The sequence below is a fragment of the Leiobunum rupestre genome, chromosome 10, assembly GCF_980474605.1.
Source record: "Leiobunum rupestre chromosome 10, qqLeiRupe1.1.hap1, whole genome shotgun sequence".
NCBI lineage: Eukaryota > Metazoa > Arthropoda > Arachnida > Opiliones > Sclerosomatidae > Leiobunum > Leiobunum rupestre.
This window is the reverse complement of record NC_143393.1, coordinates 41,134,305-41,278,483: the sequence shown is the minus strand read 5'-3', so window position 1 is coordinate 41,278,483 and position 144,179 is coordinate 41,134,305. Positions and strand designations below refer to the sequence as shown.

General features: G+C 37.0%; 3 protein-coding genes and 1 non-coding gene across 8 annotated transcripts; 3 read left to right on the top strand and 1 right to left on the bottom strand.

Annotated features, from left to right (window-relative positions):
- Positions 1-26,729: 26,729 nt before the first annotated feature.
- On the top strand, positions 26,730-26,802 carry TRNAR-CCU (transfer RNA arginine (anticodon CCU)). The gene has a single exon. It is a non-coding gene; the product is annotated as a tRNA-Arg (tRNA).
- A 13,570-nt stretch (positions 26,803-40,372) lies between these two features.
- mmd (disintegrin and metalloproteinase domain-containing protein mind-meld) lies at positions 40,373-124,525 on the top strand. Of its 5 annotated transcripts, none has more exons than XM_090161337.1 (26): positions 40,373-40,932; positions 85,698-85,742; positions 88,164-88,309; positions 90,457-90,536; positions 91,782-91,851; positions 92,640-92,722; positions 94,606-94,669; positions 97,730-97,852; positions 99,705-99,764; positions 101,003-101,074; positions 101,601-101,767; positions 103,681-103,868; positions 103,947-103,998; positions 104,416-104,524; positions 106,584-106,655; positions 106,719-106,814; positions 108,267-108,462; positions 108,534-108,642; positions 110,191-110,310; positions 110,379-110,457; positions 111,581-111,676; positions 111,740-111,920; positions 114,783-114,888; positions 118,107-118,262; positions 120,366-121,646; positions 123,272-124,525. In XM_090161337.1, exons 1-26 carry the CDS (start codon positions 40,851-40,853, stop codon positions 123,288-123,290), a joined length of 3,852 nt encoding a protein of 1,283 aa, XP_090017463.1. In that variant the 5' UTR covers positions 40,373-40,850; the 3' UTR covers positions 123,291-124,525. The 5 variants fall into 5 exon arrangements, with proteins under 5 accessions (XP_090017463.1, XP_090017462.1, XP_090017461.1 ...); XM_090161336.1 differs by having other exon boundaries at positions 85,695-85,742; positions 114,786-114,888; XM_090161335.1 differs by having other exon boundaries at positions 85,695-85,742.
- A 1,246-nt stretch (positions 124,526-125,771) lies between these two features.
- On the bottom strand, positions 125,772-131,650 carry Lkb1 (Lkb1/serine/threonine kinase 11). The gene is made up of 7 exons (XM_090160709.1): positions 131,130-131,650; positions 129,245-129,418; positions 129,016-129,148; positions 128,798-128,934; positions 128,532-128,717; positions 126,845-127,014; positions 125,772-126,632 (listed from the first exon to the last, which is right to left on the bottom strand). The coding sequence occupies exons 1-7, from the start codon at positions 131,498-131,500 to the stop codon at positions 126,502-126,504; spliced, it is 1,302 nt and encodes a 433-aa protein (XP_090016835.1). The 5' UTR covers positions 131,501-131,650; the 3' UTR covers positions 125,772-126,501.
- Positions 131,651-137,491: 5,841 nt separating this feature from the next.
- On the top strand, positions 137,492-138,232 carry LOC149925889 (uncharacterized). The gene has a single exon (XM_090161812.1). The coding sequence runs from the start codon at positions 137,492-137,494 to the stop codon at positions 138,230-138,232; it is 741 nt and encodes a 246-aa protein (XP_090017938.1).
- Positions 138,233-144,179: the final 5,947 nt, after the last annotated feature.

Genomic DNA, 144,179 nt, shown 5'->3' with positions numbered 1-144,179 from the left:
AATGTTAATTAATGTTCAATAACTCTAATCGGATAAATACCCGATGGTATTATATTAGAGAGTTTCAGCAAACCCATTTCTAGGCGTTTACGCAAACGTCTGCAACGCTCAGGAGATTGGTAGATGTTCGCGTAGACGCCTAGAAATGGGTTTGCTGAAACTCTATTTTCAACCGATGAGCTTTTTCGTCATAATGACGTCGTAAGTTATTTCAGTCATTAGTGAGTTTTAAAATGGCGTTGAATTTTTTTCCGGCTCGGAAAATTGAAGAAAGCGAAAACTACTTGATTTAATTTGTAAATGAACTTTTAAATGATGAAGTATTAAAAGAAAATACTGTAGATTTTAGTGGCAGTCAATCGTTTAAAAAAAAAACTAAACAGGGCGCTATAATTGCTAGAATGCTAGAAAATAAGTCTAAGCCTCGGTCAATTCCAGTGCGGATCACAGATTATGCGTTGTGCCTTTTTTACACAGAACGATATTTTAAATCTCATTTTAGAATATAACGAAAATGGAGGAACGAAATTTTGTTTTGCATAACTTTATTTGTTGCCTTCAATCTATACAAGCAAATACTGATTTTTTCTAGTTTAATTAGCAATTAATCCAGATTCATGGAGCAGCTGTAACTTCTGAAAAAATTACTGGGTGACAAGACATATTCCCTTGATATGTTTATAATGACTCCGTTCAAAGAAAATGGACATCGTTCACCTCAGCAACTAGCTTACAATACTTGCCATAGCTCAGCCAGGCAAATGATCGAACGAGCATTTGCATCAATTATTGAAAGGATGGTTCCGCAGGCTTAAATTAATTAGATATATCATTAATTTCAGAAGTTTCTGAAGTCATCATGACTACATTCATTTTCATTTTGAAACAAGATGGTAGTGATGATGTGGGTAACTTTTTTGAACATGTAACAGCAGTTATTAATGAAGGAAGCAGCTGCAAAAGCTAAACGTTATAATATTACACAAAGTATAAGGTTCGTACGGCAAAACTAAAAGTAACATTGTAATAAGTAAAATCAGGAAACTATATAGGTATACACTTGGAATGTCTAAGGAAGATTTTTACAGCCGTGATGAAGCTCGTAGAAACGGGCGTGTCTTAAAGCGGGAAAACTCACGAGAAAAACTCTGGCGCCTCGACGAAAACTCGTCATTAAGCCTAGTCATAGTTATTATATTATTAGCTTACCTGATTATCTCTTTTATAACCATACAAATACCTGAAATTAGGTATCACTACGCTTCTTTCGCGAAGAACATTATAATTACTTTAAAATATTAAGTACGATAACAAATTGAGGTTTTTAAACACATTGTTTTATAAGCCTATTTTGCGCGGGAAGATCGCCTATTTGTTACCATAACGACGCATTCTTTTCGCGTCAAACCTCGAGCCAATGAATTTGAAATGTCGTGTTATGTCTTACACTTGACGAAGTTAATTCCCGCCTTTTTCTCTACGCGCTTTCGTATCACGTCCCAATGGAACCTTAGACATTCCAAGTGTATACCTCTATAGTTTCCTGGCAAAATGTATGTACCAAATATTCAAACGCTTTAAAAATCATTTAATCACAAACATTGTAACCTTTATTCATTATGAAATGAATTAAGTGTTAATCAATGAGTCAACCATCTTTGTAACATTTAATTATTAGTATCTAGCCTTTTCAGGAGCCCAGTTTGGAATTCCTTATTTTGGGCCTAATTATTTTTTACAATATCTTCTGTACGTTCATTTCAGTCTACAAACCATTGGGGTTGTGTTTCTAGCGATTTGGTGTTTGTTCTTTTGAACAATAACGGGCTCATCATCTTTTATTGTTTGTTGTGAAGGTATACTTGAAGAATTTAAAAATGTCCCTGAAGCCGATCTTGAGATTCCAAACAGAGGGACGAAGAATCTGAATAAATTTATTTTAATTAAATTATTTGATTACCATTACTTTGGTAGTTAATTACCTCGAGAAATGGTGTTCTAGAGATTAACGGGAGACACAGCAGGATCGCTGGCAAATATTTCTTCAAACTGATCGAAGTACTTTATTTTAGCTATAAATAATAGAATACTAACTATACTACAATTTTTAAATTAAACACAATTCCTGCCTAGTTTTCATGTTTCGGAATTTCCTATCTTTTCCATTTCATCTGAAATTGTTTTCCCTACGTCTTTCTTTTTTCTTGATGACTCGAACTCATCTTTGTGGTCTTTGAACAACTCACTAGGAGGATGATGATGTTTTTTCTCCATTTTGATGCCTCTACAAATACACCTGTGATAAACACAACCTAACAATGCTGTTTTAAGATGTTCATGGGCCCTATTTCTAAGAAGAAATTTATTTAATTTATATTTTTCAAACTCATAAACTTTCGAAGGCCACTTCAAACTTTCGTAGGCCCCTTCGAAACTTCATAGGCCCCTTCAAACTTTCGTAGGCCTATTGGATAAAACGGCCCAGCAACATAACCTATTGAGTGAATAAGAACATTGACCACCCAACAGCATTCACTGACGAATTTAAATCTCTGTCTGAAGTATAAATTCCATTGTCAGTTGCAGTAGAGACTTGACCATTATGTTAGAGCCTCGACTATTTGCCTCATTAGAGATTAGAGATTAGACTGTTTGCGGAACTAGAGCCCCGACTGTTTGCCTCATTAGAGATTAGAGATTAGACTGTTTGCGGAACTAGAGCCCCGACTGTTTGCCTCATTAGAGATTAGAGATTAGACTGTTTGCGGAACTAGAGCCCCGACTGTTTGCCTCATTAGAGATTAGAGATTAGACTGTTTGCGGAACTAGAGCCCCGACTGTTTGCCTCATTAGAGATTAGAGATTAGACTGTTTGCGGAACTAGAGCCCCGACTGTTTGCCTCATTAGAGATTAGAGATTAGACTGTTTGCGGAACTAGAGCCCCGACTGTTTGCCTCATTAGAGATTAGAGATTAGACTGTTTGCGGAACTAGAGCCCCGACTGTTTGCCTCATTAGAGATTAGAGATTAGACTGTTTGCGGAACTAGAGCCCCGACTGGTTGCGATGTTAGTTAGAGCCTCGACTGGTTGCGATGTTAGTTAGAGCCTCGACTGGTTGCGGCATTAGTGACTAGACTGGTTGCGGCATTAGTGACTAGACTGGTTGCGGCATTAGTGACTAGACTGGTTGCGGCATTAGTGACTAGACTGGTTGCGGCATTAGTGACTAGACTGGTTGCGGCATTAGTGACTAGACTGGTTGCGGCATTAGTGAGTAGATTGCTCGTTGCATCAATGTTTTTAATGGACTTTGGAACGACTGCAGTCGGGACCCCTGCGGCTTTAGCTTCGTTCAAATAGTAATCGCAAAAGCAGGATCTATAATGGTACAGAAACAGGACTTAAATATTTAGTTTATAAGACTTTAAAAGTAAATTAAACCAAGTATTCCTTTCATTATTCTTACATGGTCCTGCTGGCTTACAGCAATGTCATCTTTTAACCCTCTATTCAAACATGAATTCACGCTATTCGTTGAGCTTGAACTATTCATCTCATAAACGCATTTATTTTTTATACGTCAAGATATTTTAGAAGTTTAGAGAACCAAATAAACCATGTACAGATGAACGTCTCCAGCCTAAAATAAATATCCCGCCAAAAATATAGTAATTTTACCAAAAGTGACATAAGACCCAAAAGTGTGTCAGTACGGTATAATGTTTAATGAGAGCTTGTCGCGAAGTAAAAAGAGGGAGTGAAAGAGGGGGTGGAAAATACGTCATCAAAATTTGAAATTTCCTCCACTTCAGCGCCGCCGAGTGAGGCGTTTTAGAACGTATGTCTACGGGAGAATAAATCGAAGAGATAAAATCGCGCCAGACCATAGACTAAATATACCGTTGCTAGTACTATTCCATCTAGTAGGTTATGTAGTCTATTGTGAGACTAGCTCTCAGTAAATATTTTAACGGGCGCAAAGGTAAAGTTGACACACTTTTGGGTCTTATGTCACTTTTGGTTTTACGTCAGTAGGACGTCAGTCCTCGTAAAAACCGACTCTTCCAGGCAGTGACTTCGGTGAGCAACCTATGACCATCGTGACGTCAAAACCGGAAACGTGAAAAAGCGTACAGTAGGAGATCGGCGTCATCGGTGAGAGTTATTGAACGTACCCAAAAATACGTCTTTTCTTAAATAAACTTATCAAAATATAAGTTTTCGGTCGCGAATAGCATCTGTTTTTATGATTCCCGGAAGATAATCTCCGCCCACACGGAAAGAGAGGGAAGAGATAACGCGGGAATCATGAGGCAAACCGGGTGTTGCCTGCATATTTTCTGTTCACCTGAATGCATTCTTGCTGCTATATGCCTAGGACCATAAGTAACATAATAACAATCATTATGACAATTAACGAGATTTACAACCAAACTGATTTTCATAGTTATTGCGTAATCAAGATGTTTTCTCAGCACAGAGCCCTCTAGTGTCTAAAATATCTGGTTTCCGATAGATAGGCGGAAAATTAGGCTAAAATGATAAAAATTAAAAAAGTTTTTCTCGGCGCCACGAGCTCATGTTTTTTTAACACGCGTGATTCGCACGCGGGCTTCGAAACAAAGAAAAAGCCACTCGCGACTCCAGAACGTGCGCTCCGAGGTAGAATTGTACTATTGGGGATCCACCGCAATTTCGTTTTTATTTTATTTATTTTTGAACATTCAATGGATAATACAATTTTATTAAAAATAAACCCCCGCTTTTCGAGAAACATTGAGTATTTACGTTATATTTCCAATTTCAGTTATATTCCAATTTCATAAATTCCGTTTACTTTTCTGCTAACTTTGAGATAGGTCTAGTAGAACACGCGAAACACACTAGTGGTGTACAGACAATAATAATCAGCTAGGCTAATACCCAAGGCACCACCTTAGGCCTAAGTCATCAAGCGACTTTTGAAGCCATTAATTCAGGTGGCCGGGTTACAATGCGTAGGAGGGTGGTGGCAAGCCCTGCATGCCACGAGATCGAGCCAACAGCTCCCTACACTAACTATTACCGTTAACCTCGACAAGTTTTTATGGAAGGGGAAACCGAAGAACTCGGGGGAAAACCCCTTAAACCAGTGGGGAGAGAACTTGCAAACTCAACGCAGAAGGAGTTATTCCGAGTTTTCACCCAGTGCCACAAGCTGGGATCGAACCCGGCTCCTCTTGCTGCGAGGCGAAAGTGCTAACCACTCCGCCACCCCACCTACAATACGAAAACTTGGTAAAAATAGTCTGTATAAAATTCAGTAGGAATGATTTATAAATTTTAGACTGCAATAACAAAATGTTAGAGTAGATAGAGTAGATGCAAACCGAGTAGATATATCAAATATTCCTAAATGTTAGCTACTGTTTTCGGTAGGTTACATCATATTAGATACGATCCCATCCATGAATTAAGTAATGATACGATTAAATCGGTTAGGTTAGGTTAGGTTGGGTTCAATATATTATCATTATTATTATATCATTCTATATTACAACAAAGATATCAAATCGTAGTAAAGTTCAAAAGTAGTAATACTACCGTCATGTACCCTACGATATATCAAAATTTATAATTAGGACCAAAATTGCGCTGTATATTCTACATATATTAGGAAATATAACGGAATGTTAGAATTTGGAAATATAACTTAAATTCTCAATGATTCTCAAAAAGCGGGGGTTAATATAATTGTATTCTCCAAGGAATGTTTAAAAAAAAACAAAAAAAAACAAAATGGCGGCGGATCCCCAATAGTACAATTTTACCCGCTCCGATATTAGGCTTAAATTTTTATCAAAAAGTAGTAACGGTAAGTCACGAGTCCAAGTCACAGCTTGAAGAGAGTATCAGTGCCGAAAAAAGGTTCGGTTAGAAAATTAGCATTAAAGCAATAGGAAGTGTCATACTTATTGTTGTTATGTTACTTATGCTAGAGCGTTATGGAGAATCCAAACGGGGCTGTTGCACGGGTTGGACAACCCTTGTGATGGATATAACAGAAGGTGGAAAATGTTTTTTAATAGACCAGTCGTAGGCTGGAAATGGCGTTCGCTGGAACTAGCGTGGAATAGAATGTGCGCTCGCTAGAGCCTAGAGCAGTCATAGGTGGAAAAAGACATTCGCTGGAACCGGCGTTGTCTGTAAATGGAGTTGGTTGCAACCGGAATCGAGTGGAAATGGCGTTGGTTGTAAACAGTGCGGGATATAAACTACACTTTATTCCGATAATACTAAGTAGTTTGATACCTATGCTAAGGGTGGGCTGAAGTGGGCTTTAGCCCCCCTGCATTTTTGAGATGGGCCACATATTTATATTAAAAGGGCCACATGTTTATAATTAAGAGGCCACATATTTTAATTTAAGAATTTTCTTTATCTCTAGAAATTGGTTTTATTGCCAAGAAACGTTTTTCTGGAAAAACATCTTTCAACTCAAAAAGATAGTAGGGAGCGGAAATAGAGAAAGTTGAAAAGAAAAGGGCTTAAGGGAATTTAAGGAAATATCCCAGGCATGCACGTGTCCCCTCCAGGTCGGATACAAGGTCAGTAGGGGCTAGGAGGATGTATAGATCCTCCTAGGTAGGGGGTCCAGAAAACGCGACGAGAGCCGCAACAATAAAACGACCTTGCTCTTCTCGCTTCCTGCAAAATCTGGGGTTTTTTAGATTTCACCATTTTTGCGAAATATGGTCAATCCAAGGTTCCCGCTAAGGGCCACAAAATTCTTAGGGGCCACAAAATAATTAGCCCACCTGTGAAAAAACCTTAGCGCCGCTACTGCCTATACTACGGATGCTGGAATCGGCGTAAGATCTGTCACAGCATGGTTTTGATGTCAGTATAGGTACGATTTCATTAACAGATGTTTAAATTAAAATTAATAAAAAATTAAAGAATATGTTGCTCTTACGTCACAAAACACGGCTTTGTTCATTATACTCTTCGCAAGAGCGATTTGCACGCGCGCTAGAAAAAGCTATATTCCTCGAGACTGTTGCGCGCGCTAGTAGGCTTGTGAAAGTTCGTAAGAGGCTGTGACGTAAGAGGCAACGTATTCTATTATTGACTTTTTATTAATTTTATTTTATAGAAACATCTACTACGATGATTGAAAAACAACGTTTTTATTCTTGACGAACCCATAGTTGATGGTGCGAATCTTACTCCTATAGTCCAATTCCAGCTAGCCTGGTAGGAATCAACTTACTTACAAGGAGACGACCCGAGGTGTTACACACCGATTTCGTTCAAACTCGGGGGATTGGTAGACCTTCATGTAAAATCCTAAAGGGAATTTATTCAATGGGTAACGGTTTTGCCATGGCAACGAAAAAATGTTTTGGACAACATAAAATTGAAATTTTTCCTACTTAAGCCATATCGGTTCATTTTCACCCATTTGGTTCAAATTGATCAACATGTGATCAATTTTGATTTTTTTCGTCAATTTTTAAATTTTTTTTTATAATTTTGGTTTTTTTTTTAATCTTTCACAGGGGGGGGGGGACCCTTGGATTCGGTCCAAATCCCATGTTATTTTCAATGGGAAAATTTCCATTTAATGTTGTCGAAAACATTTTTCGTTGCCATGGCAAAACCGTTGCCCATTGAATAAATTCCCTTTAGGATTTTTCAAGTTACATGAAGGTCTACCAATCCCCCGAGTTTGAACAAAATCGGTGTGTAACACCTCGGGTCGTCTCCTTGTTAGTATTTCCGGAACAAAGTTTATTTTAGCATGAAGGGCTTTCCACCACCCTCCTACGCATTGTAACCCAGCCACCTGAATTAATGATTGATGATTTAGGCCTAAGGTGGTGCCTATCTGATTATTATTATGATTATCCCGCGCTGTTTCTATCGAACGCATTGTCCATCCGACGCATTGTCCATCCAACGCATTGTCCATCCGACGCCGTTTCCACTCGATTCCGGTTGCATCCAACTCCATTTTCAGACAATGCCGGTTAAAACCAATGTCTTTTCGCACCTATGACGGCTCCAGCGAGTGCATTTTCCATTCAACCAGAGTTGCCAGATGTACGATCCGGGTCGTATAGGGTGTTTTAGGTGGCGCTTGAGCCACCTGTAAAATTTCTGAAGCGCCACCTAAAATTTCCGAAAAGCGCCTCCTAAAATTCCCAATTTTTCCAATTCACTTGTCGAAAAGTTTCTTCGAACTTAAAAATGGGCATCAAAAATTAAAATTTTTCCTAGGCGGCCTCAATGACTTTACAAATCTTTTTGGGAGCTCCCCCCTCCCCCATATCACTCACTATAGGACGCCCCTGACCAGTGCTTATGGCTTAAGCGCCACCAGTTTTGAAATCCTGGTGACGCCACATTCGTATTTGTACGATAGTTGAGCCCGCGATACGATATACGATCCGAAGGCTGGATCGTACGGCACAAATACGATCTTACGAGAAAATAAAACAGTGTAAAATCTGTTTTCTTTAGATCGGAAACCTTGATATATGTCTCGTAATATTGCATCTTTAGCAAAAGTTATCTCCACGATTCCAGACTCCCACTTCTAAACACACTCTTGCGGTTTGGTGGGAGCCTGATAGTTGTCGACACCAATCGAAAATATTCACAAAATATTTTATCACTTTTTTTCGTACATAAAAGTGGGTTAAATTATACGTCATAATAGGTTTAACAAACTGGTTTTTGATCTTAAGGTCTTAATTTTCACCCTTCCTAATTTAGTACGATCCTAATCAAAGGCTCGTCCAATGAAATTTGTACACAACACTGCTTTAGCGTGTTTAAAGGCTAGTTGCGTTCTCCTTGTGTTTGATACACCTAGGTTCTAGCGAACGCAATTTCCAGCCTATACGACTTGTCCACCATAAAACATTTTCCACCTTATGTTATATCCATCCCAATGATCGTCGAGCCTGTGCCTGCGACCCCACACAAGGAGAACACAACACGTTTTTAGACAGGCATTTTCGTGTGTACATTTCTCATTGGCTAGACTCTTTTTGGGGAAAAATATGAATTTTATTTATTTCAAATCGTGCTAAATAACCAAGTTGTTTTTTAATGGTATTACAATTTAGCCTCTCTATTACCGGGTGGCGCTACTGTCGCTAGCCGAGTCCGGCAGCCATATTTGAAGGCTGGTACAGGCCTCTTTACTAAGTCTATACAATGGGTATAATATACTTCATATAAGTATTCCAATTCTTCACATGCAAAAGTTTTACTAGCTTGTAAGAGTATTCACAAGACAGACTGCATTACGCGTCACACGTAGCCTTTGACAGCGCCTCACTAGAGGCAGATTTTCTTCTTGTGATGACAAGTAAAATATTCCCCAAGGTGACAAACATATGGAAAAATATTATAGACTTATGGACATACGAAAGAGTACGCATCTCTAAAAAGTCCTAGTGTTATTCGCATAAAACATGTACGTACCTTCGCTGGCTCCCGCTAATTTTTCGAAATGATTTGACGATATTCATCATAAAGGGAATTTCTAAAACTATTACAGATGTAAAATAATTCCTACGCAGTATAATTTTGACATGGTTAGGAAAAGTAATTTATAACGCGTCGAGGCTGCGATTGAAGGTTTCTGGCCGTTTTATTTTGGCAGCCATTTTGTTTCTATTTAATTGCTCTAGTGTCACTTAAAAATTAAATTAGGTTAAATTTTAATATTTTTCTTCGTCACTATTTTTTCAGTAACTTCAAATGCAAAGTGGAACTAGATTTGATTAATTTTTACTTATCCTGTAAGAGTTATATTATAAACTTCTGGTCTTACTAACAAGGAGAGTACCCGAGGTGTTTATGGCCGATTTTTTTGAAAGTCGGGCGTAATGTAGACCTATATGAGAGATGAAATTTCCCAAAAGGAGACGTTGCACTACCCATTCGATTTGCCATGGCAACCGAAAATGTTTTTAGATTTTTTCCTTATTTTACCAAAACATTGTAACAATTTTACCCCAAAAATGTTCCAATTTACCGAAACGTGATGAAATTTACCTAAATGTGGTCCAAATTACTCATTTTGTGATTTTAAATTTTTTTTTAATTTTTGTATCATGCTTTTTAAATGGAAATTTTTTTGTTTTAAGTGATCAATAACATTTTCGGTTGCCATGGCAAATCGAATGAGTAGTGCAACATCTCTTTTTAGGAAATTTCATATCTCATATTGGTCTACATCATGCCCGACTTTGAATCGGCAATCGGGGCCGGCGTTAGGGGGGGTAAGCGGGGCAAAAGTACCCCGGGCCCGGGCCTCCGAAAGGGGCTCGCCGGGACGGGTGCCTAACTAAAATTTTCTGACTATTTCCAAAAAACCAAATTTTGGAGTAAAAATTACCTGGGGCCCGAAAATCCTAGCGCCGGCTCTGTCGGCAATAAACACCTCGGGTACTATCTTTGTAAGTTTTGTAAATATTAAGCCTCTTAAATTAAAAATGTTAATTATTTATAGTGGTAATTAGGGAACACTTCAACTACTAGAAGTTTCCTTTTGTAAATCGAGTATTTGCGTAATCCGTAAAAAGCGGAAGAAACGAAAGATTTAATGCATTGGCCAAAAACTGAAGCCAGCTCGGTACTCGTTCCGTTACAATCCTGCCAATGTATTCATAAATTTGCATAGCCGGGCTCTCCATCCACATTTAGAATAAGGATTTTGTTGTTTTCGTTGTCGGCGGCTGCTTTGGTTTCGTGAAATGGTGAAATGGAAAACGCGTCTTTTTTTTCTTCTCGGGCCTAAATCCTTCGACGCCTTCCGGACAAAGAACGGCCGGGAAATCTGGAGGCAGACTCTCGTTTTGGTCTGTAAATCCTCCGAACTCATCTCTTTCCACTTTCGCCTCGAAAAAGGGAAAAACAAGCTATATCGTCACTTATCACACCCGGAAATGGAGGTTTTGTATTTTCGTTTCCGACACTTCACTAAAAGCAGACTGGTTACCTATATTCGTCTTATTCGCGGAATACATTCGAGACGCGTAACTTTTCTTGTTGTCGCTTCAAAAATTCACAAATGCTAATAAACTATCGATGGTTCTTATAGCTTTTTTCAGCCCAAATGATCATCCATGGTCCTTAGATTGTTTCGCCAAAATCATCATCCATGTTCCTTAGAATGTTTCGCCAAAATCATCATCCATGGTCCTTAGAATGTTTCGCCAAAATCATCATCCATGTTCCTTAGAATGTTTCGCCAAAATCATCATCCATGTTCCTCAGAATTTTTCGCCAAAATCATAATCCATGGTCCTTAGATTGTTTCCCCCAAATGTGCATCCATGATCCTTAGATTGTTTCACCAAAATGGTCATCCGTGGTCCTTAGAATGTTTCAACAAAATGATCATCCATAGTCCTTAGAATGTTTCGCCAAAATCATAATCCATGTTCCTTAGAATGTTTCGCCAAAATGATCATCCATGATCGTCAGATTGTTTCTCTAAAATGATCATCCGTGTTCCTTAGAATGTTTCGCCAAAATGATCATCCATGGTAATTAGATTGTTTCGCCAAAATGATCATCCATGGTCCTTGGATTGTTTCGCCAAAATGATCATCCATGGTCCTTAGATTGTTTCGCCAAAATGATCATCCATGGTCCTTAGATTGTTTCGCTAAAATGTTCATCCATGATCCTTCGATTGTTTCGCTAAAATGATCATCCATGGTCCTTAGATTGTTTCCCCCAAATGCTCATCCATGATCCTTTGAATGTTTCGCCAAAATGATCATCCACGGTCCTTAGATTGTTTCGCTAAAATTATCATCCGTGGTCCTTCGATTGTTTCGCTAAAATGATCATCCATGATCCTTAGATTGTTTCGCTAAAATGATCATCCATGGTCCTTGGATTGTTTCGCTAAAATGTTCATCCATGATCCTTAGATTGTTTCGCCAAAATGATCATCCATGGTCCTTAGATTGTTTCGCTAAAATGTTCATCCATGATCCTTCGATTGTTTCGCTAAAATGATCATCCATGGTCCTTAGATTGTTTCCCCCAAATGTTCATCCATGATCCTTAGATTGTTTCGCTAAAATGATCATCCATGATCCTTAGATTGTTTCGCTAAAATGATCATCCATGATCCTTAGATTGTTTCCCCCAAATGTTCATCCATGATCCTTAGATTGTTTCGCTAAAATGATCATCCATGATCCTTAGATTGTTTCGCTAAAATGATCATCCATGATCCTTAGATTGTTTCGCTAAAATGATCATCCATGATCCTTAGATTGTTTCGCTAAAATGATCATCCATGATCCTTAGATTGTTTCCCCCAAATGTTCATCCATGATCCTTAGATTGTTTCCCCCAAATGTTCATCCATGATCCTTAGATTGTTTCGCTAAAATGATCATCCATGATCCTTAGATTGTTTCGCTAAAATGATCATCCATGATCCTTAGATTGTTTCCCCCAAATGTTCATCCATGATCCTTAGATTGTTTCGCTAAAATGATCATCCATGATCCTTAGATTGTTTCGCTAAAATGTTCATCCATGATCCTTAGATTGTTTCGCTAAAATGATCATCCATGATCCTTAGATTGTTTCGCTAAAATGATCATCCATGATCCTTAGATTGTTTCGCTAAAATGATCATCCATGATCCTTAGATTGTTTCCCCCAAATGTTCATCCATGATCCTTAGATTGTTTCCCCCAAATGTTCATCCATGATCCTTAGATTGTTTCCCCCAAATGTTCATCCATGATCCTTAGATTGTTTCGCTAAAATGATCATCCATGATCCTTAGATTGTTTCGCTAAAATGTTCATCCATGATCCTTAGATTGTTTCGCTAAAATGATCATCCATGATCCTTAGATTCTTTCGTTAAAATGATCATCCATGATCCTTAGATTGTTTCGCTAAAATGATCATCCATGATCCTTAGATTGTTTCCCCCAAATGTTCATCCATGATCCTTAGATTGTTTCCCCCAAATGTTCATCCATGATCCTTAGATTGTTTCACCAAAATGATAATCTCTGGTCCTTAGATGGTTTCGCCAATATGACCATCCATGATCCTTAGATTGTTTCGCTAAAATGATCATCCATGGTCCTTGGATTGTTTCGCTAAAATGATCATCCATGGTCCTTAGATTGTTTCGCTAAAATTATCATCCGTGGTCCTTAGATTGTTTCGCTAAAATGATCATCCATGGTCCTTAGATTGTTTCGCCAAAATGATCATCCACGGTCCTTAGATTGTTTCGCCAAAATGATCATCCATGGTACTTAGATTGTTTCGCTAAAATGATCATCCATGGTCCTTGGATTGTTTCGCCAAAATGATCATCCATGGTCCTTGGATTGTTTCGCCAAAATGATAATCTCTGGTCCTTAGATTGTTTCGCCAATATGACCATCCATGGTCCTTAGATTGTTTCGCCAAAATGATCATCCACGGTCCTTAGATTGTTTCGCCAAAATGATCATCCATGGTCCTTGGATTGTTTCGCCAAAATGATCATCCATGGTCCTTAGATTGTTTCGCCAAAATGATAATCTCTGGTCCTTAGATTGTTTCCCCCAAATGCTCATCCATGGTCCTTTCAGCTTATGATTTGAGTGCATCATATTGTACAAGTTAATTTCCTTTTAAATATTTAGTAGTAATAGCTAATGTATCGATATAAATCGGACCTTCGGAATGGAAAGAAGCCCCGCTTGTATTTTTGTATCGCCATCAAACAAAGAAATCGTTTTCCTTTTACTTTCACTTTCGTAGTTTTTTACGACGCAAAAATGTCATTTTATTCAAATGTCGCTTTAGGAAGTTTGACGTTCCTCTCGCACATACGATTGGAGTCTCGCCTAGTTTGTTCCCGTTTAAAATAGAGGCAGCTCCACAGCCCTCCTCAGTGTCATTTGGCACCAGCACTCTCTACGGTTGAAGCGCTCGGTTCGTAAGGACGGGGACAATGTCCGCGAATGACAGTTGAGGCTGGCGATCGCAGTTCGGTTCTATCGACCGATTCCCTCCATCAGTCCGAAAGGCTGCGGCGCGAACCTCTTTTCTATCGAAGACTTTTCTCCCTCGGATGGTCCGACTTCTAGTTGGCGTCCACCTTGGATTGGTGTAAATTTGCACGATAGATAACATCGATTTGATTATCTATATGGTTTCGTCTGTATTTTGGGGAGTGTAAAATTTATATTTATCGGAAAATTTTAATAATTTAATCGTGTGAGAAATAGAAATAGTAAATGTAATATTTTGGGGAATATCATTTATTTCTTGTTTCTTTATATTTTATCTCTATTTTGTAAACTATATTTCTGCAGTTGTTAGCACCTCGGTATAGCTATCCTCAAACGCAAATAATTTCCGATGGTCATAACCTTTGTAAGGAATTTATTTTGAACCCTAGTTTGAAAATAAATGTTTATGAAGAATATACCATTTAAAAACTGTTTCGAATTTGTTCATTGGAAAAATACAAAGAAAAATCTTTAAATTTAAATATGTTTACCTAAACGTTTGCTAGTAATACATTTCTTAACAAATACTCAAAAGGTATTAGATTACATTAAAAAATAAGTATATTTATAGTTTTACCTTTAGAAAACTAAACGTAATATTATTATAAATGATAAATTTCCACTCTACCTTAAAGGGAATATAACCTCAGGTATTTGGTGCGGAACACCAACGTTTGCAGTTCTTGGTTTTTAAAAATGTTTGGCGCCACTGTACAGGGAAATTTAAAAAATTGTTTTGCAGGTTATATTCCCTTTAAAACAAATAAGTCAAAACTGATTCTGACGCGACTGACGTTTACTCCGGTCACGTTTTTCTACCCCCCCGCCCCTTAATTTGTGACGGGAGAAACTAGGCCACAGTACCCGCATTCTTCCTATAAATAAATAAATACATTCTTGATTTTATACAAATATTATGGAATAAATATTATGGTATGTAATATGTCGAGTGAGAGATACGTATATATATAAAGTGGACGGCTATTGGCAACGCAAACCTTGACCATGGAGGAATAATTTTCCGCGTCACATCCTTCCGTCCAAAGAAAAAGGGTCGTCGGCTTCTTATTGGAGAGAGAGAGAGAGAGAGAGAGAGAGAGAGAGAGAGAGAGAGATAGACCTTTCGTTTTTTTTCTGCCCCTTCGGCCCCCTCCGGGTCCCGTATCGCCGGCATCCACCTCTTGTGCCTCCAATTATCCCTCCTCGCGATGTTTTTGGATACAGCTTCACTTTAGACACACACATCCCGAGCTTCCACACTCCATCGTCCGCCCCCCCCTCGACTCTTTCCCATCCGACCCCAATATCCACTCTCTTTTTGCTCTTGGGCTTCTTCGGAGGATGGAGCAAAGTGAGAGAGGCGCTGGGAGACTGGAAGGACCGGATGCCCTTTACCACCTTAGGGCATCGTATTATAGCTCGCGGAAGACGAGAGACAGCGGAGGAAGATGTATGCGACAGTGATGGTCGCGCTCCTCTCAGTTCGAGCGATTTTAGGCATTTTGAGCGAAAGTGAGCGGTTAAATATCATTCGAAAGTAATGCGGAATTTAATGATAGGAACGACAATTTATCCACTCACAAAACGAAGAAAAGAGACGAGCGACAATTTATCCGCTCACAAAACGGTGAAAAGAGACGAGCGACAATTTATCCGCTCACCAAACGGCGAAAAGAGACGAGCGACAATTTATCCGCTCACCAAACGGAGAAAAGAAACGAGCGACACTTTATCCGCTCACAAAACGGAGAAAAGAGACGAGCGACAATTTATCCGCTCACAAAATGGAGAAAAGAAACGAGCGACAATTTATCCGATCACAAAACGTAGAAAAGAGACGAGCGACACTTTATCCGCTCACAAAACGGAGAAAAGAGACGAGCGACAATTTATCCGCTCACCAAACGGAGAAAAGAAACGAGCGACACTTTATCCGCTCACAAAACGTAGAAAAGAGACGAGCGACAATTTATCCGCTCACAAAATGGAGAAAAGAAACGAGCGACAATTTATCCGCTCACCAAACGGCGAAAAGAGACGAGCGACAATTTATCCGCTCACCAAACGGAGAAAAGAAACGAGCGACACTTTATCCGCTCACAAAACGGAGAAAAGAGACGAGCGACAATTTATCCGCTCACAAAATGGAGAAAAGAAACGAGCGACAATTTATCCGATCACCAAACGGCGAAAAGAGACGAGCGACAATTTATCCGCTCACAAAATGGAGAAAAGAAACGAGCGACAATTTATCCGATCACCAAACGGTGAAAAGAGACGAGCGACAATTTATCCGCTCACCAAACGGAGAAAAGAGACGAGCGACAATTTATCCGATCACCAAACGGCGAAAAGAGACGAGCGACAATTTATCCGCTCACCAAACGGAGAAAAGAAACGAGCGACAATTTATCCGATCACCAAACGGCGAAAAGAGACGAGCGACAATTTATCCGCTCACAAAATGGAGAAAAGAAACGAGCGACAATTTATCCGATCACCAAACGGCGAAAAGAGACGAGCGACAATTTATCCGCTCACAAAATGGAGAAAAGAAACGAGCGACAATTTATCCGATCACCAAACGGCGAAAAGAGACGAGCGACAATTTATCCGCTCACAAAATGGAGAAAAGAAACGAGCGACAATTTATCCGATCACCAAACGGCGAAAAGAGACGAGCGACAATTTATCCGCTCACCAAACGGAGAAAAGAAACGAGCGACACTTTATCCGCTCACAAAACGGAGAAAAGAAACGAGCGACAATTTATCCGATCACAAAACGTAGAAAAGAGACGAGCGACACTTTATCCGCTCACAAAACGGAGAAAAGAGACGAGCGACAATTTATCCGCTCACCAAACGGAGAAAAGAAACGAGCGACACTTTATCCGCTCACAAAACGTAGAAAAGAGACGAGCGACAATTTATCCGCTCACAAAATGGAGAAAAGAAACGAGCGACAATTTATCCGCTCACCAAACGGCGAAAAGAGACGAGCGACAATTTATCCGCTCACCAAACGGAGAAAAGAAACGAGCGACACTTTATCCGCTCACAAAACGGAGAAAAGAGACGAGCGACAATTTATCCGCTCACCAAACGGAGAAAAGAAACGAGCGACACTTTATCCGCTCACAAAACGGAGAAAAGAAACGAGCGACACTTTATCCGCTCACAAAACGGAGAAAAGAGACGAGCGACAATTTATCCGCTCACAAAATGGAGAAAAGAAACGAGCGACAATTTATCCGATCACCAAACGGCGAAAAGAGACGAGCGACCATTTCCCGTCGCTCACAAACGAACTATCGTGAGAGAATATGAAAGTAGCGAGTGTGAGCTGAGCGGCTGCTTAAAAGAATTGCCCATCATTGGTATGAGATGGGGGAGGCGCCCAAGAATCTATTATTGTTGAAGATTTTCCCCGCTTGAATAAGAATATTAATCTGATCATTTCGTCCTGGGCCACTTCTTTACCTCCTTTGTAGGACTTCCTTCTGTTGCCCCTCCCCAAGATCCTTCCATCCGCAATATTTCCAACAATTTTTTTATTTTTTTACGAAAGGGTATTTTTTATTATTAGTTTTTACCTGGAAGGTGTATTTGTTTTAGCTTTAATTGAAAGTTCAAGTGTTAAGTTTGGCTTGTTTTCCAACGATATAGTGCCTAGGGGCCGTTCACAAATTACGTAACGGTATAAATCAAAACCTACTATAGGCTTCGTGCTTAGTTTAAATTTTAGTCATAAGTATCGCCGCCTAAAGACCGAGTTTTAAATTTAATGTATGAAAGCTGTCTTCTCGGACAAAATTTTATGTAAACAATAGCTGAAAGTTCAACCGAAAAACATCGAAATGCAAAGGTCGTCTGCTATTTCTTCACATATTTAGTTGACGGATATTAAGGCAGATGGCGCTATATTTCCTAAATTCGAAGTCTATTTGAAATTCCCTACAATTTATTTATTCATATAATTTTTATGAATATAATAACCACACCTCCATCTATCGGATTTGAAATTAACTATTAGGATTTTTCTTGTCATACAGGGTTGCCACACTTCACGCATAACAGGGAATAGGCTTTTCTATAAAATAAGCTACGATTGCTGAACTGGTTTTTATGTAGAGCATTCGCACGAAATATGTAGAAGTTCAGTTCAGTCTATGCTTAAAAACAGGGTGCCTCGTCGAATTTACCCTTATGTCCGTGGCTTTTCGTAGTAAAACGTCATCGATACGTCACCCGTGACGTAGCAGCAACATCAAAACAAGAAGGCCAATGTTACTTCATAGAAAGGCATATTCACAAATTGGCCGAAGATGTCAGGGAAATTTAAGAATTTGTAAAAAGTCATCAGGGAATTCAATTTTATCTTGACACATTTTGAAGGTAATTTTACTCTTTGAAAAATTCTATGATTATTATTTAGTTTATTGAAAGTTTTGCTATTTTTTTAACGTTGCAATAACCTTTGTACTGAATTATAAGTAGATTTGAATTTATTAACTTCTGATAAAAGTAAATTATAAAGTAAAAATTGTATATTTTAGGCCTTAAAAAGTCAGGGTTTTTTTTTTAATATTTAGGGAAAACAGGAAATTTTAATCTTAAAATATTGTGGCAACCCTGTCACAACAAAGGAACCATCCTCGTGACCTCGTCTGCCTTTTCGTCTAACTGCGCATGTCAAATATTATTGAAACTAGCTTATTGATAAATAAATGCACGCGGTAAATTTATAGAAATTATTTTAGAAATAAAACTTTGATCATGAATTATTAATTATTCTTTAAAAGTCTAAAAATTAAAATCGTTGCAAAATTAATAAATTTTCTATTTTACACCATTTACACTTAAACTTTAAATTTCAAGTGTCTTGTTCTGATTGAAATTACATGATTTTAGCATATGTAACATAATTACTCATAAGTATGCCACTCGATCTATTTCTTCGCTAACGGTTTGTTTCACAGATATTGCGTCATCCATACCCTACGTCATATTTGACGTCATCGAATCTCAAATGCCGATTATGCCGTCGTATAATTAGCTCTACGTCTGATAAACCGACGGCCATTATTTTAGTAAACAAACAGGTTTGAACCACCAAGGCTTAGGAGTTAAAATGAACTACAATATACTGTCAAGTGCTGTTATTGCAATTAATATGCAAATTGATGAAGTTCTCGGAGACTCAGATTCTAAAATAAATTTGCATTGTCAAATAAAAGAAGCAAGTTTATTGGAAAAAATAATTGAAATTCAGGTTGAACTTTACAAGGTTGGAGCGAGTTGGAGTCTTCAGTCATTCCAGATTCTCTTAAGCCTAGGCCTAACTCTTCAGGGCTTGGTATGGGTTTTAATAACGCTGGTGGAATACCCCACTTCGACGACTTGTTCCATTTTCGGAAAGCGACCACTGAACCGAACCGTATTGGTCATTTTCCCCAAATTTTTCTTTTTCTAAACTACTCCTTATTTAACTTCATCCGCACAAACCGAGCGAGTTTTTAAATTTCAATAAATCTACATTGGGCTGACTAAAATTCCGACGCAAAAAATTTCTTCTCAATTTAGAGGTTTTCCATTGGCTTAAATACATATGTTAGTAGCCAATAGTGTGACTCCCAAAACTAATCGGATGAATAAAAAGGTTAAAATCTAACGTAGTCCACCTTTTTACTAGTTCGTGGTGAAACAAACCGTTAGTGAATATTTTTTAATGGCCTATTTATGAGTAATTATGTTACATGTGATTTTAGGAAGTTGTTGTATAAATAAAACATATGTAAGCGAAGTTAGATAAGTTAAATAAAAAACTAGATTAGCTAGATATATAAACGGCCACCGAAATATCAAGGGCATTCCCTCTTGAGTCTTGATCAAATGTAGTACTTTTAAATGTATATATCTGTAATTAATAAAAGTGATTTTAGACTATAATGTGCCGTCTCATCAATCGACTTGGACATAACAAAAGTACAGATATATTTTCATTGCATTGTGGAATTAAAACAGAATAATACTCTATGAAGACTATAATAAGACGTGTCGTCACCCAAATGACGTTAGCAGCGATAAGTTAAATGGTGACGTCATTGGATGCCCTCCTCTTCCGGGTATTTAGGAGAAAAATTGAATGTGACGCCCACTCCAGAATTTCGCAGAAGAAAGCAAAATAATGTCAGTCCACGTTGACACTACCCCCGAAGCTACTAGCGCGTATCCTACGATCTACGGCGTCGGTGCCATAAGCGACTGTCGTTAAGCCGAGCCGAGATCGGTGCCCGGGATGAAGAGAGTTCAAATCTTTTCAGTCCGTTGCATCATAGATGGCGCCAGAATAATACTTTGATAAAGGAACAAATTTCATAAATTTCGATGTAGTTGACACCACTGCCAAAGGTAGAGCGGCCCTTGCACATCTGCTAACTGGTTTCCAAGGCACAAACGGAGATAATATAGAGAGTTCCGTCGCTTCTTCACTGTCTGTTCTTAAAATAGCCTAATTTTAAAATTAAATTAATATAAGGAATTAAATTAATATCAAATAAATATTAGAAATTAAATAAATGTCAGGAATCTAATTATTATTATATAAATATTAGAAATTAAATAAATGTCAGGAATCTAATTATTATTATAAAAATATTAGCAAATTAAATTAATATAAGGAATTAAATTAATATCAAATAAATATTAGTTATTAAATTAAATACATGTTAAGAATTTAATTATTACTATATAAATATTAGAAATTAAATTAATATAAGGAATTAAATTAATATGAAATATATATTAGTAATTAAATTAATATTAAATAAATATTAGGAATTAAATAAATATTAGGAATTAAGTAAATATTATAAATTAAATAAATATTAGGAATTAAGTAAATATTAGGAATTAAGTGTATATTAGGAATTAAGTAAATATTAGGAATTAAATAAATATTAGGAATTAAATAAATATTTGGAATTAAATAAATATTTGGAATTAAGTAAATATTAGGAATTAAGTGTATATTTGGAATTAAGTAAATATTAGGAATTAAGTAAATATTAGGAATTAAGTAAATATTAGGAATTAAGTAAATAATAGGAATTAAATAAACATTATGAATTAAATAAATATTAGGAATTAAATAAATATTAAATAATTAAATTAATTTAAGTAGATGGCAACTTAAGCGCCAGACTATATTTTGACTTTTGTTAGCTTGTTTTATTGAGTTATCGCTCGCTTCGATTTCGTAGTGGATCCTTCTTGCAATTCCTATTCAGCATTCGCTTCTAACCAGAAAATAACCCAAGAAAGACACTGAGCAAAAGGAGAAAGGGGGATGAAATAAGAAAAAACGTCGCTCCCCCCTTTTTTTCGTTGGGCTCTCAACCGGATAATAACGTTGCTTTTTAGCGTAACACTATCCGTCGGGAGTCGCGCTGATTTCTAATCGGTTTGTCCCGATTAGTTCATTGTCTGTTCGCCAGGGGGTAGGCCAGATAGGCCAAGCTCTATCTTCAAATTTCAAAGGGGCTCCAAAATCCTACTAAGAAGTACTTAAATAATTTTCATTATCGAAAACCTATTTGTTAACTTTTAAAGACGTTAATTTATTAAATTATATTAGTAATTTATTAAATTAATAAAAGGAATTAAATTAATATCAAATAAATATTAGGAATTAAATTAATATCAAATAAATATTAGGAATTAAATAAATGTTAAATAAATATTAGGAATTAAATTAATATCAAATAAATATTAGGAATTAAATTAATATCAAATAAATATTAGGAATTAAATGAATGTTAAATAAATATTAGGAATTAAATTAATATCAAATAAATATTAGGAATTAAATTCATATTAAATAAATATAAGGAATTAAATTAATATCAAATAAATATTAGGAATTAAATTAATATCAATTAAATATTCGGAATTAAATTATTTTCAAATAAATATTAGGAATTAAATTATTATCAGATAAATATTAGGAATTAAATAAATGTTAAATAAATATTAGGAATTAAATTAATATCAAATAAATATTCGGAATTAAATTAATATCAAATAAATATTAGGAATTAAATGAATGTTAAATAAATATTAGGAATTAAATTATTATCAAATAAATATTAGGAATTAAATTCATATTAAATAAATATAAGGAATTAAGTTAATATAAAATAAATATTAGGAATTAAATTAATATCAATTAAATATTCAGAATTAAATTATTTTCAAATAAATATTACTAATTAAATTATTATCAGATAAATATTAGGAATTAAATTAATATCAATTAAATATTCGGAATTTAATTATTTTTAAGTTTGAAGAAGAATTACTATAAAAATCGTTTTAAGAAAATAGATGTTTTATTTAATGGCATCGTAAGTAATCAAATAACAATAAGTAATTGTTTTAATGATAATATTTTTAGCGAACCATTTTTACCAAGCTCCGACTTGGACTGGTAACCGAACTGAGCATATTTTGCCTTAGACACTATAGGATAATTGATTGCGCAATAGCTCTGAAAATAAGATTAGTTTTAATTATCATGTTACTCATGTTTGAATTAATATCATTTTAAGATATTCAAAATTTAATTATGGTTTTTTTTATCTTGGGTGGATTTATAATTTATCAAAGTGATTGAGATGGGTTGATTCTTTCACGTGACGTCTTGTTTCTTGCTATTTTATTCTGGAGATGAAGAAGCTTTATTTAGAAAAAAAATCCTTTCGGGTTTACAGACTTTGCTTTATTAAGTTATATAAGTATTAAACCCTAGAATAAGATTATCCCCGAAAATAATATTTTTAAACTGATTTTACCGAAAATTAGTTTTATATTATGTGTAGCATGCGCGGATAATAGCTCGGTTAACCTTTTTAATTTGATTTCTGATTGTTCGAATAGCCTGACATTCGTTTTCAAAAGTACACGCGATATAAACTTTTATATCTTTCCAGTCCGCTTGAAACATGGACGAATTGAGATGTTTTCCAATTTCAGCCCCTGTAGCAAATTAGAGTCGGGCCGACGTTGGCAAAAGGTACTAAACACTAAAGTCGGCCGATGGTCGGCGTACTGTTGGATTTAGGGCTGACTTTATATTAATGCTTATTCCGACCCAAAACTGATCTAATTATTAGATGCCGAGTTTTTCGAATACAAATAAGTTTGAAGAAAAAATAAAAGTGAATAAAAAATTATCTCAGAAAATCATCAAATAGTCAGAAGATAATTCAAACATCCGCTTTTCCTAATTACATATGGTCTGTTAAAGTTATTGTTGAATCCAATAATTAAATGTGTCTATTTTAAGTTGGATAATGGTCGGCATACCGACCATAAATAGTCCCAAAAATGGATTTACGGTTTTAGTGTCGTTAAACGTTCGGATGTTTTTAGGTCGGCATTTGGTCGTCGACTATAAAGCGACTTTTCGACCATACCCCGACCGTAAAACGACTTCATGTGGTACAGGGGATAACACTTATGATAAGCTTCTGATGAACTCTACAATGATGAAATCGTATCCTGATAAAAATCACATCGTTTGAGTCTGTTTTAAACCTAAACATAATTCATTGTAATACCAAGAATAGTTCTTTTTATAAAGTAACGTTTCCTTCTTGTTTAAATGTTGTTCTTACGTCCCAGTCTCTTTCTTTATCGTCCTTGGTAGTAGTTAATATATTGGGCATATTTACACGTTGGGGGGTCTGTGCTAATTGTCATACTTATAGTTGTTATGTTACTTATGGTAGTACGTATTTTGAAAATTTGAATTGAAAGTCGAGGTTTGAATTTAAGATATTATTCCTGTACGAAATAGGCGAAACTATAAAGTAAATTTAGTCTTAACCAACTTGTTAAAATGGGAAAACCAAATCACGTGACTACCATATCACAGCCAACTTCGATTAAGTAACTCCTGTTCATAGTTGGTCGTGCGACGGTAAAGAAATAAATTATTCCTTCCAGATACTGCAGACAACTAATTAACTTCCACCTTTCTCAGGGTTGGTCGATAATTATCGATGGATAATTATCAATGATAATTATCACGATAATTATCGATATTTATCCGATGAAAAAATCATGATAATTATCGAATTAAATTAAAATATATGAAAACAGGTTTTAAAGTTAAATTTAATAATTTTGAAAGCAATATCCAGCAGTATTAAGTATTTATGACATTTATGCTCGCATTTATGTAATGTTTACAACTATCCAAAATGAATTTTATCAAATTTTAAACTTTAAAATTTGAAATTTTTTTGAAACTTGAAAAGGCAATGTTGTTAATTCATCGGAATCATCGTTAAATTTTACAACTTAAATTCCAAATATTCATAATTATCAAAAAAATCCGATATTTATCCAAATAATCCGATAATTATCCAAATAATCGGATTATTATCAAATAATCGGATAATTATCAAAAAATCCGATAATTATCGTATAAATCGGATTTTTTTATTTTTTCCGAAAAAATCCGATTTTTTGCCAACCCTGACTTTTCTATTACAAGATGTTTTAAATAATAATAATAATTAGATTAATCGATCAAAATTTAAACCGCCATTAGCAAAATAAAATGAATAGTTCGTATGATAGATGGCGCTGCTGTTCTCCAGAAAGTCAAGTGACTATAATTTTTTCATCCCCCCTGGACTTCATAGTTTCTTCCTAAATTTCCAAAAGGGGGATAAATTTTTACCTCTTCGCGCCACCGTCGACGAAAAAAAGTAACAATTACTATTATCTTAATACTAATTATATTTCCTAACCTGTTTCGACACTGGCATAGATCCCAACTCTGATTTAGACTTACAACCGAGCTGTATGAGTAACTTTTAGTTGTATATTTCGCATGGGAATATTTAAACACTAGAGGGATCTGTGATTAACTTAACCTTGATTAAGCAATAATTTTGAAAAAATCCGTTTGGTGATAATTTTTCTTAATATTCATACTATTTCTGTTATATTACTTATTATGGTGTTATTTATATTAGAAGCTTGGTTAACTTTTAACACGCAAATTAGCTGATATTTGGAATTGCATGGCGCTCGTTATTTCAACAAATAGGTTCACTGAAAAGATAACTTACTTTTAAAATGGTAATTAGTATAAAAATTGATTTCGGAGTATTCGAAAAAGAATTTATCATAAAAAAGCTCAATGAATATATTTTTAGTTATGACGTAATTTTCCTTAAATATTCCTTTCTAATAGTTTAATTTAGGGCAAAACGTGTACACTTTTAGTCCCAGAACAAGCCAATTACTACTATTTGAGCTGTGACTAGGCAGTCTTCGACTCAATGTGGACGAAGAGTATTTCTAAGTCTGTATTTCTAGGTGTTCTACTGGTTTGTTCTCGTCGGATGGTCTAAAAGCAATTGTGTGTAGATTCTCCGTCATAAATATGCATAAGGTCTCTAGTCTTTGGGACCAAAAAAGCTCTAGTCTACTTACGGTAAATAAGCCAACCAATATGACACACATTGATCTAGGAAATATACGCTTCATTTAGTCTTTGAATAAACATTTTTCAAATAACATTTAAAAATACCTGAGTTCAATTTAATTCGCCAACAACGCAATCGCTTTAAATTTCCATAAAATATTTTGTCTATTTTTGCTCTAAGAACGCCTGTAGAAGTGTTCTAGCCGCCACGCACTAGAGCTCGAAAATAAGCTACCTACCAGGGGAAATGTCACGGGGATAAATTAAAAATGTATTAAAGTGGAAAAGGGGGAGCTGAGCGCTTAAAATCTGTACGCGACCAAATTAATTTTACAGCTATCTGGCGTCTTTTGGCGGACGCGTTTATTTCTTTATGGTCACTTTATTATTGGCGCGGCGATGAAATTAGATCCGGAAATACGCCTACTGATGTTTCCTCTTCAGAGGACGACCGCCGAGGAAAGGTGGGGGGTAGAAATCCGGCGAGGCTATGATCTCCCGTCTGCGAGCTTGGCTCGGGTCCCGAGGGAGGGCGCAGCTCGCGCCGGCATTTAGAAGTTGAGGGAACCGCCCGCGATCTCGCTCTCGCTCTCCTTTTATTGTTGTGGCCGAGGCTTAACGAAGACATTGTAGTGGAAGGAAGGATGGGGTGAGCCTCGAGCGTACGCGGAGCCGGGACTACGCTATTTGACTCCCCCGCCTCGCCCTAACTATCGATTATTTTACCATCGATCGCTTAATCGTACAATGAAAAGGGTGAACAGCGCTGCTATGGCTGGTGCCTGGCCTAAATACCCCCAATCGAAGCGCGGGTTTCGACTCCTATTATGACGTAGATTATGACGTCTACCGATTCCCCTCCAACTACTCGAACCAAAATTAGCTTAATTCCCAATTTAACTCTTCGTAATACTTCGAACATTCTACCGATTTATTATTTATTGGCAATTTAGCATTTCTGCATCCTTTAACTGAGCAATTGTACTTGAAACCCCCTTGTCGCGTTACAAAACCTTTATTGAAATCGAACGTAATTAAATTAAAATTTTAGGTATTACGAATTTAATTAAAAATTGGTTTGAATTACCGTTTAATCGTGATTAAATTCAAACCAAAGCTAGTATTGAGCTGAACCAATCTTTGCACGCTGTATTAAGCTACCGTGCCTGTCAGCCTCCGTGGCCTAATGGATAAGGCATCGGTCTCCTAAACCGGGGATTGCGGGTTCGAGTCCCGCCGGAGGTAGCACGGCTGTTATTTTTTACAGAATTTGCGATAAAATAGAGAGCAGTTCAATAACTACGAAAGTTTAATTTAAATTTAAAAATTGTAAATATTTAGGTTCGTAATCGAAGTTATTGTTCGTACAACTAGCGCCATCTGTAGGCGCTCAGGTCAACTATAGCGGTTGTGCTTTCACAGTTCATTGAAAATGGTTTTACGTGCAAATGACCTTCAAATAAATAAAAAAAAATACGATCCACAATTAAGCTAAATATACGTAAAATTATAAGTAACATAAGTGTGTAGAAGTATGACAGTGACTGATTCGGGTTAATGATAGTTTTCGAAACCGGACATTCGTCATTCTTCACCAAATTACTGTCAGTAACGAAGCTAGTGTTTATAAAAATCAATTTCACTATTTCATCATTATTTTTACTTTTGAAAGGGTGTCAATTTTAATAAGCCTTGGCAGATCCGTCAAACAGTCAAGCGGTGTCGAATTCTCAGGCAACGTTACCCGACAGTTCCAAAGACTAGTTAGTTGACAGTCCTCAAACACGTAATTATTTCGATAGTCATTGGCGAAATTAGGCTATAATTAAAAAACCACACCGCCATCTATCGGCTTTAAAAAATTACTATTACGATGGTACATTTTCATAACAAAATTAAGCTTAAATTGACCTCATAGGTCACCGAGGTCACGCTTAGGTAAGACGTCATAGTTCCATCGTCTTCTGCTTTTTTGCCTTACAGCGCATGCGTCAGATATTATTGTAACTCGCTTATTATAATTTTTTTAAAGATTATGTTACCTTTGGTAATTATAAAAGTAATAAAACGTTAGGTCTATTTATGAACAACTATTTCTACCTGAAATCTCACGTTTCGCGCTGTGTTTGACTTTACATTTAAAATCACTCTTTTATATCCTTATTTGTGAGAGCTGTCATTTTATTACAGGTCTGATTTCAAATACTGCATGCAAGGCCGCTTCACGCGGTCAATTGCACGCGACGTCTCGAGCTGATGAGCATGTGCAGGCGCCCTTGCCTGTACTATTTTAAATTAGGCCTGTAATGAAATGGCCGACTTCGTAAAAGAGTGTATAGCAACATTCAATTGTTCGACGAGACATTTGGTTCGTTACAGAAAGAGCAAAAAAAGTCGCGCGTAAAAAAATAACTAAAAGCAAGAGTAGCGTAAGATTGACGCAAAAAAAACCGCCGAAGGCGCTATAAGAGTAAACGTTATAACTGGAACGCCGTGAAGAGGCGATGCGAGGGGTCAAGTGTCGTTGGGGGCAAAAAAATAAAGATGATGGCGGGTGGGGGGGTAAAAGGGCGCGGAAGGAAAACAAGAGGCCAGTGACTGAGGAAATATTTTGGGGGAAGGCTTCGTCGGATAGTAAGTCACGTGATTAAGCCTCGGCTCTTTCTCCGCTTCCTTTGGCGGGAAGTGGGGAAGATATGAGCGGTGGAACACCTTGACGAACCGAATGGTTTCCATGGAAACAATAACGGTTAAACGCTCTCTTCCTGGCCAAATCCCATTCGTCAAAATGTTTTCGGTTCGATATATATATTTTTATTATTTTTTCTCTGAGACTTCTTTTTTATATTTTCATTTTTCGTCCATAGGTGGCGCGCTTATTGGGATTATATTTCTCTGATTAAAGAAGCGAGGTGACGGTCGTATGAAAGGCGGGTTTTTTTACTTAGCGGAGTGTCGAGGCCTATTCGCGCGTTTATCCGTATTGGCCGTCGTTTTCATCGATGATTGATTACGATTTAAACCCAGGGTTATTGTATTTTAGTTTTAGTTTGAGTTAATTACGACTTCGTAAACGCAAAAGTAAGAAAACATCTTTTCAAATTAAAGAAAAAGTAAAAACAAATCTCTATAATGAGCTAATTACATTTTGAGCTCTTCGAAGTAATCTTCTTTAGTTCGCGTCTAAAAAGGGAATGTGTACAGAGCGCCATCTATTTCGGTATTTTTCGTGCGACAGTTAAAGGGAAAGACACGGCGAGCCCCGAAGGAAATTGTAAGGTAATTAATTGAGGCTTAAAAGTTGATCGCCAAGGCTTAGAGGGTAATTTAGTAGGCGTTCGCTCCCCTTTCTCTTTCCGGTCCTTGTTTCCAAGAGGCTATCTCCACTCGAAACTCCCGAAACCCAGTGACTGTCTTCGAGACAGACTCTTCTCTCTTTTAGGCCTACGCTCTTCGCGGAGAATCTAATTATGAAGATAATAAAGACATTAATTTTTTTTAAAAACCTTTTTTTCACAGCTGAATATTTCTGATATCTGTGTCTTCAACGTGAGAGTTTTAGCGTTGTGTACATTTACTAATCTGGTAGAACTTATTTGACTACTGTTTGGCCTGTAGATATAGTTTTTCAAATCGTGTTACGTCACAGCTTTGGCTTTAATAGTGGACGCATGGACCAAGAATTTAACAAGGAGAGTACCCGAGGTGTTTATTGCCGATTTTGTTCAAAGTCGGGCGTAATGTAGACCTATATGAGATATGAAATTTCCCAAAAGGAGACGTTGCACTACCCATTCGTTTTGCTATAGCAACCGAAAATGTTTTTGATCACTTAAAACGGTAAAATATCCATTTAAAAAAGCATGGGATTTTCTCGGTTTCACAGGGTCCTAGCTACGAAAATTTTGAAAAATTTTGAAAATCACGAAATGTGTAATTTGGACCACATTTAGGTAAATGTCATCAAGTTTGGGTAAATTGAAACATTTTTAGGGTAAATTTGTAACAAATTTTGGGTAAAATAAGGGAAAAATCTTATTTTGGTTGTAAGTGGTCAAAAACATTTTCGGTTGTCATGGCAAATCGAATGGGTAGTGCAACGTCTCCTTTTGGGAAAAATCATATCTCATATAGGTTCACATTGCGGCCGACTTTGAACTAAATCGGCAATAAACACCTCGGGTACTCTCCTTGTAAGGGGACTCACTGTTCCCGATATTCTGACACGGTAGGCGTGTCCTAAATCGGAAGGCTTACCGAGGTACACCAGCTTCTATAAAGCGCCTCAAGAATTCTGTTCAAATATCACGACGAGAGGCTTAGTCGGGGCTTAGGTGAGAAAGTTAGGTTAGGCTTAGTTCATTAATTAACTTTTTTAAGTTTAGAAATGAAATGGATTCCAGTGAATTTGATTAAAAAAAACCTCAGCCATAGGCAGCTTACTGGTTATTTTTATTTAACACAATGGTTAAATCAAGAATGTATTTATTTATACCTAGGGAGAATGTCTATGTCGAGACGGTTTTTAGCCTTTCTCTCAATCCACCCGTTGTCCCCCTCCAGTACGCTCCTCCGCTTAAAATAAAACGAATAGTCCCGGTATTTCATTGGCTGCTTAAAATTTACGTCACCTAACGCGATGGCAATCAAACGCCGGTGACGTTTTGTCTTTCCCCCCGCGCGAGACGGGGGAAAGGCGTTCAACGTGCCCGGCGATTGTCGCAACATAATCATTCTTCCAAAATATAAATAAATACATTCTTGTTAAAACTTTAAAAATAAAAGGTCTAAGACCTACTAAGCCTAATCATTTAACCGACATTAACGGCGCCATTTTGTCAAAGTTGAACGTGAACGCTGCAGCTTCTCTACGAAACTACGCCGGAAATCGACTTCAGCGACGCCAAGTTTGTCCACATTGAACTAAAATTATCCGTGATTTTCCTATTCCCAGTATTCACGCGTGCTTTTTAAGCCTGAACAGTGGGTCCCCTTACATTCCTGGTCCATGGTGGATGCAATTATACAATTCCCCATGCGAATACGTCCACAATGAATTAGTAAACTTTCTGTTTCAAAAACTGTTATCCGCTTAATAGTGGTTTAATAAATAATCTAAAGAGGGGGGTAGTGTAATTTCAAAATGTCGTCGGCTATGACTTACTTTGAAAATAACATTGGTGGCATTGAAAGCACTATTACATTTCTCCTGAATTTTATTCTGCTAAGTCAGGAATCCTTATCTCTACTTGGAATATGCTTATCCTGGCGTATCGCGTATGGTAAGATCACTCTGACGGCTTTGGCCCCGCCTACGAGATAAAAAAATCCCCTCTGCGCGCGCTCCCCTCTCACGTTGTTAAGTTTGTTCAGTTAACATAGTGACGTCAAAAAAAAAGTCAGTCACTTCGAGACGGAACTCTGCCGCGATAAGCATTACAAGTTGAGCTATGGATTTCTGTGTACGTAGATGATTTGTCGTTGCACTTTTAAAAATGCGAAACCATGCCTAAAGCGGATTTTAAGTCCAGGCTTATAACACCGCCCATTTTCGGTCGACACCAAATTTTCCGTTCCGGCTTACAACAGAACCAAGTTTTCAGTCGACATCCAGTTTTTCCGTCCACGCTTACAATAGCGCTCATTTTTCGGTCGACACTAAATTTTCTATTCAGGCTTACAATAGCGCCAATTTTCGGTCGACACCAAATTTTCCGTTCCGGTTTAAAATAGCGGCAAGTTTTCGGTCGGCATCTAGTTTTTCCGATCCGGCTTAAAATAGCGGCAAGTTTTCGGTCGGAATCTAGTTTTTCCGTCCACGCTTACAATGGCGCCCATTTTCGGTCGACAGAGAGTTGCGTAACCAAATAACCAGTCAATAGTGAATTCCACCTCTTTTCGGTAAATTTGTTTAACCTTAGAACGTAAACCGATATTTATCCTCGCCTGATATATTTGAGATGATAAACTGCGGGCGCGTTTTCGATAAAACGATTCATCGTAGCGTATTATCCGGCGTCTTATTGTCCGGCCCCCTCGAGTCCGCTTAAGCGAAATCTATCTCTAGCTCTACGCGTTAATTCCTCCCCGGCAATTTGCATACGGGATTTCCATTAATTAGTGCCTTGGCGCGGAACTGCTGCAACGAGCTTAATAAGCGGCGAAAGATTTATTTAGCCCGAAAACCCCGGAAAAGATTTAGCGCTTTTTAACTAACAACAAGATTGCCGGGAGAGAGACGCGGAATGCTCTTTTCCAGCCCTCGTTGCGCCGCTTATCTCCATTACTCTTTATTCATAAAGCACTGCGCTCCCCGACTTCGCCGCGATATTTACAAGCCGCACCGAATATTTTCCTTATTAGGCGCCATTTATCAATGAAGAAGACCCCCCCCACCCTACGTGACTGTTTTGTTTTTCGCCTTGTTGGGAAAATTGCCAACTATTTTTCCTGCGCGCGCATTTATGGACTTTGTTTCGTGCCAAAACGTGGGCGCCGCCATCTCAGCCAGGACCGCCATGACGTTCATCTCCGCCATCAACGCCATCACCACCATCACGTCCATCTCCGCCATCAACGCCATTTCGGCCATCCCCACCATCTCCGGCATCACTGACATGCCATCTCCGCCATCACGTCCATCTCCACCATCACGTCCACCTCCACCATCACGTCCATCTCAGCCATCACGTCCATCTCCGCCATCACGTCCATCTCCACCATCAACTCCATCTCCGCCATCAACGCCATCCCCACCATCTCCGCCATCACGTCCATCTCCGCCATCACGTCCATCTCCACCATCTCGTCCATCTCCGCCATCACGTCCATCTCCGCCATCACGTCCATCTCCACCATCTCCACCATCTCGTCCATCTCCGCCATCACGTCCATCTCCACCATCTCGTTCATCTCCACCATCTCGTCCATCTCCGCCATCGCGTCCATCTCCACCATCAACTCCATCTCCGCCATCAACGCCATCCCCACCATCTCCGCCATCATGTCCATCTCCGCCATCACGTCCATCTCCGCCATCATGTCCATCTCCGCCATCACGTCCATCTCCGCCATCAACGCCACCTCGACCACCCCAACCATCACCGACATATCCGCGATATCCTTCATCACCTACATTCGTTTGCCATTTTCTGGTAATTGAGCGATTAGGTTGGTTTCTAGTATATTTCTAAGGTACCCTACATTCCAAAACAATCGATATTTTAAGTGGAATATTTTCTCCGTACGACAGATTTCCACATTTAATCTTTAATTCTTTGGTGCATTTAAAATAAAATACAATTACGATATAAATTAAGAAATCAATTCAAAATAAAAATCAGTTTTATAGGGTTAACGAGATTATGCAACATTATATTTTGGTCGACAGGTTGAAATTAAATATGCTGCCTCCTGTAAAACTACCATGATTCAGTAGGCTGTTTCAAATCAGCTGTTTTGGGATTTCAAAGTAAGGTAAGAAGAGTAAGCCTATGCGGCCATTTAACTAAAAACATTCGGGTAACTACGAAAGCTTCCAGGTAACTACGAATATTTTGCCATAACATTAGTTTCTGATAACTCGTGATAAACGGTGTTTTTAATCGTAAAACGTAAACACAGGTGACGATCGTCTCTATGAAAGAATGAAACTTTTTCTTGCTGGTAGTTTTGAAGCTTAAAAAATCGTAGTGACCAGGAGCGTCATAAAGGGGTTGCCAAGGCTTTTTGAAAGGGACGAGGACTGTTCACAAATTCGGTTTTTTAACAACCCCAGCTACCCCAAATATAACACCTTTTTTTGGCAACGTTTTAAAGAAGTTGGCCGTGATGGCGGAGATGGCGGTAATGGCAGGGATGGTGGATATGGCCGTGATGGCAGGGATAGTGGTGATGGCGGAGATAACCGTGATGGCGGTGATGGCCGTGATGACGGTGATGGCTGTGATGACGGTGACGGCAGGAATGGTGGAGATGGCCGGTATGGCGAAGATGCCAGGAATGGCGCAGATGACCGTGATGGTGGAGATGGCAGGGATGGCGGAGATGACCGTGATGACGGTGATGAGCCCTCCATGGGTCGGAGTTTGCAATAACTGGTGGCTTAACCGGGGAGTCGGGGTCCGGCTCTTGTCTTGTAACCCATAAGGGCGGTGGCGCACTGGGAGATGTTAGCTCCGTTCAAATGGTCCTATCTCCACCTCCGACTTCGGTCAGGTGTGGGCTGTAACTGAGCTTCGGCTCCGGCTAACGGAGAGGGTCCAGGCAGCCTGGCCGCCTCGGAGGATTGGGTTGCCTGCCAGTGGCGGCCTAAGGGGGGGCTCGGTCCGCCCCGGGTACCAGGGCAGCAGGGGGTGCCCTCAGAGAAGCTCTAGGGGGGGGGGGTGCAAATCAGAACGATTAAACTTGAAGAAGACGGACCCGTGAAAACTTCTGCACGGTCCTGGGGGCTGTCACAAAACATTGCCGCCGCCCCGGGGATCCAGCCTTCTTAAGAAGCCACTGTTGCCTGCTGTGGGGTGGCGGGTTTCCGTATGAGGCGCAGTGGTCCCATCTTCCGGCCTTTTGGAGTCCACCGGGATATCCGGTGCCAGCTGTGCTGGGTTATGCGGACCGCTTTGTGCCCGTTGTCTCCCTTTAGGCACTCTTTCTGAAGGGTGTGATTCTCCACCTCCGTAGGTGGGGTCGTCCCATTGTTGCCCCTTCTGCTGGGTTGAGTGGCTTGCGTCAACGGTGTGACCATAAGTGGTAGGGATTTGTCATCTGTCCGGGCTTGTGGACGTGGGCGTTGGGCATTCTGATGATAGACCTCCGGTGGTGTGATTTAAATCTTATCGGTACACCGGGCTATAAATTCTGACACATGATGACGGTGATGGCAGGGATGGCCGAGAGAGTGACGTCCACGATTTGGCGCTCAGCCTAATTAGGTTTCTTCCAAAATTATGGCTATTTAATGTTTTAAATCTAGGAAACTAATCCTAATGTTATAAATGAGGCCCTAAATGGGTTAGAGTGTGCAATAACTGGTAGGGCACGATGATGATAGGCCTCCGGTGGTATGGCCCCAGTTGCTAGGTACACCGGGCTATAAATTATGATACACTAATGTTAGAAATGATAAAAACAAGTACTAAATTTCGGATGTAAGCTAAAATAATTTATAATCTAGATTTGGGAATGAAATAGTGATACGCGAAGGGGCATTTAAGCGACCCACTCCCCTGTAACATTTAGTAACGCATTTACTAGTAAGTAAGTAAGTATGGTCTATCTGTTAAATTATCTAATATACTCTTAGGCAGAAGTGTACTATACGGCTAGAAATATATCTTAGCAGGCTCCCGCAGATTTTACGAAATGCATTTACATAATAAAGTATATTGATTTTTTAAAACTATTACATTTGGAAAATATGCTTTATAAATAATTAAATATACTTAGCCAGAAAAATATTTACACGTGTAATACATTTTGAACCATGACGCTATCTGGGTACTTATTATAATGGCCTGAAGCCTTCGAAGGTCCATGTTGGAGAGTTATCGCTATAGCTTTCCTCCTCAGGCTCGAAAGGTAAACTCCTTCCCCCTGATGAAAATCAACCTCATATAATTATGTATTTGGAAAGCTTATCCTGCCGTATGGTAGGATCACTCTGACGATTTTGGCCCCGCCTACGAGAGAAAAAATCCCCTCTGCCCGCGCTCCCCTCTCACGTTGTTGTTTGTTAAGTTAACATAGTGACGTCAGAATAACCGTCAGCCACATCGAGACGAAAATCTGCCGCGATAAAAATGTGTACGAGATCTTGAAATCTAGATTTCAAGATTTCTCGATTTCTCGCTTGATTTCCAAATTTCATTTCGGGTTTCACGATTTTTCTATTTCTTGATTTCTTGGCGAATTTCGAAATTTTGAAAAAATCTCCGGATTTTTAATTTCGGATTTCTTGGAAAGTGTACGGGATTTCTTTGATTGTCCGACCCCTCGCTTGAGCATCCTCAACCCGACCGACCCAAAGAAAAATCGATTGCTCAACTACCGAAAGATAGGATCTAAAATATTTGTATATGAGTCAAAAAGGATAAATACGTTTACTAGCGAGCTACATCACAATTTAATATCAGTAAATATTTAAAACCTTTTTATTTTAGTTTTGGGAAATTTGGTTTTCGCGCGTTTTACTGCACCAAAAGATGAAATATTGAAAAAAAAATACCATACAATTTTCGGTAATTTAAAGCGAAATGTTTTAAAACAACAACAATAGAGCGTTCTATAAAATCGGTGTGGTGTGCTTTCCCCCTTTTGAGTTCGGAGGAGTTGAAGGTTTGGCCGGTTTTTTATGTGAAAGAAAAATATTTATCTGGCAAACCCGTAAGAAATTGAGAGCAGTCGATTTTTAGGAGTACCGTAGTTGCTAACCTAGGCTTCACTAATTTCCGGCTTTCCGCAACGTTTTTCTTATTTTAAATGATTTTTGTAATAAATGTATGATGGCAAATAAGCAAAATGCTAGTCCCAAATTAATCCACGGGTTTAAAAAGAGACTGAGATCATGAAAATATTCTTAACCCCAAACATACTTCAACACCTTGGGTCCTTCCTACCACTCCTAAAAGGTACGTCTCTAAAATATTCATATAAAGACAGGACATAAGCCGAATTATCTTAAACCAAAGAATAACAAAATTTGTTAGTCCTGCTGAACTAGCTCTATTGTCTGTATGAAACGTTTGGCCGGTTTTGGGCCGATTTTATAGAACGCTCTATTGCATGCTATCTAAATTAATGGGTAAAGAAAAAATATCTGCCAAGCTCGAGTAACGAGGGCGTATTTAAGGGGGGGTTTTTGGGGGTTAAAACCCCCCCCCCCCCGAAATGCTGATGACCGGGGGGGGGGGGGGCTAATAAAAATCAGTGAAACTTCCGTCAGCACCCCCCCCCCTTGAAATTTTCCCTCAAAACCCCCTGAAATAAAATCCTGGATACGCCCTTGACTGGAAGACAACGGTTTGTAAAGGTCAAAGATAATTTAATTCTTTAACTGGAACGGTGAATTTACATTATTTTCCTAAACAGATTTCGTGCCATATGGATTTCCAAAGGTATTTCTTTAAAGACAAATGTAACGTTACATTTACCTAAAATAATATTGAATTAAGGTTTATTTTATTATACCAAGGCTTAAAGTAATTCGGACACCGAAGCATACGAAACATAGAGTTTTGATAAAGGTCCCAAAAAAGGGAGCCACTGAAACTTTTCAGACTTCCCTTCCTCCTCCAATTTTCTAGGCAAACCACATTTCTACCCCGTGGAGTTATCTTCTTTAAATAAACTAGCATTGCTACCGTTTTCAAAGCTAGTTTTAAATGTGTTCAACGAAATCGAAATTAATAATTTAAAAAAATAACAAAATAAAGCAAATTTCGGTATATTTACCCAATTCACGAGAGTTCAAAATGACGATTTTGAGTATCAAGGCATTGGCGCCAGCAAAAATAATTTGAGTTTTGGTGTCTGGGTACCGGTCTGGTTACGGCTGATTGAGTATGATTTTCTAATTCAGAAAATGTATTTATATCCATAGTTTAATTTAATTATTCATACGAAAATGAACTATAAAAGTGGGTAGTGCCCTCTTCAGTTGGGTTGGTGAACTATACTGACGAAAAACAAAATTACATTACAGCCATCATACACGTAACTGATAGATGTCGTTGGCATCGTTTATTCGGTAGCTGTATGAACCTTCCCTTTAGAAAAATAATGCTGAAAAAGTGTTTTTTTAATTTGTAAATAAAAAAAACACCTGGTTCTAACGCTGATACGAAAATTAAGTTTTTCGTTACAAAGGGCTAACTGTAAATTTAGAGGTAGCTATGAACTCGTAATTATATATTATAATTGAAAATCAAATTATTAATTGAAATCAATCATTTTAAACGTAAATAATGGTCAGCATGTTTCACAATTTCCATTTGAAATATCTCAGCCAATGATAATTTTTACCCTTATAACGTCATAAGGTTAAAGAGGCGCTGCCAAAGCGTATTCACAACGTCAAAGGGACGAAAACTCCTGCTCGAACGAAGGCTGCAGCTTGTTTTTAACGTAACCAGCGCCAGTTGTGTCAGAAATATGAAATTAGTGCGGTCAATTATTTTGTTGGTTTCAAAAATGGTCAGGCGCGTATTAACCATTAGGCAAAGTAGGCACGTGCCTAGGGCGCCATTTTTCTAGGGGCACCAAAACTCTGATAAAGCCCCACGGTCCATGTACTTGGCTTGCCCCTAATCAAAATAACGCCGTAAAGATTTAGGGAAACTAAAATATATTTATTTATTTTTTAAACCCGATACGCCCCTCCTTAGCTGACCAATGCCAAGGGGCGCCAAATTTTTCTGTGCCTAAAGGCGCCGAAAGGGTTAATCCGCCCCTGAAAATGGTTGAAAGGTTTCGTGCGTGACTCAAGGTAAAACTATTTCCTTTTTTTAAAGACCTTCACTTTTGAAAAGAAATTTGTGTTTTTTTTTCAATTTTGCACTTAAAGCCGAACACGCGATGGAAAAAATACATTTCAATTTATGTACTTTTATCTAAAGGAAGCCTACATTTGCGTGTACGGTTTTTTTACTTCATCTTAAGCATCCGGAAATACCGCCATTGTGATTTGGTTATTTCCGGTACTGTAGCTTTTGCGTAACCGAGTTTACACCTTATTACACTATTATTTCACCCGTATATTGATATGAAATTGAATGTTTTAAACTTTTTGTATAAAAATGATTTTAAAATTTGGCGGAAAAATTACATTTTTGAAAATATTGGTATAATATATGAAAATACCGTTAGTTGAAACTGTATCCGCTAGAGGCGCTGTAAAGCGTTCGCTAAAATGTAGAAAGGAATATTTCTCAACGAATGAAAAACGAGATCGATTATTTTATAGCTGAAAGAACTTTAAATCGGCCGTAGGCCAAGGCTTAGCTACCGATTTCTCTCTCCATTATTAAAGGCACTTCCCCATCGCCAGAGGCGCTGTAATCGCTAGCAACCAACTCCGCTCTCAATAAACTTCCAAATAACATTCCATCGTCTTTCAAAACTCTTCAGTCGTATCACAAGAGATACCATCTGCTGCCGAAAAGGCTTTGTGCTCCAAAACAATTCCATTTTCCTCAGTTCCAGTGGTTATACCTTTGCATTTCATTTATTTTTCAAGTTTTTATTTATCTCTGGAACACGTAATTAAATTATGAATTTTAAAATTACATTTGTAATAAGGATATTATAATTATATAGCTAGATGTCACTTCAAACTAGGGCGTGGTACTCCGATTCTCACGTTACCCACATTTAAACAATATAATTAGAAGGAAGTCCTTTGATTTTAATGCTTTTATTTATGCTAGATGGCGCTAATTTTAACGTTTTGTCAGAAAAGGAAAAAATACGATTTATTACATAAAACAAGTAACTCTATTTTAAGCGATTTTTTATATCTATACTATAAACCAAATTTAACTCAGGAAAAAATTTGGCATAAAAAAGAAAAACGAAAAAATAGTATTTGTATATTTCAAACTTTTGGCGCCATCTGGTAAGACTTGGATTATTAAAAAACCGGCCTCTAATGGCGTTATCTCTGTAAACCGATCTTGGGTACGTTCAGTAACGAATATCAAAAACATTGATGAATTATCGATGCCAACATTTTGTTACTGCACGAATTTTCGCGTTTCCGATTTGACGTTACGATGCTCATAAAAAAAACCATATCGGAGATATGATTTTTTTTTATGTCTTGACGTCAAACGCGTCGGTTTTTACAGTTTAGCTGGCGGAGGAATTAAAATTATACAACTGTAGTTTTAATCAACAATTCTACTGGTTTGGTCAAAGGCCTATCATTTATTGGGAACTAGGAGCAACACACACAGCACCCCACACAAGGAGAACGCAACCCTGTATTTCAAAAAGTATTCTATTTTCATAGTTCACCTTAGGTATATTAAAAGAATTAGCTTACATGACTTTTTTTTTCGTTCATGGTTTGTACTAAATGGCTTATCCTACATTTGGCCGCGAAACAGTAACGAATCTAGGTGGCGTAACGGCGCTATCTTCTCCGAGGTTGCGCCTATGACCTAGCGTCTGCTTAAGACAATTTAAAAAGTCATAATTATGTGTTTTCTTAAATAAACTTGTCAAAATATAAGCAAACGATACAAAAAATTATAATAAAATGCAAGTGTTATTATTAATTAAGTAAAATTTACGAATAACTATGAGGAAAAACTAAGCTGCTACCTATCTAGGTTTCAATGGCGAACCAAAGATTGCGATAGTTTTCGGTCGCGAATTAAAAGGGAAAAAATATTTCGCGTCATTTGAAATGAAAGTTCAGTTTATTTTTCGTTTCGGTAACGAGGCGCTATTTGGGGCTATCGGAGAGAGTTAGAAACGGTTTTTATAGCCGCAATAATCCTCCGCGAACCTTATCAAAAAAAAAGTCCGGAATGTGTAATAAAAACACCGTCCCTTTTTACGTAATAAGGCCTTGGTCGGCGGCAAGGTGTTAAAACAGCGGTCGGGAACTGGTTGTGGCTGTGTAATTTTATCGCTCGCGTTTTAGCAAGTTTTTTAATGATCCGAAAGCCGCGCCGAGCCGCTAAAGGTAGAAATAGCAGACAAAAAAAATGAGGCGGGGAGGGGGTGGTACGGCCACCTCGAAAATCTCTTCGGCTTTCTGGCCGGCAACGATTTTCGCGTCGTATTTTCCGCCCCCCAGAAGTCGAGCCAGTGCCAGACGACGGGCGGAGTGTTTTCGGTAAGAGTCGCGCATTTTGTCCGCTCCCGTCCAGGAACTGACGCGAAATACAAGGCGACGTGATCCCGGAGCTGGCCGGCCGAATATCGCGCGTGTGACTGGCTGGTAGTGTTTTCTGGGAGACGAAGAAGCTGCAGCGTGCCTCGGTCATGCACCTCAAACGCCATCTTTGACAGGGGAGCGAGATCTGTACTGGCCGTTGGTGCGCTCACACGCTCCCCATCGCCGCATCCCCGAGAGCCGCGCTGCATCCATCCATCTCTCTCTCTGGCCCCCAACTCACTCGAGAGCTCGAAATTGTGGGGCGACCGACGAGAGAGCGAGCACGCGCGAGCGTTTCTCGCGTTTGCCGATGGTAGCGGCGGCTGGCGGCGGGCGCAGGGCAGTGGCGGAACGGCTAACGGATCGAAGTGTCACTGCTATGGTTCGGAAATATGCCATGCTCACGTAGAAGATGCGTTTCATCTATTTAGTGGCTTTATTCTTTTGCTATGGTGCTTCGTATCGAGGACTCGGATTAATCAAACGAAGACGAGGTAGGTTTCTTTCATTTGCTTTTCGCGTCCTTCTCCCCGATTGAAAGCGACGCGACGCGCTAAGCCTAACCGATTCAAAAACCGCAGCGGGGCATCTGCCAAATTCGACTTAAGCCTCGGTCCCGCGTTAAAGAGTCGCTGGGTGCACCCCGCTTTAACCGTCTCGCGTCGTTGAGCGAAGCCGCGATGTGTCGGCGGACGCGCGGGGGATCTCCGTTCACGTTCGCTTTCGCTTCACTAAAACATTTCCCAATCGTTCTCATTTTCGAAATAGACCAAAAAAAATATTTTTTCGATTTTTGGTTAACAGACTAATTCTGAAGCGAATAAATTACCGTATGAATTTAATTAACTATTAAAATAATTGAGTCGAATCTCCGCGGGGCTTAATCCGTCTAGTACGGTCGATGGATGGTTTAAAAAGAAAAAAGGAAGTGGTGCTTAATCCCTTGGATTTCGCAACGTCCCAGTACTTGAATGATGACAATCTCGTGATGGGGCACAGAAAGAGGCGGCCAGCTGTTTAGTTTCACTGGGGCCCCCTCCGCCCCTGCTTCCCGTACTCCCTTCTGAGCTACTGAACTGTTGTTACCCACTTTTTTTGTTTTGCGCTGCATGCCAGTATTTGAAGGGAAATCGAGATAAAGGCCGCGTAAAAAGAGCGATGGCTGCTTAAGAATAAAGCGGGAAATATCTCTCCCGTAATTCGCTGGCCGCGAAAGTTCTGTTCTTTATTTATAAGGGTGGTTTAATATTGTAGCTAAAAACCGTAAAAGTAAGGTGACGTTATAATGATTGAGCCTTCTCCTAATCAAATAGGGTATATTTCATATTGAGTTTTTTTAAAGCTCGCATCGTGACTGTATTTCCTATCATTCTGAAATGGGCCCATAAATTCGTGTTTTATCCTGTATTTCCTATAATTCTGAAATGGGCCTATAATTTCATATCCTGTATTTCCTATCATTCTGAATTGGGCTCATAAATTCGTGTTTTATACTGTATTTCCTATACTTCTGAAATGGGCCCACAAATTCGTGTTTTATCCTGTATTTCCTATAATTCTGAAATGGGTTCATAAATTCGTGTTTTATCCTGATTTTCCTATAATTCTGAAGTGGGCCCGTAATTTCATATCCTGTATTTTCTAGCATTCTGAAATGGGCCCACAATTTCATATTTTATCCTGAATTTCGTATAATTCTGATGTGGGCCCATAATTTTGTGTTTTATCCTGTATTTCCTATAATTCTGAAATGGAATTTTTTTATGTTTTATCCTATATTTTCCTATAATTCTGAAATTTACGTCATCCCGTATTTCCTATAATTATAAAGTTGTCATATTTTTTCTTATTTTACCCTGTATTTCCTGTATTTCCTTGTAATTCCAAATGGGGACCGTAACTTCTTATTTTATCCTGTATTTCCTCTATTTTTGTATTTTGTAATTCTGAATTTATCCTTTACTTCATATCTTTTCTTATAATTAGGAAATGCTTGTAATTACAATATATTTTTGGCTTTGAATCCTGAAACACTGGTTGAATCAAACATTGACGGGAAATTTCGATTACAAGGGGCCGCTAAATCAGGGTTACAACAGGTCAGGGATAACAGTACAAAATCCGCGAATTGGAAAGTAGGCCTTCAAAAGCGGGCAATATCATGGAATTTTAAGAATTTGAGATAAGTCAGAGTATTTCAAGAATTTGAGAAAAGTCGGGAGATTTAAACTATAACCTGAAGAGTCCCCTGCACTCAAATAAAGAGAAAAAAAAGCTGGAGTAACAAAGATTAAAATCAGACAAAAGTAAAATATTAAGTATTATAGTTTCGAATTGACAAATTTTGTCCTTTAAAAGGTCAGGGAAAATTCAGGGATTTGAAACTGAAATGTTTGTGGCAACCCTGTAAATATTTGTAAATCAACATTTAGTACGTTTAAGCCTAAGTTTATAAATAAGTTCCAATAACAGGGCTCCCAGAGTTCCTATAATTCCTATAAATTCCTATAATTTCAATATGCTCCTATAATTTCCTATTTTCTCAAAATTGTTCCTATAAATTCCTATTATTAGCTAAAATGTTCCCATAAATTCCTATTTTTAGCTAAAATGTTCCCATAAATTCCTATTTTAGCTAAAATGTTCCTATAAATTCCTATTTTTAGCTAAAATGTTCCCATAAATTCCTATTTTTAGCTAAAATGTTCCTATAAATTCCTATTTTTAGCTAAAATGTTCCCATAAATTCCTATTTTTAGCTAAAATGTTCCTATAAATTCCTATTTTTAGCTAAAATGTTCCCATAAATTCCTATTTTTAGCTAAAATGTTCCTATAAATTCCTATTTTTAGCTAAAATGTTCCCATAAATTCCTATTTTTAGCTAAAATGTTCCTATAAATTCCTATTTTTAGCTAAAATGTTCCCATAAATTCCTATTTTTAGCTAAAATGTTCCTATAAATTCCTATTTTTAGCTAAAATGTTCCTATAAATTCCTATTTTTAGCTAAAATGTTCCTATAAATTGATATATTCTCATTTCCTATAATTCCTATAGTATTAAAAAAAATCGCTGGGAGACCTGCATTAAGTGCATCAATTTGTAGAAATATTTACTCTAACACTCAATATTATTATAAACATTATTATAATTTAAACAAAAATGTAATTTGAATCAATTCGTATTCTATTCGAGAATATTATTGTGGTCTTATTTAAAAAAAATCGTTCTGGTCAAATCTGCTAACACCATTTAATCAATTATTAAATCGGAAAATTTGAGACTGTAGCCGCTACAAGTTGAATGTAATTCGTCTGGTAAAAACCTATAATTTCTTCCTCTTATAAAAGAAGTCGTTTGAACCGAACCAATATTTCGTCATATCCGAAAATTCGATCCTAAATCAAACATATTATCAACGATATAATCGTATTAAAACTAGATTTATCAGGGGAACAAGGATCATTAAACGATATACCCTTACTAAGCCTCTCCCGCTAATGACAATAGGCTATATTTATATTGAGCGCACCTACGAGGCGACGGCGACCGTAGATCAATATGAACGCAGTCAACCAACTTTTAAATCGTCATTTCGGAAAAGTCCCGTTCCCGACGATGACTCAAAAGTGTCTGGGACAGCGGAAAACGCGTTGTTCCCACCAAAACCCCGCTGATTGTTAGTCTACGGAAATAATCTGGAAAAATATCAAAACGTGTTGAAGGTATCTGGGAAAATCGAGTGCTAACTACCTTTTTAAAAATATGTACATCGATTACCGAAATTTTAAATTGAGTACAGTCTTTAGTAACGCTAAATTGGTGATTGTAACGAACCTAGAAAAACTCGATGAGTCAGGTATCTCCAGAATATAGAGTAATGGCAGTGCTACGTCACACAACGTCACCCATGCTTTTTCCTATTCATAAAAATTCGCGCCCACAATGGCGGCCATGGCCAAAGCTACGGAGTGCTACTACTCTATAGGGAAAAATTTTGCCATTTAAATAATTTCGTTAAAGGTCAGGGATAACCAAAGATAATATAGAAATCTGTACCCTATAGACCTCCGAAAAATCCGGCTCCATCGGTTGCTATCTTTAGTTGGTTACCACTTACCATGGTAACTACGGACCTGATTTTTTCGGAGTTCCTACAGGAAGTGTCTAAACGCTATTTATTACGCGCGATGCCGTTTTTTCGAATCTATGGTACGAGGTCTATATTATATTTGGTCTAACTAAACCACTAGGGTAGTGCGATTCGTGGTTTTAGGCAATCGAGTCGGTTATCGAGTATATCAAATTTTTTTCATCGACTATTCGAGTCGAGTAATATTGAAATCGATTCGAGTAATCGAGTACTTGATTAACGGTATAATTTATCTTATTCGAGTCGAGTAACTAAAAAAAACCTATAGTAATTTTTTTAACGAGTCGGAGTATCGAGTACTTGATTAGGAGCTGGTTTTATTCAAGTAATGATGTAATTAAATTTAAAAGGAGTATAAAGTAAATTTCAATGCTGAAAAGTTTTCTTTGTAGGTACCGTTTATTGCCCTCCAAAAAGTTGTAAAAACCCCTTTTCGACTTTGAAGCAACGAGGATAGAAAAAACTAATACTCGACGAGTTTAGATAGCAGCTTTTTCGAGTAATCGGGTACCCGAATATGTAATTTTTTAGTACTCTGTAATCGACGAGTATTCTCCAATTACTTATTCGGGTTCGAGTTCGAGTTCGAGTAATCGACCTCAAAAAAGGCCGAGTACTCGGACATCCCTATAAAACACGCTTCGAAATCTATTTTCCCTAGTAAAGTTAGCGAAAAGTTATAAGATATTTATTTATATTTTGGTAGTTAGACGTTGTACTTTTCAAATAAAATAAAAAATATTTGTAATTTTACCGAAAATGATCGATTTTAGCATCCTTATTTCCTGGAAGCTAGTAAATTTCAAACTAGTCTGTGACCCTTTAAGTATATAATGATTACGTCAGTAGACAAGTCACGTTTTCGCCGCACGTTAACTTGGGCGTACTTCACCCGCCTATCATTACAACCTGACGACAGTCAATTCGGATGCTACCTGGCGAACAAATCAAATTAATTAAGTCGAGCGAAGTCACTTTCGAATGAGAATCGTGGAGTGTTTTTACATGAAGCTGACTATATTTTTTATTATATTTGATTATTGCTGTTATAACTCAAAGTAAATCTTTATTACTGAAAAACCAGGAAAAGTCAGGGAATTTGAATAAGGTCTAAAAGTCAGGGAATTCGAATATGGGTCTAAAAGTCAGGGAATTTGAATATGGGTCTAAGAGTCAGGGAATTTGAATATGGGTCTAAGAGTCAGGGAATTTGAATATTGGTCTAAAAGTCAGGGAATTTGAATATGGGTCTAAGAGTCAGGGAATTTGAATATGGGTCTAAGAGTCAGGGAATTTGAATATGGGTCTAAGAGTCAGGGAATTTGAATATTGGTCTAAAAGTCAGGGAATTTGAATATGGGTCTAAGAGTCAGGGAATTTGAATATGGGTCTAAGAGTCAGGGAATTTGAATATGGGTCTAAAAGTCAGGGAATTCGAATATGGGTCTAAAAGTCAGGGAATTTGAATATGGGTCTAAGAGTCAGGGAATTTGAATATGGGTCTAAGAGTCAGGGAATTTGAATATGGGTCTAAGAGTCAGGGAATTTGAATATTGGTCTAAAAGTCAGGGAATTTGAATATGGGTCTAAAAGTCAGATAATTATAATATGGGTCTAAAAGTCAGATAATTTGAAGAATTTGAGAAAAGTCAGGAAAATAACAGGGAATTTGAAGAATTTTAGAAAAGTCCGGAAAATGTCAGGGAATTTGAAGAATTTAAGAAAAGTCGGGGAAATATCCGGGAATTTGAGAAAAGTCGGGAAATTTGAAGAATTTGGAGATATTTCATACATTTAAATGAATTTTTCATCAAATTACATTTTTTCGGCGTAGATTGATTTTGAAATTAAGGTAACAAAAATGACCTTTTATTTGGAGCTGTAGGTTTTTTTTTAAAAGTGTTTCTCTGTTCTTCTGGCGAGCAAGAGCGCGGTCCCCTCGTCCTATTTTCGGGGCCGGTGTGGAGCTGAATCGAGGAGGATCCTATTGTTGGAAGTCTATCGATTCAAAGCTTTCCCGGAAATTGTAATAAGTCTCAAAAAGCCGACTTCTTTTGCTGACCATATTCTCACAAACCTTTTTTTATTTCTTGTAAAAAATATATGAAACTTCCTTTTTTTCTTATGTAGATTCGTTTCTATTTTTTTCACGACGAATAAGAAATTGCTTACGCGTATTTTACGATGCCGAAGGTATATTTTCATTTAAGAAATTCATCCCAGAAAGAGTTGCTTTAGCCAACGAAAAATATGCCAATTATTTTACCAGTTTCTCATGTTATATTTTTATTTTTCAGGAAAATTTAAAAAAGTTTAAACATAACTTTAGATTATAATTATCCGAGAAAATGCCATAATGATTTTCTAGACTGGTTCACGTTATGTTTATGTTTTTTTTAGTCGATTAATCAGGGCGAGATATGTGTAACGGCCACGCCAACGGGGGGATACGTGGGGACAGGGGTGAGGAAGTATTCCGACCACCCGTTGGGAGATTGGTGGTCTTCCTCAAACGGCCATCCACAAACTGTGCCTCCCAGACGCTTGGGATTACAGGAGCACGCCACTACTCCCGGCCACGTTACGTTTATCACAAGACTTTTTGAACCAGAATTGTATCAATTAACGTTTATACCTATAATTTACGACATTACGTGGCGCCACGAGCTCGGCTAAATTGAAATACTCGGTAAAATTCAGAATGAGCCTCCCTGTAAAGTTGAACTATATAATTTTGAGTAAAACAATGTTTTTACATATTAAAACTATGTCAGTTTTAGAAATATCCTATTTTAAAGTCATGTTTGTAAAAATTAAAGTTTAAATAATTATCTAATTTTTTATTAAAATTTTCCCTATTTGGTTCCTACTTCTCAAAATTTGGTTCCTATTTCACCCTATTTCTAGCCTGAAAAATCCCCTATTTCCCTATTTTTTTATTAAATCGCTCTGGATAAAAATATGGTTTGTAAATAATGAAATATCCGTACGCGGTGAAAGCCCCCATTGTTACGCGTCTACTTATCCTTTTTCAGTATTTTCATTAAAATTTCTCATTAATTTCGTGACATTTTAATTAAAATTTTTAATTAATTTCGAAAAATGCTCTTTTGTGAATTCTAGTCTTTGAAGTTTTACGAAGTCGAATACAATTTTTCGCTCATAATTTATTAGTTAGAACCTTTGATGTTTTGCAGCTTTAGAATACTGTCTATTTTTAGAAATTCATTTTCCGAAACTCAAACGTTAATATTTTAAATGAAGAACTGTAAATTTTCGTAATCGACCTAATTAACGAGATGTTATTCTAAAAATAAACCTCTTTGAAAGATCCAATATTTATTTCGTTCTTTGATGTCTTTCGTTATTTTATATCGAACTAAATGGTATCCGCGACTCCACTTCCGTATGGAGGGCTGACTCCGGTTTCTCAAGTTGTCTACGAGCGCCCGGATTTAATTAAAATTAACGGTAGATTACATTTCCAGCGTTTAGTTATTCTCTTTGAATTTCAAATTGAAGATGCCAAATGAGAATTTCGGTAAATTTTGAACGAGTTTCGGATAATATCCCTACAAGAATATTTATGTTGAGGCGATCATGTTTGAATTAATGAATAGGTTTATTTGTTTAGCGTGCGTTACAGAGCGGCTCCACTTAGGGGAGCACAACTGCACAGATTAAAAACAACAATTATTTGCAGTTTTCAATTTACAACAGAATTTGAAAAAAAAAAAAGGTTGGTTTGTTCAAGATGCTTTTGGTTTTTTCAAAATTCAAAATAGTTTCCTAGACGCTTAATATGTAAAATGCAAAATACTTTTTCTAACTCAAAATGCAAATTTTTCAAAATGTAAAATGCAGAATACTTTTTCTAACTCAAAATGAAAATTGCTAAATAGTTTCCTAGAAACTCAAAATGCAAAGTGTAAAATGCCAAATATTTTTTCTAACTCAAAATGCAAATTTTTCAAAATGCAAAATCCAAAATAGTTTAATAGAAATTCAAAAAGCAAAATGTAAAATGCAAAATACTTTTCTAACTCAAAATGCCATATGTAAAATGCAAAATACTTTTCTAACTCAAAATGCAAAATGCTAAATATTTTCCTAGAAACTCAAAATGCAAAAATAAAAAATACCAAATACTTCTTCTAACAAAATGGTATTTTGCATTTTAAGTTTCTATGAAACTATTTTGCAATTCTATTTTTTAAGTGGAAATCAAAGATTTATTTCACTAAACATAGATTTTGTTTTTAAATGCATAATAAATCGGTAAATGTTTTAATAATAAATCGATTACATCTTTTCATAATAAATCGATTACATCATTTTATAATAAATCGATTACATTTTTTCATAATAAATCGATTACATCATTTCATAATAAATCGATTACATCATTTCATAATAAATCGATTACGTCTTTTCATAATAAATCGATTACATCATTTCATAATAAATCGATTATATCTTTTCATAATATATCGATTACATCTTTTCATAATAAATCGATTACATCTTTTCATAATAAATCGATTACATCTTTTCATAATAAATCGAATCGGATTCATTTTTTCATAATAAGTCGAATCGGATTCATTTTTTCATAATAAATCGATTACATCATTTCATAATAAATCGATTACATCTTTTCATAATCAATCGAATCGGATACATTTTTTCATAATCAATCGAATCGGATTCATTTTTTCATAATAAGTCGAATCGGATTCATTTTTTCATAATAAATCGAATTGGATACATTTTTTCATAATAAATCGATTACATCATTTCATAATAAATCGATTACATCTTTTCATAATCAATCGAATCGGATACATTTTTTCATAATCAATCGAATCGGATTCATTTTTTCATAATAAGTCGAATCGGATTCATTTTTTCATAATAAATCGAATTGGATACATTTTTTCATAATAAATTGAATCGGATTCATTTTTTCATAATAAATCGAATCGGATTCATTTTTTCATAATAAATCGATGACATCTTTTCATAATAAATCGATTACATCTTTTCATAATAAATCGGATACATCTTTTCATAATAAATCGATTACATTTTTTATTTCCTTCCAACTAAAAACATTTAAATTGTCGGCAACTAGTATAAATAAAAGCGTGAAAGCCTTCGCTCTAAATGTTTGTTTTCCCGCAAGAGCGGTAAAAAGCCCTCGCATATTTAAGAAACTGGCGATAACATTTAAGGATACGTCGAAATGGCCAACAGAGGTTTAATGGCTAGAGAATTTCGTATACGCTTATCAGGGTCACGAACAGAGCCGTTATTTCGTCTTTCCAGCAACATTCCGTTATCCGCGTTCAATTCGAAATGTCCGAGGATGCTTTTGAAGGAGGCAATTTTGGCGATATTGTATCGGAATATATTCGGCATGAAGTCCATGAATAAAACATGGCCACTAGGGGTCGCGGGAGTGAAAGCGAAGACCGTTCTCCGTTCGAGAGTCCTCTCAAGATACCGCCGATAAACCGAATCTCCCTACATTTGGTTATCGTTGGTATATTCAGTTTCCCATTCTCAACTGTACGTGATGCGATGTCATTGTCCGCATTTGCAACAATACCCGCCTTGGGTAAACAATTTGTTTGTATACCCGAATATAGTTTTGCTTTGTTAGTTTTTGAAATTGACTTCCCCCATCCCCGGTTTTTTATCCCTCTATGGAAATTTTGTAATTGAAAAGCGGTTTAACGTGATTATGTATTAGGATGTAATGAAATTGGAAATGGCGCGGGAACGGTATCTCATTTATATTGGAATTTATTTTCGCATGTTTACGGTAAACAACGTCATTCTTACTCAAATACGCGCATTGAATCTTAAGGGCAATTGTCCATCGACCACTTTTAGTTTCTTTCGTTTCAATTTCCATCGATGTCCATTATATTATTTCGTGGAAATTCCATCGATGTCCGTTAATTTCTTTCACCGTGATTTCCATCGATGTCCGTTACAATATTAAGATGAAATTACATCGATGTCCGTTACAATATTTAGTGGAAACTCCATCGATGTCCATTAATTTCTTTCACCGTGATTTCCATCGATGTCCGTTACAATATTTAGTGGAAATTCCATCGATGTCCGTTAATTTCTTTCACCGTGATTTCCATCGATGTCCGTTACAATATTAAGATGAAATTACATCGATGTCCGTTACAATATTTAGTGGAAACTCCATCGATGTCCATTAATTTCTTTCACCGTGATTTCCATCGATGTCCATTAATTTCTTTCACCGTGATTTCCATCGATGTCCGTTACAATATTTAGTGGAAACTCCATCGATGTCCATTAATTTCTTTCACCGTGATTTCCATCGATGTCCGTTACAATATTAAGATGAAATTACATCGATGTCCGTTACAATATTTAGTGGAAACTCCATCGATGTCCATTAATTTCTTTCACCGTGATTTCCATCGATGTCCGTTACAATATTTAGTGGAAATTCCATCGATGTCCGTTAATTTCTTTCACCGTGATTTCCATCGATGTCCGTTACAATATTAAGATGAAATTACATCGATGTCCGTTACAATATTTAGTGGAAACTCCATCGATGTCCATTAATTTCTTTCACCGTGATTTCCATCGATGTCCATTAATTTCTTTCACCGTGATTTCCATCGATGTGCATTAATTTCTTTCACCGTGATTTCCATCGATGTCCGTTACAATATTTAGTGGAAATTCCATCGATGTCCGTTAATTTCTTTCACCGTGATTTCCATCGATGTCCGTTACAATATTAAGAGGGAATTACATCGATGTCCATTAATTTCTTTCACCGTGATTTCCATCGATGTCCGTTACAATATTTAGTGGAAATTCCATCGATGTCCGTTAATTTCTTTCACCGTGATTTCCATCGATATCCGTTACAATATTAAGAGGGAATTACATCGATGTCCATTAATTTCTTTCACCGTGATTTCCATCGATGTCCGTTACAATATTTAGTGGAAATTCCATCGATGTCCGTTAATTTCTTTCACCGTGATTTCCATCGATGTCCGTTACAATATTAAGAGGGAATTACATCGATGTCCATTAATTTCTTTCACCGTGATTTCCATCGATGTCCGTTACAATATTTAGTGGAAATTCCATCGATGTCCATTAATTTCTTTCACCGTGATTTCCATCGATGTCCATTAATTTCTTTCACCGTGATTTCCATCGATGTGCATTAATTTCTTTCACCGTGATTTCCATCGATGTCCGTTACAATATTTAGTGGAAATTCCATCGATGTCCGTTAATTTCTTTCACCGTGATTTCCATCGATGTCCGTTACAATATTAAGAGGGAATTACATCGATGTCCGTTACAATATTTAGAGGAAATTCCATAGAATTAGCCCTATAACACATGTAAACTTAAAAGATAAATTTAATAAAATAATTGAATTGAATTGAATTGTCCGTTACATTATTTAGTGGAAATTCCATCGATGTCCGTTAAATATTTTCACTGTGATTTCCATCGATGTCCCTTACATTTTTTAGTGGAAATTCCATCGATGTCCATTACAATCTTTCATGGAAATTTATACTTTCTTTCGATGTCCGTTAGCCATTCTTATTTCTAGGTATAATACTTCCGGTATTAGTAGGCCCTGGTGAACTTTGTGGATTACTGGCCCAACGCAAACCATCGTCTGCTAAGAATTTTGAGGGCGTTTTAAAGCAGAGATAAAGTGGTCTTTATAGCCCCGAATTAGAAGTGGTTCCAGATAAAAGTGCTCCCTTTGGGAATAAGACGAATTTGGTCCGATTGATATCCTCCACCGCGGTCTCCACACACGGAAGCCATTTTTACAGCGCCATCTCTCGCCAATTCCTACCCACGGATGTTTACCTAAAATTTGCATGCCTCGGAATAACACCCTTCTTTCTACCCAGTCTTATGAACGTCACGCTTACCGTCGCCCCGTAGCCGTGGGTGTACCCTTCTTGTTATTGCGATCGCCGACAACAAAAACATTGAGCCATATATTCGTAAAGGCTCTTAATTCGTCTGCTTATGTAGGACTCATCCGTGCAGACTTCGAACTAGTATTTTGTTATAAAATAACCTTGGCCATCTTGTGGAAAGGTTGGCTCCCCGCTTCAGCTGTGGATCGGTTTTCTCTCCCACTAAAGAGTTTATGAACTCATTCTTAGGCATTGGCTGAACTATTCCAGGGAAACATTTCAACAAGTTGGGCAAGCGTAAAGACATTTTATAAAATCAACTATTTATGGCCAATTTCGAGATATTCTTTTATTGGGACTGAATGTAAAAAAGTTATTAGTGGTGTAGGGCAAGTGAATACTTTTCAAGCAATGGGTGGAGCCAGTCGTAAGTGGGATATCATTTCGAGGGAGGTAAATGACCGAGGCCTTTGTTTCTGGAAAATTTTCCGTATTTTTCCGAAAAACAATTTAAAAAAGTTTTAATTCCATGATTAGTCTAATATTGTTTGCAAATTTAAATAATGCGGCATTTTCGCCTCATTTTTTCGTATCTAAAAGTAAAACTAAACCTCTAGACTAGCTTTAAATTGATTAACAATGTAACACTATTCATGTTTTGTAGTATGTTTACTGTTATTAGACATTTTATATCGATAAAGTAATTTATGTTTAAATTTTTTATTTTTCCGATTTTCGGAAATTTTATTTTTCCGGATAATTAACAACACTAGTAAAAGACGAGAAACAAACCACCTATTTCGTGCGTAATTTGAATAATCATCCCTGGTGGCAGTAATGTTGATCAACCTTGTTCCGATAACGTAACATATTTCAGTGAACATTAAATAACCCTTTACGAACTCCACCGCTCCTTACAAATTGTTAGTGCATTACGTAACAAACGAATATCAACGTAACAAGTGAAACACACCTATGGTCGTTGTCCATCTTGTTCACTTTGCAATTCTCTCTCTCTCGTTGTGCGGGAGAATTTTCTTTTGTACAGCGTACGGCAAAATATTATTCGTGAATATATTTATTTCTTTTGCTCTTGTTTTTAAGCATTTTCTTTGTATCTTGCCCTTTTATGAGAATATATACCTATGCATTTTTTGCCCAAAAATCCTATCTTATTTATTTTATCTGTAGCACGGGCTTTCAGGGAAGTGGAATTTCAAATATTTTTCTTTTTTTATTAACAAGCTCCTACCGAAGAGCTAAAATGTAGTATCTCAAAAAAAGGTTATTACTTTGAAAAAGGGCCTATGTAATAGAATTAATTTAAGCTATAGTAGTAATGTAAGACTTTCGGCAGATCCCTATAATACCAGCTACTCCCTAATTTTCATCAAGGCTACGCAAGAATCTCAATTTTCATTAAACCCTGAAATATCTACGTCTTTTTAAAATTAAAAACATTATGTTCAAGGTTAATTTTCAAAATGGTCAAAACCATAGTTATATCTGACAGATTTTGGGTTAAAAAATTGAAAATTATTTAACTTTTGCAATAATTAAAAATTAGTCAATTTTTGGGATACAAAATTAAAAATACTCAGTTTTGGGATTGAAAAATGATTGAAAAATTCTCAGTTTTGGGATAGAAATGATTGAAGAATTATCAGTTTTGGGATAGAAAATGATTGAAGAATTATCAGTTTTGGGATAGAAAAATGATTGAAGAATTATCAGTTTTGGGATATAAAAATGATTGAAGAATTATCAGTTTTGGGATTGAAAAATGATTGAAAAATTATCAGTTTTGGGATTGAAAAATTATCAGTTTTGCGACTGAAAAATGATTGAAAAAATATCAGTTTTGCGACTAAAAAATGATTGAAAGATTATCAGTTTTGCGACTGGAAAATGATTGAAAGATTATCAGTTTTGCGACTGAAAAATGATTGAAAAAATATCAGTTTTGCGACTGAAAAATGATTGAAAGATTATCAGTTTTGCGACTGAAAAATGATTGAAAGATTATCAGTTTTGCGACTGAAAAATGATTGAAAAAATATCAGTTTTGCGACTGAAAAATGATTGAAAGATTATCAGTTTTGCGACCGAAAAATGATTGAAAGATTATCAGTTTTGCGACTGAAAAATGATTGAAAGATTATCAGTTTTGCGACTGAAAAATGATTGAAAGATTATCAGTTTTGCGACTGAAAAATGATTGAAAGATTATCAGTTTTGCGACTGAAAAATGATTGAAAGATTATCAGTTTTGCGACTGAAAAATGATTGAAAGATTATCAGTTTTGCGACTGAAAAATGATTGAAAGATTATCAGTTTTGCGACTGAAAAATGATTGAAAGATTATCAGTTTTGCGACTGAAAAATGATTGAAAGATTATCAGTTTTGCGACTGAAAAATGATTGAAAAAATATGAGTTTTGCGACTGAAAAATGATTGAAAGATTATCAGTTTTGCGACTGAAAAATGATTGAAAGATTATCAGTTTTGCGACTGAAAAATGATTGAAAAAATATCAGTTTTGCGACTGAAAAATGATTGAAAGATTATCAGTTTTGCGACTGAAAAATGATTGAAAAAATATCAGTTTTGCGACTGAAAAATGATTGAAAGATTATCAGTTTTGCGACTGAAAAATGATTGAAAGATTATCAGTTTTGCGACTGAAAAATGATTGAAAGATTATCAGTTTTGCGACTGAAAAATGATTGAAAGATTATCAGTTTTGCGACTGAAAAATGATTGAAAAATATCAGTTTTGCGACTGAAAAATGATTGAAAGATTATCAGTTTTGCGACTTTTTTTCTTGATTGAAAGATTATCAGTTTTGCGACTGAAAAATGATAGAAAAATTATCAGTTTTGGGATTGAAAACTAAAAAATCAGTTTGGTATTGATAATTTTATAATATTTAAAAATTAAACAGCCAGTTTTTCGAATAATTTCGTTGAGCACGCCGAAAAAACGGCATTTATCTAATAACAGCGTTATTTTAATTAAAATGTATGCAAGACCCCTACAATTTTAAGGATTAGCTTCGCCACAAACCGGAAATTAGCGCCAAAACTATCAATAGCGGACAATATTTGAACTAGGCCTTGCTCGATGAATGAAATTTCTTCTAAAACGAAGATTTTGTAGTTAGTATATTTTGCCAGTAGGGCGGTTGTGAAAAACACGAGCATTCGAAAGTAGGCTACCACTTAGGACACGACTCCTTTTAACATTTCTTTTAAAACTGAACCGAATCAACTTTTATTTTCTCTCAGTCGCAATATTCGGACCATGCACTCTCGAATGGCAGCCTTTGATGTAAGATACTTAAGTGCCATCTACCGCCGGGAATTCGTTACTTATTATTTCGCGCAATTTTTTTTAATTCAATCGCGAATAAAATTACGTTTTGAAAACGTACATTTTTTCGAACGAGTAATAATTGAGTGCCTAGAACGCTTTTAGTGGATATCATCGCGTTACTTTCTTCGATTTTAAATGTTTCAAAATTTTGCGTATAATTTCACGTTGCTTTTATTTAAAAAAAATATTGTTACTGATGGTATTGTTATTGAAATAACGCTTTGTTTACTTTTTTATGGTTATTTACTATTTTTTGACCCATTAAAAGTTATTTTAAATATGTCCCATAGCATCGAGGGGCAGGTCACTTCCATTTTGGGTGCGTCTTAATCATAGTAAAATGATTAAATCAGGGTAATCAAGATTAAAAAATCTAATTAAGATTAGAAAATCTAATTACGATTTAAACTAGATTTAATCATTCTAATCATGATATAATCTTTTCAATTAGATTTAATCATTTAAACGAGATTTAATCATTCTAATCATGATCTAATCATTTTAATTAGATTTAATCATTTTAATTAGATTTAATCATTTTAATCACGATTTAATCAATATAATCGGTCGAATAGAGAATTTATCATTAAAGTCAAAACTAAAGTACGATTTAATCATACTAATCACGATATAATTTTTTTAATCATGATTTAATCATTTTAAACAATTTAATCATTTTAATCAGAATTAATCATTTATTCATGATTAAATCAGAATTAATCATTTATTCATGATTAAATCAGAATTAATCATTTATTCATGATTAAATCAGAATTAATCATTTATTCATGATTAAATCAGAATTAATCATTTATTCATGATTAAATCAGATTTAAACATTCTAATCATGATTAAACGTGATTTAATCAACTTAATCGTGATTAAATTGAATTTAATCCAAATAATCACGAAGAAATCGGATTTAATCTTTCGAGGGGTGCGTCGTTAATCAAGGAAGTGACCTGCCACTCTCATAGCATTCGTATATTTCGATTTGTTAATCCTGTAATTTTAGTCATACTTCCAGGGGTTAGTAGGCCACACTTTGAAGCTCTCTGGCTCTCTTTTAACTCATCGTAGGAAACTGGGGGAAATAACAGGCATACTTCTCAACTCCTACAACTCCTTAACATTTTGCGTAACCTTTTGAAACACCCTGTATACAATCGACCCCGACCAAGTACTCCCCAAAATTAAAAATTCCTTAGAAAGGGCATTTAATTTGGAAGTGGAGAGGGCCCACCGTCGCGGGGCGAGGGGGCCATTTGAAGACGGGGAACTTTTCTCCAAAAATATTCTCAAGTTTGAAAAGGGACGTGGTGGGGCATTTTCATTTAGCGCTTTGCTGGCGAGTAATTTGGGTCGTTGATGTCATAAATCATTTCGTCCGTCGGCGGGCAAGAGTGTCGGGGAGAAGCGGGCTCGACAGGAGCGGCGGCTGAAAGTTTCAGCTTCTGCCGCTTACAGGAAGGAAAGGGCTTTCCTTATTAAATTAGTCGTTGAGAGCGTGTGCTAAGAACAATGAAATCGTCGCCGACTAATTACTTTAGAAGTCGGCCCCCGGGAGCTACTGCCACCCCTACCCGAAGTCCAGACCATCTAGTTTCCCCTGTCCTTGTCCTTGTCCCCCCCCCCCATACTTCGGTTTATTAATCCCAAGGTATTAAGCTTCTTTGGCGGAAAAGATGCGAGCTTCTTTGTCCCGGGAGTTTTTAGAATAAAGTTTTTCGGGAAGTCTAGTCGAGATATGGAGAGCGGAGGTGGGCATTTTTGGTAAACCGCCGCTCGGGCTCGCGCGTATTCTACAGGGAAAAATTTCGCTCCTCTCTTTTCGCTCTTTTTTGAGAGCGTTAAAATAGCGCTCCTCTATTTTTGCTCTTTTTTGAGCGGTGAGCATTGCCCTACTCTCTTTTCGCTCTTTTAAAAATAAATTTCAAAGCTCAATTTTGATTAAAACGAGAAGAGCGCTCTCATCACAGGTGAAAACATGTATAATCAGCCTTCCATTTTAGTGATAATGAGCTTATGAAAGATTAGTTGATCCAAGAACGTATTTAGGTTACTGAGAAAGTAGAAGAAAAACTTACGCCATCTGTCGGGGACTTGTTTAAAAATATTATTTTATCGACACAATTATAGAGAAAATAAGTTAATTAAGAAAATATATCGTTAAATTAATAGTTAAATGTACCTTTTCCGTAATTAGTTAACTATTTATATTCTATAAGATGGAAGAAACCGTTTAGGTGACTGGATGATGACGTAATGGTGGTAGTTGAAACCCCTGTTTCTCTACCTAATGTATCTAGCGACCTCTATCGCGTTGAAATAGAAGCTCGTTGAACTTTCTTATCCTCGCCCAAACTCCAACCTGCTCCCATCCCTACGTATTATTCCACTCGGTCACTGGCGGACCCTGGTGGGCTTGCTTAAGTATTAAATTATGTACTCAAAATAATTTATTTATCAATACAAATTACTATGATCGGTAAATATTTAAAAAAATTATTATTAATTTTATTTATAATTTACATCACTATCTAGATGGCTCTGTCGTGCAGTAACGGTAAAAAGGGGGGAGGAAGCCCAGGTCTGACGTATGGACGACGGCTGAAAGCAAGCGTCGTCCAACCTCTAAAAAATTAAATAGCCTTGGTTCACCTCAAACAGTATAAATCATAATTTTTGAAGTCAGGGAAAACAATGAAATCAGAATATTTAAAAATCGGCTTAAAAAGAAAGGGAATTAAATTTCATCTTAAAACTTTTTGAAGGTAATTTTACTCTATTTTTCTAATTCTTTCAGCGTTGCACTAACCTTTGTACTGAAATATAAGTTTATTCAAATTTATTAACTTCTGATAAAAGTAAAATATAAAGTAAAAAATTGTTTAATTTTGACCGTAAAAAGTCAGGGTAAATCTCTTAAAATAGTCAGGAAAAACAGAGAAAAGTCAGGGAATTTGAATCTGAAAATATTGTAACTTAAAATGGTCAGGAGAAACAGGGAATTTGAATCAGGAAATATTGTAACTTAAAATGGTCAGGAGGAACAGGGAATTTGAATCAGGAAATATTGTAACTTAAAATGGTCAGGAGAAACAGGGAATTTGAATCAGGAAATATTGTAACTTAAAATGGTCAGGAGAAACAGGGAATTTGAATCAGGAAATATTGTAGCAACCCTGGAGTAGCCATCCCCTTAATTATGTCACCAATATTCCCTAAATTACAAACTCCAAAATTATTTAATTACATTCAAAATTAAACCTATTGCATGTTATTCCTTTAGAAAATAATCATAATATTGTGAATGAGAAAAATGAGTAACAGTAACTTGATTTAGTTTCCGGTATAAAATTATGATACGCTTCAGCGACACCTTCCCCCTGTTGCATTTAGTGACGCATACACAAATCAGCATCACCCTTACTTCGTTGCGTCATTTGCGAACAACCTCTATTACTCATAGGGCTTAGGGGTAATGAAATGTGGAAAATTTAGCTTGTTCGCACGGCATTTATATTAGCTACTTGTCCGTGAAGGGGATTAGGAACAACGCTAAAAATATTCTCAACAAATCAGGGCCCCCAGAGGTCCTAAAATTCCTATAAAATCCTATATTTTCTCAAATGTCCTATAACCTCCTATATTTTTGCAAAATCCCCAAAAAATCCTATAATTTTGAAATTTGGCCCATTTCAAATCCCTGCCACTAACAAGGAGATATCCCGAGGTGGTTCTCCCCGATTTTTTTCAAACTCGGGTTCGAGTAGACCTTCATGTACCCTTCAATGGTCATTCGTTTTGCCATGGCAACCAAAAATATTTTTCACAACTCAAGTTTAAACTTTCTCTACCATTTTCAAAAAATTAAAATTTTGGAAAAACAATTGTGTAAAATTGATAACATTTGGTAAAATCAATAAAATTTCGGTAAAATCGTAGGGTTTTACAATCCGTGATTTTCCCATGCTATTTTACGTAGATAAAGTCCAAACTTGAGTTGTGAAAAACATTTTTGGTTGGCATGGCAAAACGAATGGTCATTGAAAATTTTTTAAATTTCAAAACCGTTAAAAATACATTTAACTTAATTTTAAAAATTTAATGTAATTAAGTTTAAATGCAATTTGGTCAATTGGGGGACCCTTAAAATCCCTCAGATTCCCATGTTATTTTCAATGGAAATAATTCCAAATCATGTTGTCAAAAACATTTTCGGTTGCCATGGCAATACGAAAGCCCGTCGCAACTTTTCCCTCGCAGGTTTTTCAAGTTACATGGAGGTGTACATTTTACCCGACTTTGAACAAAATCGGTGATTATCACCTCGGGTCGTCTCCTTGTTAGTACTTAACCCCCGAGTTTGAAAAAAATCGGGGATAAACATTCGGCATGTCTGTTAAATTGCTAGATTTAGCTATAGGTTAAATTCCTCATTCTAGTCTATAGTTTTGTTATTGTTAACACGGTTAGCTACTAGTATATTTTTGTGATAAAATGGTTAAATAGTTTATATTTTTTTAAGTGAAAATCAAAGATTTATTTAACTAAATATAGATTTTGTTTTTAAATGCATAAAGTTATTAAATGAAATAGCATATATATAGTCCTATAAAATCCTATAATTTTGAAAATTAGTCCTATAAATTCCTATTTTTCCTATAAAAAAATTGAAGATTTGAGTGGCGGCCCTACGACATAGCTATTATCCCTAAGCAGAGGTCGGCGTTTGAATAAGAAATTATACGATTGTTTATATTTATCCATAACCGAGAATTATTCAGAAATATTCGAAAAAAATTATTAATTTTGCATGTTAAATCGTTGTTTAATCGTATAATTTATTCGTATTAAACAAATAATACTAATTTTAATGATTAATTGAAATTTTTGCGGTTAATTTATTTGTTCCGCCGACCTCTATCCCCAAGTAGATATAAACAGGTTCTTGGTATGAAGTGTAAAGGGTGGGGCTAACGATTTTTCTTGTTTTCCTTTTAGTAGGACATTATTATAACAGACTATTCAGGGTGACATTTTTACGAGCCAGATCGTTCATTTTAAAGCCTATATAACTTCACTCTATGGACAGTCGTAAAATCCTATCGGCGATTATCCTAAGTGTAAGTTACTTAATAAATATACAGGGTTGCCACAAGTCAGGGAAAAGTCGGGAAATTTAAAAATGGGCCTAAAAAGTCGGGGAATTTTAAGAATTTGGAAAAATTCAGGGAATTCAATTTTATCTTGACACTTTTTGAAGGTAATTTTACTCTACATCTATGACAAATTCTATAATTATCATTCATTTCCTTGAAAGTTTGGCTAATTTTTTCAACATTGCAATAACCTTTTTACTGAAATATAAGTCCATTTAAATTTATTAACTTTTGATTAAAGTAAAATATAAAATAAAATTTTGACTCCAAAAAGTAATTAGTTTGAAAAATGATTAAAATGTGGAAATCTAAAATAAAGTTTTATTTTCTTAAGAAATCGCGTTAAAAGTATGGTTTCAAGAATTGCTTCGTCTGTGATTTTATTTCTTTATGACTTTGTAGACCAATTCACAAAGTGCTTACAGGGAAACTCGCTTTTAGAGTGAAGCCATTAGAGGTTCGATTTTAATGCTTTTATTTATACAAGATGGCGTCAATTCGAAATTTATGGTGTTAAAGGGGAACGGCCAAACTTATTTCCGTATCAAAAGATTAACAAGACGCTCAATATACTAACACGTACCTTTTTTGTCTTAAAAAAATAACTTTTGGCCCAAAAAGTTGAAACGAAAAATAACGCCACGTGTTTGGGTTTGAATTTTCGCCGCCATCTTAGGGGCTGCCGCCAGCGCCCCTAACCCCGTATGAGCGATTTGCGAACTATCCCAACTTTTAAAATCGCGCAATTTAGGCTTAAGTCTCTTATAACTGGAACGCGCCGCGCGTGCAAAACAAATTTTTCGCGTCTTCAGCAGCGCGCGCTTTTACGTTGTTTTTCTGTCTCATCGACTTCAGTCTCACCAGGTGTCGCGGCGGACGCGCTATTCGATTTCCGGAATTTAATTAATTTTATTTAAAATTAACCACTCAATATTTTTTGATGCGGTTTTCGCCATAAATTTTATTTTTTAATGGGCTATAGGGCTATCTAACTGGTTAAAGCTTGACCGCTCCCCTTTAAGACCATAAATTCATAACCGATTTATTATTAAAAAACTTCTAACAACATTTTAATCGATGTTTTATTTATAAAAATATAAACCAAAGTTCAACTAAGGGGAAAAAATTGGCTTAAAAGAAACACCGCTTTTTTTTATTTTTCTAAAAGTCAGACTGTTGGCGCCATCTGCTAAGTTTTCGCCTATTTAAAAAATGGGTCTTTATTGGTGAAATAATCTTCTCCATTGCGAAATGTATACCGATCGAGGGGTTCGACATTCGTACAAATCCGGTACACTCTAGAGAAAAATTATTTAAAAAAACTAGAAATTAACTTGTAATCCAAAAATCTGGGCGAAAATTAGTTTTAAAAAACCAGAAGTAACACTAACATCATACTCTAAAATTTCAAAATCAGCTTTAAAAACCACAATTAACACTAAAATCTCACTTTAATAACCAGAATTAACACTAAAATCATACTCTAAAATTTCATAATCAGCTTTAAAAATCAGAATTAACATTAAAATCGTACTCTAAAATCTCAAAATCAGTTTCTGATTTAAATAACTTTTGAGATTTGCCAATGTCGAACCCCACGATACCGCTCTTAAGTAAAAATAGTTTTAATATATCAGCGAATGAGTTATTATAGTATGACTCAAAAGCAAGGTCCCTTAGAACCTTGAAGTACTTAAACCTTTCAGAAAAGCCTCGCCCTAACTTACGCGTATAGCGCCATCTGTAATCATTCTCCCAAAGTAGAAATAAGTACATTCAAAAGTGACATTATGACCAAACGTGTGTCAATCTGACCTATTTTTTAATGAATGTTACAAGTTGGGAGGGGAGAAGGGAAAGTACGCCTTGGGGAGGGAAGAAAGTTAAAACCAACAAATAACGCCTCGTAGTGAGGAACGGAGGAACTAAGTTGCACTGGTCAAAGTTAGTGTATTTTTTGTCGTTCTGTGGAGATGCTATCGCCATCTACCTACGATATAATACCATAGACTAAAAAAAGATCCAAAAAGGCGACAATAAATAGTCTTTTACGTGGTCGATCTCGAGTCGAGCATTCGTTAAACCTTTAGCATACGAAAGTACAGGGATTGTCACATTTTTGGTAATTATGTCACTTTTGGTACATTCTTTCGTCATCCTCACCCAGAAATGGCATACAGCACCCAGTTCGTTGGCGGCGTACGTGTGAACTTCATAATCAGCTTTTTATAAATAAATTTGGTCTTGCACACGCAACGAGGAATCTTTACAAATCCCGAAAATAGCCGTTCCAGAGCGGCGTTGATAATAACTACAAAAATGTCCGGAATGCGAGCTTTTTTAAAAAGCCGTCTTATAAATTTTCGTCTCTAAGCGGGTTGAGACGAAGAAGGTGCTGGGATGCGGAAAGGACAGAGGTTTCATATGAGAGAGAGAGGGATGTCCTGGCGAGCGGAAGTACCTCCGGGTAGGGCCATTATTCAGGCGGCCGTCCATCGCGACACGCGCGCCGCGACTCCCAAAGATGTAATTAATCTTTTCCCGTTTGTGGCACTCGTCCCTTTTTTAACCCTTGTATCGGGCCTCGTATTACTCTCTCTCCAAGCCGCAGCTCTTTCGACTCACTCCGCGTCGCCTCCAGCCAAAACGGATGGATTCAAACCCCTGTTGCGGTTTGTAGTAGACATTTTACCAATCCGGAGAAACCCGCGTTTGAGACGCATTTCAAAGTCAAAGGAATTTGACTGAAGTAGGGATGCACCGATATGGGTACAGCCGATATATCGACGGTAATATCGGACGATAATAACAGTTATCTATCATAACATTAGTGTATATAATAAAATCGTTGTAAAATACGGTTCAGTACACTGGTATGCCATTTTATGTGGTGTGGAGGGGTGGTTAGCACTTTCCTCTCGCAGCAAGAGGAGCCGGGTTCGATCCTAGCTTGTGGCAATTCCTTCCGCGTTGAGTTTGCAAGTTATCTCCCCACTGGTTTAAGGGGTTTTCCCTCAAGTCTTCGGTTTCCCCTTCCATAAAATTTGTTGAGGTGAACGGTAATAGTGAGTGTAGGGAGCTGTTGGCTCGCGTGGCGTTAAGGGCTTGCCACCTCCATCCTACCCGTTGTAACCCGGCCACCTGAAAAGTCGCTTGATGACTTAAAGCCTAGCTGATTATTATTATTATTATTATTATTTTGTTCTAATTTTTAATGAATAAAGGTTTGCAAGAGCGTATCCGAATACGTTTCTTTTCATTTTAAGTGATACATATTTTCTATCACAAATCACATATCGTTGTTTTTTATTTGTTTACACTCGTAACCCCCGGTCTAAAAAAGGTCTGATCTAGCTTCTGAACTCGGGCGTACGTGGCGCGGCGAATCTAATAAAATATTATCATTAGATAGTTAATCGAGAATTTTCTTATTTTTAAATTGGTTTCTGAAAATATTTTTCTAATACCGGTATTGGGTAATATCGACTTCGCTTAAGCCGATATTGGCCGATAACGATATTAGAAAAAAAGGCCGATATGTCGGTGCATCCCTGGGCTAAACGCTAATTTCCTCATCCGTGTGCAAATTCAATAAAAATATGTATAAAACGTAGGCCAAAACTATTCAGTTTCAATGTTCATTTTCATCTTTGAAAAACCTATTACAGACTAATATGGAGATCGTCAAAATGTCTTCCATTTTCTATTGGCATAGAACAAAGTTCTACATTGCGACCCATTGTTTTTGTTTGAATTAATTGATCCTTTTTGGCCACGCCCTATTCTGTGACGCCACAAAATTTCCAGACAATAAATAAGTTGTGAAACACCAGGAACCCCGTATCAAACTTGTTCCCGCTTAGTCGTTTATTCACTGTATCGTATTTCGGTGATATCCTGTCTGTAGTATATTCTCCTACGTTGCTTCTTCTAGCTCCACTCTTGGAACTAAAAAATCTTAAAGTGCGGTATAGTGGGATGCGACGGGATAAAATTAACTTTATTCTGAACTCAACGATTCGTCTCAAGTTGGATTTAAAGCGCGATAAACAATAACTAAACACTTTCCCAAAGTGGAAATCTGCGTACTAAAATTAAATTAAATTAACAATGATTAATTTTCTACTAATATCTGTCATAGGTGTTTCTGGAGGGGTTCGACATTTGTGAATTTTGCGAACGGGATTTTGGATCTCAAAATTTAGAAATCAGAAACTGTTTATCACATTTCAGAGCACGATTAGTAGGTGGTTTCTTTTCGCTTGTTTCGGGGTTTCGGAGTAGGGTAAGAAGAGTAAGGCTACGACGTCATCTTACTCCGATTCTGTGGTGGCGAATAGTTCGAGTCTGAGTAAAAATGTTTTTCCAAAATGGCTGTCTGTGGCCTTTTCCGCGGATAAATTTTGGCTAGCAGACGACAAAATCCAATTTACTCATTTACACCTCCTTTCCAGAAGGAGTGAAAAGAGTAACTATTACTCCGGAACAAGCGAATGGTTTATGGGCCGGAGTAATTATCATCCCCGGAACAGGCGTTTTAGGGTAAAAAGAGTACACTTTTAGTCCGAGAACAGACGAAAAGAAACCACCTATTGTGTTGATATCTGGTTTGTTAGGCTGATTTCTAGATTTTGGAACTGATTTTATCCCAGATTTCAGGATTTTCAAGTTGATTTCGAGATTTCTAAAATCATTTTTAGAGTGTACCAGATTTGTACCAATGTCAGTCATCTCGGTGCTTCTATAGCGTTACTTTTATTCTAACTTGGCACCCAAATTCCCCGACTCAACTCCAGAGGTTATATTTCGGTTAATATCAGTACCTGGAAAACTTGGAATTCCTGGAAGAGTCAGGGAATTTCAATAATTGGTCTGAACGTCAGGGAATTTTGATCTGAAAAAATGTAGCAACCCTGAATACGAATCTCTCTTAATACCGCTAGAAATTTATTCCCCCATCGTCCTCCCCCCTTTCCGATTTTCTCATCAAAATGTTCCTTCCACCTTTTACACCCGCTTAAAAAACGAATCTCCCGAAACCCTCCAAAGGGGGTAAAGTCAGTATGGGCTCGAACGTAGCGTCCTTATTAAGTTACCTTGACGTTTAGAACCGCGTTTTAAAATTATTTCTTGGTTTTAAAGCGAGCAGTTTTTTACGAACCTTGAGCGGCTCCCACTAAACCCCCTTGGGTTGCTTCTCCGTATTACACCTTAAAGGCCCCGTAAAGTATCGCCCCCTCTCGTTGCAGCGGCGCGAAACATTTTAATTTTATCAACCGATGAGATGTTCACGCGGTGTATCCGGCTAAAAAATAGGCCAGTTTTAATAACCGCACCGCCATCTATCGGTTTTAAAAATAACTATTAGGATGGTATTTGCTGCACGACAGGGAAAAATGACGAAATTTGAAAAATGACGAAATTTGAAAAATGACGAAATTTGAAAAATGACGAAATTTGAAAAATGACGAAATTTGAAAAATGACGAAATTTGAAAAATGACGAAATTTGAAAAATGACGAAATTTGAAAAATGACGAAATTTGAAAAATGACGAAATTTGAAAAATGACGAAATTTGAAAAATGACGAAATTTGAAAAATGACGAAATTTGAAAAATGACGAAATTTGAAAAATGACGAAATTTGAAAAATGACGAAATTTGAAAAATGACGAAATTTGAAAAATGACGAAATTTGAAAAATGACGAAATTTGAAAAATGACGATATTGAAAAATGACGAAATTTGAAAAATGACGAAATTTGAAAAATGACGAAATTTGAAAAATCACAAAATTTGAAAAATCGAGAATTTTGAAAAATCATGAAATTTGAAAAATCGAGAATTTTGAAAAGTCAGGGAAATTTTATCTTGACACTTTTTGAAGGTAATTTTACTCTAGATCTATGACAAATTATATGATTATTATTTAGTTCATTGAATGTTTTTTTTAATTCTACTAAAAGTACAATGTTAAGTTCAAAATTGTCTAATTTGGCTTTAAAAAGTCAGGGAAAATTTCTTAAAATAATCAGGGAAAACAGGGAAGCCTATATGCTGAAGTCATAGGTCACCGAGGTCACGCTGAGGTATGACGTCAAACGGTCAAAATACCATCATCGTCTCCTTTTTCGTCTAACTGCGCATGTGTCAGATATTATTGAAACTATCTTATTGTGTTGAAATTCTTTAAAAAAATAGATTATTACGTTATTAGGTTTCCTTGATGGCATTTGATGCCCTGTCACGCGATAACTGTTAATCCGCGAAATAATTAGTTCTTATCATCATCGGATCCATCGAAACAGATTTGCGTGTTACTCGTTCCAAGCGAGAGGAACCAGATTCGATCCCAGCTTGTGGCACTAGGTGAACACTCTTGAACCACTCCTTCCGCGTTGAGTGTAGGGAGCTGTTAGCTCGCGTGGCGTGAAAGGCTTGCCACCACTCTCCTACGCGTTGTAACCCGGCCACCCGAAATAATGCCGTTAAAAGTCGCTTGATGACTTGGGCCTAGGGTGGTGCCAAGGGTATTAGCCTAGCTGATTATGATTACTTTTCGCCATGAGGCCGCTTTCGGTATTTTGACGAATTTGAAACTCAATGGCGGGGGTGTACCTGGTGAAGCATCACCAAACTCCAGGTCCATAGAGCGCTTGGCTTTCACCGTCGGCACCTCCATGAAGGCGTTTGCGGTCAAAACCAACTTGAGGCCTATTTTGGAAAATTGCTTCACCGTCTGGTCGACCAGTTTAAAGTGATCCAAAGGAAAGCCGTTTGTCTTCGATCTCAGATGCTATCACGTCTTGAACTCGGAATCCATCTGCTTTAAATTCATTCAATTGACAATTTCCCACACTAGCGTAGTAAGAATTGCTTGTGCCAGATTGAATAAACTTAAAACTTCAAATGGTTTAAACAATATAAATTTATATTCAACAATAAAAAGTCAGACGACTCACGATGCAAATAAAACATTTCAAAATAATATTTTCGGGGTTCACGGATCGGCGCTTTTTCAAATAAGGAAACAAAAATAATCATTAATTTAAATCCATTTAAAAATTTAAAGTTGAGAAACTTCAGGCGTATGAAAGATTAATAAAAATTTCTTCTCTAACGCTTCTGGCTTCGGGTCAAACAGCGCTTCATCAAAGTTGGCCTTGGTCTTATCTACAGTTGGTTACCATGGTAGCTATGGAGCTAATGGTTTTCGGAGTTCAGGCAGGAAGTGGGTAAACGCTATTGACTACACGAGAGGCTGTTATTTCGAGTCGAGGGTACGAGTTTTATATAATCTTTGGCATGACCTAATAAATACTTTTCACGAAGCTAGGCTTAACCTTTTCCAACGAGACAGAACAAAAATTTATATTAAGACCATTGAAATATGTGTTGCTTTATAGAGAAGCTTAAAAAAATAAACTATACATGCCGAATTTGTTATAACGCAACAATTTGCACTTCGCAAGGCCAGGTTTAAACTTTAAAGGGGAACGGCCAAGCTTTTCCAAATATGGCCTTATTTCCGTATCAAAAGATTAACAAGACGTTCAATATACTAACACGTACCTTTTTTTGTCTTGAAAAAAATAGCTTTTGGCCCAAAAAGTTGAAACGAAAAATAACGCCAGGTGTTTGGATTTGAATTTTCGCCGCCATCTTAGGGGCTGCCGCCAGCGCCCCTAACCCCGTATGAGCAATTCGCGAACTATCCTAACTTTTAAAATCGCGCAATTTAGGCTTAGGTCTCTTATAACTGGAACGCACCGCGCGTGCAAAACAAATTTTTCGCGTCTTTAGCAGCGCGCGCTTTTACGTTGTTTTTCTGTCTCACCGACCTCTCACCAGGTGTCGCGACGGGCGCACGCTTTTCGATTCGATTTCCCGAAATTTCTTTATTTTATTAAAAATTAACTACTCAATATTTTTGATGCGGTTTTCGCCATAAATTTTAGTTTTTCATGGGCTATAGGGCTATCTAACTGGTTAAAGCTTGACCGTTCCCCTTTAATGAGTCAAATATTATTTGACTATTTAAAGTGTAAACCTGTCGGTTTCCTAGGCAATGAAATCCGAATACGAGTCAAGCTAGCGGCCAGAATTGGCGAACTAAAATGCCAGAAATTTTCCGCGCGCAGGACCTCTATAATAACGTAGGCAACTAATAAACTAACAATGGAATCGCGTTCAATAGCTAGTTTCAAAAGCAGAATCGAATCGTTTTAGCCGTAGCTTCATTTAGGCGTAGAAAGGCGTAATACTTTTTTGGATCTATTTTGTTATTCATTTTCCAAGTTTGAAACACCCCGCGGGTGGCGGCATCTGGATACGGACTTGGTCATAAATCTAGGAGCGCAGCGGCGTGGAAAGGCATTATATAAAACGTTGTCATTGAGTAACACCTGTTCTTTGGCGAAAGGAGAGATTTATGGTTAGAAAACGAAAATGGCGGCTATTAGCCTTAATTTGTTTCCCCGGCGCGTTCCGACTGCCCTCTACCGGCGCTCATTCTAAATTTAGTCATTTATAATTCACAATGGGGCCAATTACCGCAGAAAGCGTAGGTACAAATTCGAAAACAATCACCGAGAAATCAACGCGTTTCAAAAGGCAACGGAAATCAATAATCTCGAGTGTACAATCATTTCCTCAGTGCCACAGTCCGTCGAACGCTTAGAAATCTTATAGTTATTAGTTAGAAATTTAATTCTAATTATTTAAAAGTTTAGGCAAGGTGTACAGAAATTTATAGAAAGTTATTATTAAAAATATGGTTTTTAAGACCTTAAATTCATTTTACGTTATTTTCAATCGTTATTTCCGCCATTTTGTAAGATTTGATTCGAGGTTTTCAAATGACGAAAAAATATATTTACGTTTCGATGTGTGTGTCAGAACATGAAACAAACGAATACGTATGTTCATAATTTAATTTTACGTTTTCGTGACATTTTTATGCGTATTCCATATTTTTTTTTAAGTAAATGAATAGTTATTTTTATAAAGTAAAGTGGCTTTCTTGTTTAAATGTCAGGGTAACCAGTCTTCCTATATTTTTAATGCCTTCCTATAAATTCCTTAATTTTCAATTAAGTAAATTAATTCGATCTTTTCTCTCTGAAATTAAGTAAATTAATTCGATCTTTTCTCTCTGAAATTAAGTAAATTAATTCGATCTTTTCTCTCTGAAATTAAGTAAATAAATTCGATTTTTTCTCTCTGAAATTAAGTAAATTATTTCGATCTTTTCTCTCTGAAATTAAGTAAATTATTTCGATCTTTTCTCTCTGAAATTAAGTAAATTAATTCGATCTTTTCTCTCTGAAATTAAGTAAATTAATTCGATTTTTTCTCTCTGAAATTAAGTAAATTATTTCGATCTTTTCTCTCTGAAATTAAGTAAATTAATTCGATCTTTTCTCTCTGAAATTAAGAAAATTAATTCGATTTTTTCTCTCTGAAATTAAGTAAATTAATTCGATTTTTTCTCTCTGAAATTAAGTAAATTATTTCGATCTTTTCTCTCTGAAATTAAGTAAATTAATTCGATCGTTTCTCTCTGAAATTAAGAAAATTAATTCGATTTTTTCTCTCTGAAATTAAGTAAATTAATTCGATTTTTTCTCTCTGAAATTAAGTAAATTAATTCGATCGTTTCTCTCTGAAATTAAGAAAATTAATTCGATTTTTTCTCTCTGAAATTAAGTAAATTAATTCGATTTTTTCTCTCTGAAATTAAGTAAATTAATTCGATTTTTTCTCTCTGAAATTAAGTAAATTAATTCGATCTTTTCTCTCTGAAATTAAGAAAATTAATTCGATTTTTTCTCTCTGAAATTAAGGAAATTAATTCGATCTTTTCTCTCTGAAATTAAGTAAATTAATTCGATCTTTTCTCTCTGAAATTAAGAAAATTAATTCGATTTTTTCTCTCTGAAATTAAGTAAATTAATTCGATTTTTTCTCTCTGAAATTAAGTAAATTAATTCGATCTTTTCTCTCTGAAATTAAGTAAATTAATTCGATCTTTTCTCTCTGAAATTAAGAAAATTAATTCGATTTTTTTCTCTCTGAAATTAAGTAAATTAATTCGATCTTTTCTCTCTGAAATTAAGTAAATTATTTCGATCTTTTCTCTCTGAAATTAAGTAAATTAATTCGATCTTTTCTCTCTGAAATTAAGAAAATTAATTCGATTTTTTCTCTCTGAAATTAAGTAAATTAATTCGATTTTTTCTCTCTGAAATTAAGTAAATTAATTCGATCTTTTCTCTCTGAAATTAAGTAAATTATTTCGATCTTTTCTCTCTGAAATTAAGTAAATTATTTCGATCTTTTCTCTCTGAAATTAAGTAAATTAATTCGATCTTTTCTCTCTGAAATTAAGTAAATTAATTCGATTTTTTCTCTCTGAAATTAAGTAAATTATTTCGATCTTTTCTCTCTGAAATTAAGTAAATTAATTCGATCTTTTCTCTCTGAAATTAAGAAAATTAATTCGATTTTTTCTCTCTGAAATTAAGTAAATTAATTCGATTTTTTCTCTCTGAAATTAAGTAAATTATTTCGATCTTTTCTCTCTGAAATTAAGTAAATTAATTCGATCGTTTCTCTCTGAAATTAAGAAAATTAATTCGATTTTTTCTCTCTGAAATTAAGTAAATTAATTCGATTTTTTCTCTCTGAAATTAAGTAAATTAATTCGATCGTTTCTCTCTGAAATTAAGAAAATTAATTCGATTTTTTCTCTCTGAAATTAAGTAAATTAATTCGATTTTTTCTCTCTGAAATTAAGTAAATTAATTCGATTTTTTCTCTCTGAAATTAAGTAAATTAATTCGATCTTTTCTCTCTGAAATTAAGAAAATTAATTCGATTTTTTCTCTCTGAAATTAAGTAAATTAATTCGATCTTTTCTCTCTGAAATTAAGTAAATTAATTCGATCTTTTCTCTCTGAAATTAAGAAAATTAATTCGATTTTTTCTCTCTGAAATTAAGTAAATTAATTCGATTTTTTCTCTCTGAAATTAAGTAAATTAATTCGATCTTTTCTCTCTGAAATTAAGTAAATTAATTCGATCTTTTCTCTCTGAAATTAAGAAAATTAATTCGATTTTTTTCTCTCTGAAATTAAGTAAATTAATTCGATCTTTTCTCTCTGAAATTAAGTAAATTAATTCGATCTTTTCTCTCTGAAATTAAGAAAATATATTATTTTTTTCTCTGAAATTAAGTAAATTAATTCAATCTTTTTCTTTGAAATTAAGTAAATTAATTTAGTCTTTTTTCTAAAGTAAAGTAAATTAATTCAATCTATTTTCTGAAGTAAAGTAAATTAAATCGATCTTGTTTTCGGAAGAAGAGGTAATCAACCCGACACTCTTTTAAACCGATGAAATCTGAGAAAAGTGATTCTCAATTTTCGTCATTCTGGAAATCCTCGGGACTTTTACGCAGTTGGCTGAAAGCGCGAGTGACGCACGCGAGACCCGCGTAAAGTCTTTCTCATAAATACGCGCAATATTAATGAGCTTATTCTTATTTAATTGCAATTTCGTTAAGACTATTTTAAGCCACTACTGAAGAGAAAATGATACGTTCTGTATTAAACGTTTTTAGTATATTCGCTTCTACGCCTTTTAAATAGTTAATGCTTGTTTTCGTTTCCCGCGTACGTTGGTATTGTAGCGTAGTCGTACGCGATAATTTATTCATCTGAAACGCGTCATTGCCGCCATGGTTCTCGCGAATTTCTAGAAATTACAAAAAGAATTGTTAGTGCTTAAATATTTTACGGGAGCTATAGACGCGTATATAGTTCGTGCAAAATTCACATTTAACCAAGCAGTTTTCTAAGGGTTTTTAGCGTGTCGAAATATGGATTAATTAACTAACGGATGTTTCCGGGGAAAAAACCACAACAATACACTTTTCCCTCGATATCTACCGGCGTCTCACTGCATATCGGAAATAGCATTAGCAGATTAATTTCCGTTTTATTTATTTTCTATCGTTAGTTTTTATGTAGAATTTTCTTCGATGGCCATTAGCAGATTAGTTTAATTTCATCGATATTCTATTGAAACCAATTAATATTTTCATAGAGTTTTCAAAGGTGGCCATTAGCAGATTAGTTTAATTTCATCGATTTTCTATCGAAACCAATTAGATTTTTCACTCAATTTTCTATCGATGACCATTAGCAGATTAGATTAATTTCATCGATATTATAGTAAAACCAATTAGATTTTTTCGTAGACCTTTCTATCGATGGCCATTAGTAGATTAGTTTAATTTCATCGATATTCTATTGAAACCAATTAATTTTTTTTCATAGTGTTTTCAAAGGTGGCCATTAGCAGATAAGTTTAATATGACCCATTTTCCATCGAAACTAATTAGATTTTTATCTCAATTTTCTATCGATGCGACGATGACCATTAACAGGTTAGTTTAATTTCATCGATATTCTATTGAAACCAATTAGATTTTCTCGTAGACTTTTCTATCGAAGGTCATTATCAGATTAGTTTAATTTCATCGATATTCTATTGAAACCAATTAGATTTTCTCGTAGACATTTCTATCGAAGGTCATTATCAGATTAGTTTAATTTCATCGATATTCTATTAAAAACAATAAATTTTTTCATAGAGCTTTCCATAGATGACCATTAGTTTAATTGCATACATTTTCCATCGAAACCAATTTCATGAACCTCTCTATCGATGACCATTAGTAGATAAGTTTATTTTTAACGCATTTTTTATCGTAACTCGTAAGCGTCTCTCGCGCATCCACGAAAGAGGTGACGTCACGTGAAATCTGCTCATTGAGAGAAGGTGTATTGGATGACAAAGCATTAGGCGAACAGCCATATAAAACGCGGCATTGGTTGATTTGATCGTAATGGGGTGGGTCCGAAGGGGTGGCGGTGGTCTAAAACTAGATTGGAGACGGAGCAATTGGCACCGTTTCCAAAGTGTCGGCTTTACTTAATTAGTTAGCGGGTCCGGCCGCCAGGGGGACTTAACTTTGGCTCGCTCTGGGATGCCGCCAGCCTGATGTCACCTTAATTCTCTTTAATTAAGTGCTAGAAGCGGCGAGGCCCCGATAGTTGACGCTCGAACCGGCCGCGTTTGGTCTCTCGAAGTTTCTCTCTGGGGTTTTTGCGATTGAAGCGCTAAAGTTGTTTCCAACATCGCTCGTTATTCGCCTTTAAATTCGCCCCAGAGATGGCGCTGCTGCCGAATTAACTTTAGTGGCTTTTGCGGCGATCTAATCTCGGGGAATTTATTTTCTAGTTTTCGTGTTGGCTGGGATAAATCGTACGTCGGATTGACTTGTTTCCAGGCCCGATCTCTTCCGCGGGTTTTGGCGAAGTAAGCCCGAATTTACGAAATATAATTTAGCAGGGGATAAATTGACTGCTAAATAATGGTAATAAACGTCATGTAATTTTTTTGTAATTTTCCCTATCGCAGATTTCCATTGATGGTCATTAGCTTAACCTTCGTGCAATTTTCCGTCAATAGCCTGTTATAGCACATTCATCTAAATTGTCCCTCGATGTCCATTAGTTCCTCTAACAAATTGCCCATCGATGTCCATTAGTTCCTCTAACAAATTGCCCATCGATGTCCATTAGTTCATCTAGCAAATTGTCCAACGATGTCCATTAGTTCCTCTAGAAAATTGCCCATCGATGTCCATTAGTTCCTCTAGCAAATTGCCCATCGATGTCCATTAGTTCCTCTAGCAAATTGCCCATCGATGTCCATTAGTTCCTCTAGCAAATTGCCCATCGATGTCCATTAGTTCCTCTAGCAAATTGCCCATCGATGTCCATTAGTTCCTCTAGCAAATTGCCCATCGATGTCCATTAGTTCCTCTAGCAAATTGCCCATCGATGTCCATTAGTTCCTCTAGCAAATTGCCCATCGATGTCCATTAGTTCCTCTAGCAAATTGCCCATCGATGTCCATTAGTTCCTCTAGCAAATTGCCCATCGATGTCCATTAGTTCGTCTAGCAAATTGCCCATCGATGTCCATTAGTTCCTCTAGCAAATTGCCCATCGATGTCCATTAGTTCGTCTAGCAAATTGCCCATCGATGTCCATTAGTTCCTCTAGCAAATTGCCCATCGATGTCCATTAGTTCCTCTAGCAAATTGTCCATCGATGTCCATTAGTTCCTCTAGCAAATTGTCCATCGATGTCCATTAGTTCCTCTAGAAAATTGTCCATCGTTGTCCATTAGTTCCTCTAGCAAATTGCCCATCGATGTCCATTAGTTCCTCTAGCAAATTGCCCATCGTTGTCCATTAGTTCCTCTAGCAAATTGCCCATCGATGTCCATTAGTTCCTCTAGCAAATTATTCATCGATGTCCATTAGTTCCTCTAGCAAATTATTCATCGATGTCGATTAGTTTCTCTAGCAGATAGTCCATCGATGCCCATTAGTTTATTCAATGCAATTTTCCATCGATGAATATTAGTTTATTCTATTCCATTTTGCATCGATGAATATTAGTTTATTCTATTCCATTTTGCATCGATGAATATTATTTTGTTCTATTCCATTTTGCATCGATGCATATTAGTTTCTTCTATATCGTTTTACGTCGATAGATGTATTAGTTTATTCGGTGCAATTTCCCGTCGATTAGTATTAGTTTATTCGATGCAATTTTCCATCGATTAATATTAGTTTATTTGGTGGCATTTCCCGTCGATTAGTATTAAATCGATGAATATTAGATTCTTCAATTAATATTGACATCTTTTTTTGCGATTTTCTATCGATGAATATTAGTAACAATTGAAAAGCGAAACGTCTATCACGCCTTGCCTTAGAGCCATAGCCGCCATCTCGACCAATGCATCGGTAAATCCTTATACAAAATGCGAGTTGTAAACTTTATTAAATCTATTCCATTTTTGTTTCTTCCCAATTACTGGCCGGGGAAGAGAGAATAATTGAAGAGTAGGGTGGGGCTCGGCCCTTATTCCGAAGTTCGTGCTATTTTCTCGTTAGTCGGATAATTTAAGGAGAAGATTCATTTCTCTTTGCAACGAACGAGAGTAGTTTTCCGCGGACCCTCGTAATTAAATCGTGCCTCTGCTCCTCGTTCAGTTGGACGAAAAATTTCTTCTCTTTTTTATTAGCTAGTCAAAAAAAATCCTCGTAAAAAGAGGTCTTTTACAAAATGTATTTTTCGGCCCATTTTCTAAATGTTTTGAACAGCGGAGTTTATATAATCTAGTCACTGACGAGGAGACTACCCGAGGTGATAATCACCGATTTTGTTGAAACTAGGTGTGTACGTAGATCTTATGGTAACAAAAAATTTCTCCAAGGGAAAAGTTGCAATGGGCATTAGTTTTGCCATGGCAACCGAAAATGTTTTTGACAACACAGTATGTATATTTTCCCATTGAAAATGACATGGGGAATCTGAGCACTTCTAAAAAATAATAGTAATAATTCGAATTAAAATTATTAATTGTGATCAAATTCATACAACTAAATTATATTTTATTAATTTTGATCAAATTCAAACAACTAAATTATATTTGATTAATTTTGATAAAATTCATTTATTACCGTCGATTTGGCGATTAGTTGGTAAATACAACTTTTTATTTTTATATTTCGCTTTTCTCCATATTTACCGTTATGATCAATTTTGATCAAATTGACCAAAATTCATCAAAATATCATAAAATTAATTTCATTTGTCAATTTTGATCTATTTTTTTTATTTTGCGCTCAGATTCCCATGTTATTTTCAATGAGGAAATATACGTACTGTGTTGTCAAAAACATTTTCGGTTGCCATGGCGAAACTAATGTCCATTGCAACTTTTCCCTTTGGTGATATTTCATGTAACCATAAGGTCTACATACCCACCTAGTTTCAACCAAATCGGTGATTGTCACCTCGGGTAGTTTCCTCCGTGAGTCTAATCCAAGCAGCGATATATTCCCAGCAATTGGAGAATTTAAATTGCCAAAAGAAACTCAGTAAATGAGTGTATTCTTTTTCTGAGATTTTTGTTGTAATGGTTAGGTAGGTCGAGCGGGTAATACAGCCTTAGTTAGCTTAATTAATTAGTGCGGGCCAATTCAGATACCCATTCCGGTTTTGGGTTTTAACCGATACCGGGTTTAAGATTTTACCGATTCCGATATCAATACTGGGTTTGAGGTTTAATAGATACAGATATCGATGCCGATTTTTAGGTTTAATCGATACCGGTTTAGAGGTTTGCATATCGATACCGATTTTTAGGTTTAATCGATATCGATTTTTAGGTTTAATCGATACCGGTTTTGAGGTTCGCTTGATTCCGAGATCGATACCGATTTTTAGGTTTAATCGATACCGGTTTAGAGGTTTGCATATCGATACCGATTTTTAGGTTTAATCGATACTGATTTTTAGGTTTAATCGATATCGGTTTAGAGGTTTGCATATCGATACCGATTTTTAGGTTTAATCGATATCGATTTTTAGGTTTAATCGATACCGGTTTAGAGGTTTGCATATCGATACCGGTTTTGAGGTTTAATCGATACCGCTTACGAGGTTTTCCCGATTCCGAGATCGATACCGATTTTTAGGTTTAATCGATAAAGTTATCGACAAAATCTGAAATAACAGCCGACGTAAACTACAGCTTTGACCAAATAATAGGTGAAAATTGGTAATGACTTCTTAATATCGGCTGCCGAATTGGTTTTCACAAGAGATTTTGTTACGAAATGAAATATGCATTACGTAAATATTCTCTTTCAGTGCAAAATTGATGTAAATTAGATTAGTGTATTTAAAAGGATGTGTTCGAAAATTATGAAATTAAATATTTGGACCTAAGTTTCGGTCAAACAAAAGTAGTTTGGCCAACCAACAACGAAGAGTCGAGTATTTTCCAGTTTAGAAATTCGTCAGGTTTAATAACATCACCTCAACGCGACTCCTTATTTATTTTTGCCAAACGGGGTCAAAATCCGAGCCTTACATTTACACACCACCAACCCCATCTCTCGGAATTTTTTTATCGTTAAAGATCTCTTTCCTAGATGTCGCTGCGGCGGCTCTATTAATTAGGTCTAAGCCTCGCCGAAAACTAGCGAAAAGAAGAAACTCGGAAAGTAGTAAAACTGGCAGTAAAATTGGCTAATTCTCTAGCTCCGACTTTAGATCTTTTCATCCCCCCCTCAAAACTCCCCGTTTTACGCCCCTAATTATGAAACTGCGCTGGCCATTTTCCCCGAAACTCCATCCCAAAAAGAGTGTCTAAAAAGATATATCCTTTTTTATATCCCCGCTAGATGGCGCTGGCCGCATCCTCCTAATGATAACGGGGGGGGGAAGGCACGGCACGCGACGGAGCTTTTTAATGAGAGTTAAACCCGTTTTTCATCGATTATGAATCAGCTGTTACTTATAATCTTTCATTTCTACCCCCTTCCTTCCCGCTCCCCCCCCCCCCCCCCCGGGGATCCACAGGGGCGTGAAAGTTACAGATTTTTACTTCTATTTTTTTATTCGAGCGCTTCTGTGCAGGCTACAGAGGTTTTTTTATCATTTGTTTTTTCACTGAACTACAAGAAAAGGGGCTTTGTTTCGATTTAATTGTTTAGTTTGATGCCTTGTATGGGTTTAGTTAAAGTTTGCTTTCCATTTTTTGCTGAACTTCATTTGTTTTTTTTATCGCGGCCATATTTCAAAAGTTTACCCCAAATATTTACTGCTGACATAAGTAACAAAGTCAAGCATAAGTATGACAGTTGTTGTATTATGTAAAATGGTAGATGGACTATCATTATAGGGACTTGGCAGCGTGACGTATATAATACGTCATCCGTGCTTTTTCTAATTATAAAATAAAATACCAGCGTGGCGGCCATATTCAAGTTCCTATTCTAACGCGTGAAATGAGCTAATAATTACCAGAAATGAATAGTCGAAAGGTTATGCCAAAATTTTAAGAGCGCCAGAGAGCTTCAAAGTGTGGCCTACTAGCCCCTGGAAGTAGGCTGCAACAAGCGCCAAACCAAGCAGCAGGGACTTTAAATACTGTTTAAGTTTACTTTTTTACGCTGGTTACCTCGATTTGTTTTACCTACCACACGAACCCAAACCTTAATGTTCGCATTTTCCTGCTGCTTGGTTTTGCTCTTGTTGCGGCCTACTTCCAGGGGCTAGTAGGCCACACTTTGAAGCTCTGGCGCTCTTTTAACTCATCGTAGGAATATGGGAAAAAACAGGCATACTTCTCAACTCACCCCCTACAACTCCTTTAAATTTTTGTATCACCTTTTGAAACACCCTGTATACATACGGTATAATGGCAATGAATAATTTTTGTTATATTACCTTATATTTACGCTTAGACCAAGTAACAAGGAACGGTACACTCAATAAGAAGCAATGTTAGCTTATAGCAACGTCTGACGGCAGCGCTGTGGGGGCGACTTTCGGAAACTTGTCTACTCAAATAAGAATACTTGATAAATCGTCCAGAGCTTAGAGGTGATTTATGTGCCACAAAAGTAGATATAATTCAAACCAATTTCTCGTATGATAATGAAAAGCAATTGTAAATTTATTAGTATTAATTAAATCACTTTCTCCCTATTTTCAGTACTGCAATGGTCATAAATCAATTGAATCATCCAATTCAGCTTCTATTAAAATCAAACTAACTATATTGCTACTTAAATTTCACTTTTTCCTAACTAATTTTATCGAAATATTAAATGCTAGATGGCGCTAATAAAAGTGGGAGGAACTTTAGTAGTAGATCATGCTAGCGAGGAAAATAAGACTCGTAAGTTCTAAGGAAACCTATTTACATTTTCAAAAAATGTAATAAGGACTTACTAAAATGTACAAGTTTTCCCCGCGGTAAAGGTCCCCATATGGAGTTCCTATAAACGTCTAGCGAATAGGGTAGATAAGCTTTTTTTTCCTTGGAATAAAGAGGTAAATTAAGGAAGGGCGTGTGTTGGAAACAGAAGCTCGACGGGCAAGTGGCGCCATCTTTCGCGACTACCGGGAAATTTCTTCCTTCCTATTATTATTGATTACGAAAGATAAATGTCTTTTGAAACTCAAACTATTCCAGCCCACCACCTCGGGCCCATTTTTTCCCCGGGTATCCGTTGTCTAAAGCTTATTACGGGAAGGCGTGAAGCCCCATCTAGCGGCGAAAAAAACCCTTCTCTCTTTGAGGTTCTTTCTTCGAAAATGAGAACCTATTAAATGAAGGCTTCAAAAAATCCTGATAAGAAGAATGAGTTTTTACTCCTCGTAAGTTTGACGATCTTCCCTTCTCCCCCGCGTCAATTTTCGCGTCTTTGATACGGAATATCACGCTTATAGTGAGCCGAGGCTTAGTTTCATACGGCTAAGCCTTGGACTCTATATTCGGGACACTCGAGAAGGTGGTTGTTCGCGGGCGGGTCGTGATTAAAGCTTCCGTGGAAGTAATTACTTTAATGAGTAGCTCGTAATTTCTTGTTACTTTCGCCGAACCTCTCCTAGACGGCGTGATTCGCCTACTCCGTTTTAAAAATTCCTCCTCCTAAAACTAATGAGAGAGATTATCTATACGTAAAAATCCTCGTTGTTTTGGGGCACCGTTGGACATTTGAAAGGCGGGTGTTACGTTGTGTACCGCTATTTAGCGCCATCATTTAATTACGGACGTCACGTAACCAGCACCGCCATCCGGCTTTTAGCGGAATTAAGGTGTTTAATTAGCGAGAAATTTTACTTGGATTTTGTTTTGGATGAACTTGGAAATAATAATGTTTATATTTAACTGTTGTTAATTAGTCAATTATAAAATTAAGTTACAATAACTTTGAACTCAATTTTACACAATTTTGTCGGTTAAAGTAAGTGTAAAGATCCATATATTTTTGGTGTATCACCTAATTTCACAATTCTGCTAAGCTACCATTTGAGGTCAAAACTTATTGAAATTTAAAACGTGTAAATTAACGCTTACTTTGACAAATATTTAAATAATAAATTATTTGCATCGGAACATAAAATTTATATGTTAATTAATTAATTAACGTAAATTTTTGAGTTTTATTGGTTTATTTACCTCGGGTAAAAGGTAAGTTGACTTAAAAAACCTTGGCGGGCATTTTCCTAATTGGAACCATTCTCCTAATCCTAATGGTTCTCGAGATAAATTTTGAATGACCTTGAACTAATGTTTCAATGTCATCATAAGTTACAAATTTCGAACTACCCCACTCAGTTTAGAGTGTCACGACAATTTTGATCCATTAGATCTGGTAGTTTTCGATTTATAAGCCGTTAAATGTCGTGTCTTGATTAGAATACCACACATGACCTTATGGTTTTTGGTCTAACATTTCTCGGCTTCCCATTGGTCAAATTAGATTCTTCTACTAATGTTAAAATAGGTTGTAGCATAAGTAACATTATAACAATAAATATGACACTTCCTATTGCTTTAATGCTAATTTTCTAACCGAACCTTTTTTCGGCATTTATACTCACGACTTACCGTTAAAAATTTTAGCCTAATATCGGAGAGCACGTTCTGGAGTCGCGAGGGGCTTTGGCTTTGTTTCGAAGCCCGCGTGCGAATCACGAGTGATAAAAAACATGAGCTCGTGGCGCCGAGAAAAACTTTTTTAATTTTTATCATTTTAGCCGTATATTCCGCCTATCTATCGGAAACCATCCTTCGGCTTAGCGGAAGTCTCGCGTATTTTAGACACTAGAGGGCTCTGCACTGAGAAAACATCTTGATTACGCAATAACTATGAAAATCAGTTTGGTTGTAAATTTCGTTAATTGTCATACTTATTGTAATTATGTTACTTATGGCTGTAGTAAGAAAAATGCATTGGCAACTTAGGCAAGTGTCATACTTAATTTTATTCCGTTACTTATGATACGTGAAAGTGCGTTTTCGTTTGAAAGTATTTACATGTTTCAAAGAGAAATTCTTTGAAATTAAATGTCCTGAAATGCTCATAATGTCGAAATGTTAATAACAAGATGTCACGAACATTTGAGTACACACAATCCCTTCGATTTATTCAGAAAATCATAAATTGGGAAAATGCACATCATCTGGACCTCTGTTCATGTACATTGTATGTTTAAATCAACTCTTATGACGGGTTTTTCAATTGATACTAAATCCAAATATGACAGTAATGAAATGACCTTGTTTTAATGTTGCTCTTACTTTTAAAAGTCTACGAGCGGGTGCTAGAGTTCAATTAGGAATGTCACTCGTAATTGATAAATAATAACTTAACTATGGTAAGATCTTGTGACGCAAGCCCAACATCATATATTTCTACTTTTAATTCATTTTGTTTTATATACACACCTATTACGACGGCTTCGGCGGCGGCGGCGGTGGCGGCGGTGGCGGCTACACCGTACTCGAATTGCCTATTTTTACACTCAACCTCCCCGAGGGAATTACGCGTAAGAAAAGGCAATTCAAAATTAATATTCCAGAGTGGCGTTTTAGAGGAATTCGCCTTTTCACTTCGATTCTTAAGAGCGTTTAGCGATCAATACGCGAAACTGTATCGTAACACGAAAATACATTTATGGGATTTTGCCGGCTGGTCTAATGCGGTTTTTGAATCGGTTCGAAATGTGCCAAGTTGTTTGACGGATGTTAAACCTTGCTAGAACGTAGTTTTTATTTGACTATACGGTACGTAAAGAATGCTAGATATAGCTCATTATCCAGTACTTAGTTTTATTTTGTATTATATGAAAACAAGAACGTGTTCATTTATACTAACAAGGAGACATCCCGAAGTGTAACACACCGATTTTGTTCAAACTCGGGGATTGGTAGACCTTCGTGTAACTTGAAAAATTCTTAAGGGAATTTATTCAATGGGCAACCGTTTTACCATGGCAACGAAATTTTTTTTTGACAACAACAAATGGAAATTTTCCCATTGAAAATAACATGGGATTCTGACCGATTCCTAGCCCCCCCCCCCCCCTTGTGAAAAATTTGAACAAATTGAAAAATTTGGATAATGCCAAAAATAGAAAAAAAAGATAAAAATTGACAAAAATAACATCAAAATTTATCAATTTGAGGTCAAAATCGCAGGTTATTTTCAATGGGAAAATTTAATATTTTGTGTTTTGATAAACATTTTTCGTTGCAATGGTAAAACGGTTGCTCATTGAATAAATTCCCTTTAGGATTTTTCATGATACATGAAGGTCTACTAATCCCCCGAGTTTGAACAAAATCGGTGGGTTACACTTCGGGATGTCTCCTTGTAAGTCGGGAGAATAACTGTGTTGAGACGACTTTTAGCGTTTCTGCCAATCCACCTCACACTCTGCCAGAATGCTTAGTAACCGGTACCGCACTGGTTCCCTAAAAGTGACGTCTTCAGACGCGATTGAAGCTTACGTGGGTGACGTATTTCCTCTCCCCCCAGGGAAACTAGGTAATCAGGATTCGTATACGACCTGGAAAAGTCAGGGAATTTTAAAATGTTTCCAAAAGGAGAGCGAAAGCTCGGGGAATAGTCAGGGAATTTTAAAATGTTTCCAAAAGGAGAGCGAAAGCTCGGGGAAGAGTCAGGGAATTTTAAAATGTTTCCAAAAGGAGAGCGAAAGCTCGGGGAAAAGTCAGGGAATTTTAAAAGGTTTCCAAAAGGAGAGCGAAAGCTCAGGGAAAAGTCAGGGAATTTTAAAAGGTTTCCAAAAGGAGAGTGAAAGCTCAGGGAAAAGTCAGGGAATTTTAAAATGTTTCTAAAAGGAGAGCGAAAGCTCAGGGAAAAGTCAGGGAATTTTAAAATGTTTCCAAAAGGAGAGCGAAAGCTCAGGTAATTTTAAAAGGTTTCCAAAAGGAGAGTGAAAGCTCAGGGAAAAGTCAGGGAATTTTAAAATGTTTCCAAAAGGAGAGCGAAAGCTCAGGGAAAAGTCAGGGAATTTTAAAATGTTTCCAAAAGGAGAGCGAAAGCTCAGGTAATTTTAAAATGTTTCCAAAAGGAGAGCGAAAGCTCAGGGAAAAGTCAGGGAATTTTAAAATGTTTCCAAAAGGAGAGCGAAAGCTCAGGGAAAAGTCAGGGAATTTTAAAAGGTTTCCAAAAGGATAGGGAAAAGTCAGGGAATTTTAAAAGGTTTCCAAAAGGATAGGGAAAAGTCAGGGAATTTTAATAGGTTCCAAAAGGATAGGGAAAAGTCAGGGAATTTTAAAAGGTTTCCAAAAGGATAGGGAAAAGTCAGGGAATTTTAAAAGGTTTCCAAAAGGAGAGCTAAAGCTCAGGGAAAAGTCAGGGAATTTTAAAAGGTTTCCAAAAGGAGAGCTAAAGCTCAGGGAAAAGTCAGGGAATTTTAAAAGGTTTCCAAAAGGAGAGCTAAAGCTCAGGGAAAAGTCAGGGAATTTTAAAAGGTTTCCAAAAGGATAGGGAAAAGTCAGGGAATTTTAATAGGTTCCAAAAGGATAGGGAAAAGTCAGGGAATTTTAAAAGGTTTCCAAAAGGAGAGCGAAAGCTCAGGGGAAAGTCAGGGAATTTTAAAATGTTTCCAAAAGGATAGGGAAAAGTCAGGGAATTTTAAAAGGTTTCCAAAAGGAGAGCGAAAGCTCAGGGGAAAGTCAGGGAATTTTAAAAGGTTTCCAAAAGGATAGGGAAAAGTCAGGGAATTTTAATAGGTTCCAAAAGGATATGGAAAAGTCAGGGAATTTTAATAGGTTCCAAAAGGTTAGGGAAAAGTCAGGGAATTTTAAAAGGTTTCCAAAAGGATAGGGAAAAGTCAGGGAATTTCAATAAGTTCCAAAAGGATAGGGAAAAGTCAGGGAATTTTAAAAGGTTTCCCAAAGGATAGGGAAAAGTCAGGGAATTTTAAAAGGTTTCCAAAAGGATAGGGAAAAGTCAGGGAATTTTAATAGGTTCCAAAAGGTCAGATAATTTGAAAATGATTCAAAAATGTCAGGGAAAAATCAGGGAATTTTAAAAGGTTCCCAAAAAGTCAAGGAATTTGAAAATGGTCCCAAAAAGTAAGGTAATTTTAAAATGACCCCCAAAAAATCAGGCAAACAAATTTTTGAAAGAAAATATTTTTCTATATTTTTACCTCAAACCATTCATTTATTCTACAAAAATGGTGAGGGAAAATTTGGCAATTAAGTCAGGGAAAACGTGGAAATTTCAGGGAATTTAACTCCGAAACTTTTGTACGAACCCTGACCATGGTGGAGTCGTCTCGAAGTAATAATTCTCCCCACAGCATAAATAAATAATCTTGATGAAACGGTGAAATAGCGAATCGTCGGTCTATTTTTGTCTAGTTTTTCTTTATTCTAATTGTGAGTCCTTTTTTCTGTGTTTTTGTGTCTCATTTTTGTCGTGGTATATGATTCTACTTGGTGTTCCTTTTATCTCCTTGCATCGAAGCTCGAATCCGTGTCTCGTAGTCTATCTCTGTTCTCTCGGCAGCCTCTCTAACCATTCTCCTCTCTCTTCTCCAAGATGTATTTACTAACACCGGCTTTGGTTTGTCTTACTTTCTTACTCAATTGCTGCTCAGAAGCTGATACCGTTCGGGACGATTTTAATGACGATATTCGACCTGTTGGTAAGCCTCCGATTGTCACCTTTTTCTCTTTCTCCGCTGATTGTCAAATAATCTACGGCTTCTTCACTCGCGTATCACTCGCCTCAAGAAGGTATTGGTGTGAACGGAGAACCCTGATCGCCCCGTGATTCCTTGGAGAAAAGCCACGCCCTTCGGCCCTCTCTCTCGGGGACACATTCTCTGTTTACACGAATACGTTCTTGCTTTTTAAACTTCAAACTTTCTTAAATAATCATGGTTGCCACAAGTCAGGAAAAAGTCGGGGAATTTAAAGAATTTGAGATAAATCAGGGAATTTTAAGAATTTGAGATACGTCAGGGAATTTAAGAATTAGAGATAAGTCAGGGAATTCTAAGAATTTGAGATACGTCAGGGAATTTAAGAATTAGAGATAAGTCGGGGTATTTTAAGAATTTGAGATAAGTCAGGGAATTTAGAAATTTGAGATAAGTCAGGGAATTTAGAAATTTGAGATAAGTCAGGGAATTTAGAAATTTGAGATAAGTCAGGGAATTTAGAAATTTGAGATAAATCAGGGAATTTTAAGAATTTGAGATAAATCAGTCAATTTTAAGAATTTGAGATAAATCGGGGAATTTTAAGAATTTGAGATAAATCGGGGAATTTTAAGAATTTGAGATAAATCGGGGAATTTTAAGAATTTGAGATATATCAGTCAATTTTAAGAATTTGAGATAAATCAGGGAATTTTAAGAATTTGATATAACTCGGGGAATTTTAAGAATTTGATATAAGTCAGGAGATTTTAAGAATTAGAGAAGTCAGGAAATTTTAAGAATTAGAGAAGTCAGGGAATTTTAAGAATTTGATATAAGTCAGGGAATTTTAAGAATTTGATATAAGTCAGGGAATTTTAAGAATTTGATATAAGTCAGGGAATTTTAAGAATTTGAGATAAGTCAGGGAATTTTAAGAATTTGAGATAAATCAGGGAATTTAAACTATAACCCGAAGAGTCACCTACACTAAAATTAAAACTGAAGTAACAAAGATTAAAATCTGATAAAACTAAAATATAAAGTTCAGAAATGACAAATTTTGTCCTTAAATAAGGTCAGGAAAAAATTAGGGAACTTGAAACTGGAATTGTTTTGTTGGCAACCCTGATAATGTAATTTATATTTTACTACTTGGATAGATAATTAATGCAATTTTTATACTGACACCTTTATGGTAAGCCTCCTTATATATTTTAGAAATAGATAATGCCAGAAGCTTATAAATACATTTCTTAAGAGAAAAGTAACTATCACCCTATACTGCTAATGTTATTTACTTGGAACATGTACCTCCGTAAGCTCCCTTGAGCTTACGGAGGTGCACGTTTCATTTTTATAGCCTAGGTTTTCTCGGAAGAAATATATTATCAACTTCTGATGATAGAAAGTAGCGAGAATGAATTCAGTTCACTATGAATGTGGAACTGCTGCTTTCGCATAGTTTGTAGAGAAAGGTCGTCCGCTTCGACTTTTCGTGAAGCACTTTCGCCATCTATGTTTACGTTTGGTCATTAAAAAGCGGACGAACTTTCGCAACGAAGTAAGCGATAGACGCTCCAATAAAACGTCTTCAACGAAATTGCCAAAAAGTAATAATTCCTAGAGCCAGGACCTGCAAGTTACTGTTTATACAGGGTGTTTCAAAAGGGTATGCAAAAGTTTGAAGGAGTTGTAGGGGGTGAGTTGAGAAGTATGCCCGATTTTCCCCATTTTCCTACGATGAGTTAAAAGAGCGCCAAAGGGCTTCGAAGTGTGGCCCCCTGGAAGTAGGCTGTAACGAGCGCCAAACCAAGCAGCAGGGAAATGCGAACATTAAGGCTTGGTTTCGTGTGATAAGGTGAAAATGAACTTTGTAAACAAATCGAGGTAACCAGCGTAAAAAGTAAACATAAACAGTATTTAAAGTCCCTGCTGCTTGGTTTGGCGCTTGTTGCAGCCTACTTCCAGGGGCTAGTAGGCCACACTTTGAAGCTCTCTGGCGCTCTTTTCACTCATCTAAAGAAAATTAAAAAAAAAACAGGCATACTTCTCAACTCACCCCTACAACTCCTTCAAACCTTTGCATACCCTTTTGAAAAACCCTTTGTATAGTGCTTGTTGAAATAATGGAAACTTTTCACTTGTACGGTTTGCAACAAGTATTTCCTTATAGCAAAAACACAACGGTTTTTTTACAGGTGAAAAGTTACCATTCTTTCAACAACAGTAACTGGCGGGTCCTGGTTCTCATAAATATTACTTGGTGATTTACTTGAAAAGGTTTTATTTAAGCGCCTATATTTCCACGTATTTTCTCAATAATTTAGTAGTGTTCTTTTATAATGAATATGATATGATTTGAAACGTAGCTACGATGAATATTTGACTAGGTTGTCTAATGTATGTCTGGTGTTTTTGCAGAGGCTGAGCGTCTCAAGCGCATGTACCCGGAAAATGAGCGCCTTATAGCCAACATCCCCAGTCGCTTCTTCGAAGTCATCTATCCCGTTCAGGTTCGCTACCACCAGAAACTGGGCATTTCTACTCGAGATGCCAGTGCCAACAAAGTAAGTCCCATCGCGGAGACGAAGGACCAGGAGTCCCGATGTTCGGAGAATGGAGGTTGATAACCAAGGGGGTACACACCGGACCTTTTTTCGCGCGTGAAGTATTCGGAATTTATTTTTTATTATTTATTAGTTTTTTATTTATGCGAAAATGATAGTACAGTTTGTATTAAAAGAAATTCTAATGCACAATTTCCCTCCTAGCTAAGCTGAGCTTGTATTTAGGAGGGCAATGTTTTATAGATAACAAATTTAACATTCATAATTTGAATAATACATTATACTTCTCTGTACACTGAGGGTTTATCAGGAAATTACAAAGGAAAAAAAATTAAATTAAACTATGTCTAAAAAGTACATGCATATAATAGTTAGTTCTATCGCAAATAGTTCCATTAAGAATTTTAGAGTGTTATTACATTTGACCAAATATAGTTTTTTAATTTATTTTTTAATGAATTTGAATTTGAAATTGGAATTGGCGATTTATCAATTTTTAGCTCATTAATGAAGGTATTGAAAAATTTAGGACCCAAATATATTAAACTCCTTCGTACTAGGGCAAAATTTGCTATGGGTAAACGAATATTTTGATTAGCAACAAAGCGAGTGCGGTAGCAAGAGCGCCACCCATAGAGTGGAAGGAGCGCGTGAAACACTAATTCTAACGGGCCAAGTTGTTTTCGAGGCGTGTATAAATATAGTCCGAAGAGCGATGGTATTAACTTACTTTCTACGCAGACTTAGGTGGGGTGGCGGAGTGGTTAGCACTTTCGCCTCGCAGCAAGATTAGCCGGGTTCGATCCTAGCTTGTGGCACTGGGTGAAAACTCGGAACAACTCCTTCCGCGTTGAGTTTGCAAGTTCTCTCGTCACTAGTTCAAAGGGGTTTTCCCCCGGACTCTTCGGTTTCCCTTCCATAAAAACTTGTTGAGGTTAAAGGTAATAGTTATTGTACGGAGCTGGCATGAAGGGCTAGCCACCACCCTCCTACCCATTGTAACCCGGCCATTGTAAAGGTGGTATAGGGTTAGTACACGACCTGGAATACCTGGAAAAGTCAGGGAATTTGAAAATGTTTCCCAATGGTCAGGGAATAGTCAGGGAAATTTTAAATGGTCCGAAATAGTAAGGGAATTTTAAAATTACCCCAAAAATAAATCCTGAAAATAAATTTTTGAAAAATGTCTTAAAAATACGTAATTAGCATTTTTAAAGATTTTACCTCAAAATAGGGATGCACCGATATGGGTACAGCCGATATATCGGCCGATTTTATCGGCCTAGGAGAGCCGATATATCGGCCGATATTAACAAAGTTACCTATCACAATATTATGCTTTTTTGTTTACTCTCGTAACCACCTGTTAAAAAATGATATGATCTATGGCTTTTGGAGTCGAAAAACCACTTATGATTCCTGACCGTTTTGGACGCGAATAATTATTTCCTACAACAGCGATCAACTGGCCTTTTTAAAAGGAAATGTAAGGTTGTGGCAATAAATGTTTTCCATTAATTAGTTAGTTGAGTATCGCCTTTTTTTAAAGTTTTTCCTGAAAATATTTTTCTAATACCAGAAGTATCGGCTAATATCGGCCTCGCTTAAGCCGATATTGGCCGATACCGATATTTGAAAAATTAGCCGATATATCGGTTACCGATATATCGGTGCATCCCTACCTCAAAACATAAATTTATTCTACAAAAATGGTCAGGGAAATTTGGAGATTTAGTCAGGGAAAACCTGGAAATGTCAGGGAATTTTATTCCGGAACTTTTGTACGAACCCTGGGTAAATGGAGTGCCTGCGAAAAAAGACCCGGTGCTTACCCCCTTTTTTTGGCAGAATGCCAGCGGGAGAGGGAGGGGGGGTGGGCAACATCGGGTGTTCTTTTGCACCTGAGTGTTCGTGGTGGCGTTTAATGGCGTACCCCAGCGGGTGAATCAGTGGCTTTGACGTCATCCCTTCACGTGCGAAACATACCCGGTGTTGACCCCCTCTTGCGTAAGCCTGCCTCCCCATTTTCGCTGTCACGTGAAAACTGTCTTACAACACGACTCCTTGTCCTTTACACCATGGTGCCTTTATACGTATAACCGCCTCCGTAGTTGGTGCTCTGACCAACTCTCAACCGTCTCTTTCAGACAGGAAAGCACTTTCATCAAACTTCATTGCTCATTAAAGCTTTCACGTACAAGTTCCGATTGGAGCTTGAGCTCAACACGTAAGTGATTTCGTTGCGGATACAATATGGAGATTAAGCACCTACACTTAGACGTCACGTAAATAGTTAAAATTGCATTTTGAAGTTTTAACAGGGTTATTAAAATTATAATTTTTTCAGTTTTAACTGGGTTATTAAAATTATAATTTTTTCAGTTTTAACAGGGTTATTAAAATTATAATTTTTTCAGTTTTAACAGGGTTATTAAAATTATAATTTTTTCAGTTTTAACAGGGTTATTGAAATTATAATTTTTTCAGTTTTAACAGGGTTATTGAAATTATAATTTTTTTCAGTTTTAACAGGGTTATTGAAATTATAATTTTTTCAGTTTTAACAGGGTTATTGAAATATAAATTTTTCAGTTTTAACAGGGTTATTGAAATATATTTTTTTAGTTTTAACAGGGTTATTGAAATTATAAATTTTTAGTTTTAACAGGGTTATTGAAATTAGAATTTTTTTCAGTTTTAACAGGGTTATTGAAATATAACTTTTTTAGTTTTAACAGGGTTATTGAAATTATATTTTTTTTAGTTTTACATGGTTATTGAAATTATATATTTTAGTTTTAACAGGGTTATTAGAGTACAAATGGTTGCGCAGCTCGTTCGTTAAACTAATTAATTGGCGACTGCTATCATGAAAATATTTAAAACCATTTGAAAATTTTAATAATAATAATTAATTTTTTTTATTTAAAACTTACATTTTACGTTTAAAATAGTGTTATCTACAGAAATATAATTAAATAGAAAACATTAACCAATTTCTCTAAATTATTAGTAATAAAAATGTTAACAGCCAGTTCCGTAAATCGAACCAAAGCATGATAACTGTAATTTTATTTCAAATTCTGAACACTCGGTAGGGCTGAGGTAGCACTACCCATCGGCTGTGTGGGAAAGCTCGCTCTTATTTTAACGGGGTGGTTTATACGCTAATAACCGCCTTTTTAAATTCTTGAATCAAATATAGTTTATTAAATTTCGCTACCTGAGAGCTAAGGTCAAACAAGTCCTTTTTTAGTATATTTTAATTATTAGATTACTATTGCAATTATTAAAAATATAACACTAAATCTTATTTTTCTCAAAAGGGGCTTTTTGATTTGTTTGACCTTGGCTCTCAGGTGGTTTTGGTTTTATTCCTAATTATTTGAATATTAATTTATTTTGTTTGCGCTTAATCTCTCTATTTCTTTAATTAGAGGCACGTATCTAATTAGTGTTTCTATTTTCGTAGGCATTTACTTGCCCCAAACCTGTTCCAAAAACATTTCCTTCCTGAAGGTGCCCAACAAATTTCTACTCAGGTATTTATTTTATAATCGCATTCAATTTTCATTTAGCTTACGGTCAAGATCTTATTTAGGTTGATGAGAACGTACCTTCGTAAACCCGCTAGCGTGATCTACTACCTAAGCTCCACCCTCATTTCAAATTGTTCCATTTTCCCATTTGAATAGCGCCATCTATCGTTCGTAATATCATTTTCTATAATTAGATAGAAAAAAGTTTAAGTTAGATATTCCTCCCTACTGGGGGGAACTAATGTTAATTCCCCCTCCAACCTTTGGGTCGATTTAAAACTTCAAATTGACTAATTAAATTTAAGTTAGTTAAATTAAAATTTTTCCTCAATTAGATAACTGAATTCTTCAAATAACTGAATTTAAATCTAAGCTACTGTAGCGACATCTTTAGCTCAAATAATAAATAAATTATACTTGAAATTAAGAATCTCTACGCTATTTCTTGGTAACTTATTTTTATTAAATCTAAAAAAATTAAAGGCAAAAGAGTGTTAAATCTACATTCCGTTTTTAATTATTTTGAAATAAGTCCCCGACAGGTGGCGTTACTTTTAAATTTTCAATGGGGAATTGGTAGCATGACGTAGATAATACGTCACCCACGCTTTTTACAATTGAAAAAAAAAGATACGGCGTGACATCATGCTGCCAAGTCCATATTGCGATTTTCAGTCACGCTTAGATAGTACTTTTCGCTTCTATAAACGGCTAGATAGGTACGTTCACAGTAACCTAGATCCGTTCTTTGGATGGTATGATGATTCTATAATGGTATCTTTGGGAAACAGGAAATAGAACATTGCTACTATCATGGGACAATTAAAGACTATCCCGGAGCGGTCGCTGCCTTCCGAACTTGTAGTGGTGTCAGGTAAGACAAATATAGCTCCACAATTACCTCCACTAGCTCCGTAATTACCGACCTTCGGGGTCTAACAGATTCTTCAAATACTTTGGCGCCCACGAATCCTAAATCGAGATTCGATTAGGCTAAGCCCATAAAAATATTTAATGGAGGAAAATCATTTGCATTAAGTTTCCTAAAATGTGTATTAGAGCCAGAAATGATTTCGAATAATCCGTTAAAAATCCAATAAAACAAAACCGTATCTCTGAACAGTTGGACGGATTCGTTGGTTATGTATTTAACTTTCAGGGTTGCCATAGGTCAGGGAAAAGTTAGGGAATTTAAAAATGCATATATAAAGTGCGGGAGAAGACAGGAAATTAGTCAATGTACGGGTAAAGTCAGGAAATTTGTAAATGCACATAAAAAGTACGGGAAAAGTCAGGAAATTTGTAATTTCACATAAAAAGTACGGGAAAAGTCAGGAAATTTTTAAATTCACATAAAAAGGACGGGAAAAGTCAGGAAATTTGTAAATGCACATATAAAGGACGGGAAATGTCAGGAAATTTGTAATTTCACATAAAAAGTACGGGAAAAGTCAGGAAATTTGTAAATGCACATATAAAGGACGGGAAATGTCAGGAAATTTGTAATTTCACATAAAAAGTACGGGAAAAGTCAGGAAATTTTTAAATTCACATAAAAAGGACGGGAAAAGTCAGGAAATTTGTAAATGCACATAAAAAGGACGGGAAAAGTCAGGAAATTTGTAAATGCACATATAAAGGACGGGAAAAGTCAGGAAATTTGTAAATGCACATATAAAGTACGGGAAAAGTCAGGAAATTAGTAAATATACTTAAAAATCCTTGAAAAGTTTGGAAATTTGGCAATTGTTCATAAAAAGTACGCTAAAAGTATTTGAAAATACGTGACGTCGTAAATAGGTAATTGTTTCGTCATTTTATGCTTAACCTTTCTCGCGAAATGTAATGCTTTGTTGAAATAGTTTTAAAACCGATAGGATTCGTGATATATCGCTCAGTAAAAATTGTACACCAGATTTCGGATTACCAAAGATTTTTTCATTAGTATTGATGATTTCCCATTTTTTGTCGAAGTCATGATTCCCAGGATTGTTTATTAATTTCCAAACTTTTCCCCGATTTTCAAAGATTTCTTTTGATGCTAAAATAATCTTGGGTTTTTAAGATTTCCATTTTTTGTCAAGGAAATGACTCCCTTGATTTTTCATTGATTACCAAACTTTTCTTTGATTACCAAAAATTTCCTAAATTTATAAAGATTTCTTTAAATGCCCATTGGTTCTATGATTTCGAAAATGTTTTTTTTTAAGATTTCCATTTTTAATTAATTTCCAAATTATTTTGATTTTTAAGCAATGCATTAAAGATTTCCTGATTTTTATTATTATTGATTTTTTAAGATTTTGCTGGTTAAATCTTTTTAGGTTCACTGATTTCTTAATATTTGGAAATCTTTGTGCAAATTTTATTGATTTATCAATCTTTTTTTTTTTGAAGCTCGTTATGAGCGATTGTAACGGGTGGGACAATTCAATCCGCTCGTCCATTTGATTAATCAGGTGCGAGATATGTGTTACGGCCACGCCAACGGGGGGATACTTGGGGATAGGGATGGGGCACTCGTGGCAGAAGTGGACAACGGCCGTCCACAAAATCTGCCTCCCGGACGCCTGGGATTACAGGAGTGAGCCACTACTCCCGGCATTTGTCAATCTTAAATTGATAAATCTTAAAAAAAAAAATACCACTTTGTTAATCAATTATTTTGGACCATAGAATTTTTTGAACTACCCACGACAAAATATTTTATCCTTATTGTTACTAGCATCTTCTAATCTAGTGTACTATTTTTTATAGTGGGATTATTCATGTAAGAAATGAAACATTCGTCATCCATCCATTTTATGGAGGAGACCTCTCGGTTCGTATCACTCTTTTCACTTCTTCCTAACCAGCAAAGTATACTGAAGGATCCTGTATAGATGGATAAGATACGCGAGGAAAAAATGGAGGCGTCAAGGCCAAATCCCTTTGCCTGATTGTAATTGGTCCTTCAGCGGTGATGTGCATTTTTTCAAAATCTATTTGTAGCTCACAAGTCACTCGTGTTAACCCGACATTAAAGGCAGGGATTTAAATGATATCGTTTAAAGTCAGGGATTTAAATAATCTCGTATAAAGTCAGGGATTTAAATAATATAATACAAAGTCAGGGATTTAAATAATATCGTATAAAGTCAGGGATTTAAATAATCTCGTATAAAGTCAGGGATTTAAATAATATCGTATAAAGTCAGGGATTTAATTAATATCGTATAAAGTCAGGGATTTATATAATATCGTAAAAAAGTCAGGGATTTAATTAATATCGTATAAAGTCAGGGATTTAAATAATCTCGTATAAAGGCAGGGATTTAAATAATATAATACAAAGTCAGGGATTTAATTAATATCGTATAAAGTCAGGGATTTAAATAATATCGTATAAAGGCAGGGATTTAAATAATATAATACAAAGTCAGGGATTTAAATAATATCGTATAAAGTCAGGGATTTAATTAATATCGTATAAAGTCAGGGATTTAAATAATATCGTTTAAAGTCAGGGATTTAATTAATATCGTATAAAGGCAGGGATTTAAATAATATAATACAAAGTCAGGGATTTAATTAATATCGTATAAAGGCAGGGATTTAAATAATATAATACAAAGTCAGAGATTTAAATAATATCGTATAAAGTCAGGGATTTAAATAATATCGTATAAAGTCAGGGATTTAAATAATCTCGTATAAAGGCAGGGATTTAAATAATATAATACAAAGTCAAGGATTTAAATAATATCGTATAAAGTCAGGGATTTAATTAATATCGTATAAAGTCGGGGATTTAAATAATATCGTTTAAAGTCAGGGATTTAATTAATATCGTATAAAGGCAGGGATTTAAATAATATAATACAAAGTCAGGGATTTAATTAATATCGTATAAAGGCAGGGATTTAATTAATATCGTATAAAGGCAGGGATTTAAATAATATAATACAAAGTCAGAGATTTAAATAATATCGTATAAAGTCAGGGATTTAAATAATATCGTATAAAGTCAGGGATTTAAATAATATAATACAAAGTCAAGGATTTAAATAATATCGTATAAAGTCAGGGATTTAAATAATATCGTATAAAGTCAGGGATTTAAATAATCTCGTATAAAGACAGGGATTTAAATAATATAATACAAAGTCAAGGATTTAAATAATATCGTATAAAGTCAGGGATTTAAATAATATAGTAAAGAGTCAGGGATTTAATTAATATCGTATAAAGTCAGGGATTTAAATAATCTCGTATAAAGGCAGGGATTTAAATAATATAATACAAAGTCAGGGTTTTAAATAATATCGTATAAAGTCAGGGATTTAAATAATCTCGTATAAAGGCAGGGATTTAATTAATATCGTATAAAGTCAGGGATTTAATGAATATCGTTTAAAGTCAGGGATTTATATAATATCGTAAAAAAGTCAGGGATTTAATTAATATCGTATAAAGTCAGGGATTTAATTAATATCGTATAAAGTCAGGGATTTAAATAATATAATACAAAGTCAGAGATTTAAATAATATCGTATAAAGTCAGGGATTTAAATAATATCGTATAAAGTCAGGGATTTAAATAATCTCGTATAAAGGCAGGGATTTAAATAATATAGTAAAGAGTCAGGGATTTAAATAATATAGTAAAGAGTCAGGGATTTAAATAATATAGTAAAAAGTCAGGGATTTTATTAGTCAACAAACTTTGCATTGTAAAGAAAAATTGGGTATCTTCTCTTTGGCGATCATGTCTGGCACCTTTTCCCGAGAGAGGAGAAAGACGCTCTCAGTATGCTGTTATAAAATATATTTAGGTTTGTTATATTTTAAAAAATTCACTTTGTATTTTACCTATGAAAATTTCCAAAACGTTCAGGGATAACCTGGATGAATTAGGGATTTCGTACGAACCCTGTCTTACAGAAAGCTCCACCCCCTTAAAATAAATCAAATCAGCTCGGTATCTCTAAAACTGACGCGATTGAAGTTAGGATTGCCTGTTGGAACCAAAGGAACCGGAACCAAACCGAAGGAGAACCGAATACTTTTCGAAAGTATTTCTATCACACGCGTTATTGTGTTCCATACCGAGGGGAAGCTCACTACAATGATTATTTGGACACCCTTGTATGATTAAATTAGATTCAAATTAAATCTGTAGCTTTGGCTGTACAAAGATTCAATTAATTATGCTTTATTCATTAAAAAAATTAATCATGATTATTAGGACACCCGGTAACAAAGTGATATGCCCCTCGTTCCATACTTAATCAGATTTAAAAACAGTTTAATATAGAAATTACTCAATTTCATTTTGTCTAATCTACTAGTTTTCATTTCGTCGCGTGTTCGACGTTACTTACAAATATGTGGAAATGGAGAAATAAGCAAAAATAGCTGCACGAATTAGTTTAACTTTTAGTTTGATGTAGTTTAAAATTTTGTCTCCAATTTTGAATTCGGTTCTCTGTTCGGTTCAGTTTGGTACTTACTACTTTCCGGTTTGGTTCCGGTTCCAATGTGTCTTGATCGGTTCGGTTTCAATTTGTCTTGATCGGTTCGGTTCCAATCTGTCTTGATCGGTTCGGTTTCAATTTGTCTTGATCGGTTCGGTTCCAATCTGTCTTGATCGGTTCGGTTCCAATCTGTCTTGATCGGTTCGGTTCCGGTTCCAATTTGTCTTGATCGGTTCAGTTTGTCTTGATCGGTTCCGGTTCCAATTGGTCTTGATCGGTCCGGTTCCGGTTCCACTTAGCCGGTTCTGGCTTCGATTCCGTTACTTATCCTTCTGTACAGAATCTTCGTTGTGTATTTCGCTATGCCTGATTATAGCGCTCATGAAACGTGCTGTTAACCGTGTATTCGTTAATTCGCTTCGCAGAAGAGGCACCCTCATGTCATCTATCGTTATTTCTCGGAGAAGAAGGACAAGCATTCTTGTGGCAACACGGGGATGCACGAATGGGGTTTTAAACAGTTTAGGATACGACCGACGAGAGTTAAGGTAACGTGTCTCTCTCGTTCCAAGCCTATCATAAGGTCCCCATAAGCAAAGGTCTACCATAGGGGCCCATGTTACCATCATGCGTCGCCGTTAAAACAAAACCACGTAACTTGAGATACGTGGTTTTGTAAAAATTGACATATTTAGATACTACACCCCAATTTACGTATATAACATTAAAAACATTAATAGGTTGCAATTGGATTTATTTTTTAAATCGAGAAAACATTTAAACGTATCTTTGATATTCACAACATATTTCGTGCAAAAACACGTATCTCGCTTATTTTCAGCTCCTATTTCACTTCATGACGCGAAACCACGTATCTCTAAAAATTCCCCTTTAGCAAAATATTTTTAAATTAAAATCCTCATTAATTCAATATTGAAACGAAATTATTTAATTATAAAATTAAGTCGCGTGTAAAAACCTAACACGCGATTTCCCAAATCCCTGTATAATTAAAAATCCATTTTTCTCAAAAAGGCCACCGAAAAGATACGTGGTTTTGTTTTAACGGCGACGCATTGTCCTGGAGATAAGAAAATGAACGTACGACGATAGAGTAGTAGCGACATCTTCGTTTTCAAAATTTCGAAATTTAAAATATTTTCTTACTTGGTAGAGTAGCCGCGCTCGGGTTGATAATAGCCACACAAAACGCGTCTAAATCTTAAATTTGAAAAATAAATACCTTCAGAAACAAGTTTTCTTATTTCTAAAAGCCAGTTTTAGGTTCTGATGAATCATTTTGCAACGATAAGTGTTAATTTTAAGTTTGAAATTGATAAAATTGTGAATAAGCCTTGGCTACGGTGCTAAGAGCTGGTGGCGGAGATTTATCCCTCGTGGTTCTAACCATAGATATAAGAAATGTATATAAAGGTCTAGATAAATTTCGGGGCGTCTAAGCCTAACATAAAATACGGAATTGACACCTAGCAGACACCGAGGAAGGCACGTGACCAAGAGCGCGAGCTCTCTTAGCATTTTAGTACTAAGTGCTTGACCTTTCCGCAGGCCGTAGTCTTTAGACACCATCTTACAAGGAGACATCGCGAAGTGTAACCCACCGATTGGGTTCAAACTCGGGGGATTGGTAGACCTTCATGTAACTTGAAAAATCCTAAAGGGAATTTATTTAATGGGCAACGGTTTTGCCATGGCAACGAAAAATGTTTTTGACAACACAAAATATTAAATTTTCCCGTTGAAAATAGCATGGGGGGGGTCCTAGGAATCGGTCAGAATGCCATGTTATTTTCAATGGGAAAATTTCCATTTGTTGTTGTCAAAAACATTTTTCGTTGCCATGGCCAAACGGTTGCCCATTGAATAAATTCCCTTTAGGATTTTTCAAGTTACACGAAGGTCTACCAATCCCCCGAGTTTGAACAAAATCGGTGGGTTACACTTCGGGATGTCTCCTTGTTAGTATAATTTTTAAGCAGGAGGCAATGGCTCTCGCGACGATAGCACGAGCTTTCTTACCGATAGATAGCGCCTTATAAGGATAGCCCGCAGAAATTACGCGTTTCTGCAAGCTGTCACCTCCGTATTCACTCCCTTTGAAATATTTTATCTAGAACTTTATATACGTTTTCTATATCTATTTTTTAAAAACGTTCGCGCACGCCTTCTGCGCATTCATCATGCAACGCGTAAAATTCATTTGGGGAAATGCCTAGTTGAGAACATAACCACTAGGAGGCGCAGATTTTGAATACCTACCTCTTAATAACGGCTATGTGATCGTCAAAAATTTGGCCCAGACCTTCGCTTATGGGGACCTTATGATAAGCTTATGTTCCAACTGAAATAAGTGTTTTCAAATTGCGAATGTTGTTTCAGCGTGATGTGAGGGAGGTGGATAAGTATGTGGAGCTCGCTCTAATTCTAGACCAAGCAATGGTATGATTTGTTCTCTATTTTCAAGTACATCGTCCATCTCCTACTAGAAAAGTGTCCATCTAAGCCATAAACATTTAAACTTGTTTTATAAGTAACGTTCAGAGTTGTTCATTTTGCGGAAAAATTAAATGCAGGAACATTTTCCACAAATCGGAAAACTTAAAAATTTAAACACAAATCACTTTTTAAGGGTTTTTATTCTAGACTAGTCTAGAGGTTTAGTTTGACTTTTGGATTCGAAAAAATTAGTAATTTAAATTTGAGAACTATTTTAGGCTAATCATGAACTGAAAACCTTTTTTTTATTTTTTCGGAAAAATACGGAAAAGGGGCTTATTTTATGTTAATTTGTATACAGCGCCCTCTTATGCAAATAAATAGAAGCTCGTATAGAAATAAGAAATCGACGTTAATTGTCAAAATAATTTAACAAAATTTATTTAATTTTATAATTTAAAACCATTAATATTTTCATAATTATATATTATATTATATTTTATATATTATAATATATTATATTATATATTATAATATATTATATTATATTATATTATATTATATATTATAATATATTATATTATATTATATTATATGATATTAAATTATATGATATTACATTGCATTACATTACAATTGAAATGTCACGTAAGGCATTAATTATTCTTTCACACAAAACTTCAATTTTTCGGCTTCTGATTGGACAAATTTGGTTAAATCAAAGTTGTTTGAACTAATAATATGGCGAGCAACAACTTTCTAATTGGAACCAAATCCGTAAATCCCATGGTTCTCGAGATAGTTTTTGAATGACCATGATGACATGGTTCAAGGTCATTCAGTTTTACACTAATAAATTTCCACCTGCACGAGGAATGTTCCATAGAAATTGGAAATTTAAAAAAAAACGTTTTTCAGTTATTTATCATTTTTCGTTTTTTAGTGGACACCCTGTATTAAACTATATTACATTACGTTATATTATATTATAAAATTAATTATATTATATAGTTAACCTAGACGGCGCACCCGAAAGCTAATTTATTCCAAACTCCTAAAATTGAACAGTTTAAGGAAATGGATACTTCTCTGTACTAGATAGATCATTTACTTCTGGCAAAGGTAACGGAAAACACCGCTAATAGTTTCTAATCTGTTTCGGCTGTTGCGTTACTTTTGCTATAGCTATAAGTTGCTAGTATAGAATAGTGTACTAATTACATTCTTTTGAACTCACGCAGTTCGACAATCGCAATGCGAGTCGAACCGAAGTTGTAAATGATGCCATCCAGATTGTTAACTGCGTTGATATGGTAAGTAATTCCCTTTTCAAAATGTATCTTTTACCAGGAGATCATCAACAGGGTTCGTACACGACCTGGAAAACCTGAAAAAGTCAGGGAATTTGAAAATGTTTTCGAAAGGTAATTGAAAAGTTTGGAAAATTGAAAATGTTTCCAAAAGGTCAGGGAAAAGTTTGGGAATTTGAAAATGTTACCAAAAGGTCCGGGAATTTTAATAAGTTTCCAAAAACTTAGTGAAAGGTCAGGGAATTTTAATAGGTTTCCAAAATGTCAGTGAAAAGACAGGAAATTTTAAAAGGTTTCAAAAAGGTCAAGGAAAAGTCAGGGAATTTGAAAATGTTTCCAAAGGGTCAGGGAAAAGTTAAGGAATTAAAATGGTCAGTGAAAATTTGGCAATTTGGTCAGGGAAAACCGGGAAATGTCAGGGAATTTAATTCCGGAAATTTTGTACGAACCCTGATCAAGATACATTGAAGTCCTTTTTTTTATCGAGGACGGGTTAACAATGTCCGTTTCTTTTTGGTTGGGTGTTCAGTACTTCCGTACAGTCAACACGCGGGTGTCGGTCGTGTACGTGGAGACGTGGGCTCACGGGGACCAAATGGAAGTCAACAACGATGTCCGACAAACAGTTCTAAATTTCTTGGAATACGCCTCGCGTAAATTGTACAAAGTTTCCAAAGACGCTACCCACTTATTAACGTAAGTCTTTCAACACTCTTCATTTCGTCACTGACAGCCTTGATCTCATAAGTATGAGATCCCCGGGACAATTTTTCTTAATGAAAGTCTTTCTCGTCAATGACCATATAAATTTTATAAAGAAAGGTTCTCATGGATTTTTATTATTATTAGAAATGAGTTGTTAATAGTCTTTGGAAAAATTAAATCCCCAAAATATTATGCCTCCAGCCTTTTGGTTAAAAATAACGTTCATTTTAACAAAAAGTAAGGCTTAGTTTGGCTAAAAATAATAAATTGTTGAACCGGAAAATAGTTACAATATGTGGTTTCTTTTCGCCTGTTCTCGGACTAAAAGTGTACTCTTTTTACCCTAAAACGTTTTAGTCGCCTGTTCCGGGGATGAGAATTACTCCGGCCCATAAACTATTCGCTTGTTCCGGAGTGTTAGGGATAATCTATTTACTCCTTCTCAAAAGGAGGTGTAAAGAGAGTAAATCGGATTTTGTCGTCTGCTAGCCAGAATTTATCAACTAAAAAGGCCACAGGCAGCCATTTTGGAAAAACGTTTTTACACCAACTCAAACTATTCGCCACCACAGAATCGGAGTAAAATGACGTCATAGCCTTACTCTTCTTACCCTACTCCGAAATTCCGGAACAAGCGAAAAGAAACCACCTAGTTGTACATTCTCGCTTGAATATATTATCAGATAATACTCCGTACCGTAGATTCTAATTCTGAGAGCTTTCTGATTCACGTTTTTGTTACTAAGCGTTTACCCACTTCCAGCACGTGACCTCCAAAAAATCGGCCTCTATCGGTCGTGGCCATAATCCTATCACGGCCAACTTTGATGACGCGCTGTCTTATCTATAATTGGCCACCATGGTAACTTAGCAGCTAATAATTATAATTTATTTGTTTTATTGCGCAGGAACTAATACAATTAGAAGTTTCTTTTTAAACCAAGGAATACTTCTGCTAATGTTTTCGGAGTTCAGGCAGGAAGTGGGTAAAAGCAATTGACTACGCGCGAGGCACAGTGTTCCGAGGTGAAAAAAGCCAGCGGCCAATAATGGTGGTAAATAATGGTTTTTAACGGCCTGGACACTAGTCCATTTTTTGGCCAATAGTGGCTAACAATGGCTAATATATTTCTTACTGAAAAAAAAAAAAAAAAAATTTATCATTGCATTAATGTAAAATAGCCAAATTGGGCTATTTTGACGAACATTCCGCCTAAAGTTGCCAGAATTTAGGCTACTTTGGCGATAAAATGAATGCGAAGGATCATTGTTTGGAAGACAGTACCGGCAGTGATTTAGAATAAACGTAACAAAAAGTTAAATACCCAGTCTCCACCAGACCCACTTTTTTTAAGTGTTTTAACTGTTTTTGTAATATTCTTACCACATATATAACCAATAAACATTTAAAGGCCTAGGTTTTTTTCTGCTTGTTCCCCTTTAAATTAACTTAGTGAAGCACAAATAACCTGGTGGTAGGCCAACCGCTGAACATGTTGACCTAATTTAAAGGGGGGACAGGCAGAAGAAAACCTAGGCCTTTAAGTAATACTATCAAATTAGTCATTTTTAACATTTTAAATGCCGTTCTAGCCATTATTGGCCATTATTAACCACTGGCTAGAAATTTTCTTTAAAAAGGTGGTTTTTTAGGAACACTGGCGAGGCAGTTATTTCGAATCTAGGGTTATCTTTGTTATTATCGAATTTGAGAACTAAACGCGTGTTCGCTCGTATTTAACGCCATGACACTAGCCTGACAATAACGTTTTATACGAAGACAGTGGCACATTTTCTCTTCCGAAATGGTCGATTACGCGTCAGACTATCATTAACCAAAGTCGCTCAGTCTCGTACTTATACGTATTACGTTACTTACGTTAATACTCCGTTTTTCCGTACAGAGGGCGTCAATTTCGGGGCAGCGAAGTGGGAATGGCAGTTCCAGACAGCATCTGCACGGCAAAAGCTGTAGGGGTTAGTGAGGATACCAACATCTACGAGCCTCACTTGGTGGCGGTGACCATGGCCCACATGCTCGGGCATAATATGGGCATGGGTCACGATAATTTCGAAGCCAATACTGGTAGTAGTACGTATCTCGCTCGCAATGTACTTGTCCGCGGCCAAGACCATCGCGACTAAACCGTTTTTCTTAATATCATTGCAGCGGATTGCGAATGTCAAGATTGGTGGGGGTGTATCATGGCTCAGACTATTTTGTACGTTACCCTTACATTGGTTCCGCCCTATAGACCGATTCGCTAGTTGCTTAAAGGGAAACTAACATTTAGGGCGAAGCTCTTAGAGGTTCGATTTTAACACTTTTATTTATACTAGGTGGCGCCACTTTAAACATTATGGTAGGAAGGGAAAAACTACTGATTTATTAGTCAAACTACTTCTGACCTTATTTTAAACTATTAACAAAAGTTAAAATGGGAAGACGTTTTTTAGATAATTTAAAATTTCTTCGTTTCAGACTATTAGCGCCATCTGGTAAGGTTTCGGGTTTTAAAAAATCAACCTCTAATGGCGTTACTCCCTCGAAAATACCCATTACCGTGACAAATGTGTATCGGTCTATATATCAGTGTCTAACTGAGGTTCGTTATTCACTTATGGTTATTCGTTCTTAGAGGTCAAAATAAGATACAACCCTATCACTTCTCATCGTGCAGTCTTCAAATATTCATCGATGCCCTCAGAGTGGGTCACGGTATTTGCCTCTTCAATAAGCCTAACCAAGTAAGTTCTTATGTTTTCACTCGTCTAAAATAGAGCTGCTTTTGGAAGCAGAAGCGTTACCATCCCCGTTGAAAAATATTCCATTCCCGCCCATTCCCGTTTGAAAAATATTCCATTCCCGCCCATTCCCGTTTGAAAAATATTCCATTCCCGCCCATTCCCGTTTGAAAAATATTCCACTCCCGCCCATTCCCGTTTGAAAAGTATTCCATTTCCGTTCAAATATTGGTTTTCCAACCATTCCCATACCATTAGCCATAGTCTTATCATTCCCCATTGCACGAATTGAAATTCCATTCCAGTCTATTCCCGATTAACCGTATTGCAACCGGATTGAAATTCCATTCCGCACATTCCCCATTCAAAGTATCGCAACCGGATGGAAATTCCATTCTCACAAATTCCCGATTTTAAAAAATACTTTTTAAATCCATTCCCTAACCGAAAATAAGATATCAATGTAATTTCGTGGTTACTCTGTTTAATGGTAAAATAAATATTTCCGAGCAGTTCTAAAATCACAATAGAACTTAGATTGGATACGGGAACTCCGAACATATTTCACAAATACTTTGAATAACTGAAATTATCTTTAAGCCAATAGAAAAATTAAAAGGGTGATATGAAAAAGCATTCTTAAAACATATGATCCCAACGTCTATGAAATTTTGAATACACTCAATTTCCCCAAAAGGTATTGTCAGACCAAATAAGGTAACACCGTAAGCCACTAGAAAATCCCGAACATCTAAAAAAGAGTATGTTAGTTACCTAGGTTTTTAACTTGTATACTTAGGACTATTTTTTAATTACTTAAATATCGAAATGCGACTTTAAAAGTAAAATGATTAAAAAATCTCCGTTAGGTCTGGGACAGTTTTTTTTTTGCGTCTAATAGCGTTTTCCATTTGATTACTCAAGATTCACTCTGAATCTGTCTCTGACGTCATAGATCTCGCCCCAAGCGACTAGAGTAAAACCGCAAATGAAAAATTCCATGAACATATTCCCGCGCTTTGTTGTTTTTCGTCTGCTAGTAATTTAAATTTTCGCGTCTTGGTCTACCATTTTGCCAAAAAATCTAAAAGGAACACGCGAAAATTTGCTCCGATCTCGATCTCGATCCGTTGATCTGTCGAAATCGGCAGATCGGTTTTGGGCGATCTCGGAGCAACCGAGAGCGCAAAATGGAACACGCGAAAATTTGCTCCGATCTCGATCTCGATCCGTTGATCTGTCGAAATCGGCAGATCGGTTTTGGGCGATCTCGGAGCAACCGAGAGCGCAAAATGGAATACGCGAAAATTTGCTCCGATCTCGATCTCGATCCGTTGATCTGTCGAAATCGGCAGATCGGTTTTGGGCGATCTCGGAGCAACCGAGAGCGCAAAATGGAACACGCGAAACTTGAGAAGATCCGAGCACGCAAATGGAACATAAAATGTTGAGAAGAGCGATCTAGAGTCCTCGAGAGCAGTCAAATGGAAAACGCTAAAAGCTATCCATCGTGACGTTTTTACTTTAAAACTCGTGAAAATTAGGCTTAAACACACTATTTTTAAAAGTGGTTGGCGAACAATTTTATGTGGGTTTGTTTTAATTATTAATTACAATAATTAAAATTAAGCGTTAAGTATTCATATACCCGGGTGTTCGGAGTTGGAAAATAGACCCATAACAAAAGAGGGGCCGCAGACGAGGCTTAACTGAGACCTCTGGACGGAACATCCTGTATGTGACGTTTCGAACCACGTGACCACCATTGAAATATACAGGCGGAAGTAAGGAAACGGATGTTCCGTCCAAATGCTGAGTTGCCAGGTAAAAATGTTAATTTTCGGCCCCCCAACTTTCAACATGGGTCTATTAACTTTTTTATCATAATTCGTCGAATTTGACTACATTGATATATTTTTTATCAAATTCTTCGATATCAAATGAGGTATTGTTTAATTTGATTAATTCAATATAATAATATGGTTTTTAAAAGAAAGTGTTCGGAGTTACCCGTCCTAAGCAATAGCGTAGTGTTGATTGAGAATATTTTCTGTCCTCGTAGCTCGAAGACTTTCGAACATGTGGTAATGGCGTAGTGGAAGAAGGTGAAGAATGTGACTGCGGAACTATTGATGTATGTCCAGAAACTTTTGCCCATTTCTTCTCGAATGTCTTTGATTTTGTGTGCCATTTTTAGGAATGCTTGAAAACTGATCCTTGCTGTGATCCTATTACTTGTAAATTAAGAGTAGAGTCCGAGTGTTCAGCGGGACCATGTTGCCATAATTGCAAGGTAATTCATACACAACTCATATTCACAATATTACTAATATTGGTTATTCCACTGCGGTATTTGGTTTTTGGTAAAAATGGTAACTAACAATCTTTTTGGTAAATAGAAATAATAGTATTTTGGTTAATTGTGGTATTTTGGTAAAGTAATGGTAAATTGTAGTATTTTGGTAAGTAATGGTAAATTGTAGTATTTTGGTAAGTAATGGTAAATTGTAGTATTTTGGTAAGTAATGGTAAATTGTAGTTTTTTAGTAAATAGTGGTAAATTGAAGTATTGATAAGTAATGGTAAACTGTAGTATTTTAGTAAATAGTGGTAAATTGTGGTATTTTGGTTAATTGTGGTATTTTGTTAAAGTAATGGTAAACTGTAATATTTTAGAAAATAGTGGTAAATTGTAGTATTTTGGTAAGTAATGGTAAACTGTAGTATTTTAGTAAATAGTGATAAATTGTAGTATTTTGGTAAGTAATGGTAAACTGTAGTTTTTTAGTAAATAGTGGTAAATTGTAGTATTTTGATAATAATGGTAAATTGTAGTATTTTGGTAAATACTGATAAATTGTAGTATTTTGGTAAATACTGATAAATTGTAGTATTTTGGTAAATACTGATAAATTGTAGTATTTTGGTAATAATGGGAAATAGCAGTATAATAATTATAATTAAAAGTAATTGAAACACTTTACGCTCATATATTAGAAAAATTCAATAAAAAACGTAATTATTTTTATTGGTAAATAATTTAAAATATTGTTAAATAAAAGTAAATATTGGTAAATAGTAGTAAATATTGGTAAATAATGGTAAATATTGGTAAATAGTAGTAAATATTGGTAAATAGTGGTAAATTGTAGTATTTTGGTAATAATGGGAAATAGCAGTATAATAATTATAATTAAAAGTAATTGAAACACTTTACGCTCATATATTAGAAAAATTCAATAAAAAACGTAATTATTTTTATTGGTAAATAATTTAAAATATTGTTAAATAAAAGTAAATATTGGTAAATAGTAGTAAATATTGGTAAATAGTGGTAAATATTGGTAAATAGTGGTAAATAGTAGTAAATAGTAGTAAATATTGCTAAATAGTGGTAAATATTGCTAAATAGTAGTAAATATTGCTAAATAGTAGTAAATATTGCTAAATAAAAGTAAATATTGCTAAATTATAGTAAATATGGTCCAATAATAGTAAATATTGTTAAATAATAGTAAATATTATTAAAAAAAGTAAATATGGGTAAATAACAGTAAATATTAGTAAATAGTTAATCATATTTTGTTTAATCGAAAAAAATCATTCATAAACGGTGGAAAACCGTTTAAAAAGTGTAATTTTTTTTTAAATAATACATCAGGTCCGTCCGACTTGAGTAACAGATAAATCCTGTTTGAAATGGAATTTTTTTAAATTGACGTCAATTTATTGTTGACCTAATTAGCTCATGCCACAAGGACAGTTATGTCGGGCTGCCGAAAACGAATGCGATATTCCGGAATATTGCGACGGCAGAGTAGGACAATGTCCGCATGATTTGTACAAAAAGAACGGCAACGATTGTAAAAAAGGATTAGGATTCTGTTATCATGGGACTTGCCCTACGATAGATGAACAGTGCGACAACATCTGGGGATGGGGTAAGTAACTTTGGCCTACGAGTTTCAAACGAGCCGCGGCAATGACCTCCCGCTCTGTTTCCGGTCCACAGGCGCACGGTCTTCTGAGCTGGAATGTTTCCAGCAATTTAATACACAGGGAAGTCTGAATGGTAACTGCGGTTCTGACGGCAAAGGAGGCTACTTAAAATGTCAAGAGGAGTGAGTTTCGCTTGGTTACAGAGAGCTACGTTTGAAACGGAACGTTACCATTCCCGCTGGGAAAAAATCCCATTGCCGTTATTTCACATTGGAAAAATCTCAGTCCCGATATTCCCCATTGGAAAAACTCCATTCCCGTTATCTAATTCCAGTTATTTCACTTTGGAAAACCCCATTCCCGATACTCCACGTTGGGAACATATTCCTATTATTTCCCGTTGGAAAAATCCCATTCCCGATACTCCCCGTTGGAAAAACTATTCCTGTTATTTCCCGTTGGAAAAATCCCATTCCCGATATCCCCCATTGTAAAAACTCCGTTCCCGTTATTTCCCATTGGAAAACCCCATTCCCGATACTCCGTTGGAAAAACTTCCTGTTATTTCCCGTTGGAAAAATTCCATTCCCGTTATTCCCTATTAAAAAACTCCGTTCCCGTTATTTCCCATTTGAAAAACTTCATTCCCGTTATTCCCATTGGAAAAACTCCGTTCCCGTTATTTCCCATTGAAAAACCCCATTCCCGTTATTCCCCATTAAAAAACTCCATTCCCGTTATTTCCCATTGAAAAACCCCATTCCCGTTATTCCCCATTAAAAACTCCATTCCCGTTATTTCCCATTGAAAATCCCCATTCCCGTTATTCCCCATTGAAAAAACTCCATTCCCGTTATTCCCCATTGAAAAAACTCCATTCCCGTTATTCCCCATTGAAAAAAAAACTCCATTCCCGTTATTCCCCATTGAAAAAACTCCATTCCCGATATTCCCCATTGAAAAAAAACTCCATTCCCGTTATTCCCCATTGAAAAAACTCCGTTCCCGTTATTTCCCATTGAAAAACCCCATTCCCGTTATTCCCCATTAAAAACTCCATTCCCGTTATTTCCCATTGAAAAACCCCATTCCCGTTATTCCCCATTAAAAACTCCATTCCCGTTATTTCCCATTGAAAAAACTCCATTCCCGTTATTCCCCATTGAAAAAACTCCATTCCCGATATTCCCCATTGAAAAAACTCCATTCCCGATATTCCCCATTGAAAAAACTCCATTCCCGATATTCCCCATTGAAAAAACTCCATTCCCGTTATTCCCCATTGAAAAAACTCCATTCCCGATATTCCCCATTGAAAAAAAAAACTCCATTCCCGTTATTCCCCATTGAAAAAACTCCATTCCCGATATTCCCCATTGAAAAAAAACTCCATTCCCGTTATTCCCCATTGAAAAAACTCCATTCCCGATATTCCCCATTGAAAAAAAACTCCATTCCCGTTATTCCCCGTTGGAAAATCCCTTTCCGGCCTTTCGCATTAAAAAAAACATTCCCGTTATTTCCTATTTGAAAAATCTAATTCCCGTTATTTCTACTTGGAGAAAAAAACCCCGTTTCCCAGCCTTTCCCGTTGTAAAAATCCCATTCCCACCCTTTCCCGTGACAATTCCGCGGCTACCGTGGGAAATGGTAAAAATCTGTTTCGACGCGGTTCTCTATTTGACGATACGCTTTATTACGATATTACAATGTTAATGGCGTTACCATAGAAACGTACTCTGCGGTACTCTTCAATGCCAACATGGGCGTCAAACCCCGTGGGTAAAAGGCATGGGTAAACAGTACGCTAGAACCATCGTTTCAATTGGAGGAACCAAATATGAGTGCAAGTAAGTACTGCTCTTTTTGTTTGTTGCTACATTCCCGGTTACTGAACGAGTCTTTTGATGGTTTGCAGAGTTGCCAGTGGTACTATTAGTCCTGAAATTCCAGATATGGGTTTGATCAGAGATGGGACCAAATGCGCGGATAGCAAAGTACGACATTCATGTTTTTAATTCGCATTAAGCCTTAAGGCCGCTATAAACCTCGACGACCCTTAAAACATTACCGACCTGATAACGTAGTTGACACGTACGCCACGAAATAGTCTGAGATAATTTTATAGAAAAAATATTAAAAAGTTTTCACTTTGAAATTTTACGCTTAATTCTGCGAAATAATGACAATCAGAAAGTAAAAGTGATAAACGTTTGTTTCATTAATGAAGCTAGTTTTTTCATTCCGCCAACAAAACGAGGTTTATAGAGCTTTAAAGGCCAACATTTTTGCAAAACCTGGTTGGAGAACACGATTCGTAAAACGAGTGAAGTGTTGAAAGCTCAAACGCGTTTTTTGGCCACGATTAGAAGAATGGCTTGTTTTTGTGGCCGAGGCTTAGCGCTATTATTTAAACCTAATAATTGACGGATTTTGAAATGACGTTTTAGCACGCGACACTACAGGTACATGTCTTGGGCACACAGCCTTCTTTCCATGCTTTTTTGACCATAACATGTAGAGGTATTTTCACGCGCAAAATGAATTTTAAAAGCCGTAAATTTCGTAAACATAAAATATTAATATATCATATCTCTGACACTTTTATTAATTAATATTGACATATTTGGTAATAGAAAAGGTATTTTTAAACGAATTACCAGTAATTTTACCCGCCAGTTAAGACATTGAGTTGGGAATATTAATCTAGAGGTCCAATCAAACCTTCGGATTTCAGTATTTCGCGAAACAAGTTTTTAAAAAATAAGAATACTGCCGTCTGCTCCCAAATGACGAGAAAACTTTATCATTCTACCCGTGGCGCCGTCTCTCAATGGTTCGTTCAAATAAGACGCAATTTCCGGCAAAAAGATTTTTTCTTCAAAAATAATGGATGGCGTCACGGGTCATATGATAGCGTTTTCTCGTCATTTAGAGGAGACGGCACATTCGTAATTTTCAAAAACTTTGATTTGATTGGATCTCTAGATTAATATTCCCAACTCAATGAGTTAAGACCCGAATTATCGTGGAGCGCGTTTCGCCGACAAAGTTGTCCAAAAATGCGATTTGAGTTAACGTAGAATAGTTTGAAGGTTGATATTATTTTTGCCAACCCAGATATGCGTTAACCAAACCTGCGTCATCATCGATCTCTACATAGAACCGGGAGATTGTCCGACAAATAACGTCGCTCTAGCTTGTTCCGGACACGGGGTCAGTATTTCAAACGAACCCTGACCAATTCGAGCGACTCTAATCCTAACTTTGTTGACAAAGGTTTGTTCGAATATGAACACTTGCTATTGCGACGAAGGTTGGACCTCGATCGACTGCAGTCAACGCGTCAACGATTCCGGGGAGAGGCCGCACCTTCCATGGCCTCATACCACCCAAGCATCCGTGTCGTCCGAAACAGTCTCTGATTGGAAAAAAAATACCACCAAAACTACTTCCTATGGCAAGTACTCTTTCAATAGCCTTCGACACCGTGGCAAATATACAATAGGAATAGCCAATCTAGGGCTGCGGCTAAATTCTAAGAATTCTTCCCTTGATAGTGAGAATTTTCACTACGGTCCTTCTCACGGGAAGTGACGTAATATCTTCTCACTTGGTCAAAAAGGGGGATATCAAAAAATAAAAAGGCAGCTAATATTCTAGTCAGTTTACTCACGGCCAACTTTGATCTCTCGCGCTACAGCGGCCATCTCATTCGTTGACGTTTCTGTGTTAACCTATGAGCAAAAGATGTGTATGACGTCAGCGCCCCTAGCGGATTATTATTTTTAGAATAGCTTTTACATTGAAGCCAATAGCTGAAAACTATTCGTGAGTTCTGAACCGTTAAGAGAACGGCCTAGGACTAAGCTGTGACGTCACGCAAAAGTTCTGGATAGTTCAGAACTTTTGGACGAATAGTTGTGATTCGTACGATTTGACGTACGCAGCCCGATGTGCAGACGAATTTTAGAGATTTCAACCTTGAGTTCCGGCCAGTACTTGCTCTTGAGCAGGTACAATTTAGAACGGTTCCGAACGGTTCAACAAGAGGTTCTTGTCTGCGAATAGTTTGCATTTGGGTAGTTCTAGAATTTTTTTTGCCGAATAGTGCGCATGGGGACTGGTTGAACGGTTCAGAACTCACGAATAGTTTTCAGCTATTATAAAAACCGAGGGTGGCGCTGAACTCCTACACGTTATAGTACATAAGTATATGTATTTGTACCCCGCTGCTCCGCCTTGAGCACTACAGCGGCCACCTAAAACAACCAGCCCTGGACAAAAGTGCGCTTTGCGAAACAACGTTCGGCCAGTGAGACAGCCATTTTGACCGCCTCACATATAGCAAACAAACGCCCTCATCACGGCCCAACAAAAGGCGACACCATGGGCTGCCCGAGACCCACCCTCGCACAGCTGAGGACTAGAGTGGCTTCCTCTTCCACTGCAAACTACCCTCCTTAGTAGGTCACAGAATGACGAGTGTGGAACACCCATGAGGTTCCAGTGACCCAGCGCCCCGATCACATGACCTTGAGAGCCGGGTATGGAGCCCCCCACAGGCTCCAGTGACCCCATCACACCACTAGATAGGACAGTGGGAAACTAGATACTATAGTACAGTTGATAGGGGGGAAATCCTTGCTCGCGGAATATCGACGAATGTGTTGGCCGCTGTAGCGCGAACAGCGCGTGATCAAAGTTGGCCGTGGTTTACTTGACGCTTAAGAAAATAAACGGCATGATATTTTTGTGGACGAAAATTAATTTCAGAGAATACAGTTGATTTCCGATGAAATCTTCCTTTTAAATTATAAATAAAATGTTTTCTTCCTTCAAATATTGTCGTGAAATTGTGTAGAAATAATATTTATTGTCAAAGGCCAAGTTCACAACCTTCGTGGCATTATCGTAAGCCGCCATCTTTAGAAGAATCTTTTTAAATTTGACGCTTTTTAGCGAATTCTCACGGGGAGAAAAATTCTCACGAAGAACGTTTCTCAAGAGAAGAATTCCTTCTTAGAATTTGACGTGCCCTAGGTTTTAAAACGTTATAAAGCTATCGATTTGCGCGGGGTACTTCCGCTTAATTAAGACGTTTTAAATCGTAATATTACTGGAAATTCATAGGCCTAAAGTACCCCGTGACGACAAACCGGACATTCTATTCCTCTTCCATATTTTCTATGGGGTAACGACATTAGAGGCCGATTTTTAAATACCCAAAGTCTTAGCAGATGGCGCCACTAGTCTGAAACGTAGAATTATAAATTATCTCGTCTCTTTTTACGCCTAATGCTAATTGGTTTCCACTAGCGCGCGTCATAATGCTTTTTTTCTGTACTAGTGTCAAAACGTTTGTACGTCCAAAAGTTGGGTGACGTGCTCTAGTGGAAACCAAGACTAACAAGGAGACGACCCGAGGTGTAACGCACCGATTTTGTTCAAACTGTAGACCTTCATGTTACTTGAAAAACCCTAAAGGGAAATGTCTCCATAGGCAACCAAAATATAAATTTTCCCATTGGAAATGCTAAAAATATAAAATATAAATGAAAAATAATGAAAAAGTTCGAAATTGATTAAAGTTTTTACAGGGTAGCCCCCCTGTAAAAACTTAAAATTGGTCAGATTCCCATGTTATATTCAATGGGAAAATTTCCATTTGTGTCGTCAAAACATTTTTGGTTGCCATGGCAAAACGGTTGCCTATGGAGACATTTCCCTTAAGAGTTTTTCAAGTTACATGAAGATTTACCAAACCCCCGAGTTTGAACGAAAACGGGGCGTTACACCTTGGGTCGTCTCATTGTAAGTTGAACGTTTATTTTGAAAGTCGTATTTGTCGTCAATAGGTGGTTTTTTTCGCTTGTCCGGGGACAAAAAGTGTAAACTTTTTACCCTAAAACGTTTTATTCGCCTGTTCTCGGGGTAAGATTTACCCTGTCCCGAATTTTGTTCGCTTGTTCCAGAGCTCTAAGGTTACAATTTTTACTCCTCCTCGAAAGGAGGTGTAGAGGGAGTAATCTAGTTTTGTCGTCTGCTTAAATTTCTTTGCACGAAAATATGACGGGAAACTTTTTATAAATAACCTTTAACTACTCCCTTCTTACTCCAACTCGTTTCTTTCGTCAAGACAGAATTGAAGTAAAATGACGTCGTATGGCTACACTTTTTAACCTGCTCAAAAAACCCAGAACAGGCGGAAAAAAACCACATACTAAAAGCGTCAAAATCGTCTCTAAATGTTTGTTTCCCCGTAAGCGTGTTGTGAATTGTTCTAATTGAAACGATTTTGTGTTCTTGTTTTTCGTTGAAACAGTGGGCAAGAAAGACTCCCTTAGCGCATCTTCCTTAGTGATAGTTCTGGTGTCAGTTGTGGGTGGTGTCTTTATCTTCTTTGCTCTGTTGGCCACGTGCTACAGGTGAATCCATTTTTCGCTTTCTCTGTGTATCTATACAGCGCGTAGGGCCTAACCGCAGCAACGAACACAAAATGACCTCACGACCCGCGAAACTAAAACAGAGACTAACGGCTTAAAGAAGATAATTATAACTTAACTCTAAAAAAACAAGGACGTTATTGGACGAAATCAGCTTCTACATTCTAGTCTAGAGCTTAGACTAACAAATAAGGGACGGCCAATATTGAACACGTATTAATACTTTTAAATATAAGTGGACTTAATACAACCGCTTTTCAAATGACAACGAGTCGAGCGCGGAGGTTTGAAATATATTAGCGAGCTGCGCTTGAAGTGGAAACGTTACCATTCCCGCCCATTACCGTTGAAATAATGTCCTTACCTATCCCGTTTCGTTCAAATATTTCTCTTCCCAACCATTCCCATTCCATTTGACATAAATTTTATCTTTCCCACACACGGCCTACCATTTCCGAAATACCCATTTCCGTTATGCCCTACAAATTTCGAATTTCCCATCGCCACCCATAACCTACCATTTCCAAAATTGCCAATCCCGACCATGCCTTACGATTTCCGAAATTTCCATTCCCGTTGTGTCCTTTAATTTCCGAAATTTCCATTCCCGTTGTGTCCTTTAATTTCCGAAATTTCCATTCCCGTTGTGTCCTGCCATTTCCGAAATTTTTATTTCCCTTGTGCCCTGCCATTTCCGAGATTTCCATTCCCGTTGTGTCCTGCCATTTCCGAAATTTTTATTTCCCTTGTGTCCTGCCATTTCCGAAATTCCCATTCCGGTTATGTACTACCATTTCTGAAATTCCCATTCCCGTTATGTCTTGCCATTTCCGAAATTCCCATTCCCGTTATGTCTTGCCATTTCCGAAATTTCCATTCCCGTTGTGTCCTGCCATTTCCAAAACTTCCATTCCCGTTGTGTCCTGCCATTTCCAAAACTTCCATTCCCGTTGTGTCCTGCCATTTCCGAAATTCCCATTCCCCCATGCCCTAAACTTTCCCAGCCCATTCCCTATTCGAACGTATCGCGACCAGATGGAAAATCCATCGTCGTCCATTCCATCGGTATTCCCGCGGTTACCGTGGTAAATGGTAAAAAGTCATTTCCACGCAGCTCCCTAAAATATATCTACTCCTGTGACACGTGATCAGCTCTAAACTCTTAATGATATATCACGTAGTTTTGTGTGAGTAGACTAGTTGCCGAAACTCTCCACCATAGCGCTGGCGTCCGCCGTTGTTCTAAGCAAAAATGGTCCCCTTCTTTTTTGGTCTAAGTTCAGATTATAGGACGACCATTTAACTCTTCCGTATATGTTGAAGAATATTATTATCGAATATTAAACCATTTATAATCTAATACAAATTGATATATAAAAGGAAAAAAGTGTAGTTTATTATAGAATCGAAGTTTACCTCGTAAAGGCTTTTGAAAATATTTAAATCTTTAAAAGTAATTTAGTCTTTGAATCGTCGCAGCCTATAACAACATTTTATATATAATAAGATTTTAGCGGATTTTGTAAGGCAAATATAAAATAAGTGCCAATCTTAAAATTTAACAGCGATTGTGAACATAGTAAAATAAATTTATTGGAAAGAATAATAGTGAGTTTACAGAAAACGCGTAGGGGAACGTATAGCGAGAACAGTCTACGCGCCATAAAGCTACGACTACGTTCTTACACGTTCCGCCTACGCGGTTTCTAGCGCAGGCTTAACCTGTCTAATTTTTATCCACAAATAGAACTAGCTATTTACAATTTGAATTAGTAAACCCTAATGGTCTTAGCGAAGCGTTTGGTACTTGAAAATACTCTTCTTGTGTATTAGAATTGAATCGCATCAATGGCTCATGACCTTTCTTTCCCTTTCTAGGGGGATTGGTAGACCTTCGTGTAACTTGAAAAATACTAAAGGGATTTTATTTAATGGGCAACGGTTTTGCCATGACAACGAAAAATGTTTTTGACAACATCAAATGGAAATTTTCCCATTGAAAATAACATGGGATGCTGACCGATTGGTCAAAAGTTGATCAATTTTGATTTTTTTCAACAATTTTTATAAAATATTTTATAATTTTGGTATTTTCAAATTATTTACATTTTTCATACGGGGGACCCTTGGAATCGGTCAGAATCCCATGTTATTTCCAATGGGAAAATGTCCCTTTTCTGTTGTCAAAACATTTTTCGTTGTCATGGCAAAACCGTTGACCATTGAATAAAATCCCTTTAGTATTTTTCAAGTTACACGAAGGTCTACCAATCCCCCGAGTTTGAACAAAATCGGTGTGTTACACCTCGGGTAGTCTCCTTGTTAGCGCCTTAAAACGAGTGTGACGTCAAATACTAATACAATTTGACTATTGGTCATGGGCTTATGATTATAGAAATATGTCATGAAATTATATTTAGTGGTGGATTTCGAAAATCCTAAAATGTAACTTACTATCAAGAATGTATTTATTTAGACGTTGTGCCAATCCAACTCACGAACTTCCCCCATGTACCATTGGTTAACTAAAACTCACGTCACCCCCTTTTTTCAATTGCCCCCCCCCCCCGAACCAATCTCACGGCTACGCCACTGTTATAAATAAATACATTCTTGGTAATTTGATATACCGAGAGCTGTTACGAACAAATTTCCTATTGTAAAGTTGAATATAATAGATTTTTGATGAATGATATTGTCTATTAGGCCAGCCACACGCGTTGTAATTTTGCGGCAAATAAACATTATTAGCTGTTGAATTGAGACTAGTGTTTGTTGTCGCCTTATTTTGAAAGAGAACTACACTTTCACACACCAAGCACATTTCTCAAAACCGTATAGCTAATGTTGTTTATTAGCTACAGATATACAAATTATCATTTCTTACGGACATTTTGCGCGCTATTCTACTTTTTAACCGAATCCCATTCGACCGAAAACATTTTGGACGTCATATATTTGAAATCTTTCTCGTTTTCCCATCTTAATGCCGGGTTTCGGTACAATGGGAATTAACCTAAGCCTTCAGTGACGGATATTTATGTTTCGATTTTCCCGCATTAATGAATACTATTAATTTAATTAAATTTTCGTTAAAATGACTCGTGTGAAAGGCGGCAATGGGATTCGGTCAAATGGGACTGCGGGGGTGAATGGACTACAATCTTTTTTGTTTGTTTCCGTCGGGATTGGCGCGCCAGACGGAAAAGCACACTACCCAAGCCCGAACCTCCGCACTTCAAGAAGAGTACGAACCGTAAAATGTTGCCTCCGCAACCGGGTGCCAAGAAAGAAGACGAATCTTCCCAGGAAAACATCAACCGGATTATCACGTTCGGTAGCATGCCCTCCTATAGGTAAGTATTCACGCTTGTTTTCTTCCTAACGTGCCAAAAGTATCTCGCGTATCGCTTACGAGATCAGTATCCACCGAATGTTATTTCCTCGAACCACGTACTTTGGACTCGAATCTAGATTGCGCGCTTGGTTCGCCCACTCGTAGCGCCACAGTAACCGATATTGCTCATATTTCCACCAAAATGTTAATCACGCGAACGAAGCTAGGCCTAATATTTTTAACTGGTCATCAAACCAAGGAGGATAGGAAGGGAGGCGAAGAATAAGGGATAAACGCGCCAGCATCCTTGTAAGAAGCTTAGCGCGCGCTCGGTGGGATAATTTCGGAAAAAATGGCGGCAAGATTGCGGCCGCTACGCTACGTGTTACCGCCTTTTTTCCGAAAATTTCCCGCCGAGTTTGCGCTAAACTGCTTACAAGGATGCTGGCGCCTTTAGCCCTCCTACTTCGCCTCCCTTCCTATCCTCCTTGATCAAACGGGGTAAAAATATTTCGCGAGTTTGAAAAATGTGTTTTTTTTTTTGGTTTTACATCCCCTGACGATAAATGTGAAGCCATGACGCCGTGTACAAATTACAGGGACCCGGAAACTTATATTTTACCGCATTATTCGAGTTACTTGGCTTTGGAAATAAGGTAGTGAAATGCCAAACGCGTTGAACGCACTCAATTTTTTTTTGCAATTAGATGGCGCATTGGCACTTATATCAATTGGTACGAAATTCAAATATGACAACAGTGCGTACGCGGGTTCTGGTGTCCCGCGAATAATCAAGAAATTTCACTTAAAATTAAAATTCCTAATAAAACCTTAAACCTAGTTCTAAAACAAGTTTGCAAGCCAAAATATACCTCTCCTCGGAAGAGTTTTTAATTTTCAGTGAAGCGTAACTGTATCCATGGTTCTGCGGTAGAACGCTCACCTGTCGTTCAAGAGGGCTCGGGTTCGAATCCCGGCCGATTAAAAAATTATGCTACACCCAATGACAAAAAGAGGGCGCTTTTGGAAAAACCTTTTCCCTGATTCTAAAAAACTGCGTACGCAGTGATTACCCTTTGCCTCGAAAATGCGAACACGTTCGCAGGCCTGACAGACAGACCCACCCACCCACAGACAGACAGACACGGTGGTTGTATAACCCCTCCTAGGGTACAAAGTCCCCTCGGAGAGGTAATGATCAGCACTAACTAAATATATAATTTACAACCAAGTCGGTCTTAATTTAAGAAGTATGTAGATTTAAAATTGATAATCACAAAAATGGGCAAATGACCATCTTGTCGGCCTCCTAGTGCCAAAATGAATATCGGGCTAGTGACTATCTGATATTTTTGGTCGATTGTCATATCATTGACCCTTCTAGACCTAATTGTTGAAGAGTTACGTGTTCTTACAAGTTAGTACACACAAATCCCTTAGGAATTAGGCGTAAAAAAGGGTATTGATAACGTTGTAAACAGCCTTATGGCGCGCAGACTATTTTCCCCTATCCGTCTAATAAATAAAAATTGAAATTGTTTGGGTTCGCTTGAAAATCTCGTCCAAAGTACGTGGTTCGCGAAGTTGGCTACTTCCCCCGTAAGAGATATATCGTATACTTTTGCTGAAACGAAATAGCTTATTCGGAACTCGTAAATACAATTTTCCTTCTTCGTACGAGTTCCTCTTTAAACTATTTTCTTTGAAAAGTAAGAACGAATTTCTAAATTTCAAGTAAATATTTTCTTTTAGTAGCTAGATCGTATTAGGGTCTATATTCGGGTCCTTTTGGGCGGGGCTGAGTTGGGTGGAGGGGCAGCGACGAGGGTGGGGCTTTCTCTTACTTCTCAAAGCCTACTATTCGTATCCCCGTAGTTTCCTCACTGTGTCCCATCAATACAAAAGCACCATCTTTCTTCTCTTTGTAAAAATAAAATTATTTTGAAATAAAAAAGTTGGTCTTTACGACGTCTTGATTTGATCTGTCCGCGAATGTTTCGTACGCGAAGTACGAAAAGTTCGTCTAAATATTATCTTTCTTTGTTTTTCTTTGTCGGTCTCTGTCTTTTTCATCCCGCGGGTGGTGTACGAATCTACCGATATTAATTTGCCGTTTTCCCAGGGAAGATAAACTGCAAGAAATGAAACGGCAGCAACTGCAAATGAAAGACGCTTCGGCTTCGGAAGGCGAGGAGCACGACATCACCGACGAAACGTCCACCTTCATCGAACTATCACCGAACAACCTCTCCAAGATCCCCGAGCGGGGCATACTGAAGCGCAAGGACAAGTGGAGCGACGAGGCGTCCCAGTCGGACAACCAGGACGCCGTCTCCCAGTCCGACAGCGCCAACCTGCAGGGATCCGTCCTGGGAGGAGCGGAAGACACGTTAACCGACGTCGAACGCACGCTCAAGAGTTTGAACGGATACCACGAAGAGATCCTTGAGGCCCTACATTCGGCTTCTTCTCACCGGCCCTTGGAACCGACCAGGGTCAGCCCTTCGTCGTCGCTCGAGAAAGCGCGCGCCTTCGAAGAGCTGCCCGACTACGGCACTCTGGGGCTGATGAAAACCAGCACCGAGCACTTGGGCAGCGCGGACGAGCTGGAGGAGCCGGTCCCTCCTTGCGGACCGATACGATTTAGGAACTTGGAGGACTTGCTGCGGCAACTGGAACAGCAGCCCGGCGAGCACGTCAGCCCGGCCGGCTCCGACGACCTGCGCCTCAGCGAGCCCGAGTCCGACCGCCACTACCGCATGCTGGACCGGCCGGACAGCGCCAGCGGCACCGAAAGTCAGCAGGAACCCGGCCTGCTCTACCTCCTGGCGGGGCACAGGGCTGGCCGCCCCACGCTGTCTTCCGGTGCCATGCCGGGCCCGGGCCTGGGCGGGGGCACGCCCCCTTCCAACCTGTCCTTCGCGTCCGCCCGCTACCAGCGCGAGGACGACGACGAGGACGAGGACGACGACGACAACGGCAGCGCGGACGACGAGGGTGAGGGCAGTGCCTACTCGACGCACCACATGGTGCGCAGTGCCAGCGAAGAAGCCCTGCCGACCGTCAAGCGCGACTACAGCTACGAGCGCAACCTCAACACCAAGCAGCAGCAGGACAAGGCTATGAAAAGGGACTCTCGCGACTATTTCCCGAGCCCGCCTTCCGAAGAGTCCTACACCAATTCGTGCGACGAGAATTCCGGCCTGCCTCCGCAAGCACCTTCGGCCGCCGCCATCTTGAGTTCCCGAATGGGTATCAGCTCCCTCCAGTCCCAGCCCTACCCGCAGCCGCAGCCACCCGCGCTGCCGCCTCCGCCTTCCGGCCTGCCACCACCTCCGCCTGGCTCGCAAACGCCATCTGGGGCCAAGCGGAAAGTGAAGAAGAAGTTTCCGGAATATAAAGTGTAAATTTATTTCGTCGCTTGTATCATTCTCTCTCATTCTCACTCATTCTGACACAGATTCTTGTTTATACGTTTTTTTTACTAGTCATTTTGTTTCTACTTATTTTCGTCAATATTTATTATTTTTTTTTATTATTTTGTTTATTCCGTGTTGGAGTGTGTAACGAGCCTAATTATACGAAATGATTTTTTCAAGTTGTTTTTTATCCACCACCTTTTATTGTCCTTATCAATTATTTGGTTTTTGTTTTGTTTTTTTCTGATTTGATGCAACACGTTTTTTTTTACGGTCGAAATCGACAATTTTTATTTAAATTTTATTCCGCAAAATCTTCCAAAAAATCCCGCTAGATGGGGGTAAACGTGCGAATTGAACCATTGAAAAACCAAAAAAAAAGCCCATAATCGAGTTTCGAAGAAATATGGTGTTATTAAGAATTTCACTGGCAGCTATAAAAGGGCCACGGAATCGGTTTAATTCCGAGGGTGGGCCTAAATAGTCATGTGTTTTGGGAAGCGGGAAGGTATGCCCGAGTCACGTGACGGGAGGGGAGGAGCTAACTGAAATTCGGCCCGAATTTTTCAAACGATTTTGTGGCCCTTTATCACAAACAATTTAATATATACAATTTTTAATCCCAATTAAAATTCTTTTTTTTTCTTCAAAAATGTGGTATGGGTATTTATATCTTGTATAAGGAACTTACTGATAAAAATAGATTTAATTATACTAAAAGTTAAAAAAAAAACTTTGTAGAACTTTTGTATTTAAAGAAGGGGGTTTATTTTGGGGAAAGGTTCAATCTTGGAGTCTATTCACACGAGCCAAACGATTTCGTTTTGTGGCCGAGGCCAAGCTACAAATATTAAAATCTAATTGTTTTCGTAGTCGGAAACCGTGGGCTCGTGTGAAGAGGTTTTGAAATTTCACCTCGGTAACATTTTGCGTCCGTAAAGTCTACCAATAAAGTGAATTGGAAACGTTTTTGTCGACATGAGAAGTTCAAATTTGAAGATTGGCAATTGAAATTTAAAAGGCTCTTATCGTAGGGACCACTTGTTTTAAAATACCGGGCCATTAAATCTCTTTGCCAGTCCCTGTAAGGACTTAGAGCACGCATTTTTCGCGACACTTTTTAAAGTAGCAGTAAAGATTGCTAATAGGAGAATAGTCTAAAACTTGCCGTAAAATTCTGATACTAATTAAATAAATTGATGATTAAATTAACGTTGAAAATTGTCGTATTGTATAGTAAAACAAAATTACTAAATGTAAAACCTAACGTAGCCTTTTCTATAACGCTAATAATTATCGCTGAAATTTTTAGAATCTTTAGAACCAATTTAGAACTTTACTGCTACCTCCAAGTTGTCTTTATACGTAATTAAACGCGAGGAAAATATAGGTTTTCATATTTTTTGTAACTTTATTGTAAAATAATAGTTAAATGTGTGTGTGTATTTGCTTGCCAATGGTTGATTTATTTATTTTTTTTGGAAAAAATGAGTGGAATAAATTTAATGAAAATTTAATTAACGGTAGTTAAATATATATATTCGAACCACAAATTTACACATTTCTGGGGGTTCAATATTGCAAGCTGATTATTATCTTAAACTTGCAGGAGTGGACACTACTATTAGCGATCAAAATCCAAACTTTGGAGGTGCTTTAAAGACATCTACGACACTCAAGTTCACGACAGAAATAGGAAGAACATTTTTAGTCAATCCTAACTAAATAATAATAAAAAAATTATTAAAAATTTAAAAAAAAATATCTCCAGAAAAAAATATATAAGTGAATTGAGAAAAATTTAAGATACTTAAAAAGTATTATTTGGTTGCCAAAAAAAAGTAAAAATTTACAATATAGATTTAAAAAACCAGACGTTAATGTCTTAGCATTTAGCTCGAAAAATTCTTGTGTCTAAAAAAACCATGTTTGAAAATCCATCAATTTAGTACTATAACTGATCCAATTTAAAGAAAAAAATCATAATTTAATTTTTATAATTTATCGCTAATTTTAAATTCCATCGTTCCACCTTTTTCTTGGTTTCGAGAAAACAGCGTCTCTTTTTGATCAAATATAGGAACAATATACCAAAGGAAAGTACAAATTCTGATGTTACCAAGCAAAGTATTATTTTCATTGGTTTTCCCAAACAGGAAGACGAAATAGCCCAAGTTCTTATATCATTTTATTTTACACCATTTTTACCGTTTTTCACACGTATAATTGTGTTATAATGAAAAATATAAATGTTATATAAGAAAGAAAAACACTAAAAGTATCGTAAAGTAACTGCCCATTGAATATTTAACCTTAAAACCAAGTTGGCTTGTTGGGATAAAGAAAAAAGATAATAATTACTAAGCAGTTTTTAATTATGAACATTGGTAAATTTTTGCTCAAAGGTTTATGAATTAGATGAAGATAACCAAAAAAATTCAAAGTTAAAGAGTTCCATAAAATTAGAAAGTTAAATGAAATAATAATAATTTAAAAATTAAAGAGAAGATAAATTAATATTACTCGAGCAGTTATGTACATTGCTAGACCCGGTTTCCGCTTAAGAATTTTGATAGTACGCTAAGCTAGCTCGCTTACTTTATCTGAAATTTTTAATTTTCCACATTTATTTATTATATATATAAATATATCTATCAACGTCCGTACGAATGCCCGCTACTATTGAACACATATTAATACTTTTAAAAATAAGTAGACTTAATTTTAAGTAAACCTTTAATAGTTAAATTAGTGGTATTAAAATATTTAAACCCTATCTATTTATCTCGCTAAATATGGTGATGCGCAGAGTTTCATCAGAGTTTGTATATCTTTTCGAAATAAAGACTGCCTCGCCTTGTAATCGTAAAGAGATTTTCATTTCACACAAACTTAAAATTGTGACGTGGGCGGTAGTGGGAGAGTACCTCTTGTGATGTGTGACGTAGGAGGTAGTGGGAGAGTACCTTTTGTGATGTGTGATAGAGGAGATAGTGGGAGTGGACGTTGTGTGACGTTACTGACGTAGGAGGTAGTGGGAGAGGACGTTGTGGGACGTAGGAGGTAGTGGGAGAAGACGTTGTGGGACGTAGGAGATAGTGGGAGGGAACGTAGTGTGACGTAGGAGAAGACGTTGTGTGACGTGGGAGCTAGTGGGAAAGAACGTTGCGTTACGTAGGAGCTATAGTGGGAGAGAACGTTGTGTGACGTACGAGGTAGTGGAAAAGAGCGTTGTGTGACGTAGGAGAAAGTGGGATAAAACTTTGTGTGACGTAGGAGGTAGTGGAGATAACGTTGTGTGACGTAGGAGGTAGTGGAGATAACGTTGTGTGACGTAGGAGGTAGTGGAGATAACGTTGTGTGACGTAGGAGGTAGTATAGGAGAGGAGGTTGTGTGATATACGAGGTAGTAGGAGAGGATATTATGTGACGCAGGAGGTAGAGGAAGATTATCTTATGTGATGTGTGACGTAGAAGGTAGTGGGAGAGTACGTTGTATGACGTAGGAGATAGTGGGAGAGGACGTTGTGTCACGTAGTAGGTAGTAGGAGAGAAGATTGTGTGACGTAGGAGGTAGTGGGAGATAACGTTGTGTGACGTAGGAGGTAGTGGGAGATGACGTTGTGTGACGTAGGAGGTAGTGGGAGAGGAGGTTGTGTGAGTGGTATATACATTCTTGGTATATATGAAGAGATAATGCGTGGTGAAAGATTAACTGACAACTTTAGGAAGGATCCAGCCAGCACTCCAGGAATGAAAGAATAAAACAGGCTTCGTTCAAACACATCCAACTTAGATCTGTTCTCACTTAGATGGCCGTCCATTCAGCGAAATGTTTGCAAGGAGAAATTCCCCTTGGTTTTAAGCAAATAACATTAGCAGTGTAGGGAGCTAACACTCCGTAGCTTTGGTTGTGGCTGCCATGTTGGGTAGAAATTTTTTTTTAAAAAGGAAAAAGCATGGGTATCATAACTGTTAGCTCCCTATAAGGAGAGGGATATTTATCTCTAAGAGGAATGTTATATTTTTCTGCTATTATTAATTGCCTGGCACCTTTCCATTGTTAAGCCTTTTTTTTAAGTACCATAATGACAAAAAATGAAGCACAGTTATTTTGTATTCAAATATTTTATTTTTATTAACTACTATGGCACCAAGAAAAAATGTGAAATAATGGTCCTTCACGAATCATATTGCGTCGAAAGCGTAACTGAATAGGAGTGGTTGACTGGGTACTCCATTAGAAATTAAATGGGTTACAATTTCAATTAAAGAAGATTAGGGAAATTATGAATATCGGTAAACACGTTCCTCTTTCCTAGAGTCAGCTACTTTTAGATATTTGGAAGACTTTTTAAGGGCTTGGTAATATATTCTTTGCAACAAAAATTGATCCATAACATTCGACGATACGATAGTTGACTAGACCAGCTAATTTAATTAACTCTTAAAAATAATGCGAGTCTTGAAAAAGTTTAGTCTATGCAAATGGTAAAACAGTTTTAAAAAGTGAAACTAATAGCACCTCATAAACTATAAATGGGGGGAGGAAGTTTATCTCTCAAGATTCCAAGCTTAAATTTGCTGCAAAATAGTTAAAACATGAGTTTTTGAGAAAAAAAATGCGCAAGACCATAATTTGCATCCATAATAACGCAATTTGGTAACGGGTGTCAGAGGTAATTTCTCACTACATATTTTCTAAATTTTTAAGACGCTTTTTTTCTTAAATAGTTTATTTTTGAAAATGATATAAATTATTTTAACTCTGGGCCGGGGATCGAGTAACTCTTCAACTTTCCAAGTAAAAATACGATGGTAGAAACGTTTATCGTGGTGTCAAGATTGGCGACACGCCGATATTTTACTCACACCTAAGCAACTTAAAGGTTTCCGTCGATGTTTCTTTACTTGTTCACCCGTTCTTTGGTTTGATTCTTCCCCGCAACACACATCTTTTTGACGTTGTTCTAAATAAACAATTATATCAATAACTAAAGTGTCACAAATCTAAATGAGTTACAGTGACGTAGACAAGGGGAGGGTTCGTGTCCAAATCAAAAAAATTGAATGTAACTTTTTCTGTACTAAAATTTAACTCCCATCTCAACCCCTCTCAGGTATTTTACATAGTTTGAACCGCTCCCTAGAAGGATTTCTGACTACGCCACTGATGATTTACCTTGTCTATCATGTTCCGTAATGTATTCAGAACCCTCATCATTATCACTATACCCATAGTGAAGTTCTTGCAAATACGGAATTACAGTCATGGTTCGAAGTTCGTCATCTTCACCACGAGGAGGAATTCCCACAAATTCAAGTAACCTGGGAGGCTTCTTTTTCACCCAACTACATAAATTAATTTTGAAATAAATATATCTGTCAAAAGTTATTTAATTTCGTCCGAGAATTATGATGAAGTTCTATTGGGTGGGAAGGTAATTCATGGGAAGCTAACACACAGCATTCTTTACGACAAAAATTTACACCATGGAATAAAGGGCATTTTCAGGGCTCCCAGAGTTCCTATAAATTCCTATAATTTCAATATGCTCCTATAAATTCCTATTTTCTCAAAATTGTTCCTATAAATTCCTATTTTCTCAAAATTGTTCCTATAAATTCCTATTTTCTCAAAATTGTTCCTATAAATTCCTATTTTCTCAAAATTGTTCCTATAAATTCCTATTTTCTCAAAATTGTTCCTATAAATTCCTATTTTTTCGACATTTTCTAGTTTCTCTATAGCTATATCCAGAAATTCCTATAATTTTAAAAATAATGTATTAGAAAACAGCCTTAACGTTTGGGAAAAATTTGCCTTCTAAATAGAGCTTAGCAGACATCAACGGTTGGGCTCCCAGATTTCCTATCAATTCCTATAGTTTCAATATACTCCTATAGTTTCAATATACTCCTATAGTTTCAATATACTCCTATAGTTTCAATATACTCCTATAGTTTCAATATACTCCTATAGTTTCAATATACTCCTATAGTTTCAATATACTCCTATAGTTTCAATATACTCCTATAGTTTCAATATACTCCTATAATTTCAATATACTCCTATAATTTCAATATACTCCTATAATTTCAATATACTCCTATAATTTCAATATACTCCTATAATTTCAATATACTCCTATAATTTCAATATACTCCTATAATTTCAATATACTCCTATAATTTCAATATACTCCTATAATTTCAATATACTCCTATAATTTCAATATACTCCTATAATTTCAATATACTCCTATAATTTCAATATACTCCTATAATTTCAATATACTCCTATAATTTCAATATACTCCTATAATTTCAATATACTCCTATAATTTCAATATACTCCTATAATTTCAATATACTCCTATAATTTCAATATACTCCTATAATTTCAATATACTCCTATAATTTCAATATACTCCTATAATTTCAATATACTCCTATAATTTCAATATACTCCTATAATTTCAATATACTCCTATAATTTCAATATACTCCTATAATTTCAATATACTCCTATAATTTCAATATACTCCTATAATTTCCTATTTTTTCACAATTGTTCGTATAAATTTCTATTTTTAGCTAAAATGTTCCTATAAATTCCTATTTTTTGGCTAAAAATGTTCCTATAAATTCCTATTTTTTCTGTGAAATTTCCTATAACTCCTATAATATTTTTAAAAAAATCGCTGGGAGCCCTGCATTTTCATAATAATAAAAAAACCCTTTATTCCATGGTGTTAAACATTAATTACTCTAGTGTAAGAAGTACAGTGTTTTGATAACTTTGGTTCAATTACTTTCCACATTTGAAAAAAGGTTTAAATCAAGTTTCAAAGAAAGTATTTCATTACTCATGCTGCCTTATTTGTTGAACGTCAAATCTATCTTGAGGTTCTTTTTGTAACATTCCGCTTAACAGACTTTGGAGTAAATGATCAAGTTCTACGGGAATTATATATTCTCCTTTTCCTATATTTTCAAACAGCTTGTAAATGTTGTCTCCTTCAAAAGGGTATTTTCCGGTTGAAATGTTATACCTAACCAGATAAAACTTTTGAAAACTGATTATGACAAAGAACAATATAGGCCTACCAGAATTTCAAATACATGTATTTACAAAGTCACTCCTGCAGACCAAACATCAACTTTAAATCCTGAAAATGACTCTAAGCCATTCGCTATTTCCGGTGGCTGGAATGCTGGTGAACCTTGGCTGGTGTGACACGTATCGTCCATTGCAAACCAACTTAATGCCTATGGCAGATATTGTAATGAATAAACGGTAAACATTGTTTAACCATTTAAGTTTTTTAAAAGGGTTTTGAAGTAATATACCTCCGCAACACCCAAATCAGATATCTTAAGCGCTCCGCAATTAGTTAGGAGTAAATTTCCAGGCTTTATATCTTTGTGAATAATACCCTGGGAATGTAAGTATTCTAGGCCATCTAGCAGCTGGATAAAGTAGCTGGAAAATTTTATTGAATTTCCATTTAAAATACATTTGCAATGGCAAATTAAAACATTAAATTAATGTAAGATGAGCTAATGAAAGTCGTCTCACCCATGAGCTTGCCATATTGGAAGCTTTTTCTCCACCGCTGTATCTAGTAGTTCTTGTAATACTGACACACAATACTCCATGACCATATACATTTTTTGTTTCTCATCATTGTATAAGACATCTACTAGCTTTATGACGTTTTGATGATTTAGTCTTCGAAGCAGCTGAATTTCCCTAGAAATAACAATGTTTGTTTCACATTATTTGTGGAGCCACTAACTTGTTCTTCATGGGGAAAATTAAAAAAAATCTGCGTTAAAACTTTAAACGGAGTATTTTACTATCCCATGAAAACTTTCAGACATATATAATATTAAAAGTAACTTAAAGCCAAGAATGACCGGCGTTTCAATTTTTTGACAACACCCTTTCTTCATCATCGTCCAAAAAAATCCATAAAATGCAACCTGGTAGTGGCTACATAAAATTTTCTTCCAGTTATGTAATAGCCTTCACCCGCAGACACTACATTTGAATTGTCACCTTAAAACTTCAACGCCACAGTGCCACCTAGGAGCAACAAACACAGCACCCCACACAAGTAGAACGCAACCTGTTAAAAGTCGTTTATTTTCTTGTGTACAATTTTCATTGGCTAGACGCTGTAGCAACTGATGCCGTTGGAACTTGAAAATTTGGAAATTGTCTTCCCCCTTTCTGTAAAACATTCAGCGTAAAGGCTTGTCCAATGAAATTTGTACACAACACTGCGTTAGCATGTTTAAAGGCTAGCTGCGTTCTCCTTGTGTTTGTTACTCCTAGGTGCCACCTACACTTGTTACAGTAATAAATTGAATTGAAATAAAATCAAATAAAATCAAATAGAGAATTTCTTACGTGTGCTTTGTCTCTAGAGATATTTTTAAGTGTTTTGGGTGGAGTTTATCAACATTAATCTACATTTTCTTATTATTTTGGATTGGCTGACCAACAGATTTGGAAGAATAATAATAATAATAATAATCAGCTAAGCTAATACCCAAGGCACCACCATAGGCCTAAGTCTTGAAGCGACTTTAATAGCCAATAATTCAGGTGGCCGGGTTACAATGCGTAGGAGGGTGGAGGCAAGCCCTGCATGCCTCGCGAGCCAACAGCTCCCTACACTAACTATTACCGTTAACCTCAACAAGTTTTTATGGAAGGGGAAAACGAAGATCTCGGGGGAAAACCCCTTAAACCAGTGAGGAGAGAACTTGCAAACTCTACGCGGAAGGAGTTGTTCCGAGTTTTCACCCAGTGCCACAAGTTGGGATCGAACCCGGCTCCTCTTGCTGTGAGGTGAAAGTAGTAGGAAAAAAATTAATGGGCACTATATATATATATATATATATAGTGAGATAAGATAATCATCCTAGTGACATTCTATAAATTTAAATGAGAAAAAAATTACGATAAATCAGTAATTGTCATTGCCAACTTAAATTTTCAAGCAAAGTTATTCCTGTAAATTTTGAACTGTGATTCTGTAGATCAGCGGTTCCCAAGGGTCACAGGGGTTCCGAGAATTCGCAGCGCGGCCATCTTTGTTTGTGTCAAGAGTCTTTTAAGATAAGTAAAAAAATGAGTTGGGGTTCCGCCAGAATTAGGTGGATAATTTAGGGTTCCATAGCAAAAACAAATTGGGAACCGCTGCTGTAGATTATGCTAGTTTTGTAAACTTTCAATTTCCAAGAAACATCTTAAAATTTTGGGGTTGTTATGGACCCACATAATGTGCAAACTTCGAAAGTTTAGCATACCGAATAGGCTTTGCCTCTGTGGTTGCCAGCAAAGATTTCTTTGCAAAATACATATTATTATTACGACATAATAGTATTTTGTATGGAGCTCAGTGTGATGATTATTAAATTTTCTAATCTCATTTGAGAAGTAATGAAGTTACCTCTGTACATTCTGTTCACCATTGGGAATTTTCCTCAACTTCTTTCTCTTGAATATTTTTACTGCTCTTCTACATAAAGTTTCGGAGTCCAAAATCTCTTTCACTTTTCCGTAAGATCCTTCACCGAGCACATCACCCATAACGTACTTCCCTATCATTTTAGCCCTTTTCTTTCGAGCTTGGTAAATAATTTCTCTCGAATTAACACGGTGGAAAAACAAAGGTTCTTCATGGTCCTCGCATTCACTTATCCAACTCTCTAAATTAAAATGAGAATCGTCACTTAATTCAAGACGGCCAAGGCTTAAGTCGTAATCTTGCGGTGCTAGGCCTAAGCTCTTGTAGTCCATTTCTGTATCTTTCTCCATCATCGATAACTATCTGTGCAAATTTTGATATTACACAGAAAAATTTGATTAATCTTTGTCCTATGGACTTGCGCCCCACATTCTAATAAACCAACTTGGCTCTACATATCATTACACTTTCGTAACGTTTATACAATAATTCTAAATTAACCAGAAAAGTAGCTCTTAAAGTTTTGAGCAGATCGAGCTGCAGCTTTCATTCGTTAGATGTCAGTAGTATGAGCATCAAAACTTTTTGTCGTCTACTGAACTGGAAGTCAAGCTGGAGGCGCCAATTTTTAATAACGTTTTGGTGACCGAAACGAGTCTAGGTGGCGTAACGGGCCTAGCAGCGGCATAGATATAGATGGATGAGATCAAAGATAATCTAGACTACGATAGGAAACCAGGCTTGGAAATAAGCGGTGGTCACTGGGTCAAAGACCAGTTTATTAATTGCTCGGACCGGTTTTTTTATTCAAAAGCTAGGGGTTCACTGGTCCAGTGTCCAGTTTATTAATTCGAAATGGACGCTTCAATAAAAGATACTCGGTTTCTACTCCCCTCTCCAAATTCTTCTGGGAAGGAGCAATTTCCGGTCGGTCGGTTAAACGGTTAGAATGGCTAGCCACAATGTCATATTTAAAGGGAATATAACCTGCAAAGTAATCTTTATGGAAGATCCCTTCAATTTTTCAAATTTCCCGTACAGTGGCGCCAAACATTTCTAAAGCCAAAGGCAAGAGCGGCCAGAGCTACAAACGTTGGTGTTCCACACCAAATACCTGAGGTTATATTCCCTTTAAGCCAATTGGAGACGCGTTTTTGCCCTCATGAGAATTTTGCGTCAGATAAGAAACGCGTCGGCTCACGTGTATAAGGAACATACTAATGTTTATTTTCGATAATATATTTTAAGGTAACATATATAATGTTTTTAAAACTAAGTATACGAAGATAATATTATTATTATTATCATAATCTTATGGTATAAATAATTAAAATTATATGTAATATTTTTATAATACCAGGCAATTTTAAAGCTTCTCATGGAGCAGAGTTAATTCATTTCGTATAAAATTATCTTTTGGAAAAAGATGAAAACTCATTCCTTTAGAACTAAACATATTACTTTTGCAGTACGGTATGCAACAAGTGTTTCCTTTTAACCAGGTAATTTTTTTGGCATGTTAAGGCTTAGCAAAAAACTGATGTTACGTTCGAGAAAGTTTCCAGCTTTCTAATATTTCACCAAGCACTATATAAATAATAACTTATGAGTCCTGGCTGTCGGAAATATTACTTCTTGGCAATTTCTGGGAAGATGTTTTATTTAAGCGCCTATTATCTACCGTTTTTTTAACCAATTGGTCTACGTGACCACTTAAATAATTCAAGAGTTGGGAGTCACTGGCCAAATAGACCAGTTTAGAAATACACCTTATTTCCAAGTATGATAGGAAACGTATATAAAGGTCTATATTAAATATTTAAAAGGGAGTGAGTACGGAGGTGACAGCTAGCAGAAACGCGTAATTTCTGCAGGCTATCCTTATAAGGCGCTATCTATCGGTAAGAAAGCTCGTGCTATCGTCGCGAGAGCCATTGTCTCCTGCTTAAAAATTATACTAAAAGTCACCAACAGATGGTGTCTAAAGACTACGGCCTGCGGAAAGGTCAAGCACTTAGTACTAAAATGCTAAGAGAGCTCGCGCTCTTGGTCACGTGCCTTCCTCGGTGTCTGCTAGGTGTCAATTCCGTATTTTATGTTAGGCTTAGACGCCCCGAAATTTATCTAGACCTTTATATACAATTCTTATATCTATGAGCAGCGGCTTCTCCGATGTAGCGCCAACAGTGGCGGCGATCCCGTGAAGCTCGAGGGGAAAACATACGGGGGCAGAGTCCCCACTGAAATATAATTGAGGATAAATAGAAATCAGGAAAAATATTCTAACCTCACTGCCTTTATTTGGGTACGAATTCAGTCTTTTTACAGAAGTTATTTTGATATTGAAGATGCGGGTAACATTAAGATGAAATAAGCATAAAATTGATTTCGATAGATTCGTTCAAACACAAAATTGCGTCGTCGTGTACCCTGTTTCACGAGACCCTCTACACGGAAATATTAGGAAGCGCGTGCTCCAATTTTGCGTATATATTATTATCTAGATAGCCTAAAATACCTTCGTAATGCGTGTGGAAAAGAAAAGGCCCAAACACACATACGGTTTGCAAGCGATTTCGCCTGTGAATTTTCGCACACGCGCCCATGCGCCATGACTTCCATTCTATTTAAGTCACGCGACGCGCAGCGATGCCAGACGTACGATAATTATCGTACACGTACGCGAATTCCGTTTCAGGTACGATGTACGATGTAAAATGTATTATCGTACGCGAAAGTACGATAATTTTGTCTATATTTTCCAAATTATTTTTACGCTGTTACAACACCACATATGATAAAATTAGGAGTAGAAAAGGCTTGGGCATATAATCGTGTTTCTTCTGCCGTTGCCGTTATTTTCTACGCGCGCAGTGAAGGATGGAGCCTGCAGGGGAAAATTCCATATGTCTATCGCGAACTCTTTCCCCATCTAGAAGCCGAATGCCGAAGAACTCCCAGAATACCTAGCGCTTTAGCTGACCCCTATGAAACGGTAATGTACGGATATTTCCGAAACGTGGCGCCACTTACACGCGCCTACCGGATACCAAAGGCTTATGGGTAATGTTTTGGCTTACACATCGCCCCACCAAATTCCCCAACTTCCATGCTTGGATCTTTATCCGGACTATTTTATTTGAGCAACGGTAAGTTAATCATATATAACGTCATAGAAGCCGTTTAAGAAGTAAAACATTTATTTAGATAATTAAACCAATAAGATAAACGGTATATTATTAGTTATTTTAACAATAACATTAAAATATATATTTACAATGCAAATCTCGACGAGCCTACGCCTAGAACGTTAGGCCGGCTTTAGTGTTCGCTAGGCCACGTGCAAGTTACCCTATAGAGGTAGAAAGTTTTATTTTTTGAAAAATTTAAAAATGTCACCCCAAAAATTTCGCACCTACTAATTTTCAATTTTTTTTCGAATAATTCCACTGGTCGTGAGTTTGAAACTTTCATACAAATCTGGTCTAGATGGAATCGAAACTCCAGTTCTATTATCTAATATTCGAGAGGGAACCTCTTCTAAATATTTTCCGTAATTTTTACTTGGCATGAGGTCGTCAGAGAACGTAGCGATTACTTTTTCTTAATGAAAAAAAAATACAGTCATGATGGTCCTGTATGGGCAAACCTATGGAGTGGCGTCAACGTGGCCAGCCTCTTTGAACACTTAGAGCACCAATCGAAACTCCTGGTAGTGCCTTTCCTTTTAACAATGTTGAACGTGGACCACATATTATAGGTTAATTTACAGCCGAGTTCACACTATAAACTTAATTTGGACACTTTCGAATAGGCCAAGCTTAAAGGGCTCCACCGGCGTTTGTATTTCGTCAGTTTCCCGCGAATTACGGACATAGGGAAAGCTTCGACACGTCGTCTGCTACCTGATTTTCTGGGTGAATTTTTCAAACACCGGTCAGTGGGTGCCTGCACCAGTGTGAGAAATAAGGCACTATCACAGGCCAATCGCCCTGGTGACCACTTTATTAATTCAAAGTTTTTTCCCTTCAAGATTTTAGTTCATTATAAAAATTCTATATTAATCCCTAAAATTGTTTGGTCTTTGCTTCTATGCTGTGTGCTTGGCCTTATGTCAATTGTGTGTATGCATGGTTGACTAGGGGAGTCTGTCTACTCTACATTATAGAAGAAGCGAATGTAGCAGTAAGCAAAAAGAAATATAAACAGTCTCTCTCTCAGTAGGCTTGTTCGGGTCGGGTCTATAGCACATATTGTCAAGAATAGGTAATTTGACCATAAATTATGAAAGCCTGATTTTGCAAGGTTAAAAGTGGTAACTGGCCACAGGTCCAGTTTTAAAAAAATCGATATTTCTCACCCTGGACTGCACGATTTTACTACGCATACGCCCTCTTTTAGCTACAGTAAGAGCTAGCGTATAAGCAGACGTTACTGACAATCAAAGTTTTAAAACTTTCGCGGAAATATATGAAAATATATTTTTATCCGTTGAAATAACTTACTTTATTATTACAATACAATAAAGAAAAGCATTCACTACCCGATTTACGCATTTTCCATTCTAGCAGACGCTACACACCCAAGAAGTGATATGAAACCTTCAGCGCCACCTAGAACCGTTTCGGTTGCGAGCTACGCCATATACCTAGTGTACGATAATTTTTCATTATGTACGATATTTTTACAAAGTTCGTACGATAATTCATTTTGAGGCTTCTGGCAACGCTGGCGACGCGACGTGATTTGCCAGCGAAATTTCGCGCGCGAAGGCTATGTGTGCATCCATAGAGATAGAAAAGAAATAGAGAGAAGATTACCGCGTTAAGGCACCCCTGTTTTTGACCGGGAAAATTCATCCCCTCCTTGCACATGTATGAAAGTGGAGAAGGGCAGAATTTGCAACGCCATCTATCCTTCCTTTGTTTCATCAAATGACAGTTGATTTTCAAAAAGATATAATGTATTACATTTCACCGCGCATCGATGGCGCCACGTAATCTGCCCGTCTGATGGCTTCCTACATTAACGAAAAGGGGGTCGGCACTCGTGGTCAAATTCGCCAGATACAATAGTGCCTCTATTTCTTTTCAATCTCTATGTGTGCATCCGCCTAAAGACTTAAAAATCTAGCCTTGATTCTTGTACACAGATATTTTTCTGAAATTTGGTTATCAATGAATTCATTGTCGTACGAGTTATGAGAAAGAACATTTTTTTTTTAAGAAATATATAGTATTAAATATTTAGATCTAGAAATTTTCTTGCTTAAGTTTTAAGTAAATAAATATTTGAATTAAAAATAATGGCCTAGGCCTCCACGTGAATTTTTTCCGATCGCCAATGATCTAGCGTCTGCTACAGACAAACTAAAAAGTAATTTTCTTAAATAAACTGTAGCGGTCGCAACAATATTATGTTTTATGATTTGCTGTTATCTTTGTTAAGGTTTTTTATCAATTGCATATAAACGTTTTGACTGTTCGATTAAAATCAGATTCTTGTAAACTTCCAAACTGCCCGCCTCTGTTTGCCTACACGTGCATCATTATTGGTGACTCGGACGTGATGACCGACGAATCAGCTACCCAGCGTCTGGCGCATACTGCCGATCTGATCGAAGTTTCATCGTTGGCTCTTGCTTTACGAATCCTTTCCTTCTGGCGAGAAAATCCGAGGCTATGGTTCGCTCAGTTCGAGGCCGTCGTAGCTCCTCAGCGTCAGGGTTAAGAGTACAAGTTTAACCTCGTTGTGGCAAATCTGGAGAGAAGGGACATCGATTTGGTCAGCGACCTTGTTCTTTCTCCTCCTACCGCTGACAGATATCAGGCTCTAAAGGCGAGATTATTGTCTGTTTATGAAGAATCAGAGGCAGAGAGACTGCACCGACTTTTTTACGAGACGGATTTTGGGGAATTGCGTCCATCCCAGATGTTACGGCGCATGCGCAGTTTGGGCCAGGACCGTATCCCTGACGAGTTGCTGCGCACGCTTTGGACCAGCCGTCTTCCAGATGCTGCTAGAGCAATCATAGCGAGCTCGCTTGACGAAAGTTTGGATCGATTGGCTACGAAGGCGGACAAGATTTGGGACCAGAGGCAGCCTCAGCTGGTGGCGGTCATGGCAGCTACAAACGGCTCTGAACGGGATGTTACGCCGTCCGGTAATGATGACCTAGCCAAGTGACTTGAGTCATTACGTTTAGAGATTGCCACGATGAGGAGGCAAATGTCTTCGGAATCACGGGCTAGTGGTTCTCGATGTAGTTCACACCGCAGCCAACAATCGGAGGACACAAATGGATTTTGCTTCTATCATCGTCGCTTTCGCGTCAAAGCACGGAAATGCGAGTCACCGTGCTCCTATGCTGCCTGGTCGTCAAACCGGTCACGACGTTGACTGCGGCGGAAGTCAACGTCCCGAGTCCATCAAATCGCCTCAGCCTCTTGGATCGTCGGAGTGGCTTACATTTCCTCGTGGACACAGGAGCGAACATTTCCGTCCTTAAAGCTGTGGGACCTGGTAGGCGTGAACTTGCCAGCTATAAACTGTTCGCCGCTAACGGGTCTGTTATCACCACATATGGCGAGAAGACTATGATTATCGATCTGGGTCTGAGGAAGCCCTTCCGTTGGACTTTCATTGTAGCAGAAGTTAGTAGCCCGATCCTCGGCGCCGACTTTTTGAGCCACTATCGTCTCCTGGTTGATCTACATAGGAGGAGGCTGGTTGATGGTAAATCACAACTGTCAGTCATTAGAGCGATTTCGGAGGCAACACAGCCTACAATATGTACTATTGACACGGGTAACGAGTATCATAAGTTGCTGGATGACTTTCCTGATCTGGCGCGGCCGATGTCCTGTAATGAGGTTCCGAAGCTTGGCGTGCAGCATTTCCTGCCTACGACGGGGGCTCCAGTCTTCGCCAGAGCTCACCCGTTGACGCAGGATCGCTATTTTCTCATTAAGGCCACGTTTGACCAAATGCTCGAGCTTGGAATTTGCAGACCATCAATGAGCAGCTCAGGGTGGTCACGAAGAAGAATGGAGAGCTGCGAGCATGCGGCGACTACCGTCGTTTGAACGCCATCACTACTCCCGATCGCTATCCAATTGCATGATTTAAAGTACCTTTTACATGACGCGACGATTTTTTCGAGATTTGGACTTCGTTGGGCAGTTTTCGACCGACATACAATACGTCGCTGGACCTGAGAGTGTCGTGGCTGATGCGCTCTCAAGGGTTGTAGCGATTTACTCTCCGTCGCCATTGGACTACGCCGATATGGCGCGTCATCAGGTGGCTGACGAGGAGTTGCCGGTCTTGCGGTTGCAGAAGAATCTGGAATCATCCCTGGCACGGTTCCGTTGACATGCGAAACATCCACCAAGAGGCCACGCCCGTACATTCCCGTTGCCTTCCGTCGGATGGCGTTCCATGTGGTTCGTAATCTTAGCCATCCGGGAATCCGAGCTACACGGCGTATGATTCAGCAAAGTTTTTTTTGGCCTTCCATGAACAAGGACGTCGGGCTTTGGGCCAAGTCTTGCGTGCCTTGCCAGCGTGCAAAATATAAGCATGGACACTGTATCTCAAACCGGACGGGAAAAGCTGTAACTTCCACCATACAAAATCACCTGCCACCGCCACCGTCTCTCTGTAAAGGGGGGGAAGGTTCAAGAATTTTGAAAGTTTCGGGCTGTCAAGGCCATATAATTCGTCACGTAGTCGACAAAACGTTCCGTTTGAAATGGGGGTTTCAATTCTTTCGAATGACCTTGACGGCCCTGCGAATCGAGTACGGTCGACTATTTCAGCTAATACGAAATAGGGGGGTACCTCTTTTAGGCTGTTTTTCCCGTCCGGTTAGAGATACAGGGACTTTCAAGGGAGGTGTGAGGGGTCGGAAGTCGGTTCAAAAAACATCACTGAAACGGCATCAGGGCGACTGAATGACGTATTTTAAATGAACATCAACACCCCCCCCCCCTAGCTCTCCCTTGAAGAAGATTTTTTCTTCACATGACACGTTTTCAGGTGGTTCCACATTCATGTAAATCCCGTACACCCTAGTTAAAAAATTATTTTGGAAATCTTGAAATCAAGACGAAAATCGTGCTCTGAAACCTCAAAATCAGTTTCTGATTTCTGACATCACTTTGAGATTTCAAATCCCGTACGCAAAATTTTCAAATGTCGGAGTCCTCGCACCTTTTAGCGCGGCGGTATAAATTGTCAAAGAACATTAAACTGACACACGTATTGGACACACCGCTTCAACCACTAGGATTAAAATGATACATGAAAATACCAGTTATTAATTTTAGCGATCAGTTTCTATAAATTGGTCATTTTGCCTATTTTTGTGATTTCGTTTGATTTTACCTAATCGACACCGTTTCATGAGGCATAATATTGATTTCGGTAACTGGGGCCCGAAACTTTGGCAGTACCGATAATTGTGATTTGGGATTTTGCTAAAAATATAGGATGTTATAGAACATTTTTGAAAATATATGATTTTATAGGAATTAAAGGACCTCTGGGGGCCATGTAAATTAGTAGATGGTTTCTTTTCGCTTGTTCCGGGATTTCACTATAAGTTGCAATGGACTGCTCACATATAGGGCACTCTGAATGTTTAATAGTTTTACTGATATCGGCAGATTTCCGAGGATAGCCAGAGTTCCTACACAGTACTGACGAGCCCCAAAAGGGCGAAACCGGTCTACTGTTGGAATCTCTGGCCTAAATTTTGACTTTTGATATAAATATCTTAACGTTGAATTTCAAGGGGAAGCCCGAGCGGAAATGATGTCTGCTGAATAGCGACCGCCATGCAATAATTGGTGAAGAATTTCACTATAAGTTGCAATAGACTGCTCACATATAGGGCACTCTGAATGTTTATTGGTCAAACCGGTTTGTTTACTAAAATAATGGCCGTCGGTTTATCAGACGCAGAGCGAATTATACGACGGCATATTGGCATTTGAGATTCGAAGACGTCAAATATGATATCAAATATGACGTCAAATATTACGTAGGGTACGGATGACGCAATATCTGTGAAACAAACCGTTAGTGAAGAAATTGAGCTAGTGGCGTACTTATGAGTAATTATGTTACATCTGCTCGTAGGAATGGCGAATTTCATGCTTAACCCCGGTCCCGTTAAGATGTTGCGATAAAAACACACTTTCATATCGTAAAATAATGTATTTTTCTATAAAAATAATAAAAACCTTCATTTCTTTCTAAAATACAATATATTTAGTACCCACGAAAGCCCCTATTTTAACCACGGTTGCATTGGCTGAATGAGCCTGAATCTGGCACAGGCTGTAAAAATATATTTTTGGCTGGTACTGGTATAGGATGGAACTGGCACAGGTTGGAAAGGGTGTAGGATGGAACCTAGGAGCAACAAACCCAGCACCCCACACAAGGAGAACGCAGCTGGTCTTTAAACACGCTAACGTAGTGTTGTGTAAAGTGTTGCCGCTAGGTATTTTCTGAATGTACCTATATAAAATACGGAAACGTACTTTTTGTACTTTTGCTGTAAAAAACTGGGCGCCACCTATTTCTGTATATTTTTAATGCCAACAAGTTTTAATAGATGGCGCTTAACTTTATTTTTTCTCAGAAATGTTTCAATTTTAAATTGAAATGTGGTACACCCAATTTTTGTATCTTGGAACATGTGAGTCTCAAAAGCCTAATTTTGTATATTATTGTAAATCTAACCTAGTCAGGCGCTTGTTAAAGGTCGTTTTTCTCATAAGTTTACGGTTTTGAAAGACCTCGAAGGAAAATTTCCCAAAATTCTGAAAAGTACTAAAATCCCCCTTAAAATTTTAAAAATGTACTTTTGTACTTGGTTATTTCAAATCGTACAGAAAAAGTACAAATGTACCAGTTTCGGCAACACAACTTGTGCTCAACTTTCATTGGACGAGCCTTTACGCTGAACGTTTTACGAAAGGGGGAAGGCAATTTCCGAATTTTCGCCTTCCGGCGGCAGCCGGCGCTAAAGCGTCTAACCAATGAAAACTGTACACAATAAAGTGCACGACTTTTGACGGATTGCGATCTCCTTGTGTGGGGTGCTGTGTTTGTTGCTCCTAGATCACATTACGAACCTTGCTCCTAGATGGAACCGGCACAGGCTGGAACGGGCGTAGGATGGAGCTGTCGTAGGCTGGAACTGGCATAGAGTGGAATCTCAAAGAATGAGAGGTATGATCATTTCTACTACAAGGCCGCGTTCAGTGACGCTCAACGGAGGGGAAATTGTTAATTAACCGTTGATCTCCGTTTGCAATCGTGACGCCACGACTGTTGAACGCTTTTTTACGATTGTTGTAAATTTTATAAAATATCGTCTGTCGTGTCGTCTGCAACTAGCCTTCCCGCGTGCTGTGACGTCACGATTGCGTTTATCAACAAAATAACCGGCTCTTCCAGCCGCTTATTTCGTTGACTCTCCGTTTGCAAACGTGACGTCAATCCCGGAAGTGAAAAAAGTCGTACAGTAGCGAATGCGCATTCAACGGTCCAACCGTTTGCTGTTACTGAACGCGGCCCAAGACTAATCGAAAGTCCGTTCATATTCATATTCTCAAGCGCAGGAAATTAATTAATTTTATTCCGTGTCATTTAACCCATTTCTGTATTCGAACGAAATTAAATTGAAGATATTAGTTGTAAGCTTATGATTTAAATTACGTTGAAGAAGAGTCTTTGGGACTATCCTGGGATGGTTTCAACGAAGTCCTCATATTCGAGGTCGAGAAGCTGATGACTTATATCAAGAACAGATGGAGTGCCAAGCGCTGGGTATTGAAGTCGGTTGCTTGGTTCTTTGACCTAGCTCTTGGAATAATCACACCTTTCACTGTACGTGCGAAATTAATTTTCAGACAATTCTGGAAAACCGAAAAGAAAGAAGCCCCGTCATGGGACGAAGAATTGCCACCGAATCTGAAAGAGACCCAGGGTTCTGTCTTGGGGCCCCTCCTTTTCAATATTTTTATTAATTCCCTGCCAACCGTTGTTCTTACTGCTCTGATTTTGCTATTTGCGGAAGATTCTAAACTTTTCCATCAAATTAAAGTTATCTCTGACAACCTCGCGCTTCAGGCTGACTTGGATGCTATGGTTCTCTGGGCGGATTCCCATGGGTTGGCCTTCAACACCAGTAAATGTTCTGTATTGCATTTGGGCCGTCACAACAACAATTTTGTTTATACCATTAAAGGCACTCCACTTGCATCCACCCTCTCCGAGCGCGACCTTGGAGTTATGGTAGACCCCAGCCTTAAGTTCTCTGCTCACAGTAATAAGGTCGCCAAACGTGTTCGTTCCGTGGCTGGATTACTTCGCCGCAGCCTTAATTATCGTTCTCCCAAACTTGTAAAACAAGTGTATAATTCACTTGCCCTACCCATCATTGATTATTGTTCCCCCATATGGACCCCCCATTTATCAACTGATCTCGTAACTCTGCAAAAAGCGCAAAACCAATTTTCCAAACTCGTCACTAAATTCCAAAAGATCCCTGTCCCTTCTCGTTTAAAATCCCTTTCTATACAGCCCATCCATATTCGCCACAAAATTAATAATTTATGTCTACTCCACAAATTTTTCTATAACGGCCTCGATAGTACCTTTAATGATTTATTTTCAGCAAATCGTTAATAAATATATATATATATATATATATATATATATATATATATATATATATATATATATATATATATATATATATATATATATATATATATATATATATGTGCAGTTAAATACGACGACTAGTTTCGCGTCTATTCAGATGCATCTTCAGGTCTAAATTCTGGAGTGGCCGTGGAAGCTCCGTTTTCAACTTCGTCACATGGTTGCACAGTGGGCGCGTCAAACAATTTTTTTAACCAAAGTTCCGCTATAATCGCACCAGGTCCTTGTTCTTGTTCTGATTTTGTAACTGTTACTGTCCTTGCCCCATTTTGTATTGTATTACATTGTGTTTTGTACCATTTCACCTGTAAAAGATTGGAAGCCTACACATAAGCCTATTACGGCTTTGTGGGCACAACTTGTGATGATAAATAAATCAATAAATAAACGTTTGATGACTGGTGCTGAGAGCTCAGAAAGTTGTACGATTTTACTAAAATGAGAATCAAGATTTAACCCCTCAAGCGTAGAACTTCACTGCTTTACAGACGCCAGCCTCCAAGCATTCGCCGCAGTAGTTTATTTTTGTTACCTAACAGGTGATGGAAAATACAGAGGGTCGTTAGTCTAAATCAACAGTCTCACCAACAAAGAAGGTCATGCCTATTCCATGCTTGGAGCTTATGGGGCAATCTTAGGCGCTAAATTAACAAACCACGTCATGAATACTTTGGATAAAAAGCCAGCCAGCGTCTACATGTGGACCGATTCTAGTATCGCCTTGGGTTAACGTTCTTAGCAAATTGAGTCAAAGACATTCAGAGTATTAGCGACTCAAACAATTGGCGTCATTGTAAGGGCTCGGAGAACCCGGCGGACCTTCCGGCAAGGACCGCAATTCCTTAGTGAACCATTAAAACTTAACACCCTGTCTACGATTGAAGACAAGGTCTTTTCCGAAGTCGAGAACGAAATACGCAAAACAGATAAATCTGTCACCGTTTCAACATTGAACTTTTCAATTCGCTGAAGAGACTTCACCGCGTAGGCACGCGCCTGCTACGTATTGCAAACAATTTCAAGAAGAATTCCGTAAAACATAGCGGAGAGCTAAGCGCCGAGGAAATCAAACTAGCAGAAATCTATATGGTTCGAAAAACGAAAGAATAGCAATTTCTTTGATGAAGAGTCCTTAACTTGTAACTTCGCCTGGAAGGCCTATCGGCCGAAGTACCGCGTATCGGGTTACCCCCAACGTTTTTACTCTTTCGGCGTTGTTTAATGTTGTAATTTCCAGATGAAATTTGCCAATTTAAAAACGAAAAGACGATACAAAAGGTATCGAAA

Excerpts from the sequence above, each read along its gene's own strand:
- Lkb1 (XM_090160709.1), bottom strand. The coding sequence starts at position 131,500 with ATGATGGAGAAAGATACAGAAATGGACTACAAGAGCTTAGGCCTAGCA. Across the intron at positions 128,935-129,015 it reads CTGATTTGGGTGTTGCGGAG|GCATTAAGTTGGTTTGCAAT; the intron begins GTATATTACTTC and ends TATCTGCCATAG. Across the intron at positions 128,718-128,797 it reads TGGTCTGCAGGAGTGACTTT|GTATAACATTTCAACCGGAA; the intron begins GTAAATACATGT and ends TTATCTGGTTAG.
- mmd (XM_090161335.1), top strand. The coding sequence starts at position 40,851 with ATGCGTTTCATCTATTTAGTGGCTTTATTCTTTTGCTATGGTGCTTCG. Across the intron at positions 97,853-99,704 it reads TACGACCGACGAGAGTTAAG|CGTGATGTGAGGGAGGTGGA; the intron begins GTAACGTGTCTC and ends ATGTTGTTTCAG. Across the intron at positions 101,768-103,680 it reads GACGCTACCCACTTATTAAC|AGGGCGTCAATTTCGGGGCA; the intron begins GTAAGTCTTTCA and ends TTTTCCGTACAG.
- LOC149925889 (XM_090161812.1), top strand. The coding sequence starts at position 137,492 with ATGCGAGTCACCGTGCTCCTATGCTGCCTGGTCGTCAAACCGGTCACG.